Source organism: Salmo salar, chromosome ssa09 (genome assembly GCF_905237065.1).
Source record: "Salmo salar chromosome ssa09, Ssal_v3.1, whole genome shotgun sequence".
Taxonomy (NCBI): domain Eukaryota; kingdom Metazoa; phylum Chordata; class Actinopteri; order Salmoniformes; family Salmonidae; genus Salmo; species Salmo salar.
In genome coordinates this window covers 13,747,652-13,860,295 of record NC_059450.1, presented here as the reverse complement: position 1 = coordinate 13,860,295, position 112,644 = coordinate 13,747,652, and the positions used below count along the sequence as shown (strand labels likewise).

Genomic DNA, 112,644 nt, shown 5'->3' with positions numbered 1-112,644 from the left:
CTCTTATAATTTATTATTTCACAAAAAAAGATTGAAGTTTTGAAACTGCAGTAAAAGTGTAGTAACTGCAGTCAACTGTGGTATTTTGGATGCAGTAATTGCAGAATAACTGCAGCTTACTGCACTCTAACTGCAGTTACACTGCAAAATTACTGTAGTAAAAAAAAACAGTGTTATTTTGGATGCAGTATTTGCAGCATACTGCAGTTAAACTACACTCTGACTGCAATATCTTTTGTGGGGGATCAGCTTTAATGCAGTATGTTTTTGATATTGGACATACATAGGCCTTTGGCACCGTACACAATTTCCTGTACATTGTGTTAAATTAAAAAGGGTGATCCATTCTACTCAGGAGCCCAATCAGAATCGTTTTTTTCATATGAGACCTATAGGTTATATTTACACAAATACATGTGCCACAATGGAGAACTTTTCAATTGAAGTGCAGTTTTCATAAGATAGGAAGGAAAGGAAATAAGGAAGGAAATAAACATGATTAAAAGATAAACATATTACTGTTTTGTTTTATGAATTTGGAGCAATTTCCTCAATTATGTGGTACATTTTCACAAGTCTAAGCACAGAAATCTAAACAGATCATTTTTCAAACATTTTAAGCAAACGTTAAGCACAACAATTCACTTATCGCTGATCATTTTGTGGCCATTAAAGAGTCGCAAATCAGTTGAAATGCAGTACATTTTGCATATTTAACTCTGGATATATTGTTTGTTGCTCTGTTGCATTGTATTGTGTTGTAACATACTGTTAGATACCTGCAATGACTGGGAAGGTATAAGAGAGTTGGGTGTGTGTGATATATGTAGGTCTCTGTATTATAGCCTATTGCTAGTGCCTTCAGAAGTATTCAGACCCCTTGACTTTTTTTGTTATGTTACAGCCTTATTCTAAAATGGATTAAAAAAATACATCCTCAGCCATCTACAGACAATACCATATAATGACAAAGCGAAAACAGCTTTTTATAAATGTTTGCAAATTTATTAAAAATAAAAAACAGAAATAAGTACTCAGACCCTTTGCTATGAGACTCGATTTTTTTAATTATTTTTTTATTTCACCTTTATTTAACCAGGTAGGCCAGTTGAGAACAAGTTCTCATTTTTACAACTGGCCAAGATAAATTGAAGCAATGCGACAAAAACAACAACACAGAGTTACACATAAACAAATGTACAGTCAATAACACAAAAGAAAAGAAAAATAGAAAAATCTATGTACAGTGTGTGCAAATGTAGAAGAGTAGAGAGGTAGGTAAGAAATAGGCCATAGAGGTGAAAATAATTACAATTTAGTATTAATACTGGAATGATAGATGTGCAGATGATTATGTGCAAGTAGAGATACTGGGGTGCAAGAGGGTAAGTAATAATATGGGGATGAGGTAGTTGGGTGTGCTATTGACAGATTGGCTGTGTACAGGTACAGTGATCAGTAACGTGCTTTGACAGCTGATGCTTAAAGTTAGAGAGGGAGATATAAGACTCCAGCTTCAGAGATTTTTGCAATTCGTTCCAGTCATTGGCAGCAGAGAAATGGAAGGAAAGGCGGCCAAAGGAAGTTTAGGCTTTGGGGGTGACCAGTGAAATATATCTGCTGGAGCACGTGCTACGGGTGGGTGTTGCTATGGTGACCAGTGAGCTGAGATAAGGTGGGGCTTTACCTAGCAAAGACTTATAGATGACCTGAAGCCAGTGGGTTTGGCGACGGATATGTAGTGAGGGCCAGCCAACGAGAGCATACAGGTCGCAGTGGTGTGTAGTATATGGGGCTTTGGTGATAAAACGGATGGCACTGTGATAGACTACATCCAGTTTGCTGAGTAGAGTGTTGGGTGCTATTTTGTAAATGACATCGCCGAAGTCAAGGATCGGTAGGATAGTCAGTTTTACGAGAGTATGTTTGGCAGCATGAGTGAAGGAGGCTTTGTTGCGAAATAGGAAGCCGATTCTAGATTTCATTTTGGATTGGAGATGCTGAAATTGAGCTCAGGTGCATCCTGTTTCCATTCATCATCCTTGAGATGTTTCTATAAATTGATTGGAATTCACCTGTGGTAAATTATATTGAATGGACATGATTTGGAAAGGCACACACCTGTCTATATAAGGTCTATATACAGTTGACAGTGCATGTCAGAGCAAAAACCAAGCGATGAGGTCAAAGCAATTGTCTGTAGAGTTCCGAGACAGGATTGTGTCGAGAAACAGATCTAGGGAAGGGTACCAAAACATTTCTGCAGCATTGAAGGTCCCCAAGAACGCAGTGGCCTTCATTCTTACATGGAATAAGTTTGGAACCACCAAGACTCTTCCTAGAGCTGGCCATCCGGCCAAACCGAGCAGTCGGAGAGAAGGGCCTTGGTCAGGGAGATGACCAAGTACCCGATGGTCACTATGACAGAGCTCTAGAGTTCCTCTGTGGAGATGGGAGAACCTTCTAGAAGGACAACCATCTTTGCAGCACTTTACCAATCAGGCCTTAATGGTAGAGTGACCAGACGGAAGCCACTCCTCAGTAGAAGGCACATGACAGCCCGCTTGGAGTTTGCAAAAATGGCACCTAAAGGACTCAAAGACCATGAGAAAAAAGTTTATCTATCTGATCTGATGAAACCAAGTTTGAACTCTTTGGCCTGAATGCCAAGAGTCACGTCTGGAGGAAACCTGGCACCATCCCTAAGGTGAAGCATGGTGTTGGCAGCATCATGCTGTGGGGATGTTTTTCAATGGCAGGGACTGGGAGACTAGTCAGGATTGAGGAAAAGGTGAACGGAGCAAAGTACAGAGAGATCCTTGATGAAAACCTGCTCCAGAGCATTCAGAACCTCAGACTAGGGCGAAGGTTCACCTTCCAACAGGACAACAACCCTAAGCACACAGCCAAGACAACGCATGAGTGGCTTCGGGACAGGTCTCTTCATGTCCTCGAGTGGCCGAGCCAGAGCTCGGACTTGAACCCATCAAACATCTCTGCAGAGACCTGAAAATAACGACGCTCCCCATCCAACCTGACAGAGCTTGAGAGGATCTGCAGAGAAGAATGGGAGAAACTCCCCACTCAAGGCTGTAATCACTGCCAAATATGCTTCAACAAAGTACTGAGTAAAGGTTCTGAATACTTATGTAAATGTGATATTTAAGTAAATAAGGTATTTCTGTGTTTTATTTTTAATACATTTGCAACAATTTCTAAAAACCTGTTTTTGCTTTGTCATTATTGGGTATTGTGTGTAGATTGAATATTCTGGGAAAACTCGAGGGCTGGATGGCATACCAGTTGAGGTATATCAAACCTTTTTTGATGTACTCAGAGGACCGTTATTACTATAGCATGTTTTAACCACTCCTATAAAAGTTGTAGATTATCAGATACGCAAGAAGAAGGTCTGATTTTACAATTACTGAAACAAAACCCAGGTGCTAAATATAAAGATCCAGTCCATTTAAAAAAAAACGGAGGTCCCTTACACTTCAGTGTTGTGACAAAAAAAAATCTAGCAAAATGCATAGCGCATAGAATTAAAAAGGTATTGTTGGATATTTTGAATCGTAATCAGACAGGTTTTTTACATGGACGATACATTGGAGATAATATAAGACAAGTACTGGAAACAATAGAACCCTATGAAAAATCGGGGAAACCAGGCCTGGTATTCAAAGCTGACTTTGATAAAGTGCGACTGGAATTTATATATAAATGCCTGAAATATGTCAATATTGGAGAATCTCTTATACAATGGGTTAAAGTTATGTATAGTAACCCTAGGTGTAAAATATTAAATAATGTCTACTTCTCAGAAAGTATTAAACTGTCAAGAGGAGTAAAACAAGGTTGTCAACTATCGGCACACCTATTTATTATTAAGGCCATTGACATGTTTGCTGTTAAAATCAAGGGGCTAGAAATCCAGGGCTTAAAAACAAAGGTGTCACTGTACGTTGATGATTCCAGTTTCTTCTAAATCCACAATTTGGATCCCTCCATAGCCTCATAGAGGATCTAGATCATTTTGCTAACCTCTTGTTTTGCTTAAGGCCCTGCCTACACCTAACGACTTGTTTTTTTAAAGATATGAGCAAAAAATATTCCATTTTATTTGGAATGGCAAGCCAGACAAAATTAATCAGGCCTATTTATATAATGATTATGAATTCGGAGGACAGATATTATTAAATATTAAAGCATTAGACCTCTCACTAAAGGCTTCAGTCAAGAAAAGCTATACTTAAATCCGAATTGGTTCTATAGCAGATTATTAAGAATGGCTGATCCCATGTTCAAGAATGGCCTTTTCCCCTTTATTCAGATTACAACCTCTAACATTTAGTTTATTTGAAAATGAAATAATCTCCAAAATATTGCAATTTTTTAAACAAGCCATAGAAAGTTGGTTGCAATTTCAGTTTAATCCACCAGAAAAGACAGAACAAATATTATTACAAATATTATGGTTAAACTCAAATATAATAATTCAACAAAAAATGTTTTATAATGGTATAATCTTTGTATATTATAAAAAGGAGTGTTGGAGTTATGTCACACATGTAGCTAATATATGGAAATGTCTGCTCTATCCAAAATTACAACCAATTAATTGCAGCATTACCACAAAAATGGAAGAGGCAAGGGGAAGGGGGAGAAAGTAAGGAACTTGTCTGTCGGCCCTGCATTAAAGACCAAAACTGGTTAAAGAAAATTGTGATAAATAAGAATGTATACTAGTTTCATTTAAGGACCAAAGAATTGACAGCTGTGCTATACAGATTGAAAAATAGCTGTGAAAAGATTTTCGATGTAGCAAAAATCCACAGGTTTTAGTTATTCAACTGTATTTTGTATTTGTTTCGCTTTCAATCTTCAACAGCTCAATCACCAAGTCCATGTTTTTTTTTGGGTGAAATGTCGTAATATTTTTTGTTGTTTTGATCTAGTCTTTAATAGCTCTTACATAAAGCATTCCATGACTATGCAAATTATGTTTTCTGAATCAGGGGAGGATGGACAAAAATCCATGGCTTTAGTTTATTGGAATAATTTTTGTTATTGGGGGCTTTCAATTTTCAATAGCTCTTACACAAAGCGTGCCATGACTATGCAAATTATATATTCTGAATTAGGGGAGGATGGACAAAATTCCACAGCTTTTTGTGTCAAATTCGTCCCCAAGGCCTGCGCGCTGCTGGAGCCGCGCGTCAAGGGGGGTACTGTCACAACTTCCGCCGAAGTCGGTCCCTCTCCTTGTTCGGGCGGCGTTCGGCGGTCGACGTCACCGGTCTTCTAGCCATCGTTGATCCACCTTTCATTTTCCATTTGTTTTGTCTTTGTTTTCTACACACCTGGTTTCATTCCCCAATTACATGTTCATGTATGTAACCCTCTGTTTCCCCCATGTTTTTGTGCGTGATTGTTTCTATGTTCATTCGGTACGTTATGGCTGGTTTTCGACGGGTGCTGTTTTCACCCGTGGGTAATTGATTACCGTTTATTGTTGGTCAAGTGTATTGATACCTTGTGCCTTTATTTGGAGTAAAGTACGTTGCTCACTCATTTTGCTCTCCTGCGCCTGACTTCATGCACCAGCTACACCCACCTTCTGACACTTTCAATCTTCAAGAGCTCTTGCACAAAGCGTACCATGACTATGAGAATTATATATCCTGAATGGGGGAGCATGGAGACAAATCCACTGCTTTTTTTTGTTGTTAAAATATCTTGAATTTTTTTATTTTTTGCTTTCAATCTTCAATAGCTCTTACACAAAGTGTGCCATTACTATGAACATGATACATTCTGAATCAGGAGAGGATGGACAAAAATGCATGGCATTAGTTTTTTTTAAATATTTCGTAGTTTAAAAAAATTATTTTGTGCTTTCAATCTTCAATAGCTCTTACATGCCATGACTATTAAAATTATATAATCTGAATTGGGGCGGATGGACCTTATATAGACAGGTTTGTGCCTTTCCTAATCATGCCCAATCAATTACATTTACCACAGGTGGACTCCAATGAATTTGACACTTTAAGGATGATCAATGGAAACAGGTTGCACCTGAGCTCAATTTCGAGTCTCATTGCAAAGGGTATTTCTGTGTTTTATTTTTAATACAGTTGCAAAATTTCTAAAAACCTGTTTTTGCTTTGTCATTATGGGGTATTGTGTGTAGATTGATGAGAAAAAAAATTAATAAATTTTTAGAATAAGGCAACAAAATTTGGAAAAAGGGAAGGGGTCTGAATATTTTGTCCAATATGAAAAGCGTACATAACATTGTGCAATACAAACGGGTTAATTAACAATGTGATTTAAATTATAAATATAATATAATAACTAATAATATATATATATATATATATATATATATATATATATATATCATTATTTTTATATTAATATTGTTATTGCTATTATTATTAGCATCATACATAATTTTTGTTTATTCCCCCAGGCCATTGCTGTAAAAGAGAATGTGTTCTCAGTCAACTTTCCTGATAAAATAAGAGTGAAATAAAATGTAAATAAATTATTTGTATTACTGTTGTTACCATAATAACTATCTAGTAATCATTCGTTTTAATGCTGTTAAGTATATTGTCAATGTTATAATATTATATGTACTTTAAAATCCATTAACTATTGACCTTTTTTGATCAATTCGAAGTCTGCTAACATTTCCTAATAAAATTGTACGAATTCCGACCATTTGTATAATTTTATATCGTCATTTCCCGGAACTTTTATTTTGAATCGAAATCGCCGAGGTCACGTCGTTATTGATTGCTAGGTCTTGCTTATTCTTGGTCAGTTCTCAGCGGTATGACACATCGCAAACCATAAAAAAACAGGCACGTATACAGAGGCGCTCTCGTGTATGTCGCCCTCTATTGCCCAGGAAGGCAGATGCAACAATAAAAGTGAGCTTTGTTTAAGATCAGCAAAGGTTGACAACCCAACAAATACGCTCACCCCTCGGCTCGACCACTACAATAATAATCTGTGATATCTATCAGACCTTTGTTGGAGGTGCTCCTCTTTCCATTCTAGGGTTGAGCCTGGGATGTATTTTGAAAGTCCCGCACCGACTGTTGCTAATATGTAAGAGTTTACTATTCTTGAATGCACCCCAAGGCTGCGAACATTTCACTGCGCAAACCATGGAACAAACGGCATTTGTTTGGACTCTTCTCTGACATTAAACCTATAAAACTCGTACTAATTTCCTCTTTACTCCATTGGATTTTCCACGTCGGATGTAACAAACTTACTCAGACATAATGCTGATAAACAGCTGCTCATAGTTTATCACTTTTAATAAAATGTAACTCTTCGTCCTGAGTGTTCGAAATAGCGGCTCAGGCTAGGAACGGACAACCAACTCATACTTCCTGTTCTGATGTACGTTTCAACAGCGAATGGAAACGATTACGGAGGGGTTGTGACATGAAATAACAAGGTTTTAACGACAGACAGTACGCTAATACAATATGTTGTTTTTTTCTAGCTTATTCAAAGGAGTCTAAAGCCGTCAAGATGCTTGAGACACCTCCTGGATATCCATTTGAAGAGATAGAATATGAGGATATAGAAGTTGAAGAGGTAAGTGTCGTATGATAGCTATACATACCAAACCATCAGCCTTCAATGAGTGAGAAAATGAAGACAGGCAGGGGTGAGAGAAATCACACTAGCTAGCCTGGTTGAATAGTAGAGAAGTTTAGTTTTGTGTTCATCCATGTAACTTCTGAATGCCCATTTCAACTAGAAAGATACCTATTTCAAAACACCAGCTACAGTATCTAGAATGATTTGTAGATTATACAGAAAAGAACGAGACAGACCACCACTCATGGATGTGTGACATTTGTTTCTCCAGGTTGTTGGCAGAGGAACATTTGGAGTTGTCTTCAAGGCCAAATGGAAAGGCAACGATGTGGCCATCAAGACCATAGAGAGTGAATCTGAGAGGAAAGCTTTTGTAGTAGAGGTACAGGAACATCCTTGCCTGAAATACACTTTTGTTTGTGTTAAGCCTGGTTTTGGGTATAGTGTATTGTTGAAATGAGTTTGTCTTGTTATCACAATAATGTCCATCCTTTAAAAAAAACACTAACATTTATTGATACATTTTATTTTAGGTAGCAGCAGTCAAATGATATCCAATTACAATGGAAATTAAACAATATGTATGTATGTATGTATGTATGTATGTATGTATGTATGTATGTATGTATGTATGTATGTATGTATGTATGTATGTATGTATATATATATATATATATATATATATATATATGTATGTATGTATGTATATGTGTGTGTGTGTGTGTGTGTGTGTTTAGATGGTGAGATCCATTTCACTTATCCATGTCTCTTCTTCATCCAGCTCCGCCAGCTTTCCAGAGTAAATCACCCAAATATTGTCAAGCTCTATGGTTCATGTCATAATCCAGTAAGTACATTCAGGAAAGTTGTCGTCTTAGTATGATTTGCCTGCTGTTCAACGATATACTGTAGTGTCATTATTCCTTTATTAGTTGTTATTATTGGTTATTATTCATTTATTAGGTCTACACTTTTTTGTCTATATTAATTTGACACCAGATTTGCAATCCCATACAGTTTGCCTACTGTAAGTGTTTTCCCTTTTTGATCACAATAATTGTAACATTCACACACAGGTCTGTCTTGTTATGGAATACGCTGAAGGTGGCTCTTTATACAATGGTAAGAAATTACTCTTTAACTCTCTACTGTCGGCATATCTATTTAGTATGGCCATCGAAATGTTAGCTATTCAAATCAGATCCAACAATAATACATAGGGGTGTCATTGTATGCTGACGACTCAAACGTCCTCTTAAATCTGCAATCTGGATCCCTCCACAATCTCAGAGGATCTAGATCATTTTTCTGACCTCTCGGGATTACAGCCGAACTAGGATAAGTGTACCATATTACATATTGGATAGCAAAAAAATGCAACTTTTACATTACCGTGTAGTTTACCAATAAAATGGTCTGACGGGGATGTGGACACACTCAGTATTCATATCCCTAAAGAAATAAAGAAGCTTACTACAACACATTTTAACAGAAAGTTAGCAAAAATAGATAAGATCTTGCTACCATGGGATGGTAAATACCTATTTGTGGAAAAAATCACCCTGATTAATTCTTTAGTCATATCCCAGTTTACCTATTTACAGTGGTGTAAAAAGTACCCAATTGTCATACTTGAGTAAAAGTAAAGATACGTTAATAGAAAATGACTCAAGTAAAAGTGAAAGTCACCCAGTAAAATACTACTTTAGTAAAAGTCTAAAAGTATTTGGTTTTAAATATACTTAAGTATCAAAAGTAAATGTATTTGATAAAATGTACTTAAGTATCAAAAGTAAAAGTATAAATCATTTCAAATTCCTTATATTAAGCAAACCAGATGGCACCATTTTCTTATTTTTTTTTTTACGGATAGCCAGGGACACACTCCAACACTCAGACATAATTTACAAACAAAGCATTTGTGTTTAGTGAGTCCTCCAGATCAGAGGCAGTACATGACCAGAGATGTTCTCTTGACAAGTGCATGAATTTGACCATTTTCCTCTCCTGCTAAGCATTCAAAATGTAACGAGTACTTTTGGGTGTCAGGGAAAATGCATGGAGTAAAAAGTACAGTATTTTCTTTAGGAATGTAGTGAAGTAAAAGTAGTCAAAAATATTAAAGTACAGATACAAAAAAAAACGACTTAAGTAGTACTTGAAAGTATTTTTACTTAAGTACTTTACACCACTGTTCCATTGAGAGAATTTCCACACTGCCACGTAGGGCTGCACGATATGGGCAAATCATATAGGACTTGTTTTTAACCAAATGTTGCAATTGCGATTTGACTTGCCAATTAGAGCAAAACTGTTGGAATCATGGAAATATAATGACTATTCTAATTCTATAGTTAGAATATAATAGTGGGCACTTTGAATAACGTGTTGTTTGAGATGACAACAAATGAAAATGCCAGGGAGGAGTTATTGCCCCAGGGTAGGAACTAAACTGTTGATTAGTGTTTCCTAGGGGACCCTAAAAGTTTTGGCTACATTGCATGTTGCTAACATATAATTTTGCTTTGCATATTCCTCTTTGATTTAGAAGATACTGTTGCACAAACAACATGCTGATTTAGGTATACACCATCGCTGGTATTATCAGTCTGTATTAGCTAGCTACGTTTGCTCTTAGTACATTTATTAGCTAGCTAGAATTAGCGGCTAACAATTAGCATCTTACAAGATTTAGGGCAACTTGCTAAGAAAATACAAACTAGCTGTTTGCTGATGTAAGAAACACAAACTAATAGTGTCATTATAGAATGATAGTGGATTTATATTAAGAAGCAAAGCGAAAACAGCATTGTTGTTGTATGTGCTGCATTTGCCATGCAGACTGAACGCAAGTGTCTCGTGGTTGAGGAACATCAAATGCGCTCCTTGAGTGACAGGGGGCGTGGCTTGGTCTGTGTGGAAAGTGGCATAGGGAGAGAAAGAGCGGAGAGGGATGACTCAAGTAGCGATGTAAACTATAAAAATTAACATTACACATGGCGTATCACATTTAACAAACCAAACATTCAAGTACCATTATAGAAGGTAAAGTAAAAACCCAAACCGGTACCTGCGTCAATTACCTGTACATTATTTCCTTTAGGAATGTAGTGAAGTAAAAGTTGTCAAAAATATAAATAGTAAAGTAAAGTACAGATACCTCAAAAAACAACTTAAGTAGTACTTTCAAGTATTTTTACTTCAGTACTTTACACCACTGCCTATGTTCTATTGGCCCTGCCTATGCCAAACGATTTGTCTTTTAAATTATTTTAACAAAAATGATTTCACTTTATTTGGAATGGCAAGCCAGACAAAATTAAATGTGCATATTTATATAATCAATATGAGTTCGGGGGGGGGCTAAAATTATTAAATATTAAAGCATTAAACCTCTAAAATGATCAGTATTACAAAATATATACTTAAACCCAAACTGGATCTCCAGTAGATTAGTAAGAATGGCTCATCCCTTGTTCGAAAATGGCCTTTTTACATTTATACAGATTACAACCTCTCACTTTCAGTTAAATGAAAAATATTGATGTATTCTGTCTTGACTGTGTTGCGTCTGTCCATTCCCAGTGCTGCATGGAGCTGAGCCCCTGCCCCAGTACAGTGCATCCCATGCTATGAGCTGGTGTTTGCAGTGTGCTCAGGGGGTCTCCTATCTCCATGGCATGAAACCCAAGGCCCTCATTCACAGAGACCTCAAACCACCCAAGTATGACTCTTTTGTGTGTGCTGTTCCTAAACTGTCTGTTTTAGGGTTGCAAAATTCTGGAAACTTTCCCAAATGTTCCCAGTTTTCCTGAACATTCCTGGAAGTACGGGGGAATAAGCAGGAACTTTGGGAATCCTCCAACCAGGATTGCTGGAAAATGTGGGAATTGTGGGAAACTTAACAGAATTTCATTAACACAAGTCTGTTTACAGTACTTACATATTTAATGAAGTTGTTGCACTCTCTGAACCTAAACCATAGAAATTTGTTTCAGTCTGCTACTTGTACAGGGGGGCACAGTGTTGAAGATCTGTGACTTTGGGACAGCCTGTGACATTCAGACACACATGACCAACAACAAAGGAAGTGCAGCCTGGATGGCACCAGAAGTGTTTGAAGGCATGTATCCTATAGCAAGGCGCTTTCCTCCTTTCATTCAAAAGCAAAAGACGAAAATGGTCTGAGCACCGATTCTCTCTGTGTCACCAATAGAACAATCTAGGGTCTCCGTCTAACCTGTATTCCTTCACTCACCTGTATCTCTCTCTGTGACTCTGTTGTCCAGGCAGTAACTACAGTGAAAAGTGTGATGTGTTCAGCTGGGGTATCATCCTGTGGGAGGTGATCACTCGCAGGAAGCCCTTTGACGAGATCGGAGGATCGGCCTTCTGCATCATGTGGGCCGTGCACAGAGGTGAGAGGTCACAGAGCCATAGACTCTTAGTGAAGTTACATACATACATACACACAGAGGAATAAATCCGAAAGAGAAAAATGTACAGTACCAGTCAAAAGTTTGGACACACCTACTCATTCAAGGGTTTTTCTTTATTTAAAAAAAATTCTACAATGTAAAATAATAGTGAAGACATCAAAACTAGGAAATAACACATATGGAATCATGTAGTAACCAAAAAGGTTTAAGTCAAAATATATTTTATATTTGAGATCCATCAAAGTAGCCACCCTTTGCCTTGATGACAGCTTTGCACACTCTTGGCATTCTCTCAACCAGCTTCATGAGGTAGTCACCTGAAATACATTTCAATTAACAGGTGTGGAATTTCTTTCCTTCTTAAGGCATCTGAGCTAGAGGTCGACCGATTCATCGAAATGGCCGATTAATTAGGGCCGATTTCAAGTTTGCATAACAATCGGTGTTTGCCATTTTTGGACACCGATCATGGCCGATTACATTGCACTCTACGAGGAGACTGCGTGGCAGGCTGACTACCTGTTATGCGAGTGCAGCAAGGAGCCAAGGCAAGGTGCTAGCTAGCATTAAACTTATCTTATAAAAAACAATCAATCTTAACATAATCACTAGTTAACTACACATGGTTGATGATATTACTAGTTTATCTAGCTTGTCCTGCGTTGCATATAACCGATGCGGTGCCTGTTCATTTATCATTGAATCATAGCCTACTTCACCAAACGGGTGATTTAACAAGCGCATTCGCGAAAAAAGCACCTTTCTTAAAATCAATACACAAGTATATATTTTTAAACCTGCATATTTAGTTAATATTGCCTGCTAACATGAATGTATTTTAACTAGGGAAATTGTGTCACTTCTCTTGTGTTCTGTGCAACAGAGTCAGGGTACATGCAGCAGTTTGGGCCGCTTGGCTCGTTGCGAACTGTGAAGACTATTTCTTCCTAACAAAGACAGCCTACTTCGCCAAACGGGGGATGATTTAACAAAAGCGTATTTGCGAGAAAAAAAACACAAATCGTTGCACGAATGTACCAACCATAAACATCAATGCCTTTCTTAAAATCAATACACAGAAGTATATTTTTTTAAACCTGCATATTTAGTTAAAAGAAATTCATGTTAGCAGGCAATATTAAACTAGGGAAATTGTGTCACTTCTCTTGCGTTCATTGTACGCAGAGTCAGGGTATATGCAACAGTTTGGACCGCCTGGCTCATTGCGAACTAATTTGCCAGAATTTTACGTAATTATGACATAACATTGAAGGTTGTGCAATGTAACAGGAATATTTAGACTTATGGATGCCACCTGTTAGATAAAATACGGAACAGTTCCGTATTTCACTGAAAGAATAAACATTTTAGTTTCGAAATGATAGTTTCCGGATTTGACCATATTAATGACCTAAGGCTCGTATTTCTGTGTGTTATGTTATAATTAAGTCTATGATTTGATATTTGATAGAGCAGTCTGACTGAGCGGTGGTAGGCAGCAGCAGGCTCATAAGCATTCATTCAAACAGCACTTTCGTGCGTTTGCCAGCAGCTCTTCGCAATGCTTCAAGCACAGCTCTGTTTATGACTTCAAGCCTATCAACTCCCGAGATTAGGCTGGTGTAACCGATGTGAAATGGCTAGCTAGTTAGCGGGGTGCGCGCTAATAGCGTTTCAAACGTCACTCGCTCTGAGACTTGGAGTAGTTGTTCCCCTTGCTCTGCAAGGGCCACGGCTTTTGTGGAGCGATGGGTAACGATGCTTCGAGGGTGGCTATTTTCGATGTGTTCCTGGTTTGAGCCCAGGTAGGGGCGAGGAGAGGGACGGAAGCTATACTGTTACACTGGAAATACTATAGTGCCTATAAGAACATCCAATAGTCAAAGGTATATGAAATACAAATGGTATAGAGAGAAATAGTCCTATAATTCCTATAATAACCTCAACCTAAAACATCTTACCTGGGAATATTGAAGATTCATGTTAAAAGGAACCACCAGCTTTCATATGTTCTGAGCAAGGAACTTAAACGTTAGCTTTTTTACATGGCACATATTGCACTTTTACTTTCTTCTCCAACACTTTGTTTTTGCATTATTTAAACCAAATTGAACATGTTTCATTATTTATTTGAGGCTAAATTGATTTGATTGATGTATTATATTAAGTTAAAATAAAAGTGTACATTCAGTGATGTTGTAATTGTCATGTTTTTTTTTTTTTAAATCAGCTGATTTAATTGGTATCGGCTTTTTTTGGTCCTCCAATAATCGGTATCTGTATCAGCATTGAAAAATCATAATCGGTCGACCTCTAGTTTGAGCCAATCAGTTGTGTTGTGACAAGGTAGGGGTGGTATACAGAAGATAGCCCTATTTGGTAAAAGACCAAGTCCATATTATGGCAAGAACAGCTCAAATAAGCAAATAGAAACGACAGTCCATCATTACTTTAAGACATGAAGGTCAGTCAATCCGGAAAATTTTAATAACTTTAAAAAAAGGGAACTTCTTTGGTTCCTACTGTCACAAAAGGTGACGTGTTGAATAGACCAAAATGCAGCGGGTATGTGGATACTCATTCTTTTAATGGAAAAAACAAAAAGCATCCACAGGAAAAACAAAACAATAAACAGTACTCACAACTAGACAGTGTAGCAGGCTCAATAAACGCAGTGCTCACAAACAATTACCCACAAACACACCCTACTAATATAGGACTCCCAATCAAAGGCAACTCAACACACCTGCCTTCAATTGGGAGTCCAATCCCAATTAACTCTACATAGAAAACAAACCTAGAACCTATACCCACAACTAACTAACTAAACCTAGAAATACATAAACACAGAGCAGTGCCCAAAACCCCCGGAATACATAAATAAAACAACCTACTACCTACACCACCACCCCAAACCATATAAAACAAATACCCTCTGCCACATCCTGACCAAACTCCAACAACAAATAACCCTTAACTGGTCAGGACGTGACACCTACATGATTCTATATGTGTTATTTCATAGTTTTGATGTCTTCACACTACTATTCTACAATGTAGAAAATAGAAAAATAAAGGAAAAACCCTTGAATGAGTAGGTGTGTCCAAACTTTTGTCTGGTACTCTGTGTAGTGAGGTGGAATATACACTACCGTTCAAAAGTTTGGGGTCACAAATTTGTTGTTCATTAAAATAACATCAAATTGATCAGAAATACAGTGTAGACATTGCTAATGTTGTAAATGACTATTGTAGCTAGAAACGGTTGATTAAAAAAAAAAAAACTGAATATCTACATAGGTGTACAGAGGCCCATTATCAGCAACCATCACTCCTGTGTTCCAATGGTACATTGTATTAGCTAATCCAAGTGTATCATTTTAAAAGGCTAATTGATCATTAGAAAACCCTTTTGGAATTATGTTAGCACAGCTTTAAACTTTTCTGATTAAAGAAGCAACAAAATTGTCCTTCTTTGGAATAGTTGAGTATCTGGAGCATCAGCATTTGTGGGTTCGATTACAGGCTAAAAATGGCCAGAAACAAATAACTTTCTTCTGAAACTCGTCAGTCTATTCTTGTTTTGAGAAATGAAGGCTATTCCATGCGAGAAATTGCCAAGAAACTGAAGATCTCGTACAACGCTGTGTGCTACTCCCTTCACAGAACAGCGCAAACTGGCTCTAACCAGAATAGAAAGAGGAGTGGGAGACCCCAGTGCACAACTGAGCAAGAGGACAAGTACATTAGAGTGTCTAGTTTGAGAAGCAGACGCCTCACAAGTCCTCAACTGGCACCTTCATTAAATAGTACCTGCAAAACACCAGTCTCAACGTTAACAGTAAAGCGGCGACTCCGGGATGCTGGCCTTCTAGGCAGAGTTGCAAAGAATAAACCATATCTCAGACTGGTCAATAAAAATAAAATATTAAGATGGGCAAAATAACACAGACATTGGACAGAGGAAGATTGGAAAACAGTGTTATGGACAGACAAATCTAAGTTTAAGGTGTTCGGATCACAAAGAAGAACATTCGTGAGACACGCAGAAAAAAAATCAAATATGCTGGAGGAGTGCTTGACGCCATCTGTCAAGCATGGTGAAGGCAATGTGATGGTCTGGGGGTGCTTTGGTGCTGGTAAAGTGGGAGATTTGTACAGGGTAAAAGGAATCTTGAAGAAGGAAGGCTATCACTCCATTTTGCAACGCCATGCCATTCCCTGTGGACGGCCCTTAATTGGAGCTAATTTCCTCCTACAACAGGACAATGACCCAAAGCACAGCTCCAAACTATGCAAGAACTATTTAGGGAAGAAGCAGTCAGCTGGTATTCTGTCTATAATGGAGTGGCCAGCACAGTCACCGGATCTCAACCCTATTGAGTTTGACCGTATGGTACGTAAGAAGTGCCCATCAAGCCAATCCAACTTGTGAGAGGTGCTTCAGGAAGCATGGGGTGAAATCTCTTCAGATTTCCTCAACAAATTGACAACTAGAATGCCAAAGGTCTGCAAGGCTGTAATTTCTGCAAATGGAGGATTCTTTGACGGAAGCAAAGTTTGAAGGACACAATTATTATTTCAATTAAAAATCATTATTTTTAACCTTGTCAACGTCTTGACTTTATTTACTATTCATTTTGCAAATAATTTCATGTATGTTTTCATGGAAAACAAGGACATTTCTAAGTGACCCCAAACTTTTGAACGGTAGTGTAGGTTTGAAGAAAACCTCACCTATTTGTTAAATGAAGGAAAGAAGGTGAGTAGAGGAAGCCACTCTAGACTGACATTCCCCCACTGACTTGTTAGTCTCCTGTATGTGTTCTCAGGTACTCGCCCACCCCTGATAAAGGACCTCCCGGAGCCCATTGAGGGCCTGATGACACACTGCTGGGACAAAGACCCTGCCCAGAGGCCCTCCATGGAGGAGGTCAGAAACACCATGGCAAACCTCATGAAGGTACAGTACTGGAAAACCCCACAGACCCATGTTCTCAGAACTTCACAATCACAACTCTAATAATAACCCATATATGTTAGTAATACCTGCAATTTCAAGACTTCGCTCTTAGGGGGGAATTCAGACCCAAGTTACACGCAGAAATTGAACTTTATTCCCTTTTCTCTGAGTATTCTGACCTTGAACTTAAGTATGAGGAAACACAGCCAGCAATTTGTTTGGGGTGGAGGTCATAGAAATATAGGTGTGGCAGAGGTGTGTCTACAGGAAATCATGAATAAGTTCGAGCACCTGTCGTTTCCAAGTGGAAAAGCATTGACTATTTCCAATAGAAATAACACCATTCTCCATGCACTGAAATGTATAAATTGATAAGAACTTGATTAGTTATTTATCCGTTTGGAGAAAGGGATTATAATTAGGCCTACAAATGGCAATTGTTTTAAAATATTTTTCCTTAAGATTGCTGGAGACGAATGTGAAACCAGTCATATGGAAGCAAACTGAAAATAATTTCAACAAGACATATATTTCGGACCCTTCCGGACCCTTCAGTGAAGTAGGCTGTAAATAGGTGTGCCTTTATTCACAATTGTTATTGTATGTCCTCATAATTTGAGGGGATGAAATTTAGAGACCCAAACTATAGGCTTATTTAGCGCCTAACCTACCGAGTAGATTTATGCACTCTAGAATGTTTTAATTATATGCCAGGGCTTTTCTCCATTTTTTTATTTTTTTTTACAATTTGTATGATATACAGTGTTTTCAGACAGTATTCACACCCCTTGACTTTCCACATTGTGTTGTGTTACAGCCACTGGCCTACACACAATTATGTTTTTAGAAATGTTTACAAATTAATTACAAATGAAAAGCTGAAACATTTTGAGTCAATAAGTATTCAACCCCTTTGTTATAGCAAGACTGACATTCTGACAAGACTGACAAGTCACATAATAAGTTGCAATGTGTGCAATAATAGTGTTTACCATGATTTTTGAATGACTACGTCATCTCTGTACCCCACATATACAATTATCTGTAAGGTCCCTCAGTCGAGCAGTGATTTCAAACACAGATTCAACCACAAAGACCAGGGAGGTTTTCCAGTGCCTCACAACAAAGAAGGGCACTTATTGGTAGATGGGTAAAAAAGTGTTATGTTTGGGGCAAATCCAATACAACACATTACTGAGTACAACTCTATATTTTCAAGCTGCATCATGTTATGAGTATGCTTGTAATCGTTAAGGACTGGGGAGTTTTCAGGATAAAAAAGGCACAGGCAGAATCCTAAAGGAAAACCTGGTTCAGTCTGCTTTCCACCAGACACTGGGAGATGAATTCATCTTAGAAAACAGGCCAAATCTACATTGGAGTTGCTTAGCAAGAAGACAGTGAATGTGGCTGAGTTAAATCTGCTTGAAAATCTATGGCAAGATGGGAAAATGGTTGTCTAGCAGTGATCTACAACCAATTTGACAAAGCTTGAAGAATTTTGAAAATAATAATGGTCAAATTTTGCACAACACAATCCAGGTTTGGAAAGTGCTTAGAGCCTTACCCAGAAAGACTCACAGTTTTAATCGCTGCCAACGGTGATTCTAACATGTATTGACTCAGGGGGTTGAATATTTATCTAATCAAGATATATTAGTGTTTATTTCTTGTATTATTTTTTTTACAAATGTTAGAATTGTTCTTCCAGTTTGGCATTAGAGTATTTTGTGTAGGTCGTTGACAAAAAATGACAATTGTAACACAACAAAATGTGGAAGAAGTCACGGGGTGTGAATACTTTCTGAAGCCACTGTATATAGATGGCTTTCTTTAATTGATCCCTAACGTTCTGAACCCGTTCTCTCTATATATTATATTGAGTCTGTTGAGAAAATTCTAATGAAAGATGCACCATATTTAAAGGGATGGCTTTAGATAAATGTAATAAAGTCCATTAGGAAATCTGTTGGACAGCAAGTGGGAGGGTTTTTCAGCGATTTAATTACATTTATTCAGAGCACATAGAGCTCGTTGCGCACCTGCATAAGGTAAGTTTGAATACCAAATACTGAGAAGTGCTTCAATCAAAATGCGTTGAAAAGGCGCATACATTTCTGACTGAAGTCTGAATCGGGCCCTTAGTTATTAAGAAATGGTGTCTTTGTTCCACAGTTTAAGTGTTTGATTTTATATCTACATTGAACAAAAATATACAGTTGAAGTCAGAAGTTTACATACACTTAGGTTGGAGTCATTAAAACTAGTTTTTCAACCACTCCACAAATTTCTTGTTAACAAACTATAGTTTTGGCAAGTTGGTTAGGACAATTACTTTGTGCATGACACAAGTAATTTTTCCAACAATTGTTTACAGACAGATTATTTCACTTAATTCACTGTATCACAATTCCAGTGGGTCAGAAGTTTGCATACGCTGAGTTGACTGTGCCTTTAAATAGCTTGGAAAATTCCAGAAAATTATGTCATGGCTTTAGAAGCTTCTGATAGGCTAATTGACATAATTTGAGTCAATTGAAGGTGTATCTGTGGATGTATTTTAAGGCCTACCGTCAAACTCAGTGCCTCTTTGCTGACATCATGGGAAACTCAAAAGAAATCAGCCAAGACCTCAGAAAAAATAATTGTAGACCTCCACAAGTCTGGTTCATCCTTGGGAGCAATTTCCAAACGCCTGAAGGTACCACGTTCATCTGTACAAACAATAGTACGCAAGTATAAACACCATGGGACCACGCGGCCGTCATACCGCTCAGGATGGAGACCCTTTCTGTCTCCTAGAGAGGAACCTACTTTGGTGTGAAAAGTGCAAATAAATCCCAGAACAACAGCAAAGGACCTTGTGAAGATGCTGGAGGAAACGGGTACAAAAGTATCTATATTCACAGTAAAACGAGTCCTATATCGACAACCTGAAAGGCCGCTCAGCAAGGAAGAAGCCATTGGTCCAAAACCGCCATAACAAAGCCAGACTACAGTTTGAAACTGCACATGGAGACAAAGATTGTACTTTTTGGAGAAATGTCCTCTGGTCTGATAAAACAAAAATAGAACTGTTTGGCCATAATGACCATCGTTATGTTTGGAGGAAAAAGGGGGAGGCTTGCAAGCCGAAGAACACCATCCCAACCGTGAAGCGCGGGGATGGCAGCATCATGTTGTGGGGGTGCTTTGCTGCAGGAGGGACTGGTGCACTTCACAAAATAGATGACATCATGAGGAAGGAAAATGATGTGGATATATTGAAGCATCATCTCAAGACATCAGTCAGGAAGTTAAATCTTGGTTGCAAATGGATCTTCCACATGGACAATGACCCCAAGTATACTTCCAAAGTTGTGGCAAAATGGCTTAAGGGCAACAAAGTCAAGGTATTGGATTGGCCATCACAAAGCCCTGACCTCAATCCCATAGACAATTTGTGGGCAGAACTGAAAAAGCGTGTGCGAGCAAGGAGGCCTACAAACCTGACTCATTTACACCAGCTCTGTCAGGAGTAATGGGCCAAAATTCACCCAACTTATTGTGGGAAGCCTGTGGAAGGCTACCCAAAACGTTTGACCCAAGTTAAACAATTTAAAGTCAATGCTACCAAATACTAAGTGAGTGTATGTAAACTTCTGACCCACTGGGAATGTGATGAAAGAAATAAAATATGAAATAAATCATTTTCTCTACTATTATTCTGACATTTCACCTTCTTAAAATAAAGTAGTGATCCTAACTGACCTACGACAGAAAATTCTTACTAGGATTAAATGTCAGGAATTGTGAAAAACTGCGTTTAAATGTATTTGGCTAAGGTGTATGTAAACTTCCGACTTCAACTGTAAATTCAGCATTGAAGGAGTTGGTCCCATATTTTATGAGCTGAAATAAAAGATCCCAGAAATATTCCAAAAGCTTCTTTCTCTCAAATTCTGTGCACACATTTGTTTACATCCCTGTTGGTGAGCAGTTCACCTTTGCCAATCCATCCACCTGACAGGTGTGGCATATAAAGAAGCTGATTAAACAGCATGATCATTACACAGGTGCATCTTGTGATGGGGACAATAAAAGGCCTCTAAAATATGCAGTTTTGTCACACAACACAATCCCACAGATGTCTCAAGTTTTGAGGGAGTGTGCAATTGCTATGCTAACTGCAGGAATGTACACCAGCTTTTGCCAGAGAATTGAATGTTCATTTCTCTACAATAAGCCGCCTCCAACGTTGTTTTGAATAATTTGGCAGTACATCCAACTGGCCTCACAACCGCAGACCATGTGTAACCATGCAAGCCCAGGATCTCCACATCCAGCTTCTTCACCTGCGGGATTGTCTGGGACCGGCATAAGCTATGGATAATGAACACAATTGCATTTTATTGGTGGCAATTTGAATGCACAGAGATACCGTGACGAGATCCTGAGGCCCATTGTCGTGCCATTCATCTGCCGCCATCACCTTATGTTTCAGCATGATAATGCACGGCCCCATGTCGCTAGGATCTGTACACAATTCCTGGAAGATGAAAATGTCCCAGTTCTTCCATGGCCTGCATACTCACCAGACATGTCACCCATTGAGCATGTTTGGGATGCTCTGGATCGACGTCTACGACAGCGTGTTCCAGTTCCCGTCAATATCCAGCATCTTCGCACAGCCATTGAAGAGGAGTGGGACAACATTCCACAGGCCACAATCAACAGCCTGAACAACTCTATGCGAAGGAGACGTGTCGCGCTGCATGAGGAAACTGGTGGTCACACTGGTTTTTTGATCCACGCCCCTACATTTTTAAATTTTTTATAAAGGTATCTGTGACCAACAGATGCATATCTGTATTCCCAGTCAAGTTAAACCCATAGATTAGGGCCAAATTAATTTATTTCAATTGTCTGATTTCCTTATATGAACTGTACCTCAGTAAAATCTTGCGTTATCTTGCATGTTGCGTTTTTATATTTTGTTCAGTATACAATTCCTGTAAGCATTGTGCATTGCACTCTTCCTCCCATGTGTCTGCAGTACTTCCCAGGGTCTGATGAGCCTCTTCAGTACCCCCACCAGTGTCCAAGCAACAGCAGGAGTGGCTCCTCCTCAGCCACAAGCACAGGTGAGTTCCATAGATTTAGATACGCTTTGAAAGTTTATGGATTATATCAACGCTTTGAAAGTTTATGGATTATATCAACATTTGGAGACAAGTAACACTTTATCTTGTATTAACATTGAGTAATTGCTTTGGAAATGCATATTAATGAAGTTCAGAAGTTGCTGTTATTACAGAAGTTTCTGGGAAAAACATTTTAAAAAGCCATCTTCTCTTCTGTAGGTTCCAATGCAGACAACACTATCAACAGCTACAGATCCGAAAGTAACATGGAGCATGGAACAAACTGTCAAGAGAGAGATGACACCCTGAAAAACGAAAGATTTCCACTTCAGTTCAAACCATCAAAGGTGATGCATTTATAAACTCAGCAAAAAAGAAATGTCCTCTTACTGTCAACTGCGTTTATTTTCAGCAAACTTAACATGTGTAAATATTTGAATGAACATAAGATTCAACAACTGAGACATAAACTGAACAACTTCCACAGACATGTGACAAACATAAATGGAATAATGTGTCCCTGAACAAAGGGGGGGTCAAAATCAAAAGTAACAGTCAGTATCTGGTGTGGCCACCAGCTGCATTATGTACTGCAGTGCATCTCCTCCTCATGGACTGCACCAGATTTGCCAGTTCTTGCTGTGAGATGTTACCCCACTCTTCCACCAAGGCACTCGCAAGTTCCCGGACATTTGGCCCTAGCCCTCACCCTCCGATCCAACAGGTCCCAGACGTGCTCAATGGGATTGAGATCTGGGCTCTTCGCTGGCCATGGCAGAACACTGACATTCCTGTCTTGCAGGAAATCACGCACAGAACGAGCAGTATGGCTGGTGGCATTGTCATGCTGGAGGGTCATGTCAGGATGAGCCTGCAGGAAGGGTATCACATGAGGGAGGAGGATGTCTTCCCTGTAACGCACAGTGTTGAGATTGCCTGCAATGACAACAAGCTCAGTCCGATGATGCTGTGACACACTGCCCCCAGACCATGATGGACCCTCCACCTCCAAATCGATCCCGCTCCAGAGTACAGGCCTCGGTGTAACGCTCATTCCTTCGACGATAAACGCGAATCCGACCATCACCTCTGGTGAGACCAAACCTTGACTCGTCAGTGAAGAGCACTTTTTGCCAGTCCTGTCTGGTCCAGCGACGGTGGCTTTGTGCCCATAGGCGACATTGTTGCCGGTGATGTCTGGTGAGGACCTGCCTTACAACAGGCCTACAAGCCCTCAGTCCAGCCTCTCTCAGCCTATTGCGGACAGTCTGAGCACTGATGGAAGGATTGTGCATTCCTGGTGTAACTCGGGCAGTTGTTGTTGCCATCCTGTACCTGTCCCGCAGGTGTGATGTTCGGATGTACCGATCCTGTGCAGGTTTTGTTACACGTGATCTGCCACTGCGAGGACGATCAGCTGTCCGTCCTTTCTCCCTGTAGCGTTGTCTTAGACGTCTCATGGTACGGACATTGCAATTTATTGCCCTGGCCACATCTGCAGTCCTCATGCCTCCTTGCAGCATGCCTAAGGCACGTTCACGCAGATGAGCAGGGACCCTGGGCATCTTTCTTTTGGTGTTTTTCAGAGTCAGTAGAAAGGCCTCTTTAGTGTCCTAAGTTTTCATAACTGTGACCTTAATTGCCTAAGCTGTTAGTGTCTTAACAACCGTTCCACATGTTCATTAATTGTTTATGGTTCATTGAACAAACATGGGAAACAGTGTTTAAACCCTTTACAATGAAGATATTTGGATTTATTTGGATTTTTACGAATTACCTTTAAAAGACAGGCTCCTGAAAAAGGGACGTTTCTTTTTTTGCTGAGTTTAGTTGTCGCAAAAGCTCAAGTAATAACTCACCCCATCCATGTTCATGCTGTTCATGTTCTTTCTCAGGGGGGAACATTACGCCCCAGCCTGCCCCTGTCCAGAGGGCCTAGTATGGAGAGCCTGCCTGAGCGTACCCAGAGCCCTGCCCCCACTGAGGTCAAAGGGCAATGTGCTGGCCAGTCAGGGCCTGAGCTGAGAGCACCTATCAGTCCCACAGGTATGGGCCCTATTTAGTATTGGTTGAAAGAATAGAGCTAGTTTACCAAAGATTGTATATGCATGGAACCTACTGTATTTCTGACACTGTCACTACAGTGTTCACCAGGGGGCAGTACCATACAACATAGAGTATATGCTCACCATTATGTTTTCTGTCCTCAGATATTAATGGTTTGGACAGCTCCATCCCCATGGCTTATCTGACACTAGATCACCAGCTGCAGGTACTGTTCTTTCTCCATTCATCCTCAATCCTGACTGATACTAAATCCTCATACTGATAACCAACTAGCAATGTTTTACATACTTACATCTCAATAGCCCACTCACTGCCCTGTTTGGATTTCATGTGTCCTCCACTTGAAATATTACATTTGTTTAAAAAGTGAAGTACTGTTCATTATAAGAATGTATGTGTAAATTGTAAGTGCAGGATGGTGATGTGTGTATTCCTGGGTTGGGTTTAGCCCCTGGCCCCATTCTCAAACTCCAAAGAGTCCATGGCTGTGTTTGAGCAGCACTGCAGAATGGCCCAGGAGTACCTGAAAGTGGAGACTGAAATTGCCCTACTCACCCAGAGAAAGTAAGTCACATATGAGCCCAGCATTCCCTATGCAGAAGATGTTTGTCCAATATGTATAACCTGTACTGAAGATGGCACTGTAATCTGGTGTTATGTCTAATTAATTACTGTTGAAGATGTTTTACTAACTTCTATTTGTTGTGATACCGGTTACTCTTAACATGAATAAATTCATTAGAATTAAATCTAATAACATTGTTTCCTGTACAGAATATTGTAGTATTTTACTGTATGTAGTAATTAGTTGTAGAGTGTCAGTGAATGTAGGCTACCTAAATGCTAAACATGTTCTCTCTCCCTTTGTCGTGGCGATGTGTAGGAAGGAGTTAATCTCTGAGCTGGACCAGGATGAAAGGGAGCAGCAAAATACGTCCCGTCTGGTTCAGGAGCACAACAAACTGTTGGACGAGAACAAGAGCCTCTCCACCTACTTCCACATTTGTAAGAACAAGCTGGAGCGGATTCAGAGTCAGCAACAACAGAAGAGTTAGAATGCCTCTTGATGTGTGCTTGTTGCCCCAGAACTGTGTTCAGATCAACAGCAGCCAAATAGACTGTCAAGGGGCCATTTTGTGATGTCTCCTTTGTAGACCCTCAACTGTTTTGGGATTTGCAGCCAAATATACCTGCCATATTTGTGAAGGCTGCTTCATATTGCTCATCAACTGTTTTCAGATGAGCAGCCCAAGAGACTGGCCATTTAGTGAACTCTTTCCTGTTGCTCTTAAGCTGTTCCTGGATCAGTGGCCAAAGCGGAAGGCCATGTCATTATGAATGCTTTGTAGATCCTCAACGGATCCACAGTCAGCAGCAGACTGCGCAAAGCATGTCTCCCCTCAGATTCTTGCTCCCCAATGCGCTGTACAGTAACGACATACTCCACCTGTCTCAATCCAGAGCTGCGTTCAGTACAACAATGTTGCGAAATGTTGTGCAAGACCTATTAAGAACAGCTAAGTTAATTTACATGCATGTTTTCATAAAGACGTCATTCTATTCTGCCTGAGGTACACTGGACTAGTTGAACAAGGAAAGTGTGGAGGCCCGGTAAAGTCATCTCCTACTGTAGCTATTGACATCCAGAGGAAAATGCAGTTGCCCATAGAGACTGACCCCCTCCCACCATTGTGCCTAAAGGCAACTTCTGCCCATAGCTCGACATCCAGGAATGATCAGAAAGGCTTTTGTAGAAAGTTATTGATGTTGTGAAGGGGGTGACTTACAGCAACACCTCAGATGACTTGAGGTGTTTCCTGTCTTGTAGCAGATGACTGTCACTATACCCTCCCCAGGACTGTTCTAGAGGTGCTAGTGGTAAAAGAAGTGACTCAGCTTGTTTTCACCGTCTGACTCTGGCCTCTCTGTGACAGATAGCTTGCTATGGAGATGACAAATAGATGACTAAGTTGTGTTTTTAAATGTTTATGCTCATTCTTATATCTGTGTTCCCTTTTTACGGACACAGAGCAAACAAAACATTAGGAACACCTTCCTAATATTGCATTGCACACCCCTTTGCCCTCAGAACAGCCTCAGTTTGTCAGGGCATGGACTCTACAAGGTGTCAAAGGTGTTCCACTGGGATGCTGGCCCATGTTGATTCCAATGTTGGCTGGATGTCCTTTGGATGGTGGACCATTCTTGATATACACAGGAAACTGTTGAGTGTGAAAAACTCAGCAGCGTTGCAGTTCTTGACACACTCAAACCGGTGCCCCTGGCACATACTACCATATCCTGTTCAATGGCACTTAAATATTTTGTCTTGCCCATTCATCCTCTGAATGGCACACATACATAATCCATGTCTCAATTGTCTCTTATGCTTAAAAATCCTTCTTTATCCTGTTTCCGCCCCTTCATCTACATTGATTGAAGTGGATTTAACAGGTGACAACAATAAGGGATCATAGCTTTCACCTGGATTCACCTGGTCAGTCTACGTCAAGGAAAGGGCAGGTGTTCCTAATGTTTTGTACTCTCAATGTATATGCAGTGGCTCCTTGAGAAGCAATGACAATATTTATAAAGGATCTTTTGTTTTTATTAATTTTATGTAGCCTATATTTTGAGATCTTTCTCAAGTCTATCTGCCTTAGATGTTTTCGATGTTTTCTCATTCTAAATTTAGAATACCATCACCACGTAGTCCACTCAGTATTAGTGTTTATATTTTGTCTTTCACTTTTGTATTCACTCCTAAATGTGTATGTGCTGGTTGTGGACTTGGAGTTTGGTCTTGTACTTCCACAAATGTGTTATACACTTGTTTGCTCGATTTGCCCTCTGTGTGCATGTGTGTTCACAAGTTGCCTTAGGTTGTATCTCACTGTGTATTGTATTTTTCTAAATAGCGTTTTGACTTGCAAAATCGGAAAGGTTGTCAATGCACTTTTGAATGTATATCTTAAGAACTTCAAAAGTACTGAAATAAAAAAGTGAATGCACACAAGAAAAGGCTGCTTTTACATTCTTGGTATTAAGGCATTCGTGATTGAATATAATATAATCTGTTGCCCTAACATATCTTTTTGATTTCATCTGCACTTTGTGTGTCACTTGACAGTTCTGAAACGCCTGTATGCTTGAGTGCATAAAACATTTCCTGTTATCTATGTTTTCAATGGTTTGATATATTCTTAGAAAAATATTTATTCAGATAGTATTTTTGGGAAGTAGAATAATATCAGCATAAATGTCCTTTATTTCAATTGACTTGTTCCCCCTTTTTGTAAATTGGTGACACCCTTTGAGCACTGTTTTTTTAATATCATTTATTTAAACATTGTCCTTGGTCATGCATTTAATGCATACCAAATCATTTTGGTAGCCCCTCTTCAAGATCAACTTATGTGCCTATGGCCATTTGCATGCTCATCAAACGTACTGAATAAAGTCATGAACTCCTTTACATCTAAATTAAGTATATGAGTAAGGTATGGAACAAATCTGAAACCATTTTTATGTTTCTGAAGTATGTTTTGTCTCCCAGTTGAAACAGCGTGATGACAAAGGGCTTGCTCAGTCCTGACAGAGGGGGTTTGCTTTGTCTGCAGTGCAGTGGGGATATGACGGCTAAATCACTGGCTAGTGATTAACATGACTGGCTTGTGTTGGCGAAAAAGACTGATGATCTCACTCTCTCTGTCATTCCTGGCATTCCTGTTACAAGCTGCTCAGCTAATGTGAAAATGCTGGTCTTCATACAGTCGTTTTCCCTGCATGTTGAGTATGCTTTGCCTTTGACCCTTACATTGACTTGTTCTGAGTATGAAGTTCTTTCCAAAAATGTAAATGTTATTTTGCGCAGTACATATATGGGATCTTAATTTGAGCCAGTTTGCTACAGCAGGAAAATAATCCTGCAGCAACAGGAAAGGTAAATGATTATGTGGATTGTAATTATTAATTTTTTTTGTAGGGGTTGATACATTTTTCATAAGAGAAAATCAATTCAAATTTCAAAGTACAAATGATTTCAGAAGGCTTTTTAAACCTCAAATACACTACAAGTTCTCCTGCAACAGGGTGGTCAAATTAAGATCCTTCATCTGTATTTATGATAGACATTGTGTTCATAATGTTTGCGAAACAAATTTACTTGAAAGTGTTTCCATAGTTACCAAAGTAGGCTATTTCAGTAGCTTAATTAGGTCAAAAGGAGTATGATAATCTTGGCTGCAATAAGACTGTGATTCCTGGCAATTTGATAAGGCTGTTCGATTTCATGTTTTGTGTATGAATGCTTCCATACAAGCCTCAGTCTTTAACAAAACATTTGGACTGAGTTTGAACCCAGTTACCCACCCACCAACCTGCCCACGCAGGAATGTAGCCTACATGTTTCCATCAAGAAAAATAACAAGCTGATCCGTCACTGCTGTGTCATCTTTAATCTCTCCTTTAAAAGAAAGTGGAGGAATTGAGAGAATTGACAGCAGAGTTTTGTTCAATTTCAGGTCATGTTCAAGTGTAGGCCATGGCCTCCTGGGGGACTTGTCAGTTTGGCTGTGTGTAATTGTGTCTCCTTGCCTCCATTATCTGTTGCAGAAATGCATTTTTGACAGTCGCTTATATGGGATTTGACTAGCAAAGCAACATTGATAATTTTCTAATGTATCTTCATTGTCAATTTTACACTGCATTTGAAGCAAGTGTAAAATGTGTGATTATTCCCATGACTGGCTCATTGCATTACCACTTACTACACCATGTCCAGCTATTGAGCAGATAGATCTGCAGTGAGAATCAGCTTTGGTTATTTATACCGCTTGACATTGAAAATGTGGGCCAATCTGAATACCAGGGGTGGATTGCCCATCTGGCAATTCTGGCAAATTCCAGATGGGCTGGTCTAAATTGACATACACGAAACATATTTTTTTAAATATAAAAATAAATAAGTGACAAGGTGACGTAGCCGGCAGCCCATGGGCCTGTTAAGATGTATTTTGAATTTTCTGGGGCTGGCCCAACTTGGTAGGGGGGCGGCCGTTGCGATCTGATCAACCAAAGGCTCATTATAGATTAGTATAACAGAGAAATTGTGCAAAAAATCTAAAAAAACTATCAGCAAATAGACCTGGTCCGACTCTGTCATCAGCTAGACAGCAAAGATCATGGATCGTAAAAACGGAAAGGGTGCCTATTCATGGGTTGCATATTTCGTCACAATATTGTTTTGAACATTAGTTTTGGACTGATGCCCGACATAGCATTCTTCTCAATGCATCGTCAATGAGCACTGACAAAGATTTCATCAAAAATACTTTACAGTGGCTTGGAAATACAATGGCATTCAAAGGGAGGCAAATAATTAGTAGAAAAACATTTTGATGTCACCAGATTGACTTTAGGTGCAGTATAACATTTGCTAGCTAGCAGGCTAAGATTGATGGGAGGCCACCAGATTTTAGATAGCTAACGTTAACATATTTTTTACGAACTTTGCTAGTTAATGACAACATTGCCATCTGTCTAAAGTAAATTTGACAACATGATAATGCTGGCAAAGTTGTTTCCTACTAAATATTTGACTACTTTAGAAATGGCATCATATTTCCAGACACTATAGTGTAATTTAGACTAAACAGTAGCTAGTTATCCTCTGTCCAGTATGACTGGGCTTATCACCACTTTAGGGCACCACTATGGCGCCACCGATAGTGGGCAGTTTGAGAACGTTCATAACGATGGCATGACGCAACTTAGTGACAGAGGTGCAACCTATAAATAAACAGAAAAAGCACATTCTACATTGTCACCTCACACAAAACGTCCTATTTTTGGATGGCTAAAACCATGATTTGGTCAAACAGTAAAGCATTATTCTCATGATTTCTGTAATGAAAGTGTGTGCCCTGCCCCTGTGCCTGTTTTGTGGGGCTTGCTGCTATAATGAGCGAGCCACTCTCCTCTCCCCCATGCGCTCGAGAGATGTGTGTTCTGATCATATAACATTTCAAACATTTCAAGCTTCGTTCCCTTGTCCCTAGTGAAGAGAGGAGTGCCTCAGCTTTCTGTAGGTATAATAACTGATTTCTTAATATTCAGCTCAATAGCAACTATTTTACAACCAAGATATTTGATAAGGCTTTGAGATATGGAGCGGCGCGCACACGAAATGGATACCGGCCACTGTGAGGGCATAGAGCTATAGGTCTCATGGGTAGTAGCCTACAACTGCAATTTTTTGCAGTTGTAGGCTACATTACATTTACTGTTGGATAAATACATGGCTACTAGCAGTGAGTAGTATATTTAGAGTAAGTGATCTAGTTAATGTGTAACCCCAAATGAATAAGCCTATGATATTAGTGCACTTAAAGATGTATGGAATTAATCTCTGTTGAACAAAAACATCTGGAAATTGACAGTAAAATATAGCAACTATAGTCTAATTGTCAACCCAAAAGTCATGGCAATTTCTGGATTAGGTTGCACAAAATATCTTGAGTCATGCATTCCTGCTTGGACGTGTTATATGAAATAACTTATTTCTTGAATACATCAGTAGTCTATTTATTACACTTCTTAATAAAGAACTGTTGTCACGCTCTGACCAGGAGAGCTGTGTTTTCTCTGTCTAGCTAGACCAGGGTGTGATAGGAGGGTGGGCATTCTATGTATTGTTTTCTATGATTTGGCCGGGTATGGTTTCCAATCAGAGGCAGGTGTCCATCGTTGTCTCTGATTGGAAGCCATACTTAGGCAGCCTGTTTTTCCTTTGTTTTTTGTGGGTAGTTGTTTTCCGTTTTGTCAGTGTACCTTACGGAACTGTTGTCAGTCGTTTTATTGTTTTGGTTCGAGTGAGTTCATTAAAAGTTTAAATATGAGCACTATACACGCTGTGCTTTGGTCTACTCATTTTGACGCCTGTGACAGAACTACCCACCACAAGAAGACCAAGCAGCGTGCACTCTCCAGGAGGAGGAGCGGGACCAAGCAGTATGGCTCAGAGGAGTAGACCTGGGAGGAGATCCTAGATGGGGCAGGACCCTGGACAAGGCCTGGGGAGTATCGCCGTCTGCAATGGGAGATAGAGGCAGCGAAGGCGGAACGGCGATACTGGGAGGAACAGCTAGGCAAGCAACAGGAGGCCGAGAGGCAGCGGCAAAAAAAAAATTGGGGGGGGGGGGGGGGCACATGGGTAGATTGGCGAAGGTGAGGTTAAGACCTGAGCCAACTCCCCGTGCTTACCGTGGGGAGCGAGTGACCGAGCAAGCACCGTGTTATGCGGTGACACGCACTGTGTCGCCAGTGCGTACTCACAGCCCGGTGCGCTCGGTGCAAGCTCCTCACTGTTGCCGTGCTAGAGTTGGCCGGCAGCCAGGGAGAAGTGCACCAGCTCAACGTATCTGGTCTCCAGTGCGTCTCTTCGGCCCAGGTTATCCTGCACCTGCTCTACGCACGGTACCCCTCATTCACCAGCACAGCCCAGTTCGTCCTGTACCAGCGCTCCGCCCTTGCCGGGCTATAGTCAACATCGAGCCAGGACGGGTTGTGCCAGCCCTCAGTAAGCTTCCAAGGCCCAGTATACCCTGTGCCTGCTCCGCACACTCTCCCTCCAGTGCGCCACCATAGCCCAGTAAGTCCTGTGCCTGCTCCGTGCACTCTCCCTCCAGTGCGCCACCATAGCCCAGTACGGCCGGGTTCTGCTTTGAGCACGCTGTCCTCAGTGCGTCTCCCCAGTCTGGTGAGACCGGTTCCAGCTTCCCGTAGGAAGCCTCCAGTGATAATCAATGGTCCGAAGCCTCCAGTGATAATCCATGGCACGAAGCCTCCAGTGATGATCCATGGCCCGGAGCCTGTAGGGATGATCCATGGCATGAAGCCTCCAGTGATAATCCATGGCCCGGAGCCTCCAGTGATGATCCATGGCACAAAGCCTCCAGTGATGATCCACGGCGCGGAACCAGTAGTGATGATCCATGGCACGGAGCCTGCAGCGAAGGTCCCCAGTCCGGAACCTACATCGATGCTCCTCAGCCCGGAGCCTCCAGCGACGCTCCTCAGCCCGGAGCCTCCAGCGACACTCCTCAGCCCGGAGCCTCCTGCGACGCTCCTCAGCCCAGAGCCTCCAGCGACGTTCCCCAGTCCGGAGCCTCCAGCGATGGTCTGCAGCCCAGAGTCTTCAGCGACGGCATGCAGCCCCGAGTCTTCAGCGGCGGCCTGCAGCCCAGAGTCTTCAACCAGAGCCGCCGCCAATTATAGATGCCCACCCGAGACCCTCCCCATTAGGTTCAGGTTTGCGGCCGGGAGTCCGCACCTTTGGGGGGGGGGGTTACTGTCACGCTCTGACCTAGGAGAGCTGTGTTTTCTCTGTTTAGCTAGGCCAGCGTGTGATAGGTGGGTGGGCATTCTATGTTTTGTTTTCTATGATTTGGCCGGGTATGGTTTCCAATCAGAGGCAGGTGTCTATCGTTGTCTCTGATTGGAAGCCATACTTAGGTAGCCTGTTTTTCCTTTGTTTTTTGTGGGTAGTTGTTTTTCGTTTTGTCAGTGTACCTTACGGAAATGTTGTCAGTCGTTTTATTGTTTTGGTTCGAGTGTCTTCATTAAAAGTTTAAATATGAGCACTATACACGCTGTGCTTTTGTCACGTCCTGACCAAACTACAATGACAAATAACCCCTTTTACTGGTCAGGACGTGACAGCTTTGGTCTACTCATTTCGATGCCTGTGACAACTGTGAATGACTTTATAAGATGATAACTCATGATTTGGGTCCAACCAAATCATGGCCTGGTGCCACCAACTGTAAAAGTTAGTGGCACCAGTGATACCAGGGGAAAATGTTAGTCTGTAGCCCTGTAATAGTAATGAACACTGAGGGTTGGTGATGAGTCAGGTGAGGATTCAGGGGATCACATATGACAGGCACTAATCTGCAATATAGCCTAAGCCATTTGCTTGGGTTTTATAATGTATAAGGATTAAGCAGACAGACTTGTTTTTTTCAATTATTTTATTTCACCTTTATTTAACCAGGTAGGCCAGTTGAGAACAAGTTCTCATTTACAACTGCGACCTGGCCAAGATAAAGCAAAGCAGTGCGACAAAAACAACAACACAGAGTTACACATAAACAAACGTACAGTTAAAACACAAAAGAAAAGAAAAATAGAAAAATCTATGTACAGTGTGTGCAAATGTACTGTAGAAGAGTAGGGAGGTAAGGCAATAAATAGGCCATAGAGGCGAAATAATTACAATTTAGCATTAACACTGGAGTGATAGATGTGCAGATGATGATGTGCAAGTAGAGATACTTTACCTAGCAAAGACTTATAGATGACCTGGAGCCAGTGGGTTTGGCAACGAATATATAGTGTGGGCCAGCCAACAAGAGCATACAGGTCACAGTGGTGGGTAGTATATGGGGCTTTGGTGACAAAACGGATGGCACTGTGATAGACTACATCCAGTTTGCTGAGTACAGTGTTGGAGGCTATTTTGTAAATGACATCGCTGAAGTCAAGGATCGGTAGGATAGTCAGTTTTACGAGGGTATGTTTGGCAGCATGAGTGAAGGAGGCTTTGTTGCGAAATAGGTAGCCGACAGACACAGAGAACAAAAGAAGCACAGAGTGACAGCAGAGAAGATGCTGAGACAGATAGACAGCACAACAGGGAGTTAAACAAAATGGCTAGAGCAGAGGCCCAATTATAGTGATGAGTTGTATCTCCAGTGTGTTGTTACATATTTCTATTGGTTTTAAACATGAGCTTGTTAAACAAGGGGAGGACCATGTCTTGCCAGTCACTGGTACAGGAATGGTTGAGAAACGCTCTACTGGCCTGCCAATGTTATGGGTCAGCACGACTGCCTGTGTCTAAGTAGGGTCAGGGTGTAGGGTCCCTCCAGTCTGCTTTCCGTCCCCTCAAAAGTTGTCAATGACCTCCTCACCTCTGCTGATGCTGGTGCCCTAAACATTCTGATTCTCCTCGACCTGAGTGCTGCGTTTGATACAGTGAGCGATCAGATCCTCCTCATCAGGCTTGAGGGTCTAGGTCTTGAAGGATCTGCACTGTCCTGGCTACAATCATACCTCACAAACCGGACCCACTACATCTCCCTCAATGGCCACACCTCAGATTCAGCTGCAGTTACACAGGGTGTCCCCCAGGGCTCTGTGCTAAGTCCCTTACTCTTCGTCATCTACATCAGCCCCCTTGGTCAGATCCTCCGTCACTTCAATCTTGACTTCCACTGCTATGCCGATGACACTCAGTTCTACAACAGCACCAAATCCCTCCCCAACCAATCTCTGATCCACATTGAATCCTGCCTCTCTACAATAAAAACATGGATGCAACAAAACTTACTCAAGTTTAACAGTGATAAAACGGAACTCCTCATAGGCACCAAATCCAACCTCACCAAAACTGGCAACCTCACCATTGACACCACTGTCTCTTCCTCTCCCCACTTCTCTTCTTCTCCCCACACATGCAACCTTGGTGTCATCCTGGACTCCACCCTCGCCTTTGACCACCACATAAGACAGACTGTCAAATGCCAAAGTCTCCCATCCTCTCCCATCCTGCCGCTGAAACCCTCATATATGCATTCCTCTTCCTGTCTTATTGACCACTGCAACTCAGTACTTTCCGGCAAACAACTCAAGCTCTCTCCAAAAGATCCAAATGGTTCAAAACTCTGCAGCCCGAGTCCTCACCCACGCTAAGTCCTGGCAGCACATCACCCCTTTCCTTTGTGAACTCCACTGGCTCTCTGTCTCCCAACGCATTGATTACAAGACCCTCCTGACCTACAAAGCCCTTCACGATCTTGCCCCCCTCTTACCTCTCAGACCTTTTTCTCCCCTACCAACCCACACGTGCACTCTGCTCCACCACAGCAGGCCACCTTGTCATCCCCAGGACGAAGCTCCAGAGCTTCGGCGACATGGCCTTCTCCAGGGTTGGTCCTAGGCTCCGGAACTTCCTCCCTCTGTGACTCTGAGTCCATCACCATCTTTCAGTCCTTTCTAAAGCCAGCCCCACCTCTTTGACAAGGCCTACCCTTAAGCCCCCCCTCACACACACACACACATACAAGAAAAGAAATACACTACAAAGACACTCCTCTCTCCACCATACTGAGCATATGAGTTGGCAGCGTGCGCATTGATCTGGGCTGGTGTGGATAAAGTGCCTGGGCCGAATTCTTGTCCTAGCCAGCCCATGCCACACAGGGAAAATAAATGGGCTCCAGGAGCAGCAAGTCTGTGACAACCTGATAAAACGTTAAAGCGTGCAAGCTCCTTGGGGATCCGCTGTCTCTATATTAGAAAACACACTCTCTCTGCCTGACTATTGCTCCCTTGTTCAACCTATATTAGAGTGGCCTCCATACTGAACCAATATGTCTCTGCATAATGCAGAGGAGTGGACAGTCTCATGTCTGCTGTAACCTCTGAATCATATTTGTCTAATTATGTAACAAATGGCTGTTGATTATTATTGTCTATAATTGATCATTGAAATGAAATGTATGTAGGTTTTTTGTACAGTGGAGAGATTTGCCATGATATTTCACGCACATTCTGTGTTACAGCCTGAAACAATTGTCTTGAAATAGGATTTCTGTGTAGGTGACTAACAAGCATGTATCATGTCAAAGCCCACTGTTTCTTGCCTGTGGCATTCTCACCTTTAGCTGCATGCTCAAACAGACACATATGCCTTCCGTAAATATGCTTTGAAACTTGAAACTCATAGGCCATAAAATGATTTATTTTAGAAAAATATACTATCAGTAGCATTACCATTATATAGCCTATATCATCATCACTTGATGGTGATTGTGTAGGGTTTTAGTAGCATAATGGGGAATGGGGTTGTGAACACTGCTGATGCTGGCTATTGTTCAGTCAGTCAGTCATGGATCTGTAGCAGGATGAGATCATGCTTTCTGTGTCCTGAGGTCTAACAGTGATGTGAATAGAGTCTGACAAGCATCTCTGCAACTCAAGGAGAGACTGGTGATGTGCAATAAGGGGATTGTTTGCTCTGAGTGATGATAATCAGTTAATGGGGGGTTGGTCATAAATGGGTTTAAATGTGTCATCAGTGAGATGTATTATTATTATTATGATTTTTTAAATGTATTATTATTGTAGCTTTTTTATGGCTTCGGGCTGGTATGACGATAGGATGTTATTTTATTCTTTATTATTAATGGTGGATCATCATAAGATCATCGTCATTGTATGCTGTTTTCATTCCTAGCCATCCTCCTGTGCCTCGCTCCGCGCTGAATCAAACACTTCTATAGCCAAACGGGGACTTACGGTGACATGACTGTAAGGCCAATTCACCAACCCCAAGTGCGTCCCGCTATTTTGAGTAAAATGTCAAAACGACGGGGGCTGTAGCGTAATTTCTGCACAGCGCATTGTTGTGAATGAGGGACAGGGTGACGTCAGCGCTCGAATGTCAACAATGTAGCTCCTGGGAGAAGGCGTTTCATAATCGATACAAACAGCAGAGGAGGCTGCACGCTGTCTTTCAAAGGGACAAAAACCGCAACATTCACTATTCAGCAATTGTAATAGTGTAACCACACTTTTACACGTTATAAAACTAAATATTGATGACTATTGAAAAACACGCGGTTTCAGCAGTTTGGAGGGGGTGCTGCTGAAGTCACCATGTGGAACCATTCTAATTTGTAAGAGACCAACGGAGCGCTGACGTGCAAGAAAACGGGAAAGTTACGGTGAGCTTATTACTGCTTATTACCTATAACTAATTACATTATGACTTTGGTTTAAAGTGCGTTCCTTTTCCAGATTGCATGGTTCAATTTGCAGTGATTGTTTTATACTGATGTTGCCGCGCATTGCATTACATTTCCCATAAGTTCTTTGTTGACATCAAATCATATGCATACGTAAATGCATAGAGACGCGTGTATTTTTTTATTTTTTTACTTTGTTAATCAGCATAGCGAACGAATATCCTTCATTTGGCTGTACCTTGAAGTGGTCGTCCCATTGTGCAGAACGGTGACAGTGCGCTTTGTTGTGGGGGGCATGTTTTCGAACGGTCAAAGCGCAGAGGGTGGGTGGTCGCTGCGTGGTCAACATGACTCGAGCTTCCATAACGATGAGGGCACTGTCATTTTGCGGAAAGGGGGGCAGAGAGGGACAAAGGATCACATCTCGTAGCTCTTATTCCCGCCCTTGGCCGCGCTAGAAGGACATTTTATTAACGTTTTTCAACGAATTAGTGACTTGCAATCATGCAATATAGATTTTTACTCACAAAAAACGGGAAATAAATTACACATTGACAATTTTTGTTTCACGGCTAGATGTCACTCTGCTCCCCACGTGTTAGGCTACAAACACCAATTACAGCTGACAATAAATCTTAACATATGTAGATGAATGTCTGAAATTATTATTTTAAATGATCAATGATTGAATGTCCTAATCTTATTTTTTTGTTGATTAATTGCGTTGATTGATATAAGGGATTTCGTTTCAGTGCCATGCATGAATCTCGTCTACCCCTTCTGGCCATCTAATAATATTGTAATCTTTCAATCTGGAATGTGGTGTCACTCGCACTCCCTGACCTGTTATTTGAGCAGTCTTTGAACAGCTGCCTCTTTGTTTTAATCTAATCATACTAAGGTCATTTGCTTTCCCTTATCTTTCCTTGTTTATGGTCTTACATGACCGGGAAAGGCGGATTTGGGTGCAACAGCAACTCAAGGACTTGAGAGTGGAACATGTTTTGCACAGCATCTGATTCCGAGGAAGCAGATTTGCATCATTGTTTTGAAATTAAAGGATAGAGTGAGGGAGAGGGGGCAAGGAGGAGGTGGGACTTGGACGACCCTGAGTTGTTGTCAGTCTGCCAGAGCCAGTCAATGAACACATTCAACCATGCATGGGGAAGCTAGCAACATGCACACAGCCACGCACCAGGATCATGTCCTAAATTGAATAGAACGTGGCATGTGAGAGATGACTTGTGAACAGTGGCGTGTATTCATGGATGCCAAGTGAAGCCAGGTTTGCCCCCAAAATTGACCAATAAAATCATTTATCTTTCGTCTCTCTGTGTTTCATAATGTTTCATCAATTCGCAAGCGGCTGAATGTATCTCACTGGAGAAAGCATTCGAGCGAGCGAAACAGCGCCCCTCGGGTTTGTTTCAGCCCATCATTTCGTATTATTCTGTACATAAATCCGAGACACTACATTTAGTATGATATGTTACGTTTTCTATGGTATGTATTAATTTGTGGATTTCCATAACCCATTTCTTATGATAAATTACAATTAGTATTATATGTTACGAATTTGCTAAATGTACAATATGTTAAACATTTGCAAAACGTATGATATGTAACGATTTTTGCAAAATGTATGATATGCTACGAATTCTAGTAGGTGTCCCGCTAACGTTAGCTATGGGTCAGGGTTAAGTTTAGGATTTAGGTTAAAGGGTTAAGGTTAGCTAAAATACTAAGTAGTTGCAAAGTAGCAAGTAGTTGAAAAGCTGCTAATTAGCTAAAGTTGTCCGTGATGAGATTCGAACTTGCAACTTTGGGGTTGCTAGATGTTCGCGTTATACACCCACCCGTGGTGCTGTAATAGTGGTGCCAGCTCCTGTTTTCTTTGCGACTTTCAGTAACTCCATGGTTCTAAATCAATAGTTGTTTAGTGGTCCGAAAATGTCGAAAACATGAACTTGCTTGACCATGCTGTAGGTCATTTAACTGTTTGTTACATGCAATATGCTTTGTGGACGTCACCGGACAGAGGTTGCTCTATAGTTTTGTGATGAAACAAAGGTGTGGTTGAATTTATTTTGCCATTGTGTCTTCTTATTGTTTCGGCCTCAGGCCTATATATCACGGCAAGGCATATGAACTAACAGGTTATAGAGCAAACAACGCAATTATCACAACACATAGGTTGTAATATGGCTTTTTTGGGGGGCTTTTTTTCTGTGATTTTACCCATGCATGGCTACTGCTTGTGAAAGTGAAATATTCAGCATAGCTGCTACAGCATTTTATGAATGCATCAAAAACAAGTCTGAACCTAACCTAACCTGTTTTTTTTTTACTTCACTTTTTTAAAACAATATTCTCAATAATTTAACCTTATAACCACAAATACTACTGTAAAATGTAATGATGTTAAAATAGCAGTTATGATAGTTGAGGAGGATATAATCGTGTCAAGTGTGCAGTAGTGGTGCGTGGGTATAATAACTGAGGAAGCCAAGCCATGAAAAATTCCATATTACAACCTATGTTGTGATAATTGCGTTGTTTGCTCTATGACCCATTCGTTCATACACCACCGGGATATACAATAAGGCCGAGACAACAAAAAGACAACAGTCACACAGAGGCGGAGTAAATTCAACAGCACATACATTTCTTTCATCACAAAACCGGAGAGCAACATCTGTCCGGTGATGTCCATAAGGCAAATATTGCGTGTAACAAACAGTTACATGACATACATCATGGTCAAGCAAGTTAACGTTTCCGACAGTTTACTAAACCACTACTGATTTAGAACCACAGAGTTACCTCAAGTCAGCAAAAAGTAAACTGTTAAAAGTTAGCTTGGTAATTAAAGGTGAAATATGTAGAAATCGCTCCGCCATTTCCTGGTTGCTAAAATTCGAATACTTCACTTAATTTCAGTTTATGTGACAAAACATGGCTGGACGACGACATTATCAACATACAGCTGGCTGGTTATATGCTGTATCGGCAGGATAGAACAGCGGAGTTTGGTAAGACAAGGGGTGGCAGACTATGCATATATGTAAACAACAGCTGGTACACGATATCTAAGGAAGTCTCAAGGTTTTGCTCGCCATGATAAGCTGTAGACCACACTATCTACCTAGAGAGTTTTCATCTGTATTTTTTGTAGCTGTCTACATACTACCACAGACCGATGCTGGCACTAAGACCACACTCAATGAGCTGTATTCCGCCATAAGCAAATAGGAAAACGCTCATCCAGAGCGCTCCTAGTGGCCGGGGAATTTAATGCAGGGAAACTTAAATCTGTTTTACCAAATTTCTATCAGCATGTTGAAAAACTCTAGACCACCTTTATTCCACACACAGAGACTCGTACAAAGATCTCCCTCGCCCCCCATTTGGCAAATCTGACCATAATTCTATCCTCCTGATTCCTGCTTACAAGAAAAAATGAAAGCAGGAAGCACCAGTGACTTGGTCAATAAAAAGTGGTCAGATGAAGCAGATGCTAAGTTACAGGACTGTTTTGCTAGCACAGACTGGAATATGTTCCGGGATTCTTCCTATGGCATTGAGGAGTACACCACATCAGTCATTGGCTTCATCAATAAGTGCATCGATGACGTCGTCCCCACAGTGACCGCACATACATACCCCAACCAGAAGCCATGGATTACAGGAAACATTTGCCCAGAGCTAAAGGCTAGAGCTGCCACTTTCCAGGAGCGGGACTCTAACCCGGAAGCTTATAAGAAATCCCGCTATGCCCTCCGATGAACCATCAAACAGGCAAAGTGTCAATACAGGACTAAGATTGAATCGTACTACACTGGCTCCGACGTTTGTCGGATGTGGCAGGGCTTGCAAACCATTACAGACTACAAAGGGAAGCACAGCCGAGAGCTGCCCAGTGACACGAGCCTACGACAAGCTAAACTACTTCTGCCGATGTGAGTAAGACCTTTAAACAGGTCAACATTCACAAGGCAGCAGAGCCAGACGGATTACCAGGACATGTACTGCGAGCATGAACTGACCAACTGGCAAGTGCCTTCACTGACATTTTCAACCTCTCCCTGTCCGAGTCTGTAATACCAACATGTTTTAAGCAGATCACCATATTCCCTGTGCCCAAGAACACCAAGGTAACCTGCCTAAATAACTACCAACCCGTAGCACTCACGTCAGTAGCCATGAAGTGCTTTGAAAGGCTGGTCATTGCTCACATCAACACCATTATCCCAGAAATCCTAGACCCACTCCAATTTGCATACCGCCCTAACAGATCCACAGATGATGCAATCTCTATTGCACTCCACACTGCCCTTTCCCACCTGGACAAAAGGAACACCTATGTGAGAATGCTATTCATTGCTTAAAGCTCAAAGCTCATCAACAAGCTAAGGACCCTCGGACTAAACACCTCCCTCTGCAACTGGATCCTGGACTTCCTGACGGGCCGCCCCCAGGTGGTAAGGGTAGGTAGCAACACATCCGCCACGCTGATCCTCAACACAGGGGCCCCTCAGGGGTGTGTGCTCAGTCCCCTCCTGTACTCCCTGTTCACTCATGACTGCATGGCCAGGCACAACTGCAACACCATCATTAAGTTTGCCGATGACACAACAGTGGTAGGCCTGATCACCGACAATGACGAGACAGCCTATAGGGAGGAGGTCAGAGATCTGGCCGTGTGTTTCCAAGACAACAACCTCTCCCTCAATGTGATAAAGACAAATGAGATGATTGTGGACTACAGGAAAAGGAGGACCGAGCACGCCCCATTCTCATCAACGGGGCTGTAGTGGAGCAGGTTGAGAGCTTCAAGTTCCTTGGTGTCCACATCACCAACAAACTAACACGGTCCAAGCACACCAAGACAGTCATGAAGAGGGCACGACAAAACCTTTTCCCCCCCAGGAGACTGAAAAGAGTTGGCATGGGTCCTCAGATCCTCAAAAGGTTCTACAGCTGCACCATCGAGAGCATCCTGACTGGTTGCATCACTGCCTAGTATGGCAACTGCTCGGCCTCCGACCGCAAGGCACTACAGAGGGTAGTGCGTGCAGCCCAGTACATCACTGGGGCCAAGCTTCCTGCCATCCAGGACCTCTATACCAGGCGGTGTCAGAGGAAGGCCCAAGAAATGTCAAAGACTCCAGCTACCCTAGTCATAGACTGTTCTCTCTGCTACCACATGGCAAGCGGTACCGGAGGGCCAAGTCTAGGCCCAAGAGGCTTCTAAACAGCTTCTACCCCCAAGCCATAAGACTCCTGAACATCTAATCAAATGGCTACCCAGAATATTTGCATCCCCTCTCTTTTACACCGCTGCTACTCTTTGTTATATCTATGCATAGTCACTTTAATAACTCTACCTACATGTACGTACATATTACCTCAATTACCTTGACTAACCGGTGCCCCCGCACATTGACTCTACCGGTACCCCCTGTATATAGTCTCACTATTGTTATTTTTCTGCTGCTCTTTAACTACTTGTAACTTGTATTTCTTATTCTTATTTGTATTTTTTAAACTGCTTTGTTGGTTAGGGGCTTGTAAGTTAGCATTTCACTGTAAGGTCTAAACCTGTTGTATTCAGCACATGTGACAAATACGATTTGATTTGATTTTATTGATTTTATTTGAAACAAGCAATGTGTAGAGAATCATTGTAATCTAAACCTCTGTGAAATATATTTTCAATAACCAAAAATATTGTATTTTCAGCTGGTTGAAGCTGGTGTACAAAACCAAAAGTAAAAGACACAAAAACAAAACTTAAGAAAGGGAAGCATAGAAATAGCGCACATAGAACGGATCTACCGCTTCTTAGACTTGCTTTCAATGACAGATCTATAGCTCACATTTCCATGTGAATTTGGTTGGGTTGCCCAAAAATGTACATATATCAGCTTTAAACTGAGCATACTAGGCAACATCTAGGCTAGGGTTACATATTGAACTTTAGTTGAGCTCAGCTCAACGCTGATTGGCTAATTATTTTTTTATTTTTTTTATCAAGGGAAATCAAATGCTTGCAAAACATCAATCAACCTAAGGCTATGGTGGTAACATGTCATACTCTTTTTGTCCAGACAGCATCAGATACATGGGCTACACATACTGAAACAGAGGGGTGCTGTTTCCCTCACTCGGATGATTTCTCTGGTGATATAGATTCAGCGAATTGAAGGAAAATGATTCAAACACAGAGACGAAAGATAATAATATATATTTTTTAAAGTAGATATGGCATCCATCAATACACAACACTGCAAGTGTGGCTTGTCTTCTACTTCAGTAACTTCGAATGAGTAAGTGTGTAGTGGGCAGGTTCAGGTTGGTGATTTGCATCCTGTGACAGACATACATGTGGTTGGGAGGAGAGTGAAACACACTTCCTGTGCTGTGTATGTACGGAGGCGTTTTGTCACTGTCACTCGCTTAAATAACAGGATTCGCTTGTGGTAACTTCTCACTGCCTTGTCATATCAGCAACACATCCAAGATATGTGGACATGCACTGTACAGAAAAGCAAAATCAGTAGCGTTTTGACAGTCACATTTATAGTGGAAATTGTAGATTGTGTCTAAATTAAGATTAAAGGTGCAATATGCAGAAATCGCTCCGCCTTTTCCTGGTTGCTAAAATTGTAATAGTTCCCCTAATTTCAGTTTATGTGACAAAACAAGCAGGTGCAATGTAGTGAATCATTTTATCATCTAAACCGCTGTGAAATATCTTTTCCATCACCAAAAATATTGTATTTTCAGCTGTTTGAAGCTGATGTACCAAACCGAAAGTTAAAGACGCAAAAACAAAACTTAAGAACGGGAAGCATAGAAATAACACACATAGAACAGATATACCGCTTCTTAGACTTGCTTTCGATGAGAATGACAGATCTGTAACTCACATTTCTATGTGAATTTGGTTGGGTCGCCCCAAAAATTGCACATTGCAGATTTAAGATTAAGATCACTTTATTAGTCTAATTGTATCAAGCTCAAACAGAAATGTTACTTCTGCTTTGGGGTGGCAGATAGCTTAGTGGTTAAAGCATTGGTCCTGTAACTGAAAGGTTGCTAGATTGAATCCCTGAGCTGACAAGGTAAAAATCTGTTGTTTTATCCCTGAACAAGGCAGTTAACCATTGTAAATAAGAATTTGTTCTTAACTGACTTACCTAGTTAAATAAAGGTAAAAAAAAACAAATATCCCAGCCTCTCAGAAAGATACACATGGAACAGGGTGACACTATTCTATGGGGCCCATGGAGCAGTTGTTTTGGGGGGTTAAGTGCCTTGCTCAAGTCCACAACAGCAGGCGATGGTATCTAAGATTTGATACCAGCAACCCTCCAGTTGCCAGCTCACTTCCTGCCAGATGTTTCTTGTCAGACCTGGCATTTGAACTGGCAACCTCCCGGTTGCCTCTCAAACCACTATGCTATCTGCCGGCTGCCGTAATAAGAATAAATAGGACTAGCTGAACTGAATGCAGGTCTATTTTCATCTTAGATTCGTCATGTGAGGACATTGCCAGAGGGTGTTTTGTGTGTGTTTGTCCACCTTTGTGTCTGTATATGCCTGTGTGTCTGTGTCCGCTTGTGTGTGTGTTTCTGCTGCGTTTTTATGTGTGCGTGTGTGTGCCTGTCATATTCCACTCATAGTCAGTGTTTCCCTTAGGATTTATTTCAGCAGCGGTTGCAAATTTAGCGTAGGGGAGAAACACTATAACTAATTGAGAGGTCTACCATTACTTGTTACTTTTGTGAATTTTCATTATCCTTTCCTCATGAGGGAGAGAAATTAGAAAATATCTTAAAGATATGTGGGTTTTTGGTAACAGAATTTCAAGGCACAAGGCAATGTTTCTTATACTTATAGAAGGCAGAAACATTTCTCCTAAACTAAATATAACTGTTGATATTAGTTGGCAGGGGTCTTTACTTCAACATTATTCTGTTTTGATGTATTTCTTATACCTTTTAAGACTTTTTCTGGTAGATGTTTTCTTAGACTCTTTTCCTTCTGTTTGACCAGAATCAAAGCCTTTGCTTATTCCTAGTTTATAGGATGGAAAATTGTTGAAAAATGTATACAGTATATGCCTTAATTTTCAAAAATATTGACTCTTAGCTTGCATTTGACAGCCAATTTGACATGCTCCTATGTACTTCACATGTTGGTGCTCATTGGCCCTTTTACATGGAAATAGACAATTACATTATGTATGGTGAAGCCCTGTGAGGTTTTTCTCGGTGCTGTCACACAGAGGGAGAACGTCTGTATGATAGACAGACAGTGGTACCAATGCATTGGATTCAACTCCACTGGAGAAAGACATAGTACAGAATCTACCGTTACCCATGTGGAATCTATCCATACGAGACATCACCTCGTATGTTATTCTTCCACACACTGTCTGGCAGGCAGTATTGAAGCACAGCCCCCTAGTATGTACAGAGTACAGATAGTGCTGTGAGGTACATGTATAATTTAAAGTGTAGAGCGTAGTGAAAGTCAAGTGCGGGTATGACTGAGTATATCAGGATTCCTGTCTCTTTGAGAGGTTTGCTGAGGTGCAGGAAAAGCAGTCGGAGCGACGCCTCACCACCTCCTCTCCTCTCCCCATTATCACTCCCATCAATCCGTCCAAGGTGATAAGGACAGACTGTCTCTGGGGACGCCTGAGTGCCAGAGCGCTCCAGGGCAGACAGACCAGAGAGGCTGTAGATGAATATCCCTCTCTTTCTATCTATCACTTTCATTGTCTTTTTCTTTCTGTATTCTCTATCTTTAGCTTTCCCTCCTTTATGTACCTTTATTATGCTTTATATCTCTGTCTCTCTCTCTCTTTCTCTCTCTTTCTCCTCCATTAACATATTGTCTGTGAATGCAGTAGAGGGTTTAATGGTGCTCAAGCAGCGGTGTCTGTCATGTGATTCTATTTCACACCTGGATCCCGTGATTTTTCATCATGACTGTCAGCAAACCTGCATCGAAACCTATATTCCATCAAATTCCTATATGAAATAAAATGTTTTATTTTTTTAATGCAAGATGTATGGAAGTGCACACATTGATAAAAACGTATTGACCTTTTGTGCTATTTCTTATGAAACGTGAATCGCCCATAAGTTAGAAAAAAAAATCGAGATATGATTTTTAGGCCATATCCCCCAGCCCTACTAGCACAGCAGAAATGTGCATTTTTATCAAAGTGTGAAAGGATGCATACATCCCTCCCACTGGGCACAGACTGGTTGAATCAACGTTGTTTCAATGCAATTTGTCAACGCATTGTGATGTGGAATCTGTGTGGAAAATACATTGGATTTGAAAAAAAGTCATCAATGTATCAATTATTAATTTGTATACAAACTGGAATTAAAGCCAGACGAAGTCAGTGGGACAGATGGAACTATCTAAGCAGAAGATACATCAAGTGTTGATATTTGGTTGCGTTGACAACCAAACAATTCAATATCACTTTTGAAATGAAATTAATAGCCTAATAAGTTGCCGACGAGTTAACAAATTATATGTTGGATTCACGTCTCCAACTCAAACACAAATAAAAGTTAAAGAATGGGATTAAGCCAGTGGCTCAGATGGAACTAACCAAGCAGTAGATATATCTCATTTAAATGTTTATATTTGGTTGCCTTGTCAACCAAACACAATTCAATATTACTTTTGTAATACAGCAAATAACCTAAAGTTAAGGTTATCTTACAAATGAATGTAACATTGGGTCAGTAACAGAAAGGTTGCTGGATGGAGTCCCCGAGCTGACAAGGTGAAAATCAGTCGTTCTGCCCCTGACCAAGGCATTAACCCACTGTTCCCTGGGCGCCAAAGACGTGGATGTTGATTAAGGCAGCCCTCCGCACCTCTCTGATTCAGAGGGGTTGGGTTAAACGCGGAAGACCCATTTCAGTTGTACAACTGACTAGGTATCCCCCTTTCCCTAACACATCCATGGCCACATTTTGAGGTTACTGTAACTATACATTTCTTCGTATGTAATCATTTAAGGCGTGCATGTTCAACATAGCATGCATAGGTCTTCGCAGGTCTGTGGAGATCTTCACAATTTCTGTAATAATCTGTGCAGAATCTCAAATGGCATTGATCATTTGCACCATGTACTTTTAATGTAATCACATCTCCAGTCCAGACCATTTGTTTCTGCTATTAGATGAAGCACGTTGATAACCCATTAATCTGTTGTATAAATAAACCAAATATCTGACATTGTATTCCCATTTCAACTTTGTTGTGCTTTTAAATGGTTGAATGTGCAATGATAGACATTTGGGTGGCGACTAAACCGAAAATGAGACATTGTTTTTCCATTGGAATTTGGTTGTGCTTTTAGACAGTTGAAAGCATTTAGTGATGGGAGGTTCAGCTCTTTTAACCGACTCTGATCTTTTCAACTTCAGTTAAAAGAACAAATCTTTCGACTCATTTTGTTCATTTGAGTCAGTCATGCCCAGAGCACGACTGGTGAACGATGAACTGAAAACTCGAAAGAGTCATGATTCGACAAGCCTCTCGTTCACGTCATTCACAATAGGTGTCTTATTGGAGCTGTCATTTGTGACTGAGACTTGTAAACGTGTGCTTTTAACAATGTACATTTGTTGATTGCTTGGCATACAAATGTGTTGATACATTTGAAACGACGTCTAGTTGGGGCCGCAACCGGACTAGATTATGAAAGACTCTTGACAGAGTGCATTGCTTGACTGCCGTGAGGGTGATAAGCGCAATGTCGTTCGGCAAACTGCAGAACCCCAACGATTCTTTCCTCGAGTTTGTTGAGGTTCTAGAGTTCGAGTGTTCGAGTGTGTTGAGCTTCTAGAAAGCTCTGTCCATCATAATATTCAATCATCAATGAATTGCATTCACTCTTGCACCAAGCACAATCAATTATCAATTCTTAATATGTCTTTTTCCTCTATGCTCATGATCTATTGTCCTGCGCACATATGACAGACTGTTGGTGGTCGGAGCACATCTCTGGAGCCGCTGAGCAGGAGTAGTATCTATTAATCCCGCTGTAAAACTCTGCCAGCACTAGCAGGTCAAACGAATGACTAAAATGAACGAGTCGCTCAGAAAAACAAGTCATGACTTGCGAGTCAGTAAAAGTAGTCAGTCCAAAAGCACGAGTTGTTCGCGAACTGCACATCACTAGAAACCATAGTGATAACACATTGAAAATTCAACAAACTTTTGGCTGTCTTTTTCAGTGGGTGAATATAGATTGTAATCTCATTGATCAACATCTCAATCAAATATTACCCAATTATCCATGTTGATATGATGTGGGGTGCCCAGTGGGCTGTGCTCGTATCTGTGCCACCAGTACATCACGTTTAATAGGCATGGAATTGACAATTCATGTTCACAGCATGACAGTTGTTTTCACATTGTGGTTGAATTTTGGCGTTTCTTGACAGATCATTCCACATTCATGTATTCATCCGGACCTACCGATGGCAAGAATTGTGCTCGCCGGATTGTAGGATTTTGTCACGCCCTGACCATAGAGAGCCCTCTGGGTTCTCTATGGTGTTTTAGGTCAGGGCGTGACTAGGGGGATTTCTAGTGAGTTTATTTCTATGTTGGTGTATGTGTATGTTTTTTTTACAGCATATTAGGGGATGCTTATACAATTTGGCAGCATAGTTTGACACAGACCACCATTGTCATATATTTCATACAGTCCAGAGGCTGTATGTATATGCTCTAATGGGTATGCATTGATTTAACAGAAAAGCCCAATACCAGGCTAGTCTGCTTTATAGAAACTAGAATGTCTCTAGTCTGGGCATTCTGGCCCAGTATTGGCACAGCTGATGGCTGGCTGGGTTGGGGTTGGATAACCTTGCCATATATCTGGCATGGCAGGGCATGATTAGTGGAGCCGGCGCAGATGGTGAGAAGATCATACCCTGGGTCTTTGTTGTTTTGGGGGGTGCATTAATCCATGGATTCCATGGGTGGGCCCACCAGATAAGCCAAAGCCCATGTTATTTATTCCCATTCTCTCTTGCTTGTTTATAGGCCTCCAGATACTTAAACAGTGGGGGGGGAAAGTATTTGATCCCCTGCTGATTTTGTACGTTTGCCCACTGATAAAGAAAGGATCAGTCTATAATTTTATTGGTAGGTTTATTTGAACAGTGAGAGACAGACTAATAACCAAAATATTGAGAAAAACGCATTTCAAAAATGTTATAAATTGATTTGCATTTTAATGAAGGAAATAAGTATTTGACCCCCTCTCAATCAGAAAGATTTCTGGCTCCCAGGTGTCTTTTAAACAGGTAACGAGCTGAGATTAGGAGCACACTCTTAAAGGGAGTGCTCCTAACCGCAGCTTGTTACCTGTAAAAAAGACACCTGTCCACAGAAGCAATCAATCAATCAGATTCCAAACTCTCCACCATGGCCAAGAACAAAGAGCTCTCCAAGGATGTCAGGGACAAGATTGTAGACCTACACAAGGCTGGAATGGGCTACAAGACCATCGCCAAGTAGCTTGGTGAGAAGGTGACAACATTTGGTGCGATTATTCGCAAATGGAAGGAACACAAATGAACTGTCAATATCCCTCGGCCTGGGGCTCCATGCAAGATCTCACCTCGTGGGGTTGCAATGATCATGAGAACGGTGAGGAATCAGCCCAGAACTACACGGGAGGATCTTGTCAATGATCTCAAGGCAGCTGGGACCATAGTCACCAAGAAAACAATTGGTAACACACTATGCCGTGAAGGACTGAAATCCTGCAGTGACCGCAAGGTCCCCCTGCTCAAGAATACATATACATGCCCGTCTGAAGTTTGCCAATGAACATCTGAATGATTCAGAGGACAACTGGTGAGTGTTGTGGTCAGATGAGACCAAAATGGAGCTCTTTGGCATCAACTCAACTCGCCGTGTTTGGAGGAGGAGGAATGCTGCCTATGACCCCAAGAACACCATCTCCACCGTCAAACATGGAGGTGGAAACATTATGCTTTGGGGGTGTTTTTCTGCTAAGGGGACAGGACAACTTCACCGCATCATTTGACGGGGCCATGTACTGTCAAATCTTGGGTGAGAACCTCCTTCCCTCAGCCAGGGCATTGAAAATGGGTCGTGGATGGGTATTCCAGCATGACAATGACCCAAAACACACGGAAAAGGCAACAAAGGAGTGGCTCAAGAAGAAGCACATTAAGGTTCTGGAGTGCCCTAGCCAGTCTCCAGACCTTAATCCCATAGAAAATCTGTGGAGGGAGCTGAAGGTTCGAGTTGCCAAACGTCAGCCTCGAAACCTTAATGACTTGGAGAAGATCTGCAAAGAGGAGTGGGACAAAATCTCTCCTGAGATGTGTGCAAACCTGGTGGCCAACTACAAGTAACGTCTGACCTCTGTGATTGCCAACAAGAGTTTTGCCACCAAGTACTAAGTCATGTTTTGCAGAGGGGTCAAATACTTATTTCCCTCATTAAAATGCAAATCATTTGATAACATTTTTGACATTGGTTTTTCTGGATTTTTTTTGTTGTTACTCTGTCTCTCACTGTTCAAATAAACCTACCATTAAAATTATAGACTGATCATTTCTTTGTAAGTGGGCAAACGTACAGAATCAACAGGGGATCAAATACTTTTTTCCCCCACTGTAGGTCATATTTGGTATGAGTCATGGCACCACTGGGCAAAACAATGGCAAAGGCCTTGCAGTCGAAGAGCCTGTGTGAAGCCAGTGAACAAGTCAGTAGGAAAAAGGCCTGTAGAACTCATCAAGCTCGGTGTGAGTGTGTGAGCGAGAGAGAGAGAGAGAGAGAGAGAGAGAGAGAGAGAGAGAGAGGAAACCCTTGAGAAGCTTCATGCAGAGAGAGGAGTTAGACAGGAAGGCAGGCATGGAATCCTCACGAACCACAGGAAGAAACATAGGCAGGGCGAGAGAGAATGAGCTGGATTCTTGGAATGCACTTTAGTTGGGGCTACATTCTACAGGCTGTCAGTCATTAACCAGTTGAACCCAGTGAACCTGAGTGGGGCTCTAAGGTTCTTCCTGGGAGCTAAGTTACACCGGCCAGCCGGCCAGTCAGACTCTATGACAGAGTCATGTGCTCCACGAGGAACGAGGGGTCATTGAGGGGGAAAACCACTCCAATCAAGGGAACAAAAACAAACACAGGTCATTGCTCTGGTCTGTTTGTTATGTTTGATCACTTAGTCAGCGGTTCCACCTCTTTCATTTTAATGTGGAAAGAACAGGTTTGTGCATTTCTCCTCACGCATTCTTATTCTAAAAATAATATTATTGCAGCAGCTGTGGTAAATGTTGATAAGTTATTGAGTATTATAAACTGGGCGGTTCGAGCCCTGAATGCTAATTGGCTGAAAGCCAAAGTATATCAGACCGTATACCACGTGTATGACAAAACATTTATTTGTACTGCTCTAATTAGGTTGGTAACCAGTTTATAATAGCAATAAGGCACCTCTGGGGTTTGTGATATATGGCCAATATACCACGGCTAAGGGCTGTGTCCGAGCACTCCGCGTTGCGTCGTGCTTAGCCGGTTACACTGGCCATATACCAAACCCCCTCAGGCCTTATTGCTTAAATAACCTCATGTTAATACAGTGCAATACAATACAACATTGGATGTGAGATTGTGCCCTACGTGGTGGATATTACACCTGTCTTTTTACATTATAATGCTTCCACATTCATTTCCATGTTTGTGGCTGAAAGAAGACATAGTTTGGTCTTTGATGTGAGGGGATTAGTGTTTGCGAGCCTCGACGGTTGTGGGACAGATTATATAGTACAGTAGGAGGTAAATAAACAACCGCTTGGTTATACTCGTAGGAAGTGACGCACCACCTTGCTTTTACTCTCCAATACGAAAACAAGCTTAGGTTCAAAATGCTACATCCTTCTACCACATGACTGAAATAGAAATTTCAAGTATTCTTTTTAATCCTTTACTTGGAATGTTCACTGCAACAAAACATTGTCTCTTTTTAGTTTCTTGGTCAAGTTAGAACTCTCACAAGCCCCTGCAGTACTGTCATACACATCCGATGTGACAGATAATCAAATTTGAGAGGCCTCATAAAGATTGCCATTACACATGCCTCTCTATGAATGTCTGACATATCTTAGGCAGCTGTGAATGTATTACAGATAATGATGAAGAAATGGCTGCTGTGTCACAGTTAATTGGCTGCTGTGTCATGTTAATTGCGATGTGAGAGAGGCACAATCTGCTCATTTTGTGATGGCACGAGACAGTGGTCTTTTGGGCTTGTGTTAATATTCCTCATCACGTTCCATTAACACTGATGGAGCTGTGGAGGCCCTGAGATCAGCTTCTTTTGGCGTAGTCTAATGACTTTGGTAGGGACAGCGATCATAGGGACCATATTTTGACGCATAGGTTAGCTGGAGAGAGATGTAGAAGATAGAGTTGTTAGTTGGATTGATGTCGGACATTGTTGGGGAAGTACATTGGTCCACAACCTTTCTTTCTTACTTGTTTATATCGCCCATATCTCATTTTGGCTGGATTCCCAGCCTCTAACATTTGTGTTGGCGCGAGATGCTCTACCATTGCATGACTCTACAGATGTGAGACATCCAATCATTTTTTGGGGTAACTGAGTTTATCAGAAACCCTAGAGTGTGCAAGATATGGAGACTGAAGCAAAAGACCCCAGGCCATAAATGATGTCAGCCACAGAGCAGAAAGAAGAGGAGAGTGGATGACTTCAATCTGGAAATGGACTGACAGCCAATAAAATGTCCCCACAGATGGAAACTCCCCTGCGTGGGTGAGGACAGGTGTAATGTATACACACACCTTGTCACAGAAGCTGCTCCGTTTTTATTAGGGACAGTTGTTATCATCACTGTTCCTGTGAGAAGGGAGGATGAGACGGGGGGGGGGGTTGCTTCCACAGAGATACTTTTAGTTGTATTGTTTGTATGTTGTTGAATTTAAAATTGTGTGACTGTTTTTGTCTATCAGTGTTTTGATACTTGTCATGTTTTCTATTTTAGTTTGTGGACACCAGGAAGAATTTTCGCTGCTTCTGCTAAAGCTAATGGGGATCCCCAATAAACCAATAAACCAAGATGCCACTGAATATCTTGTCTTAATAATATCTCTTCCCAGCTGCATCCTGACATCCAGTAACCAGGTCACAGTGACTCAGTTTCTGGATGAAATACACCAATGGATTACGCTCGGATTTCATCAATACATTTTCTCTTTTTAGGGCTAAAGTGTCTCTTGAGTTCACATGTGGAACCTGAATGTCCTGTTGACCTCAATGCATGATTTGACACAAATATCTGAGTTAGGATCTGCTCCTTACAGAATACATTTCCAGAATCTGACAGAATATCTGCTGCACTGTAAAAACAAACTTTCTGAGTACAGTTCAGATCATGTCATTGTGTACTGTATTATCTTGCTTTTTAAACAGGTAGATTTTCCTTTATGGAAACACTGTAGGTGTGGAACGACCCACACATGTACTTTCGTTTTTCAGCTGCAGAGGATGTTAGTGTTAGCCAGTGAATGAAATATCCCACATGAAAGTGGTTGGCACAATTTTCCTCTCTTTGTGACTCATTTGTCAACAGAGAGGTTTCACACCCTCGTGGTTATCAGTCAATCTCTTTCTACTTGTATGTGGATTTTGTCCCCATACATCAATATCAGTTATCATAAATTGCATATAAGCAAAATTATTAAATACCCAGAGATATTTTGCCACTACTAGTCTTCAAGGATACAATTTTGGGATGTATTGATTATTGATTAAAGCTGATTGTTTGAGTGATGTTATGTTTTCCATGTATGTTTTAGAGGAAGTGGAAACGGTGGCTGTTGGCCATCTCCATCCTTGTCTGACCTCTCAGAGGTGCCGGAGGGTCAAGTTCCCTGTTTTTCATCTTCCTCTATGAAAGTACCTCAAAACCAGAATGTATTTAACAGAAAGTCACCCTGTGGTCTTGTCTCACACCTTCTCTCACATCCATCACAGTTTTGGCCATTCATTTCCTCCTGACTTTCACTGCTGTGATATTTCGCTGGGTCCTCCCTCACATTGACATTAAGGTATCGTTCCGTGTCATAGCTCCAAACCACATTTCCTCCCCCAGACTATTTCCACTTGATCTGAAAACGAATGCTATGCAATGGAGGCGTGATAAACTGTGAAAGCATGTCACTGTTGTTCCTGACCTGTACTGTGTTGAGCTTGTTAACCACAGGACATTGCAGTTATGAGTGGACCCCTGATGGCGTTTTCATTTTTGTGGGGGAAAATGACAAATATTTGGTATTTGACGTTTTCATATTTGTAAATTACATCCCCCCCCCCCCACTTCCCCACCCTCCTCTCTCTTTTGCTCATCTTTCTCTCCCCCACACACACACACACACACACACACACACCGGCTGTTGTGAGGTCGTCACCCAGCTCTGGGGTGAAACATGATCAGCCACAGTTCTCCTGGTTTGCCGCCAGCACCAGCTTTCTCGCTCTTTTTCTGCTAATCAGGCCTCTGTGTCTGAGGATCCATCCAGTCATTAATGGTCAGAGGCGGTATGGCGGGTGCTGAGGCTGCTGCCAAATTACCACCAGGGGGTATCACATGGCAGCGGGTCAGCCTTGATACAGACCGCGAGGAGACATGTAGTTCTTAGGGTTCACACAAAGCCTTTACAATCACTCCTGGATGACTTTGGTCATTTAAGCAACTTTTATGTTTTAGGAACCGTTGAAGCTGAGATGTTTTTCATGTTTTTTCTGTTTGTGGAATTTTTCAACTGAAATCCTTGTGTGGTTACTGATACATTCCGAGAACGGTCTGTTTGGACTGACATGGCTTTTGTCAACCATTAAGCAGCCACGCAGCCCCACCTCCCACACACACACACACACAAACACACACATATATACACACACTCATCCATTCAGCAGCCTGTCCATGTTTGACCATGAATGAATGCTGGTCGGCCGTGTTAGTTCTCTACACACACTGACTGACTGCTGGGGGTTATTCCTGGCCAGAGCAACAGTGTACGTTTCTGTCACGTGGCCGCTCGGCTAGCTCTAAGCTGTTTGTTACCATTCTAAACTGGGCTGTGGTGGTGACTCACCCTGGGCTGGCTGGGCTCCGACCAACAAAGCGCTGAGCTGTGGGAAGTCGTGATTCACTCCTCCTGCTCCCTCCGTTTAGTTCACTTTAGTTTAGTTACCACCACACGCCCAAAATACTCTCCAGGCTACTACGACGTGACCGCGCTCCCCACTGACTGGCTGGCTAGCATGGACAGACTGATTTTCTCCAGCACCAACATGCATTTCTGCTGTTACCTATGGGGAATATCTGCTCTGGCCCACTGAGAGAAAGGGTTTACTAGGCCTAAGGTGCATTTAACTGGAGTCACTGACCCCGACATGGACTAGAGAGAGACATTACGCCATTGCTCTGTAAAGGTTTCTGAGGTATGCACTGCATGACTCATGGTTGAGGTGGATGTTAACTCTTTAGTGAGTGTGTTTTGTCCTTTCATGGAGTGTCCATCTATGCAACATTACAAAGAAGTTGTTTTTAGAGGAGAAAGAATGTGTGCAACTTCAGTAGAATACAGCTGTGGAGTGGAGACCCAGCTATCTTGGGCTGACTAAGTTTGTGACCCACATTGTGGACCCATTGTTTGTGCATGACTTTCCCTCAGAAAATGTGTGCGTGTGCATGTCTGTGCGCTGAAGTAGCGAGCAAGGTGAAAGTGACTATTGAGAGTCAATGGCCAGAGATGGGAGCCAATGTTCAATGTATCATGTCAGCGTCTAGAGGGGAGTAGATTGTAAGTTACACCACTACTACTACTGCACACACACACACACACACCACACACACACACTCACACTACACACACACACACACACACACACACACACACACACACACACACACACACACACACACACACACACACACACACACACACACACACACACACACACACACACACACACACACACACACACACACAGTCTCCCTCTTTTTCCTCATCTCTCGCTGGTTCTTTCTCTCTATTCTGTAGTTAAATCATGAACTACTCATATTGAAGGATCTCTCTATGATGAATGAATTTCAGATGCCGTGTGCTCTAACCTAGTTCATCTGAAATGAATCAGGCCCTTTATTAAACAGGCTGGCCGTGCACAGGTCGACTCGCCCTTCAGTTGCGTCTCGAGTAACCCTTGAATATGCCGTTTTCCTGTCTGGAGGGCCAGTGAGGAGCTCGTTTGCAGTAAATCCAATTTCACTTGACAATGCCTGGGTGACTTATAGCCGTAAAGAAGATTGAGACTTGCACAAACAGTGTTAGGTATGACCTCAGATGACATACTGTATGTCATGGGTTTCACTGACCTTCTGAAAGTGAGATCTCCTAACCCTGATTCTGGAACAAAGAGGTTTTGTTAAACGCAGATGATGATGTGAATGGTGCATTTCCGGCCCAGCAGCTCTCAGGGGAAGGCCCCTGGTAATGGACCCTGTTGCCCAACTCCTTTTGCTTTCTCAATATCACTGGTCTTATGATGTTTCATCCAACCTAATGCCTTTTTTGATGACTAATTATAAAAACAAATGTGTTATATTTTCTTCCCGAATATGTGTTGGAAGAAAGAAGTCTGACATTGTTTTATTGATTTCACACGTTGCCGTCGAGCTGGGCTATGTGTGTTTTGGTCGAGATCAACCTCACACAAAACCCACTTTCATCACCTTCCTTTTCTTATTCTCTCTCACACACACTCCCAACGCACACACACCACACACATACGCGCACACATTGTCGTGAGTTGAAAATAAGACATAATCAGGGCAGGAAGAACACAGGGTGGAGGGAAGTAGGGCATAGCAGTTGTCAGCGGTGTATAGTGTACTGTACATCACCACCAACATCGGCCTTCAAGTGGGAAGCCCTGAATTATTACTGTTTGTTAATTAATATTTCTCTGGCAGCCCAGAGGAAGACTGGGGCCCCACTCTCTGTGCTCTGTGCTAAATAATTCACAGCTAGTTGCTGATAATCCTGCTGGTTTACTTTCGATCACAAGGTTGTTTTCTTCCTCCTTCTCACTCAGGGGGCAGCCTTAGATGTGGGGGTGTTTTCATAGATGCAGATGGATTGAATATAGGCTAGCCTCACTTTAAACTATGAATGCCATGTTATAATATTGCACTAAATTACTCAAAAGTGTATGTGCATTCCCTGTGGAAACTCCAGGTCGAAACAGGGATAATAGATAATACAATTTTTTTTGTTTTGTAAGTTATCCTAGAAAAAATAAATGCACTGTAAAAACTGTATTTTTTTCTTATTTTGATTTGGTACTATGGGTAGTGTTGCAAAGCTACCGGTAATTTACTAAAGTTACTGGAATCTTCACTAATTTTGCTAATTAACAGAAAATCTATGGCAATCTATCGTAACTTTGGTAATTTATACTTGAATAACATTTTAAATATATATTCATATATAGTATTCATTTTTTATATCAGTGTCCATATTGTCCATGAGTTTCGAGTAGATAGACCATGTGGTTCAAGAGAAAATAGCCTAATTAATGAAAAAAACATCAACAATGGCATTATTTTGCAACTCTTTCAACTACTGACTTTTTTCACAACTCCCACCATTTTGATGCCAAAACATTGACAACAAATACATATTGACATAGTAAAATAAATAAAAGTGTGTAAAACGTTTTTTTAAAGGATATTTCATGCTCAAACACGCATATTAAATACCAATGGTATTCACTAAGTTTATGGTTTATATTTAGGATAATGTTTTACAGCTTTGTCATTAAATTTGTTCAAAAAAATATTATTATTTAATAATTTAATGTGATAAGGCCACACAGAGGGCCAGAGATAATTACAGACACGTGATAATCTGAAGGACCCCAAAGGGCCACTGAATGTCTTGTGATAGATTACATCAGCTGGGCTAGAAAATCTGGACCCTCTCTTTCTAAAATGATCCATCGCCATTGTTGCAACCCCTATTACTAGTCTGTTCAACCTCTCTTTCGTATCGTCTGAGATTCCTAAAGATTGGAAAGCTGCCGCGGTCATCCCCCTCTTCAAAGGGGGTGACACTCTAGACCCAAACTGTTACAGACCTATGTCTATCCTACCCTGTCTTTCTAAAGTCTTCGAAACCCAAGTTAACAAACAGATCACTGACCATTTCGAATCCTACTGTACCTTCTTCGCTGTGCAACCCGGTTTCCGAGCTGGTCACGAGTGCACCTCAGCCATGCTCAAGGTACTAAACGATATCATAACCGCCATCGATAAAAAACAGTACTGTGCAGCCGTCTTCATCGACCTGGCCAAGGCTTTCGACTCTGTCAATCACCGTATTCTTGTCGGCAGACTCAACAGCCTTGGTTTCTCAAATGACTGCCTCGCCTGGTTCATCAACTACTTCTCAGATAGAGTTCAGTGTGTCAAATTGGTGGGCTTGTTGTCCGGACCTCTGGCAGTCTCTATGGGGGTACACAGGGTTCAATTCTCAGGCCGACTCTTTTCTCTGTATACATCAATGATGTCGCTCTTGCTGTGGGTGATTCCTTGATCCACCTCTAAGCAGACGACACCATTATGTATACATCTGGCCCTTCTTTGGACACTGTGTTAACTAACCTCCAAACAAGCTTCAGTGCCATACAACACTCCTTCCGTGGCCTCCAACTGCTCTTAAACGTTTGTAAAACTAAATGCATGCTCTTCAACCGATCGCTGCCCGCACCCGCCCGCCCGACTAGCATCACTACTCTGGACGGTTCTGACTTAGAATATGTGGACAACTACAAATACCTAGGTGTCTGGTTAGACTGTAAACTCTCCTTCCAGACTCATATTAAGCATCTCCAATCCAAAATTAAATCTAGAATCAGCTTCCTATTTCGCAAACATACCCTCGTAAAACTGACTATCCTACCAATCCTCGACTTCAGCGATGTCATTTACAAATTAGCCTCCAACACTCTACTCAGCAAACTGGATGCAGTCTATCACAGTGCCATCCGTTTTGTCACCAAAGCCCCTTATACCACCCACCACTGCGACCTGTATGCTCTCGTCAGCTGGCCCTACATATTCGTCGCCAGACCCACTGACTCCAGGTCATCTATAATTATTTTCTAGGTAAAGCTCCGCCTTATCTCAGATCACTGGTCACCATAACAACACCCACCCGTAGCACGCACTCCAGCAGGTATATTTCACTGGTCATCCCCGAAGCCAACACCTCTTTGGCCGCCTTTCCTTCCAGTTCTCTGCTGCCAATGACTGGAACGAATTGCAAAAATCGCTGAAGTTGGAGACTTATATCTCCTTCACTAACTTTAAGCATCAGCTATCTGAGCAGCTTACCAATCGCTGCAGCTGTACTGTACATAGCCCATCTTTAAATAGCCCATCCAACTACCTACCTCATCCCCATATTGTTTTTATTAACTGTTTTGCTCTTTTGCACACCAGTATTTCTACTTGCACATCATCATCTGCACATCTATCACTCCAGTGTTAATTTGCTAAATTGTAAATACTTCGCTACTATGCCCTATTTATTGCCTTACCTCCTTTCTCCATTTGCACACACTGTGTATAGATTTTTCTAATGTGTTATTGACTGTACTTTTGTTTATCCTATGTGTAACTCTGTGTTGTTGTTTGTGTCACACTGCTTTGCTTTATCTTGGCCAGGTCGCAGTTGTAAATGAGAACTTGTTCTCAACTGGCCTACCTGGTTAAATAAAGGTGAAATATATATATTTTTTAAAACATAAAATCCTTGAAAGATACCAAAATTCTTGTAGTTTACTGGTAAACGTAGAAAGTTTCCAGTAATATAACCCTCCCTTTACAACCCTAACTGTGGAAGATGATGTGGATCGATGTGGCATTCCTTTGAGTTGAGCGTCTGAGGCTAACCCATTGAGATCAGGGTCTCATTCACAACGGTGCCCTGATCACAGTAACGTAAAAATCCAAAATACGATATGAAACAAAACAGCGATCAATACAATGTACAATTTTATAAGAAAAACAATTACATTTCTCAGCTACTAGGACCTCAATCAATACTTTCATTTGCCCAAGTGGCACCAGAACATCCAATTGTAATGAGTTTTGTAAATCGTTCCAGCAGTGAGGTGCATTAAAACTAAAAGCGGATTTACCTAATTCGGTGGACACCCGAGGAAGCTCAGGAGTTAACCAACACTGTGAACGGGTTTGGTAACTAATGTTTTTATACTTCAACAATGAAGTTAGGTCGGTGCCTATCACAGCTGTGCTATCTAGTGCTGAGCTTGTTCATTTGAACAGAAGGCAGAGACAGTGAGACCCAGAGGAGCTGATCAATATTTCATTGTTAATTGTTGTCGCTGATACTGTACAACTTCATAAAGTCATCTACAAAGGAGTAGGGAGACCCTCCCACTGTGCCCTTTGTTAATGTGTTTGTTTATTGCCTTTGTAATGCCCACACACACACACACACACACACACACACAGTTCCTCACTGAGTCGTTGCTCATAATAATAGTGATTATTTCATTCTGAAAGACGAATTCTCTTCCTCTTTGTTAGTCTGTTGTACTCTAAAATGACAACTGATATTTATCTCTGAGTTGATGTCTGATTTTGCCTACGCAACCTCCGTGTACACTGTAGCCTATGACAATGTAGTCACCTACAGGCACACCAAGGAAAAACAGTCCTACAGCACTTTCTATATGGTGTATACCCCGCCAACCTCAATTCACGTCCTGTTTATTTCACCCAACTAGCTCTACCCTCAGTCTGAACCAGCCAAAGCTCAATTATCTCCAATATGATCCCAGAACTGTGACATGCTGAGAGTGGAACGAGAAGGGATGAGAAGGAGGGGTGAGCAGGGGGATATGCTCTCCTCCCCTGGCTCTCGTCAAGTATTAACAGTTGGACTCCCAGAAGCCTGGAGTAATGATTATACAGTTTGCTGCCTGTCTGTCTAGAAGCTGTCTGTCTGGCAGACAAATATGATGTAGAAATATGTCATCCACACACAACAGACAACATGATGAAACGGCCTGCAACGGCTTGTTTACAGAAACAGACTGTTTTTTAATATTCATCTGGTGTTTGTGGTGAGTTAATGAATTCGACTTTGAAGATCAAGTGTCAAACATAAGAATGATAGCTAGTCTAATTTACAAAGGTATGTCATGTGGTTGCTAGTCTAATTCGCAAGGTATTGGAGGGTATTGACACTGGTTTGAAGTTACGGCTCATTTCCATTGACATATCGGTGTATTAAAGATAATGAGGGAAGGTTGTGGTTGTCCTGTAGGTGAGCAGAGAGAGATGGAAGGTGTGGAAGATTAGGCCATGGAAAGGGAACAAGCTCTTTGTCTGTGGCTGATTTGTTGCTTTGTCCGAACGTTTCGTCCTCCACGTTGATCAAACCGTTAAAGAGACAATTGTTCTGTTCTACTGCTGGCCTGCTTAGCTCACAGAGACTACTAATGAAATAATCTATGGACTAGGGCAATGAATCTGTTCAATCAACGGCTGATTCTGTTCAATCAAGAACAATTAATGGCATCACGCGTATTACTGTAATAGTACTAGTCAACACTGCTCTAGAAAAAAACAGTATTTTGACAAAGGGGAAAATATCAATGCTGAAATTTATATTCTATAATAACTAAAATATTATGAGGAGAGGGACACCAAGGTGCCTTATTAATAGTATTTGCAAGCATCACCGTTTATTTATTGAGCTACAAAGAAAGGGAATGTTATGATGCTACTCTGAGCCATTTCTCCCCTAGTCATAAAGGTAACCTGAGGGCAAATAGTAGACGATATAGAATTCTGAGAAGATTCCCCCCTGGAGTCTGTTCCTCTGCAGCAGGCCCCTGGTTCCAGGCTCTGCACATTAAAACACCGTGACTCAGCAGAAAGAAACCCCTCCAAGCATGATGAGTCCACACACACACACACACACACACACACACACACACACACACACACACACACACACACACACACACACACCACACACTCCTGGGCTCAAATAGACAGACTGCAGCCTCAGCTGTCTGTAGGGCTGCAGGAGCTTTAAGTGCTCCAGTGTTGAGATGAGCACAATGAAAAATGCCTCCGCATTGAACCACTTTGAATCAATGTGGAACCATATTGAGTGACGCTACCTTAGACTTCCTGCACATAACGTATTTATTTCCGATGCTTTTATTGTCACATCATATGATTTCCAATGTGCTTTACATTCTCTTTTTTTTAATGAATTTTTTTTACAATTAACACTAAATCGTTGTTGACTGTAGCGCGCTAGAGCCCTTAACTAATGTCATCGTTGTCCTTTCCTAGGTATCAGCACAACAAGATAATGCTGTTTGTGCTGTAGGCTAGTAATCTCAAATCGCCATGAACGTCTGAGCTATGAATGTGGGTCAAGAGAGACTAGTCCAGAGACTACATGTGTATCCTATTAGGAAATAATCACGGGATGTATGTCAGGTTTGTCTTGCAGAGGTGTTGAATCCAGGATTCTCTGTTGAAGCTAGTGGCGAAGAGGTGATAAAAACATATTTGTGGTATGTCATTACTGTGGTATGTCCCCTGTCTAACTGAACACCTGAACAGAATACAAGTGTGTGCGCTTGTGCGTACATGCACGTGGGCACGTTTGTACGTGTATGGAGGAGAGAGACAGCGTTTTCTTTTCTCCATATTTGTAAAAGAAAGAAAGAAAAAAAGAAACCTCCGAGAAATGAGGTCCTTTGCATCCTTTGGGTCCATTGACTGTGTATCCAACAAACATCTTGTCTGTGTGTTGTGTTCTCTGCAGGACGTGAGCAGGATGTCTGCGGATGAGGGGGCTCATGCCCACGTCAGGTCCGGGGATGCTCCCATGTACGTGTATGAGTCGACGGTGCACTGTGCCAACGTGCTGCTGAGTCTGGAGGACCAGCGGCGGCAGGACATTCTGTGTGATGTGACGGTGGTGGTGGAGGGGACGGAGATCAGGGCCCACAGGGCCGTCCTGGCAGCCAGCAGCAGATACTTCCTACAGGTGCTGCTGGGACACACACACCCCGAGCAGGAACCAATCATCAGCCTGTCTGACAAGGTGGGTAACAGCCCTTAGAAAGCGCTAATAACTTGACATGAAAGTCTTTATGCACCCCTGGGCGTGGCCGTTTTATACTGTTACAATGTATTATTACACAGCCCTTCCATTACATTCAGATACCTGCAATAGAGTGGTAAAAAGGACGTGTCAGTCAAAGCGAGAGACAGAGAGAGAGAGAGAGAGAGAGAGAGAGAGAGAGAGAGAATCTAGACTTATTGAGTACTCAAAATTCATGATCTTTTGTGTCTGTGTGAGGCAGAGAGAAAGAGAGAGTGAGATAGAGACAGGGAGGCGAACGGGTAGCTTGCTCAGGTGTCACACTGAAGCGTTCCAATAGCTTGTTTACCTAGTGTTGGAAGGATTCCTGAAAACCCTGTGTGAATTTTCAGAATCAGTAATACGTTATCTTTCTGCCGTTTCCGCCGCTATATCTAATCGCGGGCGGAACAGCCCCGGCCCACATCCCAGTGGCTGCTATTAGCATATAATGTCCTAGATCTGTCAATTTGATGATCTCTTTGACTCTACCTCATATAGTAATCACTATCAACGCCTGAATCACTTCACATGTCAAAATCCATCCTCTAAGGACTAGAAAGCATGGCTTATTTCAGTTGTTGTTTGTTTCAAAAATATATATCTTTATTGAAATTTTCCACATTTTACAATCATAAATAATTCACATTAATATAAATCAACTTTCACATCAATACATTTAAGTTCAGAATTACATAGCATGGTTTACAGATGTAATAGTTTCCACAGAGGTTCTTCTTGTTTTTAATTTAATTTTGGTTTGTAAAATAAATAGTGTTTGAACAATAATGTTGTTTTATAGTTTTATAGACATCTTGTCTTCCACATTTTACTGTTCATAATGCATATTATTGTCCACAATATTTGTTTAGTAATGTCAATGCATAATATTGTCCACCATACTTCTTTAGTAAAGTAATCCATGCAAATATTGAAGACACCTTGACTTGGGATTTATACATACATCAAACCCGATAATTCTCATCAGATCCCATATTTCTTTACTTCTGTAGTATTTCACTAAAAGGTTTTCTAAATTCTCTTCATCGTGACAATTAGGCATAGGACATAATTCACTTTTGACAAAACAACTCCACTTTACTGCAGCATGCACGCACTGGTCATTTTATTCAAAAGAAAAAGGTCAAATTAAGCCATACAATTTTATTTAACTAGGCAAGTCAGTTAAGAACACATTTTTATTTTCAATGATGGCCTAGGAACAGTGGGTTAACTGCCTTGTTCAGGGGCAGAACGACAGATTTGTACCTTGTCAGCTCGGGGATTTGAACTTACAACCTTTCGGTTACTAGCCCAACGCTCTAACCACTAGGCTACCCTGCCTAAAATTTGGGCACACAGGTCCATATATGCACACACGCAAATGAACATGTGCACACACGCAACACACAAACACGCAACACACACAATTCCTAACTCTGGCACTCATTGTTCTAAACTGACCTGCCTAATTGGCCTCCCATTCTATTCCAACCACCTCTCGCCGTCTTTGTATTCATGTTACCTGATGAAATTGCTGTACAATATGATCTTGTTGCCATCTGACGCACATTCAGATGTCATAAATCAGCACTGCAGATCTATCCCTGTCCTCTGCCGTGCCTTGATTGTATTACTGTTGATGATATCTGGAAATGTGCATGTACATCTACTGTTGCTAGCCCCAATTCTGACTTGTGCTCTGATATCTGCTTCACTGATTTCTGCTCTCATAAAAGCCTGGGTTTTCTGCACGTTACCTAAAATGGATCAATTGAAAGTGTGTGTTCACAGCTCCAATCCAGATATGTTGGTCATTACTGAGACGTGGTTAAGGAAGAGTGTTTTGAATACTGATGTTAACCTTTCTGGTTATAACCTTTTTCGGCAAGACAGATCTTCCAAAGGTGGGGGAGTGGCAATCTTTACCAAGGATCACCTTCAGTGCTCGATTGTCTCCACCAAGTCTGTCCCCAAACAATTTGATTTGCTGGTTTTATGCATTAAACTTTTAAATAGCTCTTTGTTGACTGTTGTTGGGTGCTATCGTCCTCCATCAGCACCGGCCTGTACCCTACCTGCCCTAAGCTCACTCCTGGCCCCTTACACTAAGTCTGAATTTGTCCTGCTTGGTGACCTAAATTGGGACATGCTTAAACCACCTGACCAAGTCCTGAAGCAATGGGACTCCCTAAATCTTTCTTAGATTATTACCAATCCCACAAGGTTTGACTCCAAACACCCAGAAAAGGCTACTCTCCTCGAAGTTATCCTCACAAATAATCCTGATAGGTATCAGTCTGGTGTTTTCTGTAATGACCTTAGTGATCACGGTTTTAGAGCCTGTGTTTGTAATGGCTGCTCAGTGAAACGACCTGTCCTGATTTGTCATAGACGCTTACTAAAAAACTTTAATGAGCAAGCCTTCCTTCATGATCTGGCCTCTGTAAAATGGTATAGAATCAGCTTGATCCCCTCTGTCGAAGACGCTTGGACCTTCTTTTTTGATTTTTTTCAGTGGTATTGTTCACAGACACGCCCCCATAAAGAAAATTTGAATTAAAAACAGGTTCAGCCCCTGGTTTGACCGGTGATCTTGCAGATGTCAGGTATACTCCCTCTCCAGGCCTCTAGGTCATCAGGCTGCTGATTATCCTGCACACCTGTCACCATCGTCTCGCACACCTGCGCCTCATGACACTTACCTGGACTCCATCACCTCTTTGATTATCTTCCCTATATCTGTCGTGCCCCTTGGCTCTTTCCTCAGGTGTTCTTGACTCTGTTTTCATGTCGGTGCGTTGTTTGTGTTTCGTGTTCATTGTTTCTTGTGTTTATTAAAACACTCATTCCCTGAACTTGCTTCCTGACTCTCAGCGCACTCGTTACAGAATAACAGCTCACCTAAGGGAAGCATCAGGGATGCTTTTAATTGTATTTTTTGTGTCAGAGTAATGACATCCGGGAACTGCTACAGGCTCTCATGCCTCAACCAGATCGCCAGGTTTCCCTGCCTCAGCCGGCTCGTCAGGCTCTCATGCCTCAGCCGGATCGCTAGGCTCCCCTGCCTCAGCCGGCTCGTCAGGCTCTCATGCCTCAGCCGGATCACTAGGCTCCCCTGCCTCAGCCGGCTCGTCGGGCTTTCATGCCTCAGCAGGATCGGCCGGCTCCCATGCCTCAGCCAGCTCGTCGGGCTGACATGCCTTAACCAGATCGCCAGGCTCCCCTGCCTCAGCCGGCTCGTCAGGATTTCATGCCTCCGCCGGATCGCCAGGCTCCCCTGCTTCCACTGGCTCGTCAGATTCTCATGTCTCAGCCGGATTGCCAGGCTCCCCTGCCTCAACCGATCTGTCAGGTTCCCACGCCCCAGTTGACTCAACAGTTTTTCGCGCATCAGCAGAGGTGACCGGTCCGCTCCTGATCCCCGTGTTCGTCCCCTTTGATGGCGTCCTGCGGCTGGAGCCACACGTTGGAGGGGGTACTGTCACGTATACTTCCTCTCCGGCCTCTAGGTCATCAGGCTGTTGATTATCTCACACACCTGTCACCATCGTCTTGCGCACCTGCAGCTCATGACACTCACCTGGACTCCATCACCTCCTTGATTATCTTCCCTATATCTGTCACTCCCCTTGGTTCTTTCCTCAGGTGTTATTGACTCTGTTTTCATGTTGGTGCGTTGTTTGTGTTTCGTGTTTATTTTATTTATTAAAACACTCACTCCCTGAACTTGCTTCCTGACTCTCAGTGCACTCGTTACAGCGGAGTTACTCCACCTCAAGAATTGCATTTGGTCCAAGAATTGCATTTCCTCCTCACAGCTGCCCATGTCCCTTAATGTTGATGATGTGGTTGGTACTGACAATAAGCACATGGCTAAGCTCTTTAATTACCACTTCGTCAGGATTCCTATTTAACTCAGCCATGCCTCCTTGCCCATCCAACATTTCCTCATCTCCCACCCCTTCTAATGCGACTATCCCCGACGGTTCTCCCTCTTTTTCCCCTGCCCCGCTACAAAGTTTTTCCCTGCAGGCAGTCACTGAGTCCAATGTGCTAAAGGAGCTCCTTAAACTTGACCCCAAAAAAACATCTGGGTCAGATGGTTTAGACCCTTTCTTCTTTAAGGTTACTGCCCCTATCATCGCCAATCCTATCTCCAACCTTTTTAACCTGTCTCTCCTTTCTGGGGAGGTTCCCATTGCTTGGAAGGCAGCCACGGTTGGTCCTTTATTTAAAGGGGAGATCAAGCTGATTCTAACTGTTATAGGCCTATTTCTATTTTGCCCTGTTTATCAAAACTGTTGGAAAACTTGTCAATAATCAACTGACTGGCTTTTTTGATGTCTATAGTATTCTCTCGGGTATGCAATTCTCTCGGGTATGCAATCAGGTTATGGATGTGTCACTGCAACCTTAAAGGTCCTCAAAGATGTCACCATTGCCCTTGATTCTAAGCAATATTGTGCTGCTATTTTTATCGACTTGGCCAAAGATTTTGATACAGTAGATCATTCCATTCTTGTGGGCCGGCTAAGGAGTATTGGTGTCTCTGAGGGGTCTTTGGGCTGGTTTGCTAACTAGTGCAGTGTATAAAGTCAGAAATTCTGCTGTCTCAGCCACTGCCTGTCACCAAGGGAGTACCCCAAGGCTCAATCCTAGGCCCCACGCTCTTCTCAATTTACATCAACAACCCTCGTTCAGGCAGTAGGAAGCTCTCTCATCCATTTATATGCAGATGATACAGTCTTATACTCACCTGGCCCCTCCCTGGATTTTGTGTTAAATGCTCTACAACAAAGCTTCCTAGTGTCCAGCAAGCTTTCTATACCCTTAACCTTGTTCTGAACATCTCCAAAACAAAGGTTGTGTGGTTTAGTAAGAAGAATGCCCCTCTTCCCACAGGTGTTATTACTACCTCTGAGGGTTTAGAGCTTGAGGTAGTCACCTCATACAAGTACTTGGGAGTGTGGCTAGATGGTGCACTGTCCTTCTCTCAGCACATATCAAAGCTGCAGGCTAAAGTTAAATCTAGACTTGGTTCCCTCTATAGTAATTGCTTCTCTTTCACCCCAGTGGCCAAACTTACCCAAATTCAGATGACCATCCTACCCATGCTAGATTACGGAGACATCATTTATAGATCGGCAGGTAAGGGTGCTCTCGAGCAGCTAGATGTTCTTTAACATTCAGCCGTCAGATTTGCCACCAATGCTCCTTAAAGGACATAACACTGCACTCTATACTCCTCTGTAAACTGGTCATCTTTATACCTGTCGCAAGACCCACTGGTTGATGCTTATTTATAAAACCCTCTTAGGCCTCACTCCCACCTATCTGAGATATTTACTGCAGCCCTCATCATCCACATACAACACCCGTTCTGCCAGACACATTCTGTAAAAGGTTCCCAAAGCACAGACATCACTGGTTCGCTCCTCTTTTCAGTTCACTGCAGCTAGCGACTGGAATGAGCTGAAGCAAACACTCAAACTGGACAGTTTTATCTCAATCTCTTTATTCAAAGACTCAATCATGGACACTCTTACTGACAGGTGTGGCTGCTTTGCATGATGTATTGTTGTCTCTACCTTCTTGCCCTTTGTGCTGTTGTCTGTGCCCAATAAAGTTTGTACCGTGTTTTGTGCTGCTACCATGTTGTTGTTATGTTGCTACCATGCTGTGTTGTCACGTGTTGCTGCCCTGCTATGTTGTTGTCTTAGGTCTCTCTTATGTAGTGTTGTGTTGTCTCTCTTTTGTGATGTGTGTTTTGTCCTATATTTATATTGTATTTTATTTATATAAATTTTTTTAATCCCAGGCCCCCGTCCCCGCAGGAGGCCTTTTGCCTTTTGGTAGGCCGTCATTGTAAATAAGAATTTGTTCTTAACTGGCTTGCCTAGTTGAATAAAGGTTAAAGAAATAAAATAAAACAAAGGTTAAATAAAACCATTTAGTAGCCTACACAATAAATAACTAATATTGATAACCATCTGTCATACTGAAATCACCCAGGCAGTATCTCTGAAATGTTTTGCAGTTGTGCACAGAGTAGAATTGTTAATTAATTATTTTGTTTTTGCAGGGGTAGGTTGCGGTATGCCACTTCACCACTATATAAATAACCAGAAATCACTTTATAAATAGTTTTGTTTAAAAGACTGTTCCAGTTAATATTTAAATGTCTGAAATTGTCTGAGATACCCGATCATTAGGTTCTGTCAGAGTATTCAAATCCCTACATATAATTACTGAATATCTCGCACATAAATAGCCCCTAGTTTCATAAATAATATATTTTTCTTATTTGCATCAGATGCTGTGTATACATTTATCGCTCTTATTTTCATTCCTCTAAAGTTGCAGTCCAATATTAAATAATCGATGGCTGCAAAGTCTGTTATTCTTTTAGATTATTTGCTTACCTTCTACTGAGAACTTGGTTTCTCATCTTTATTTTAAAATTTTCTTTGGATTGGATAGTGTGAATGGGGTTTCAATCCACCTGCTTGAGTGGTGGGGGGAACTAACTCTGGCGGGGAAGGGAGCAAAGAGAATGTGGGCAGGGGGGGACGGGAGTCATTGTCATCTCTCTCTTTCGGTGGTCGGGAATTAATACTAAAGTCTGACTCGCTCGTCTCCTCAAAGGACTCTTCTTCCTCACTCTCACTGCGGCTGGACTTGGGGATTGGATACTCTCGTTTACACTTTCAGCTCCCTCTACACCTACACCTCTGAGATCTGGTCGCCCTAACTTTTGGATTCAGCTCCCTCTGCTTCTCTCTCATTCACTAGCATCTGCCTCTAAGCTGCGTGTGGACTCGCGCTCTGTTGGGGACAATGGCAAGATGGCGCCGACAGAGAGGGTCGCCTCACTTCTAGTCCTTAGGAAACTACGCAGTATTTTGTTTTTTTATGTATTATTTCTTACATTGTTAGCCCAGAAAATCTTAAGTGTTATTACATACAGCCGGGAAGAACTATTGGATATCAGAGCGACGTCAACTTACCAGCACTACGACCAGAAATATGACTTTCCCGAAGTGGATCCTTTGTTCGAACAACCCAAGGCATTCAAACTGATTGCAGAGGCTGACCCAAAACAATGTTGCCACAGAAGAGGTAGACGGAGCAGCCTTCTGGCGCACCCGCCCACCGCTTCCGAGTATATTACTCGCTAATGTCCAGTCTCTAGATAACAAGGTTAATGAAATTTGGCGCAAGGGTTGCTTTCCAGAGAGACATCCGGGATTGTAACATACTCTGTTTCACAGAAACATGGCTCTCTGGGGGACATGCTGTCAGAGTCAGTACAGCCACCGGGATTCTTTGTGCATTGCGCCGACAGGAATAAACATCTCTCCGGGAAGAACAAGGGCAGGGGTGTATGTGTAACGACTCATTGTGTAATTGTAATAGCATACAGGAACTCAAGTCCTTCTGTTCACCTGACCTAGAATTCCTTACAATCAAATGCCGACTGTATTATCTCCCAAGAGAATTCTCGTCGGTTATTGTCACAACCCTGTATATCCCCCCTCAAGCCGATACCACAACGGACCTCATGGAACTCCACTGGACTCTATGCAAACTGGAAACCATATCTCCTGAGGCTGCATTTATTGTAGCTGGGGATTTTAACAAAGCAAATTTGAGTACAAGGCTACATAAATTCTATCAGCATATTGATTGTAGTACCTGGGCTGGCAAAACACTGGATCACTGCTACTCTAGCTTCCGCAATGCATACAAGGTCCTGCTCCGCCCTCTGTTCGGCAAATCTGACCACGACTCCATTTTGTTTCTCCCCTCCTATAGGCAGAAACTCAAACAGGATGTACCCATGACAAGGATCATTCGATGCTGGTCTGACCAATCGGAATCCACGCTTCAAGGTTTTTTTAATCACGCGGACTGGGATATGTAAATAGATTTATAGATTCGGTGAGTGAGTTTATAAGGAAGTGCATAGCAGTTGTTGTACCCACTGTGACTATTAAAACCTACCCTAACCAGAAACTGTGGATAGATGGCGGAATTCACACAAAACTGAAAGCGCGAACTACCGAATTTAACCATGGAAAGATGACCGGGAATATGGCCGAATACAAACAGTGTAGTTATTCCCTCCGCAAGGCAATCAAATAAGCAAAATGTCAGTATAGGGACAAAGTGGAGTCGCAATTCAATGGCTCAGACACGAGACGTATCTGCCAGGGTCTACAGACAATCATGGACTACAAAAAGAAAACCAGCCACGTCACGGACACCAACGTCTTGCTTCCATACAAACTAAACACCTTCTTTGCCCGCTTAGAGGATAACACAGTGCCACTGACGCGGCCCGCTACCAAGGACTGTGGGTTCTCCTTCTCCATGGCCGACGTGAGTAAGACATTTAAACGTGTTAATCCTCACAAGGCTGCCGGCCTAGACGGCATCCCTAGCCGCGTCCTTAGACCATGTGCAGACCAGCTGGCTGGTGTGTTTACGGACATATTCAATCTCTCCCTATCCCAGTCTGCTGTCCCCACATGCTTCAAGATGGCCACCATTGTTCCAAAGATAACTGAAATGAATGACTATCGCCCCGTAGCACTCACTTCTGTCATCATAAAGCGCTTAGAGACTAGTCAAGGATCATATCACCTCCACCTTACCTGTCACTCTAGAGCCACTGCAATATGCATATTGCCCCAATAGGTCCACAGACGATTCAATCGCCATCACACTGCACACTGCCCTATCCCATCTGGATAGGAATACCTATGTAAGAAAGCTGTTAATTGACTACAGCTCAGCATTCAACACCATAGTACCCTCCAAGCTTATCATTAAGCTTGAGGCCCTGGGTCTCAACCCTGCCCTGTGCGATTGGGTCCTGGACTTCCTGACGGGCCGCCCCCAGGTGGTGAAGGTAAGAAACAACATCTCCACTTCGCTGATCCTCAAAACTGGGGCCCCACAAGGGTGCGTGCTCAGCCCCTTCCTGTACTCCCTGTTCACCCATGACTGCATGGCCATGCACGCCTCCAACTCGATCATCAAGTTTGCAGATGACACAACAGTAGTAGGCTTGATCACCAACAATGACGAGACAGCCTATAGGGAGGAGGTGAGGGCACTCGGAGTGTGGTGTCAGGAAAACAACCTCTCACACAAAGTCAACAAAACAAAGGAGATGATCATGATCGTGGACTTCAGGAAACAGCAGAGGAAGCACCCCGCTATCCACATCGACGGGACAGCAGTGGAGAAGGTGGAAAGTTTTAAATTCCTAGGACAAACTGAAATGATCCACCCACACAGGCAGTGTGGTGAAGAAGGCGCAACAGAAATTTGTCTCGTCACCTAAAACCCTCACAAACTTTTACAGATGCACAATCCAGGGCATCCTGTCGGGCTGTATCACCGCCTGGTACGGCAACTGCACCGCCTACAACCGCAGGGCTCTCCAGAGGGTGGTGCAGTCTGCACAACGCATCACCGCAGGCAAACTACTTGCCCTCCAGGACAACTACAACACCCGATGTTACAGGAAGGCCAAAAACAACCACCTGAGCCACTGCCTGTTCACCCCGCTACCGTCCAGAAGGCCAGGTCAGTACAGGTGCGTCAAAGCTGGGACCGAGAGACTGAAAAATAGCTTCTATCTCAAGGCCATCAGACTGATCAAAGCAGCCATCACTAACACAGAGAGGCTGCTGCCTACATACAGACTTGAAATAATTGGCCACTCTTAACAAATAGATCACTAGTCACTTTATTAATGCCACTTTAATAATGATGTTTACATATCTTGCATTACTAATCCCATATATATATATATACTGTATTTTATACCATCTATTGCATCTTGCCTATGCCGCTCTGTCATTGCTCATCCATATATTTAAATGTACATATTCTTATTCCATCCCTTTACTTAGATTTGTATGTATTAGGTAGTTGTGGAATTGTTAGATTGATGATTTTACTGCACTGTCGGAACTAGAAGCACAAGCATTTCGCTACACTTGCAATAACATCTGCTGTGTGTATGTGACCAATAACATTTGATTTGATTTGAAGCCCTCGCTTTGTAGACATAAGACTGGGGGACACTTGAAGAAGTCGTGTGCCTCTTTTGCACACAGGGTGCACTTGCTTGGAGACTCAGGGTCTCCACGTCTCCAACACTTCTGGGCACTGACCTGGTGGTCCAGCCTCTGGGAGATGTAACATGGAGGTGTCTGTCTAGGGTAGGAGATCTTCCCGTTGTACGGGCCCAGGAAGATTGAGTTAGGGATTGTTATCAACTGCCCACTTGTGGTTTTGCGCATGCACACTTTGTACTTGCATACCCCATACCATATCCCGAACTTCTGCACAGGTTTCACTGCAGGTTGTAAAATAGTGCAATTATTGGACTATTATTATTGGAGATAATTGATATATACTTTGGTTCGTTATGGACAACCGCGAGGTCGGTCAGACAGCGTTTGCTCAAGCGACTGAATGGCTTATTTTCCACATCTCTCTCTTCTCTTTCTTGCCAGACATCCTCTCTCTCCCTCTCCCTCTCTCGCCTCCTTTATCCTTTGTAGTGTGAATTTTCTATTTTTCTCACTCACACTCATTTTCTCTCTATCCATCCTTTCGCTTGCATCCTTTTTGCTTTGTAGTGTCTCTCTCTATCTCTTCCTCTCTCTCTCTCTCTCCATTGTCTCTCATTATGTTTTCCCTCTTTCTTTCCCTGCCTTTATTAGGAAGGATGGTAGTAACATTAATGGAGGCTCGTCTGGCTTCTGTGTGTTCATAAAGACATGTTTCTGTGTGTTCATAAAGACATGCTTCTGTGTGTTCATAAAGACATGTTTCTGTGTGTTCATAAAGACATGCTTCTGTGTGTTCATAAAGACATGCTTCTGTGTGTTCATAAAGACATGTTTCTGTGTGTTCATAAAGACATGTTTCTGTGTGTTCATAAAGACATGCTTCTGTGTGTTCATAAAGACATGTTTCTGTGTGTTCATAAAGACATGCTTCTGTGTGCTCATAAAGACATGCTTCTGTGTGTTCATAAAGACATGCTTCTGTGTGTTCATAAAGACATGCTTCTGTGTGTTCATAAAGACATGCTTCTGTGTGTTCATAAAGACATTCTTATGTAGGCATAGGAGGCAGCTGCTGACGCTAGCTGAAAACAGAGCCTCAGAGCACTCAGCACTCTACTACACCCCCCCCCCCACGCACATACACAGGCACACACATAAACAGGCACACACACACACAGGCACACTCAGACTCACACACATGTTCAGGTACGCACACGCTGCATGCACACACACACACCAGGCCTGCTGGCTATCAGCTACTATGAGAGAGAACAAGAGATGATGAGGGACAGGAGAAGATAGGGGGAGCTAGAAGGGGGAAAAGAGGGGAAGAGGAAGGTGCTAGGAGGTGCTAAAGTGGAGGGGAGAGATGGCGAGCTGAAGGGGGAGAAGACGACAAGGGAGGGAGAGACATATTTTAAGGTTGGGTGACTTTCACCTTCAGACACGGACTAGCCCCCAGGATTTTTTTGTGATGATGGTGTAGTGGGGAGGTGTGGAGGTGATGTGCTCCATTTAGTTTGTTCTCTCTCTCTCCCTAGCTCTTTCCCTCTCTCTCTCTCTCTCTCTCTCTCTCTCCCTCTCTCTCTCTCTCAATTCAATTCAAGGGCTTTATTGGTGTGGGAAACATATGTTAACATTGCCAAAGCAAGTGAAGTAGATAATAAATAAAAGTGAAACATTACACTCACAGAAGATCCAAAATAATAAAGACTTTTCAAATGTCATACTATGTCTATATACAGTGTTGTAATGATGTTCTCTCTCTCTCTCTCTCTCTCGTAAAAATGTCTAAATAAAAACATGAATGGGTAGTCCACACTGCAGGGTTTGTTTGCCTGTGTGCAAGCAGTGTAAGCAGCAGCTTTCTCCCCACACAAAATCCCCAGGACCAATAACAACACAACAGATGTTAACACTGCGTTTCCTCCTCTCCTCCCCTAACCAGGTCACAGCCAGGGGGTTTGCCCCGCTGCTACAGTTTGCCTACACAGCCAAGCTGGTTCTGAGCAAAGAGAACATCCATGAGGTGATCCGCTGTGCTGACTTCCTAGGCGTTCACAACCTAGAGGACTCCTGCTTCCGCTTTCTGCAGGCTCAGCTGCACAGCGACACCGCTGATCACAACAATGGCCTTCTCTGCCGCAAGGAGTTGCCACCGTCGGCGCACACTGATGACCTCATCACAGAGATGGACGGTAGTGGTGGTTCTGCATCGTCGGAGAAGCTCAGGGTGATGTCATCATCAGCGACGAGGCGGCGGCCCAATCACTCAACCCTCTCGTCCCTCACCAGCAGCCTGACCTCTGACCTCCCACGATGCCCCAAATATAGGAAGTACCAGCGGGCCTACGCCAAGCACAGCGAAGAGAATGACGACGATGACAGCGTCACCTCAGCCGCCTCGTCACACTGCCATACCTCAACCTCCCCAGGCCCTCTCTCAGAGACCAGCAGCACCCGTCAAGGGGGACAACCTCACCCCCTCTCCCCCTCCAGAATCAAAGAGGAACCCCACCCCTGGGGCGAGGGAGAGGGGAGTCCCCCAGGACTGTCAGAGGATAGCCAGGATGTCCTGGAGATGGAGATGGGGCCGGAGCCCTCAGAGCGTCCCCCCAGCAGAGGCTCACCATCCTGCCTGAGCTCTTACCTCCAGAGGGGCCTCCTGGATCTCAGTAACCCAGACAGCACTCTACCTACCACTCCTCTCACCCAGCAGCTACTGAACAACGAACTCTCATTAGCCCATAACAGGGATAGGGACAGGAACAGGGGGGCATTTCAAGGTGAGGGTGGAAGGGACCTCAGGGCTGTGTCTGCAGGGACAGTGCATTCGTCTGTGGATGGCGTGACCATGCAACCTATGCCCTCAGACGGACTCAGCAAACAGGAAGTAGAGTTGGATCGCCGTAGCAGCGTCATCTTCTCCTCCGGAGTGTGCGACCGCCTGGGAACACCGTCTCAATCCTACTGCGACCGGAAGTCTCTGGAAAAAGATCTGTTGGAGATCACATCAAAATCCCTGTGGACAGGTGTTAGTCAGTCCTTCCCCTGCCGCCAGCCTTACTCTCCCCTATCCTCCTCCACCTCCTCTACCACCCTCACCACGGCCCTCCAGGACCCCCTGCCGACCGTGGCCTGCCGAGGGCAACCCACCACCAGCTGTCCTCTGCCCATAAAGATTTCCCCCCGCTCCCCTCCATGCGAGCCCCGCACACGCACCTCCAGCTCCTGCTCATCTTTCTCCTACCTGGAGGACGTGGGCAGCGGGGACTCGCCCTCCAACTTGCCCCAGTTTGAGTTCTCCTCCTCCCCATGCTCTGTGTCGGGCTCTGGCCTGGCTCGCTGTCTGGTGGGGGAGCAGAGGGAGCACGGTGGGATGGTGGTGGGGGAAGCCATCTTCTCTCAGGGCCGTGCCAAGATCAAGTGTGAACGTTCGTACGGGGCCAACTCCAGTGATGAATCTGGGTCCTTCTCAGAGGGAGACAGTGAGTCCGGCCCTGCCAGAGAGCCAGGCCCTGAGGTCAGAATACTTCATCTACACTCTATATTACAATTGCAATCTGTGAAATGGGTTTCGAAATTGGTTTGCTCTGTGAAGATATTACTAGTGTTATGGCTAAAATTATGAACTACACCCTTAGAAAAAAGGGTTCCAAAAGGGTTCTTCGGCTGTCCCCATAGGAGAACCCCTTTTGGTTCCAGGTAGAACCATTTTTGGTTCCATGTAGAACCCTCTGCAACAAAAAAGGGTTCTTCAAAGGGTTCTCATATGGGGGCAGCCAAAGAACCCTTTAAGGTTCTAGATAGCACCTTTTTTCTTAGACTGTATGTTGTGGTAAATATGTTCTGATGGTTGGAAATATACTTTTTTAAACCAAAAGGGCAACATTTATGAACAAATTGCTATGATCACTCCACTTTATGAACTGCTATGAAAGCAGTGGTGGAGACAAAAGACACAGAAAGAGACAGAGAGACAGTGGTAAATGAATGTACTGGTTATTGGTATGACAACCATTGTTCTGGGGAAGAAGAGCCTGGAGAGTTTAGAACAGTACTAGTCATATGTGATGCTATTCATCTCTAAAGCTATAGTCATGGCCCATCCATACACACACCGTCCATACTGGTACACACCATCCATACACACAGCCTAGCCTCTTGAGGATAAGACCTTGACTGCCTTGACTTCACACTGCCTTGATTTCAAGAGAACCGCAGGGGTTGCCATGGCAATGTTTAAGCTCACACTCAGTCTCTCATGTTGCTGTGTGGAGAGAAATTTGATGATTCCTCCTGTGCTGCACTGTAGGCTAAAGCCTGTCATTCAGCTTCTCTCTGAGAGAGACACACACACAGCAGCTTCTTCTATTAACTCATCTGTATCAGCGTCCTCGTTTGATTCAAGTCCCTATTTCAGGACCAACGATGAGTCAGTCAGTCAGATGCTGTTGGAACGGGTGTGCGTGGGAAAGAGATTTATGTAATACAATGAATGTCTGCTGAAAATACACAAACAGGGATAGAATTATTCAACTTTTTTTAGGCACTGTTTTTTTTTAGATGAACGGAAGGAAATTGAAGTAACTCTCAGTCACATAGCTCCGTAGAGGTGTCATTTTTTAATTAGTGTAATAAAATGATATTCTGTTCATAAAGAGGGTTGATTCTTTAGTGATTTTTCTCACTCAAGTCTTGAAACAGAGGTGAGGAGTGTGTGTGTGTCCATATGCTCATACCAGTTCTCAGCGCTGACACACTTAGCTCAGACAGAACAGACACACACACACCCCGGGATCCACAGTGGCCAGGTTCAAGGTGTTGTGTCCCTGTACCCTCTACCATCTGGCACCCTCCCCCAGTTTAGACACTCCTAACTAGGACAGTCCACTATGCGAGCCCCCTGCCTGGAGACAGAGCACCAGGCCCAGAACCTGGCCCATATAATACAGACACACACCAGTTGATACAGATGAGGCCTACTTCTTAGCGCTGACCCACTCACAGAGCGGAGTAATGAACTGAATAGAGGGAGGCAGAGTTAAAAATGAAAACCAGAACAAGAGAGAGAGAAGGACAGGATTTACGGCTGTGTCTGAAGCTCACTCTGTCATCCTAACCTTGTTATGGGACTGGTGTGAGTGGAGGGGCTATATATAGATGTCTATCCAGCTCTGAGAGATAGAGAGATAAAGAGAGAGAGAGAGCCCCCCTCCCCCAAGGTCACAGCTGAAACCGAGCACTCCCTAAGTCCCCTGACTCTCCCCAGCTCTCTCTGAGACATGACAAAACGTCACCCAGCATATACTGACCCATTAAACACTGAATACTAGGACTTTCAACTGGGAACATCATGCAGACAACTATTTACGTTGGAGGAGTTCCTTATGACGCTAACTGAGAGAACTTTATTGTATCTCAAACATCAGTTTGAGAACATCAGTTAATCTGTATTTTTCAAAGTACTTTCTGTCCATTGGAAGTAAATGAATATCTTCGTCCCACTGTTTTTGACTAATATAAACTATTGATTTATATTCTGCGCTTCAAATACACTATATATACATAAGTATGCGGACACCCCTTCAAATTAGTGGATTCTGCTATTTCAGCTACACCCGTTGCGGACAGGTGTATAAAATCGAGCACACCACCATGCAATCTCCATAGAGAAACATTGGCAGTAGAATGGCCTTACTGAAGTTCTCAGTGACTTTAAACGTGGCATCGTCATAGGATGCCACCTATCCAACAAGTCAATTCGTCAAATTTCTGCCCTGCTAGAGCTGCCCCGGTCAACTGTAAGTGCTGTTACAGTGGAAAAGTCTTAAGAGCAATGATGGCTCAGCCACGAAGTGGTAGGCCACACAAGCTCACAGAACGGGACCGCCGAGTATTGAAGTGCGTAGTGTGTAAAATCGACTGTCCTCGGTTGCAACACTCACTACCGAGTTCGAAACTGCCTCTGGAAGCAACGTCAGCACAAGAACTGTTAGGAGCTTCATGAAATGGGTTTCCATGGCCGAGCAGCCGCACACAAGCCTAAGATCACCATGCGCAATGCCACAGCTTGCCGCCATTGGACTCTGGAGCAGTGAAACGCGATCTCTGGAGTGATGAATCATGCTTCACCATCTAGCAGTCCGATGGACGAATCTGTGTTTGGCAGATGCCAGGAGAACACTTCCTGCCCGAATGGATAGTGTCAACTGTAAAGTTTGGTGGAGGAGGAATAATGGCCTGGGCTGTTTTTCATGGTTCGGGCTAGGCCCCTTAGTTCCAGTGAAGGGAAATCTTTACGCTACAACATACAATGACATTCTAGACGATTCTGTGCTTCCAACTTTATGGCAACAGTTTGGGGAAGGCCCTTTCCTGTGTCAGCATGAACATGCCCCTGTCCACAAAGCGAAACATGCCCCTGTCCATAGAGAAATGGTTTGTTGCAATCGTTGCGGAAGAACTTGACTGGCCTGCACAGAGCCCTGACCTCAACCCCATCGAACACCTTTGGGATGAATTGGAATGCCGACTGCAAGCCTAATTGCCCAACATCAGTGCCTGACCTCACTAATGCTCTTGTGGCTGAATGGAAGCAAGTCCCGTAGCAATGTTCCAACATCTAGTGGAAAGCCTTCCCAGGCTGTTATAGCAGCAAAGGGGGCACCAACTCCATATTAATGCCCATGATTTGGGAATGAGATGTGTCCACATACTTTTGGTCATGTAGTGTATCATGTAGTGTATCTGCTGTATCTATGAGTGCTGCCTGCCTTGTGTGTTTTCTTTATTGATCCTGTCTATGATCACAGGGTTTAATGAGGGCTGCTATGGCCCTTGGTAATGTTAACCTTTTATAAACCAAGTCCTTGCATCAAGTGGAAAGCCTTCCCAGAAGAATGTAGGCTGTTAAAGCAGCAAAGGTCAGAACCAACTCCATATTAATGCCCATGATTTTGGAACAAGATGTTTGACGAGCAGGTGTCCACATACTTTTGGTCATGTAGTGTAAGTGGAACATCATGTACAGGCTTTGACCATCTACGAGAAGTAGAATGACAGTGTCACCTAGTGGACTGAGTGGGTACACCCTGGGCTTCTTTCAACTGTGTGTGTGTGTGTGTGTGTGTGTGTGTGTGTGTGTGTGTGTGTGTGTGTGTGTGTGTGTGTGTGTGTGTGTGTGCTATCTGGGGGAGTTGAGTAATTAGAGCAGAGGACACATTTCAGTTGTTCACTGTAACATGGACAATAAAGTTGTGTTGTATTGTACACCAGAGAAGATAGGAACTTATTTTGTTATTTGTCTGCCAGGTCAAACTTCCATTCCCGGTGGATCAGATCACCAACCTTCCCCGTAACGACTTCCAGATCATGATAAAGATGCACAAACTGACCTCAGAGCAGCTGGAGTTCATTCACGACATCCGGCGGCGCAGTAAGAACCGCATCGCTGCCCAGCGCTGCCGCAAGAGGAAGCTGGACTGCATCCAGAACCTGGAGGTGGAGATACGCAAATTGGTACGTACATTGTTTTAACATGAAGGTCTATTTATCATAGAAAGGTTCATCTTTACGGTTAGCATTTGTAGGACTGTCAGTTGTTTTAATATTTTGAGAGCAGGTTTTGGTATACTGGTTATGCACTGTATACGTATGGATTTTCTATATGTTTGTATTCCATGAGAGTAAGCTCTGTGTCTATTCTCTATGTACTCATAACATACATGTACTGTACTGTATGTGTGTTTCCTTGCAGGTGCATGAGAAGGAGAAGCTACTAAGTGAGAGGAACCAGCTGAAGGTGTGTATGGGTGAGCTGTGGCAGAACCTCTCCTACCTGTCCCAGGCTGTGTCCCAGGAGGTGTGCAGGGAGGTGCAGGGGAACCCCGAGAAGACCAAAGTCCTGCTCCCTACACACAGGCCCAGCGATCCCACCACTCCCACCACTCACAGCCTCTCCATCATGGCCAGCATCGACCTCACCTCCAACCCAGGCTCCCCAACCTCAGAGGGCAGCCTGGCCAAGTCACCCTGCTCCTATGAAAGCCCTGTGGAGAGAGATGTTGGCTCTGGGCAGAGGCTTAGGAGGGGGCAGGGCGGTGTGGAGACAGAGGTGTCTGTCCTGGGGCAGGAGGACCCTGAGTCTTTCCTAGAGCCTGGAGCATCTCCGGGTGTGTGTAGCCCCACTGTTTCGGTGGATTTCTGTCAAGAGATGACTGAGAAATGCACGACAGAAGAACAGCCCGGACAGGTCTGTACCTAGCTAGCAACGACTGAATAGCTAGCAACCATTTGTCTTTTTATTGTTATTATGACACACATCTCTACCTTGATATGTATAAAGTTTGAAATACATTTGTTATCTGTGTTTTTTAAAGGATGACACTACAGTTGTCTTATCAGCAATACTGTTAAAACAGGTATTTGGAGTTATCAAACTCCTTAAGACATAGCACTGGCAGCTTCCCCTTCTATCTTTATCTCTCCACCCAGCTAGCACATTTAATTCCTTGGAAGATGTGGGAATGTATGTTTTTGGTTTCACATTCGTTGTGGGAACGAAGCCATACGTTTCCTGACTGGTAAAACTGAACGTTTTTTAAACAAGAACAGAAGGGAACATTTAGCCTGTTCTGGGAATGTTTATTTTTAGGTTGCAGGGAGGTTCTGATAACTTTTTACTGTGGTTCCTTGAACGTTTTCCTGGGAGATTTTATTAACACTCTGAGAACAGAAATGATAGGTTATTTGGAGGTTTTTGAATGACCATTAAAACTTTCATTAAGATGTTTAATAACACTGCTAGCTTATTTTGTGTTAACTTTTTTGAACTCCAAGCACAGATAAGACACATGGAAATGTATTTCCTTAGGCATTAATCATGCAAACGCAATTATATTTTATTGTGACACGGCATCAGTGACATTCAAACCTTTAGTCTTCTGTTCTCTATCCATGGAATTAGTCCACTGCACCACCAGGATGGAGCTAGCATGCCATGTTTTTTACGCATACAAAACTGTTCATTTTTGTCTATTCAAACAGACCCTATTTCAAGGAAAACAAGCGATCATTAAGATCAGGTGTGGCCGATAAGTGGGGGCAGTTAACACACCTGAACACGCTTAACAAGATAGAGGATAGAGAGAGTTTTGTTGTTGCTGAGAACGGAATGTGTATGTTTACGTGTATATGTTACTAAAGTTTTCTTGTGGTTTTTATGGAAAGTTTTCTTCACCTTCTGAGAATGGAATGTATGTTTTTAAATAACATTCTTAGAACGTTCTCTGAACGTTACTGAAGTTTTCTTATGTTTTTTTTTAATGGAAAGTTTTCTTAACGTTTTCTGAACAATTTGAGAACATGACTTTAAATAGAACCATGAGGAAACCTGTAGGAAACGTTATACTGAAGTACCGAAATTCCCACAGAAGAACATTGTTTCTTAACGTTCTCTGAACAATTTGAGAACATTCCCAATGTCAAACCAGTTGGAGAATGTTCCTAGAACATTACCAAAATTGAAATTAAATGTAACCACGTTTGAAGTTTTAGGAAACGTTCTCTTAAAGTAATGAAATACCAATAAAATTACTTATTGTCAAGTTCCTTAAATCTGCTGAGAATGTTCCAAAGCCAAGCAACTATTATGCACCATTCCCATAAAGTTGTGGAAAGGTTGTATGCAAAATAACCATAGGACAACCACGCTCTCACCAAGCTCTAAGAAGCATATGGTTCTCAGAACGTTATGTGCTAGCTGGGTATATATTTCTCTCTCTCTCTCCCTCGCTCACTCCCTGGCTCTCATCATGGGAGGATAAACTCAGGAATTCCTCTGAATGTTCAATAATGTCTCTGTAAAAAGCTATTTCATTACAAATTGTACATCTGAAGAGTTCTTCTGTACAGCTGAGAGTAGAATTAACTCTCATATGCAAAGTTTCCTTCAGTTCTTATTTCTCACTTTCTTTTCCCTGCATACATGTTTTTTATGAACATTCCTCTTTTGCCTGTGACACACAGTAGCATCTGTTGTGAAAGAAAGAAAGAAAGAAAGAAAGAAAGAAAGAAAGAAAGAAAGAAAGAAAGAAAGAAAGAAAGAAAGAAAGAAAGAAAGAAAGAAAGAAAGAAAGAAATGCAGGAATCATCATACTGTAGCTAAAGATGGAAATGGGAATAAATAAAAATGTACTGCACCATTCAGCACCTCAAAGAGGTAACATATCCTTACCAAATGCATTGAAATTGGCACTTAGAAATTAAAACTCCCAAGCCAAGTACTTACTAAACTTATATTCAACAAATATTAATGGTGTCAAAGACTATCATACTTATCTGAACCATATTGCGCTTTTAGGGGTAGAAATGTACCTTCCCACATGTAGTGAAAATGTAGTATTTCGTCCTGAGGTATTTCCACGTACATTTAGTGTAAATCAGATGTATTAAAGTATTGGGACGTAAGTGGAAGGCACCACATATTCCTTGTTTGATAATCCATGTAAATTCTTAAACATACGAGTGCAATTTATCCTCGAAACTTGTCCAGTATTCCTAATGGTGTATTATCAAGTGAAATGTTAAAAACGAATTCAAAGAGATGCTTAGATAGTTGTTGATCCATGGCAATGCCAAATGATTCCATTGTGGAAGATAGTTCTGTAGCATGTGTCAGGGTTAGCTTAGTGGTTTCTTTGTTGTTTTCTCTAGGAACTTTCAAATGTCACATTCGGGGAATCTCATTGGCATCCGTTAGTTTTCCTCACAGTAGAAAGTACCAATGACAGAGCTCCACAGAATGTACTGTTACTCTAACTACATTGAATATACTTATCACCCCATTTTGATATTTTTGAATTTAGAAAAGAAATATGAACATGTTGTTAAATTAATTTATTTTAACAATGTTTCTATGAGGATTATTTGTTGGTACAAATGTAAACTTCCTAATATTGATTCTAGTGATTTTTAATGGTTGTTGTTTTTACTGACAATTTGGATGAAAGACAAGTCTTTTGTGTGTTGTATAATTCACAATGTCCTTATTTAGTACAAATTAAGCGATGGTTTAAAAGAGGTGAAAGTGTTTACAAAAGTTTTTGTTACATGTTTTAGTTTTTTAAGGATTTTTCCATGACAAGAGACTTTGCATAATTGGTTCGATAAGTTCGATTTTTTTAACTGTTTTTAAATTGGAACATAAAATTGTAAGTGGATGATGTGTTCACACAAGATTTTAAAAGTACATGTTTGACAAATGCAGCTCCAAGTCTTGCCTTAGAGGTTTCAGAGGCCAAACTCATGTGAAAGGGAACGGAAGGTGTCAATTTAAAACCATACTGTGGGAAAATAACATTCTGTCCGTACCATGAAACATGATTGATTTGAGTACAAACAAATTGTTTACTTGTTGGGGAAAAACATAATTGCATTTTTCTTTTAATGTGCATTAACAATGTTATTTTTTCCACAGTAAAGGTTTGATTGAATCCCAGCCTGAGTGTATGCGGAGGTCATGCCTCGTTGGAACATAATGGACTCTCACACTTATCTACCTGTAAAATTCGGCATACCTCTCATTTTGGGTCTAGGACTGTATTGTAGGAATAAGTTGTATGTGGTGTTGTTTCTATTTTTACACACACAGTGGTTATTATTGTATTTGTAGATTTTTGGTGATCCATTTTTTATGTGTAATTTGAGTAAACTGCAAAACTGCAGATTCAGCTGTTTCACTTTCCCCATTTTATCTTTGAATGTTCAAATTGCCTGAGTTTGCTATATTGTAAATAGGGTGTAACTGTGTTTTTTGTTAATTTGATATCCAAGTGTTTTGGAAGAAGAAACAATGTTTTGTAAAGACAACATTTCTGTTTATGGATTAAAACAAATAGCATGTGTCAATTCTTTGTTTGTTTTTTCTTCTGTGAAATGATGATATATCTAAAATAATACTTTTAACCCATCAAAGAGGATGACAAAAAGTGATTTTCAGTTTTAGTAAATAAGCATTTAATGTCATGAGTTAAGATTGTATATCCAACAACTAAAGACACATTCCTTAGCGTAACAGTCTCTTGTTGAATGTTTGAGGCCTGGATTCAATGTGGGCTGTGAAAGATCCGCTTTATAGCGCCATTAACACTTCATTTCCGATTGAGCCGACATATCAAGCATTTCTCATGAATGCAGTCTTCACTAACGTGGGAAAATTGAAAGTGTTCAGACCTCTTGACTTTTTCCACATGTTGTTACGTTACAGCCTTATTCTAAAATTCATTCAATTGTTTTTGTTTCAGACAATAACTTGTAATGACAGAGCAAAAACAGTTTTTTAGAAATGTTTGCACATTTTTATATAAAAAAGGAAATATCACATTTACATAAGTATTCAGACCCTTTACTCAGTACTTTGTTGAAGAACCTTTGGCAGTGATTACAGCCTCAAGGGTTCTTGAGTATGACGCTACAAGCTTGGCACACCTGTATTTGGGGAGTTTCTCCAATTCTTCTCTGCAGATCATCTCAAGCTCTGTCAGATTGGATGGGGAGCATCGCTGCACAGCTATTTTCATGTCTCCAGAGATGTTAGATCGGGTTCAAGTCCGGGCTCTAGTTGGGCCACTCAAGGACATGAAGATACCTGTCCCGAAGCCACTCCTGCGTTGTCTTGGTTGTGTGCTTAGGGTCATTGTCCTGTTGGAAGGTGAACCTTCGCCCTCAGTCTGAGGTCCTGAGCGCTCTGGAGCAGGTTTTCATCAAGGATCTCTCTGTACTTTGCTCCCTTCATCTATTCCTCAATCCTGACTAGTCTCCTAGTCCCTGCCGCTGAAAAACATCCCCACAGCATGATACTGCCACCCCCATGCTTCACCATAGGGATGGTGCCAGGTTTCCTCCAGACGTGCCGATTGGCATTCAGGCCAAAGAGTTCAATATTGGTTTCATCAGATCAGAGAATCTTGTTTCTCATGGTCTGAGAGTCCTTTAGGTGCCTTTTGGAAATGCTCCAAGCGGGCCTTTTACTGAGGTGTGGCTTCCATCTGGCCACTACCACAAAGGCCTGATTGGTGGAGTGCTGCAGAGATGGTTGTCCTTCTGGAAGGTTGTCCCATCTCCAAAGAGGAACTCTGGAGCTCTATCAGAGTGACCATCGGGTTCTTGGCCACTTCCATGACCAAGGCCCTTCTACCCCGATTGCTCAGTTTGGCCGGGCGGCCAGCTCTAAGAAGAGTCTTGGTGGTTCCAACTTCTTCCATTTGAGAATGATGGAGGCCACTGTGTTCTTGGGGACCTTCAATGCTGCAGAAATGTTTTGGTACCCTTCACCAGATCTGTGCCTCGACACAATCCTGTCTCGGCGCTCTACGGACAATTCCTTCGACCTCATTGCTCTGACATGCACTGTCAACTGTGGGACCTTATATAGACAGGTGTGTGCCTTTCCAAATCATGTCCAATCAATTGAATTTACCACAGGTGGACTTCAATCTAGTTGTAGAAACATATCAAGGATGATCAATGGAAACAGGATGCACCTGAGCTCAATTTCGAGTCTCATAGCAAAAGGTCTGAATACTTATGTTGTTGTTTATTTTATACATTTGCAAACATTTCTAAAAACCTTTTTTCGCTTTGTCATTATGGCGTATTGTGTGTAGATTGATGAGGAAAATAATGTATTTAATCCATTTGAGAATAAAATGGGGGCTCCTGAGTGGCGCAGCGGTCTAAGGCACTGCATCTCAGTGCTAGAGGCATCACTACAGACCCTGGTTCGATTCTAGGCTGTTTCACAAACTGCCGTGATTGGGAGTCCCATAGGGCAGCGCACAATTGGCCCAGCGCCATCTGGGTTAGGGTTTAAACAAGTTCAAGCTAAATAATACTTTTATAAAAGTGAATGCTCTATATAAGCATATCAAAGTTTTTCAAGGGACATCATTACATTTTCCATGCTTTTGCATGCTCACCAACATTCTTTTATCACAATAATTTGAAGTTCTCACACTACACACATTTCTGTTGATGTGCACAATCCTTTTCCCTTTCTGCCACGGTCAACCACATAAAAAGTAACTCATTTGGAGATACTGAGCATTTGTAGGTGCTTTGAATTGAAAAGACATTGGGGAAACAGCACTGCGTATGGCTTATGCCCACACATGGCACTACGTACGCCCACGCACGGCTTGGCATGGGATGGTGGCTGTTTTTGGCTCAATCAATGATGAGTGCAGTGTTATTGATATCTCCTGTGCGTTGTTTCACTCGTAGGCAACTCCTGGGTCCTATTTTTGCTCTCGTCCCTCTTCACTTTTTCATGATAGAGGAGATATCCAAGAATACGCTCTGAAAGAGAGAGAACATTTGGGATTGAGAGAGGCTAGATAACACATTGACACTAGTCATCATGACTTACTTTCTGGAAGATTTCAAAAATGTTAGTTTTTTTTACAACATTACAAATCTATTGCAGCTTTACCAGTCAAATCTATACATCTCTCTCTCGCTTGCTCGCTCTCTCTCTCTCTCTCTCTCTCTCTTTCTGTCCCACTACCTTCCCATCTTATGCTTTGAGTCATGCTCTCATGCTCTGTTGTTATCATGCTCTGTTGTAAAAAGCTCACATTACAGAGTGTTTATGGCTCTCTAAACCACTAGGTCAGAGGCTGCCTGTCTCTTGGCTCTACTTGCCATTGACATTCTCCTTCCAGGGGGTGGCATCATGGGCATGTCCCCCATGTCGCCCAGTTCAGAGTCGGATGTCCGTAGAGAGTTGCTGCTGCAGTCACTGATGGTGGACATGCTCTCAGAGGGCATACGTGTCATGAAGCTTTGCTTCCTTCCTGGGTTAGGCAAGAGGAAGTCGCTGCCCATTGAGTTCCTCCTATCTTCCTCCAGGTCTATGTCTCTCAGAGCCAAGCTTGGTCTGTGTGTTGTCATGATGCTGGGTCTGTGTGTTGCAATAGGCACAGGTACTACTTCCATGTGGCTGGGCTGGTAGTGGTCTTGAGGGTGTAAATTGGGGTCCTTATGGTTCGGCTGACCCTGCAGGTTCCTGGGCCCACTGTCTCCATTCAAGAAAACTCCTCCGTAGGCTGGAGGGTGCTGGTCAACCATGGTGGTGGTGTGGTTCTCTTGGGCTCCCTGGAGGTGCAGGGTCTGGATCATCCCTTGGCTGGGCTGACGTTGCTGGAGCTGCTGCTGCTGCTGGTAGTACTGATGGGGCTGGAGGCCAGTGCAGTTGGCCAGGTACTGGCCTGGAGCCACGCTGTTGTGCCTGGGAACCTCGTGGTTTGGTATGTAGTGGGGAGGTGGGTCCATTGGGTTCAGATCCTCTTCAGGAATGACTTTGAAGATGGTCTGAGTCAGCGGCCCATTGTGAGAAGACAGTTTCCTCATCACACACAGTTGCTGTATCATCGCTTTCTTATTCGGCTTGTAAATCAAACTGTCGTTGTCTGCTGGGTACTTGTCTCCCTTCAGAGTCTGTTTGATTTTCTTGATGCCCAGGTGGGATATCTCCAGGAGGTTCAGGAAGAGAGACACCCCGGCAATGACGATCATGAACACCATGAACACTGTTTTCTCCGTGGGCCTGGACACGTAACAGTCCACGCTGTTGGGGCAAGGCATCGTCTCGCATTTATATAGAGGCTCCAGTCCGATGCCATACAGGATATACTGGCCCATGATGAAGCCCACCTCCACCACGGAGCGCGTTAGGATATGGATGACGTACGTCCGCAGCAGGGACCCTCTCAGTGGAGCCTTCTTCACCTTCCTCTGCTCCTCCAGCCTCTTCAACTCCTTCTCAATGCGCTTGTGTTGCTCCACCAGCGCCTCCGTCTCCCCCAGCTCTGCCTTTAGCTGGATCCTCCGCCGGTGCCTCTCCTTCTCCAGGGCGCGCAGGCGGTAGAGCGCGTGGCCCATGTAGACGAGGGAGGGCGAGGACACGAAGATGACCTGCAGGACCCAGAAGCGGATGAGGGAGATGGGGAAGGCCTGGTCGTAACAGACGGTCTTGCAGCCCGGCTGGTCCGTGTTGCAGATGAACTCGCTCTGCTCGTCGTCCCACACGTCCTCGGCCGCTACGCCCAGCACCAGCATGCGAAAGATAAAGAGGATGGTGAGCCAGATCTTTCCTACGATGGTGGAGTGGACGTGCACCTCCTCTAGGATGCTGCCCAGCAGGTTCCAGTCCCCCATAGTCTCTCCTCAATGCTCACTGGTCTCTACTGCCACATGTCCTCACACTGGAGAGAAAGAGACCAGAGGGATATCCCATCTATTTTCTTTTAACAGTTTGATTGTAACTATAGTTTAAAACATGCAATGTTTATGATTATCATGCAATAAATTGACTTAATAATCGAGACAAGCGCGGTGGAAGGAAGCCACCTCAATGGAAGACAATCCATGAAAGAAAACAAGTAGGTGGCCAGGACGATGCAGAAAAGTTTAGTGAAATATTTAAAAAATATAATACATATAATAGGAACAGATCGATCTATAGTTTACATCAGGACACACAACTGCAACATGTTTTGACTACAAAAGTCTTGTTCGGGCAGCATTGAAGAAGACCTTTGTAGTTGAAACGCAGTGAAGAATTTTACCTAAGAATTTCACTTAGTTGTTGTCATTTCAGACATGCATTCCTTGTTGTCAACTCTTTAACTTTTATGTTGGTAAGACAACTGCATTACAAATCAGCATCATGATGCAGACAGTAAGAGCAGTAGGGGACAGTAGGGTAAGTTGAGACATTTGTATATTTAGCATTCCTCCATCAAGGGAAATATAGTATTCTTTCTAACAAAGATATCTACATATATTTCAGGATGTTGTGTATCCCTGTCAATAATCAGAGGTCATGTAAACGTTACATGTAAACATAGCTTGTCCAAAAAAAGTGGTCTCTTCCCCCAGGTATGGGGTAAGTTGAGCCGCGGGCCAGGGTAATTTAAGCCACCTTCAAATTTCTGTACTGAATGAAATGTTATCACTAACTTTTTAAAACCACGTCTATCTGACATTTTTAACATAGGCCCTGTTGTTAGCTCATATCCCAGCAATAATGCCTTGCATTACGCCTGGGAAGACAACGCTTCAATTTGTTCAACTTGCCATTGGCTCAACTTACCCCAAGGCAAACATTTTGACTATATTAGCCCACAAGGCTACAATGACGCACTTTCATGCTAGGTTTAGGACCTCATATTGAAGCTTATAGAGACCCCAACTGATGTATAGAATCATCTTAAAATGGTCTTCTTTGGTATAGATACAAGCATCATGAAACCTCTAAAACAACACATTCATTTGATTTGGTGAAAATCAGTTTTCTGAACCTAACTTCCTTACCACTCTTTCCATGTGGTTTCTTACATCACAGACTCCATGAAATTGTAACTTCTTCCTAAATATTGAGTCAAATGGTTTCCTAGAGTGTTGATCAACTTACCCCTTTACACCTACTCTCCCCTACAATTTTTTTTTTACAGAAGTCAATACATAATTTCAACGCAAAGAAAAACAAGCACTTACATATCAATGGTATGGGTACTTTCTTTGCCTCTCAATGCAAAACATGTTTCCCACTCGCCAAAATCACATGCTTGGTATGGTTACCCCATGGAGAAGTTGGTTTCCTTTGCAAAAGCACATATCTCCCTGAGTCAGTCAGTCCGCCACACAGAGTGACTGTTCTGTGTTCTACCGTGCTGCTGTTGCACACAGGGTTCACAGGATGTGAGGATTGATCTGCAACCGACGGGAGGGACAATGCCCCATGGCACATCTTGCCAGGCAATTGTTGAATCCTGCTTGCAACGGCCTGCTCTCACACCAACCAACAGTGCCAACCCAGCTAGTGCCCTCTAACCCCCATTAATACCCCTCTCGCTGGAAGAGAGGGTATATTTGTGTATTGTTTTACGTTCCCACAATGCTCCCATTTCGGCCCTTTAGTTAGAATAAGAACCATCCTAAGTAGAAGCTTCAGATATTGACATTTTGAGGCAAAAGTATATAATCCCTCATATCTGATTAATGTAATGCATAATCTATAATGCCAGACACACTGGTTCAATGAGTCATGTCCAGTTTCATAGTTCGCTGCATGGGGAGTTGTTGTTTTTTGGAGTGTGTGTTCTAACCCCCTGTCTGCCGAAAGAGAACACCATAGTGCAAAATATACTCAATCTATCCAATCCAACTACTGAATACCATAGGGATAGGTTATATAATGAGTTAGTACAATTTGGTGTGAGTTGGTCGGTGTGATCTCTATTTTGCTTTGCATTTCAAAGTATTGGTTATGTCCTGTTGAGTATTGTCTATCAAAAACAACACACCATGCAAACTTAATTGTATGCTCACTTTGGTTTACAGTGCAATATTCCTGAACTGGTTTTATCCACTGAAAATGTATGTATTGAACTCCCCTTCTATCTGTTTGGGACTAAAGGCATCCATGAAGATAACCACGATAACCATGAAGATAAGCAGAGAATCACATAACCTTGTCGTGAAGTTCAATTGTGTGGTTCTGAAGTTATTCTACACAACACAAACCCCCCATACCCATGCTAAGTAATAGTACACAGTAGTAGTTGAGCTGCTGCTGCTGCTGCATAAAAAGACCAGCCAAGCCTCAGGGCTTTAATTAGCTTTCCATTGCACACTGACAGAGTCAATGGAGGATTGATTTGATTTTCCCTTGCAGAAGCTTCAACAGCAAATGCCAGATGTCACATCGGGACGTTGCATTACATAACGAGTTCATCTAGTACTTAGCTAGCGATCCATAGGGGCTGAGCCTGGATTTGTTGTTGTCTATCTGTGTTTCTGATGCCCAGACCTGCATCCATATGTTTTCATCTGATTAGCTTCTCCTTTTTCTGTTCTGACTGAACGACATGCATTTAGTCATTTGTTCTATTGCTCACTGTTAATGTTATTGACCCAACAGAGATGTCAATAACATGCGTTCATCAAAAAGTTATTAGACAAAGGTATTTGGCCATTGAGCATATGATATGATTGTTGCAGTTCGCAGGTACAGGTCGACCTTTAAACTTTAACAAGGTCATACATTTGGATGGTGACATACAATATTTTATATCAGTAGTTGCTACATCCATTTTTGGACTTATGCATGAATGATATGTACGACATTGATTATTGAAGAATGTAACTTATAAATGCCTCATGAGTTCAGTTCAAATGTACTACCCCATCAGAACCCAAAATGTAAGCTTGGTTTACTCCGACGTTTGTAAACAACTACTGTACTACTGCGTGGCTGCACACGACTCTAACACCACATCGTTAAGTTTGCTGACGAGACAATGGATTTAGGCCTGATCACCAATGACGATGAGACAGCCTATAGGGAGGAGGTCCGAGACCTGGCAGTGTGGTGCCAGGATAACAACCTCTCCCTCAACGTCAGCAAGACAAAGGATCTGATTGTGGACTACAGGAAACGGAGGGTCGAGATCGCCCCCATTCACATTGACGGGGCTGTAGTGTCCACATCACTAAGGACCTGTCATGGTCCAAACACACCAACAGTCATGAAGAGGGCACGACAATGCCTCTTCCTCCTCAGGAGGCTGAAAAGATTTGGCATGGGCCCTCAGATCCTCAAAAAGTTCTACAGCTGCACCATTGAGAGCATCATGACTCGCTGCATCACAGCTTGGTATGGCTACTGCTTGGCATCTGACTGCGAGGCGCTACAGAGAGTAGTGAGTAGTGACTCCAGCCACCCAAGTCACAGTCTGTTCTCTCTGCTACCGCATGGCAAGTGATACCGGAGCACCAAGTTTGGGACCAAAATGCTCCTTAACAGCTTCTACCCCAAAGCCATAAGACTGCTGAACAGTTGATGAAATTGCTACCCAGACTTTCTGCTATTCACCCTCTACCTACATGCAAGGAGTACTTCAATCAATCACCTAACCAAACCTACATGTACACTACCATTCAAAAGTTTGGGGTCAGTTAGAAATGTCCTTGTTTTTGAAAGAAAAGCACATTTTTTGTCCATTAAAATAACATCAAATTGATCAGAAATACAGTGTAGACATTGTTAATGTTGTAAATGACTATTGTAGCTGGAAACGGCAGATTTTTTACTGGAATAGCTACGTAGGCGTACAGAGGCCCATTATCAACAACCATCACTCCTGTGTTCCAATGGCAAATTGTGTTAGCTAATCCAAGTGTATCATTTTAAAGGCTAATTGATCATTAGAAAACCCTTTTGCAATTATTTAGCACAGCTGAAAACTGTTGTTCTGATTAAAGATGCAATAAAACTGTCCTTCTTTAGACTAGTTGAGTATTTGGAGCATCAGCATTTGTGGGTTTGATTTCAGGCTCAAAATGGCCAGAAACAAAGCACTTTCTTCTGAAACTCATCAGTCTATTCTTGTTCTGAGAAATGAAGCCTTTTCCATGTGAGAAATTGCCAAGAAACTGAAGATCTCGTACAACGCTGTGTACTACTCCCTTCACAGAACAGCGCAAACTGTCTCTATCCAGAATAGAAAGAGGAGTGGGACAACTGAGCAAGAGGACAAGTACATAAGAGTGTCTAGTTTGAGAAACAGATGCCTCACAAATCCTCAACTGGCAGCTTCATTAAATAGTACCCGCAAAACATCAGTCTCAACGTCAACAGCGATGAGGCGACTCCGGGATGCTGGCCTTCTATCTTCTATGTATTTATATGTGTATGTATATGTGTGTATGTATATGTACAGTATATACGCTACCGGTCAAAAGTTTTAGAACACCTACTCATTCAAGGGTTTTTCTTAATTTTTTATTATTTTCTACATTGTAGAATAATAGTGAAGACATCAAAACTATGAAATAACACATATGGAATCATGTATTAACCAAAAAGGAATGGAAGACCCAGAGTTACCTATGCTGCAGAGGATAAGTTCATTAGAGTTACAAGCCTCAACATCAACTGTTCAGAGGAGACTGTGTGAATCAGGCCTTCATGGTCAAATTGCTGCAAAGAAACCACTACTAAAGGACATCAATAAGAAGAAGACACTTGCTTGGGCCAAGAAACACGAGCAATGGACATTAAATCAAAATCAAAATCAAATCAAATTTATTTATATAGCCCTTCGTACATCAGCTGATATCTCAAAGTGCTGTACAGAAACCCAGCCTAAAACCCCAAACAGCAAGTAATGCATGTGAAAGAAGCACGGTGGCTAGGAAAAACTCCCTAGGAAAAACTCCCTAGAAATGCCAAAAACCTAGGAAGAAACCTAGAGAAGAACCAGGCTATGAGGGGTGGCCAGTCCTCTTCTGGCTGTGCCGGGTGGATATATTAGACCTGTGGAAACTTGTCCTTTGGTCTGGAGTCCAAATTGTAGATTTCTGGTTCCAACCACCGTGTCTTTGTGAGATGCTGTGTGGGTGAACGGATGATCTCCGCATGTGTATTTCCCACCGTAAAGCATGGAGGAGGAGGTGTTATGGTGTGGGGGTGCTTTTCTGCTGACACTGTCTGTGATTTATTAAGAATTCAAGGCACACTTAACCAGCATGGCTACCACAGCATTCTGCAGCGATACGCCATCCCATCTGGTTTGGGCTTAGTGGGACTATCATTTGTTTTTCAACAGGACAATGGCCCAGCACACCTCCAGGCTGTGTAAGGGCTATTTTAACAAGAAGGAGAGTGATGGAGTGCTGCATCAGATGACCTGGCCTCCACAATCCCCCGACCTCAACCAACACTCAACAAAGAGCTGCAGTTTAGTTTCAGAGTGGGTGGCAAGGAATAAGTTAGCCCTAAATATCTCTAAAACTTAAAGCATTGTATTTGGAACAAAACACTCACTAAACCCTAAACCTCAACTAAATCTTGTAATAAATAATGTGAAAATTGAGCAAGTTGAAATGACTAAACTGCTTGGAGTAACCCTAAATTGTAAACATATTGATGCAGTAGTAACTAAGATGGGGAGAAGTCTGTCTATAATAAAGCGATGCTCTGCCTTCTTAACAACACTATCAACAAGGCAGGTCCTACAGGCCCTAGTTTTGTCGCACCTTGACTACTGTTCAGTCGTGTGGTCAGGTGCCACAAAAATGACTTAGAAAAATTGCAATTGGCTCAGAACAGGGCAGCACGGCTGGCCCTTGGATGTACACAGAGAGCTAATATTAATGCATCTCAATCTCTCCTGGCTCAAAGTGGAGGAGAGATTGACTTCATCGCTACTTTTGTTTATGAGAGGTTGATTGCACCGAGCTGTCTGTCTAATCTACTGGCACACAGCTCGGACACCCATGTATACCCCACAAAACATGCCACAAGAGGTCTCTTCACAGTCCCAAAGTCCAGAACAGACTATGGGAGGCTAAATAGAGCCATGACTACATGGAACTCTATTCCACATCAAGTAACTCATGCCAGCAGTAAAATAAAAAAATAAAAAAAACAGATAAAAAAAACACCTTATGGAACAGTTGGGACTATGAAGCAACACAAACATTGGCACAGACACACACACACACACACACACACTATGCATACACATGGATTTAGTACTGTAGATAGGGAGTATGGGCCTGAGGGCACACAGTCTGCTGGGAAATCTGTGAATGTATTGTAATGTTTTTTAAATTGTATAACGTGCCTTAATTTTGTTGGACCCCAGGAAGAGTAGCTGCTGCTTTGGCAGCAGCTAATGGGGATCCATAATAAATACAAAAAATACAAATTCAAATATAAATTGAGATGGTTTGGGATGAGTCGGACCACAGAGTGAAGGAAAATCAGCCAACAAGTGCTCAGCATATGTGGGAACTCCTTCAAGACTGTTGGAAAGGCATTCCAGGTGAAGCTGGTTGAGAGAATGCCAAGAGTGTCTAAAGCTGTCATCTAGGCTATTTGAAGAATCTCAAATATAACATATTTGTTAAACACTTGTTTGGTTAGTACATGATTCCATATGAGTTATTTCATCGTTTTGATGTCTTCACCATTATTCTACAATGTAGAAAATATAAAAAAGAAAGAAAAACCCTTGAATGAGTAGGTGTTCTAAAACTTTTGACCGGTAGTGTATATATATTTGCAAAGAAATATGTGGGGGATTGGAAGTGATGCAGACAATTACATTGATGGAAGCTACAATCTATACTAGCAGTATTAAAGCTGATATGCTCCCTAAAAAGAATAAAAATTAACAGTGGCGGGGAAGCCGCTTTGTTATTGTTTCAACATTGTTGTGATAATACTCAGAAACAACATCCACACTAACGCCCGTTAGTGCCACTCAATGTATTAGCTTAACTCTTACACCTCTTTTGTACTTACAATCTCCCTACTGTAGTATGTACCTTGGTACTCACACACAGGATATGGGCCTTTCTAGTAGAATAGTGTATAACAGTTGTCAGCTTTAAATCTGAATTCTTATAGCTTCTGCGTCAAAGTCTTTATTATGCGGCCGTACCACACAAAATGTTACTAAACAGTCCACTTCCATTTTGCTACCTTCAGGATGTTCACATAGAGTAGACCCTGATTGGCCATACTATCGCTGACGGTGGTGCTCCTAAAGGTTGAGGTCATGTAAGGATGTTCTATGTTGTGCCGTAGCAATCCGTCAATACTTGTAGAGAACACATGATGTACTGTGGGATCACAGAGTGGTTTATAAAAAGTGAACAATACCAAGGGCCATAGCAGCCCTCATTAAACCCTGTGATCATAGACAGGATCAATAAAGAAAACACACAAGGCAGGCAGCACTCATAGATACAGCAGATACACTACATGATACACTACATGACCAAAAGTATGTGGACACATCTCATTCCCAAATCATGGGCATTAATATGGAGTTGGTCCCCCCTTTGCTGCTATAACAGCCTGGGAAGGCTTTCCACTAGATGTTGGAACATTGCTACGGGACTTGCTTCCATTTAGCCACAAGAGCATTAGTGAGGTCGGGCACTGATTTTCGGTGATTAGGCCTGGCTCGGAGTCGGTGTTCCAATTAATCTCAAAGGTGTTCGATGGGGTTGAGGTCAGAGCTCTGTGCAGGCCAGTCAAGTTCTTCCACACCGATCTCTACAAACCATTTCTGCATGGACCTCGCTTTGTTGCTCAGGGGCATTGTCATGCTGAAACAGGAGAAGGCTTTCCTCAAACTGTTGCCCTAAAGTTTGAAGCGCAGAATCATCTAGAATGTCATTGTATGCTGTAGCGATAAGATTTCCCTTCACTGGAACTAAGGGTCCTAGCCTGAACCATGAAAAACAGCCCAAGATCATTATTCTTCCTCCATCAAACCTTACAGTTGTCAGTATGCATTGGGGCAGGTAGCGTTTTCCTGACATTTGCCAAACCCAGATTTGTCCGTTGGACTGCCAGATGGTGAAGCGGGATTCTTCACTCCAGAGAACTTGTTTCCAGTGCTCCAGAGTCCAATATTGGCGAGCTTTACACCACTCCAACCGACACTTGGCGCTGCGCGTGGTGATCTTAGGCTTGTGTGCGGCTGTTTGGCCATGGAAACCCATTTCATAAAGCTCCCGACGTTGCTTCCAGAGGCAGTTTGGAGTGTTGCAACCGAGGACAGATGATTTTTACGTGCTACGCGCTTCTGCACTTGGTCCCGTTCTGTGAGCTTGTGTGGCCAACCACTTCGCGGCTGAGCCGTTGTTGCTCCTAGACGTATCCGCTTATCAATAAGAGCACTTACAGTTGTTGGGTTCTGAGAATATGAAATGTACTTATTCATGTCACTGAGGGAGAGAGGGGAATGTATAACGTTTGCATTTTATCAGGATATGTTATTGTTAGCCATCAGGGATCCTATGGGAGGAAGAAAGACACAGTCTGATACGAGTCAACATGTCAGCCGTGAGTTGGGGAGGAGTGAGCACTTTGGGGCGAGAGGTCAGGTCAGATGAAGTGAGGAAGAACAGATATCACTAAGGTTCTGTCTCGCAACAGAGATGCATTGGCTGTTCAGATGTGTAGGAGGAGACTCTGCATAGGAGAAAGGGTTAAATATTAGTGCTTGTGTGAATATGTCTTTGTCTGTTCAGCTGTTCGATGATGAATAAATGAATAAAATTGGTTTAAGCTTGCAGTGTCCTGCGAGTTCTTACTCTGATATTTAGAACCTAACACAGTTGACTGGGGAAGCTCTAGCAGGGCAGAAATTTGACAAACTGACTTGTTGGGAAGTTGGCATCCGGTGATGGTGCCATGTTGAAAGTCACTGAGCTCTTCAGTAAGACCATTCTACTGCCAATGTTTGTCTATGGCGATTGCATGGCTGTGTGCTTGATAGCTGAATCCACTAATTTGAAGGGGTGTCCACATACACATTAATTACCAATTGATTACCAGTACTTTTCACACACATACTTACAGTATATCACACAAGGTGTAGAAAGCAAACACAATTCAGAGTGAGAGAGTAAGAAAGCGAGAGACAGAGATTCAGAGTGTTTAATAGTGACATGGACAGGGTTGCAGGTGTGACTGCAGGGTATAGTGAAAATCTTAGGTTTCGAGCTCCAAAATACAGGACTAAGTGAGAGCACAAGAGAGGGGCCACAGTGCATATTAAATCATTACAGATATAGACAGATCATTCTCGATCCATACCTCACTGTACAGTAAGATCTAAATTGCTGCTTATTGGCACATGTGCCCTGTGCTCTGGCACGAGAAGGCAGGTTTCCGGGGGCTGTTCCCATAGTAACTGAGGGGATTTGATTATAAGGCCCGGGTAATCCTGGTGGGAGGAGTTTGTGTAAAGTATGTCACACTGTTTGCTTAGTGAATACTACTTCCTCCTGATTCAGCTCACACAGAGTTTCAAACCCAGGACCTCTGCTAGAACACATGACCACCATCCTGAAGCATCTTACCAGTCGCGCCTGGCAGAAATCTAGCTGCTCGCTGGCACAAGTGGGGACACTTCAGGCTGAGGATTAAGGTTCACATCTCCAAGTGCCACATTCCCTGCTCAAACTTACTCAACAGCGATCCCAGCACAACTGTTGATTCAAGTCACTAGGCACCACTGTAAAGGACATCACACTACTTGCTTAGCAAGTACCACTTCTTCCTGATTTAGCTCAAACTAGCCTCGAACCCAGGACCTCTGCTTTGCTAGCACACATGACCACCCTCCTGAAGCATCTTACCAGTCACGCCACGTGAAAAGCTAGCTATTGGTTCAGAATGAGGAGTATGTTTCACACATCTGCCCTACGTTTTCACCAGGTGAACAGTGATTGCATTCGTTTTGGAACCGAGCTGCGTCTCAGGTGTGAGCCAGGTGCCCTGTTTAAAGCCCATGGCGAATTTGACTCAAAACAAAAGTGACATAGCCAAAGATAGATTAAGCATGTGGAGTAATGCATAGGACTCTTTGTTTTCACATGCAAAGGTGATTGCCTTTGATAAAAAACGCTTTATCTGGTGCGCCGCGGCTCAGGTTAATAAAACTCCCTCAATGTCAGAATTCATGTTGTCAACCATGGTTGGCATCAATTCTCTGTGCTCCCATTGGTCCTGAGCAGTTCCAACCCCTCCTCCAGGCTAGTGATTCTCTGCAGGAGTCTGGCCCTGTCCTGCTGTGCACTGAGCCCCGCCTGCATGCTGCTTGGCCCCCCTGGGACTTTCATCCAGTACCAGCACTCCTGCTGAGTGGAAATTGTCAGTCACCAAGAAGAGAAGTACAGGTTGAAAAATAGTTGGGAAGAGATGTTCGATGTGCCAATTCCATAGTACATGATTTATGAACTGATACACAAAACAACACAGGATTCAAAACATGTAAATTATTATACAACATTCTTGCAACCAATAGAATGTTATGCATATGGGGGATACAACCATCCCAGCTCTATAGATTTTGCTGCGAAGAGACAGAATCATTAGATCACTTGTTTGGTGCTGCCCATACGTAGCTTGTTTCTGGTCACAGGTTCAGGAATGTCGGAGGAATTTAAACATTTAGCACTGCTGGGTGACTTGAAAATCAAGGACTAATATAATAATGCTCTTAGTAAAAATGTTAATCTTTAATTTATGATCTGTAGAAATTATGAGAATAGAAAGGTTCAGAACTTTTGGGAAACATCAAATAGAAATCAAAACTGGATGGTTTTCAGAGATAGATGGGAAGAGTTGAGGGTAGCTGAAGGATAGGACTAAAAACAAAACAAAAAGATAACTAATGTAAAGTATACCGTGTCTGTAAATTGTATATATTTAGTATGTATAAGCTGAAAGTTGAAGGCTAAGTATTGTTGTCCATTAGTTTACTCCAAGTAGGGGTGGGGTGGTGAAGTAAAGGGGAAGGGTGGTGGGGTAAAGGGAAAATAATAAAGAAGGAAAATATATATATATGGGTGATTGGAAATCATGCAGAGAATTACATTGATAGAACCCACAATCTATCCGCAATATCGAAGCAGTTTTTTCTTGTTAATTTTTCAACTTTTTATCTTGATATTATTTTATATAGACAAAACATAATTACACATTTATTCTGTTGTTTTTTAATCTACTGAGTTCACATGGTACCCACATGGTATTTCAATTCAGTAAGTTCATGTGGTGTGAGAATACATATACATATTATTGTAGCCCCAAAATCAGTCATCTCCACAGCATATAAATTACTCATCTTCATACTGAATTGGGGCTCAGTACTGGTTCCAAAGATTAGCCTCCTGTGGCCCTGGCCGTGGTCCCAGTTCCTTGGGGGACACAGGGTGCTGATGACACTGCTGGAGCAGCCCTCCCCACTCTGCCCCAGAATAGCAGACGCCATGTGATTCTGGATGCCAGCAGAGCTCAGGAGCCCTGAGAATGGAGCTCTCCATTGGTCACCATTAATTTAGCAATTACTATATATGTGCCCACTGCTGGCAGTAATCTCTGAAGAAAATCGATGAACCCAATGGGAGGCTCTGCTGTGCGTTAGCTGTCTTAAAGTTAGGGTGCACTATTTAGGATCTTAACCAGTCAGGATCCCTCAGATATCTAAAGGATCCTATGCATCTGGCATAGGATACAATAAAGAACCCTTGTTCTGTAGTAGCTAAATTCCTAACTGATGTCTTAAAGTAAAATTTCAGCCTGTTTTTATGGCTTTTGGCGTGCCTGGTGATCAGTGGTGACCCTTCATTCAGGGCAAGTGAGGCAGAGCCCCACCTGTTTTGAGCCCCACCTGTTTAGCTGAATAAAATACGTAGTATCACATTTCAAGGAAGACCCAAATGCAGACAGTGTTGAAGTAACAAAAGTTTATTACTATAACAGGCAAAACGACAGATCAAGGGCAGGCAGAGGTCAGTAATCCAGATCAGATTCCAAAAGGTACAGAACGGCAGGCAGTCTCGGGGTCAGGAGACAAAGGGCTGTGAGACATGGGTTTGATCCTAGACACATGAAAAGTGGGATGTATACGGGATGGGATGGGTACGGGGCAACAGAAGACGAACAGCAGAGGGGCTAATGATTTTGGAGATGGGGAAAGGGGCAATAAACCGGGGGGGAAGTTTGTGGGAGTCCACCCGGAGGTGCAGATCTTGGATGGACAGCCATACCCTCTGCCTGAGACGATACCGGGGAGTCGGCGTCCGGTGGTGGTCTGCTTGTTGTCGATACCTGAAGGAAGGGTGTTACGGGCGTATTCGACCCACACTAGTTGCTGGCTCCAGGTGGTGGGGTTCACGGAGACCAGGCAGTGAAGTGTTGTCTCCAGGTCTTGGTTGGCTCGCTCCATTGTCACGGAGAGAGGCTGCCCGGCTTCATCAAAACGCCCGCAGTGTGGCAAACTATGCAGTGGATTTCCGCACGTTGGCAGCTGAGAGTGCCTGGAACCCGGAAGCGCTGTTCGACATGTTCCTGCACGGAGTATCGTAGGAAGTAAAGGATGAGCTTGCAGCTCGGGAACTACCGATGGATTTCGACTCGCTCATCGCCTTGACCATTCGGATCTATGGGTGACTACAGGAGCGAAGGAAGGAGAGGATGTTCGATATCACTCACCCACCTTGCCTCCGAGGCATCCCGGAAGTCTCCGACAGCTCCGTTGCCGAGAGAACCCAAGGCTTCCAGAGTTCCCCCTAGAATCTCCGAAGGCTGCCGATTCACCTCTTCCCGAACCGATGCAACTAGGCAGAGCTAGGTTGTCCCCGGCCGAATGGCTATACAGGCTTCACACGAAGAGTTTCTTGTATTGCGGGACTACCGGTCATTTCGTGTCCACCTGTCCACTAAAAGACCAGGCTCACCATTAGGAGCGAGTACTCTGGTTGGCCATACGGAGAACTTTTCCTCTCCCCTTACTCGCACCCCATTTCATGTCATCTTGCTGTAGGGGAACCAGTCAAAATCTCTCCGGGTACACATCGACTCTGGGGCCGATGAGAGCTTTATGGACCCTACCCTGATGTCCGAGCTGGGCATCCCAACTCAGCCCCTCTCCATTCCCATGGACATTAGAGTGCTGGACGGGCGCTCTATAGGCCGGGTCTATCATGACACAAGGCAAGATCCAGATGCAGACACAGGAGGCAGATGGTTGGAGTTTAAGATGTTTAATAATCCAAAAGGAGTAGGCAAGAGAATGGTCGTGGACAGGCAAAAGGTCAAAACCAGTTCAGAGTCCAGGAGGTACAGAGTGGCAGGCAGGCTCGAGGTCAAGGCAGGCAGAATAGTCAGACAGGCGGGTACAGAGTCCAGAAACAGGCAAGGGTCAAAACTGGGAACACTAGAAAAAGGAGAATGCAAGAAGCAGGAGAACAGGAAAAAAAACGCTGGTTGACTTGGAAACATACAAGACGAACTGGCACAGAGAGACAGGAAACACAGGGATAAATACACTGGGGAAAACAAGTGACACTTGGAGGGGGTGGAGACAATAACAAGGACAGGTGAAACAGATCATGGTGTGACAGGGTCACCCACAATACCACCCCATACCACCCGCTCAAGTCAGCACAGCCTGCCCCGGGACGTCTTCCTGGGAAGACGGAAGTTGCCCCGGACCTCTCTGCCATTCCCACAGAGTACCAGGACCTCCTGGAGGTGTTCAGTAAGACCCGGACCACTTCGCTTCCGCCGCACCGACCCTATGATTGCGGGATCGACTTTCTCCCAGGCATCACTCCGCCCCAGGAACAACTGTACTCTCTGTCGGGTCCAGAGACCAAGGCTATGGAGACCTACATTGAGGACTCCGTAGCTGCAGGGTTCATCCATCCTTCTGCCTCCCCCACCGGCGCAGGGTTCTTCTTGTGGAGAAGGAGTACCCTTGCAAAGCACTCACTATTTTGCTTCCCCTGCCTGCTATTCAGGGAGTGTGTGGTCCAAGTCTGGGTTTGAAGATTTAAAACATCTGTCTGAAAGGGTCTCTTTTCCAAGCTTAAAAGGATAAACATTCACACACAACACCATGGTCCAGAAAAGGTTAAATAGATTGCCCATGCTGTCAATCCAGCATGACTTCTGTCGCGTTCAAAATAACTAGAAACTCAGAACTGGGAAATCTCAGACAAGTCAACTGCTCCGACTGGGAAAATACTGTCATCCAACTCAGAATTCCAAATAGGGAACTCTGGCCTCTTTCAACCTTGTTTTTTTCAGAGTTCCCAGTTTTGTTGAAAGCACCATAAATCCAGAGAATGCCAGACTCTGATGACAAAATTTGATGACAACATTTGCCCACAAGATGGACCGGCGTGCCATCTTCCTGTTCAAGTGAGCACAGCACAACAATGGTGAGTCCAAAAATGTATTGTATGCTACTGCATAAATGATGTAATATGCCAGGGAGATATGTATACTGTAGCTAAGAAAGTAATACTTAGTGTATGTTGTATAGTAAGTTGTTAGTAGCCCATGTGCCTCACCCTAATAATTTGGACCCTTTCCCCCTCAGAACTTAGCCTACTGTTCTGACTTGGGGGTGCACATGTAGCCTATAGTCTGTTTTAGAGAAATATCATCATCGAATATTGTAAGAGCTTTCTTTGTCTGCTTATATGCCCCCTTTATTTATCCTAGGGTTCTGACTTTGTGTACAGGGAGAATACTGTAAGAACGTCCCATGTTCTGAATTATGTCGCAGTACATTTCAAAAGTGCTGAACAAATAGTTATATTGACTACATCCATCTTAGCTCGCTCATTAATGTCTTAATTGAAATTCTTATCCGCTCATCATTCATTTATGCTATAGTTTGTACATCTCAATTGTTATAGGGCTGTTGCTTATATAAGTCTATCTCATTAGTATCTTATTCATCATTTTGGCAATGTTGGAATGATTTCATTGCTTTGCTTACTTTGTGTATTATAATTAGCTCATATGCTTTTCTTGATGAGGAAGAGATACTATATAATGTTGTTGGGTCTGTAACCAGGTTTGCCAGTGACAGTCTCTTCCCATTCACATATTTGTTTTCAACAAAAAGTTCAGTAATAGACCCAAGTAATTCCAGTTGATATTACAATGGTTGTTCTGTTTGCGCAATGTGCTGTCTGTGCGTCATTACATTGTATATAAAAGTGGATCCTCATGATTGTATTTTCTTTCCTTTTTAGAACACATAGGCCTAATAAAATACTTAAAATGGTAGGCTAACCGAGTCTCTCTCACTCTCTCTCTCTCCCTCTCTCTCTCTCTGCAGACTTAAAGAAGAGTAAAATTAAGGCCTCAACATCTTGTTGAATTTATTTGAACTCATTATATTATTTGAATTTCTGTCGGTGTCCATTTTGAAAGTCCTGAGCGAGTAGGCCTATCTCGTCGCAGCTCGTTTGCTTGCACTTGCTTATAATTAGAGCTAAGTGTTAATGACATAAGAATAAACATTATGACTTTACCGAACATAAATGTAATAATATTTGAGTATGGTTCAAACCTCATTGCGGTTCTTATCGACTTACACAAATCCACAAGGAGTCAGTAGTAACCACATTTTTTAAAGCAAGTCAGACACATCAGCTATGGTTTTTAAAAAGGTAGGAAATTAGGTTGGATGAACTGTTTTGCTGGTAGAGAAGGCTCCGCTGATAGCCAGGCGTAGCGGTGGTAAGGATTCACTCCATGGTGCTGAAAGGAAAGCTCTGCTGTTGGGACAGCTTTATGTAGGCCCTAACAGTTTGTGGGCACCTTTTTGTCACTGTTATAGTGCAATTAATATATTGTTCAGTGTTGTGTAGTGACTATGCTGGCATGCATCTAAAAAAATATATTTTTGAATTTGCCTCACCTACATGCTAAAATCGCCACTGCTGGTGACATCACCAGGCAGTAAATGAGTTAATAGACCAATAAGAAAGAGAGTCCCAAACCTCTCTGCCTATAACAGCTAGATTTCCGTTTTCCCCTTCGTACTCAGACCACTCCGAGACAGTCCTAGCAAAATTCTTGCTTGAGAAATTTCTCTTCACTGAGAAGCTTTATTTTAATCAGTTTAATTGAAAACAATCACAATTAGGTACTTAATTTTCACCCAGAAATGATTTGATATTGAGATCAAAACAGCTGAATTGGGCCATTAATTGAGAGGTTTGATCCACTCCTGATTTTGTTCATCATAACAGAAATGATGAGCTTGTTCAGTTCACAACTACAACAGCTGCAACTGGTTCTGGCTCTCTACTGCTCATGCACAGTCAGGTCTGGGTAGTAATAGATTACATGTAACAGGGATGACGAATCGGATAAAAAATGAAGTAGCCTGGAATCAGCCCTGATTACTTAAAAAAAATGTGCAATCGGATTACAGTTACATCCTTAAAAACAGCTGATTACATTTTGGATTACTTTATCTAATATCAGAAGGAACATATTATACAACTTTGTCAGCAATGCTGTCACCCTCAAGACTTCACACATTAAGGGTGGATGGCTTCTATTGTATTCAAACTGGTTGAATGAATAGGTAGGGCGGAACATTTACACCTGGCCCACTGAACAATCAGATCATTAAATGTACTGTTAGGTTAATCAATTACACAACTATCAGAAATATAATATTTAGAGTTACAATCTAACTAGCCACTTCCTCTGGTGGTCAATTGTGCTGCGTTCATAACCAAGTGGGAAGTGGGAATATACCATCACTCTCCAAGGGTGTCTGAGGGGGAGTTGGGATATGCAAAAAATACATGACCATTTCACACTTGTACAGGTTAGTCAGGTTAGTCACTTGTACATGCAGTGAAACAGGATAAATATAAGCACCCCCTATTTGACCTTGTGCATGGACATTGCCATTAAGGTCTTCACCATATTAAAGTAGTCAACTGGGTTGGACTTCCTATGGGTGAAGGAAAGATCACATGAGGGATTAGCTAATGAATTATACTCGCGAGCAAACATTTCATAACTGTAGGTGGCAGTAAATTGCCATCCTTGGCTTTATAACTACTCAAACAACACACTCTAGATGGCAGTATGCACCATTTCCGTGTGCTTGCTAACTCATAGTAGTAGTAGAAGAAGAAAATTGACTACTTCAAAATGGAGATGACATCAATGGCGCTGCCTATGCACTTACAGACGTCATAATGGGAAATATACACTGAGTGTACGAAACATTAGGAACTGTTCTTTCTATGACATAGACTGACCAGGTGAATCTATGTGAAAGCTCTGATCCCTTATTGATCAGAGCTTTCACCTGTTAAATCCACTTCAATCCACGTCACCTGTTAAATCCACTTCAATCAGTTAAAGAAGGATTTTAAGCCTTGAGACAAGTGAGACATGAATTGTGTATGTGTGCCATTCAGAGGGTGAATAGGCAAGACAAAATATTTTAAGTGCCTTTGAATGGGGTATGGTAGTATGTGCCAGGCACACCGGTTTGAGTGTGTCAAGAACTGCAACATTGCTGGGTTTTTCATGCTCAACAGTTTGCTGTGGTCTAGCACCCAAAGAATGGTTCACCAACCAAAGAACATGCAGCCAAATTGACACAACTGTGGGAAGCATTGAAGTCAACATCGGCCAGCATCCATGTGGAACGCATTCGACAACTTGTAGAGTCCATGCCCACTATGAATTGATGCTGTTCTGAGGACAAAATATTAGGAAGGTGTTCCTAATGTTTTGTGTTCTCAGTCTGTAAAGATGATATCTTGATCATTCTCTATGTTTACCATATACGACTGGGAAAAATCTATTTGAACAGCCCTCCAACTGGTAATTACAAGTGGGAAACTCGTCTATCATCCTTGAGTGAGAATTTATCAGTTGTGAAGTCGTAAATACCAGTTGGATGCATTCACGTGCTTTGAAGATGCTGAGAAACGCACAATTGGCTAATGACCAATAAGCTGTGTCAATCATAAACTAAAAGTATAGCTATCAAGCAAGTAAAGAAATGATGGTGTTCAAAAACTATATTAATAGATCGTTTTTAAAAAATAGTTCATTTAACATCTGAAAATGTCACACCCTGATCTGTTTCACCTGTCCTTGTGCTTGTCTCCACCCCCTCCAGGCATCGCCCACCTTCCCCTTTATTCCCTGTGTAGTTTTTCCTTCGGTTGTCTGTCTGTTGCCAGTTCGTCTTGTTTGTTCAAGCCTACCAGTGGTTTGTCTCAGCTCCTGGTTTTCCCTAGTCTCTCTTATTCCTCGGCCTCCTGGTCTTTGACCTTTACCTGTCCTGACCCTGTACCCGCCTGCCTGACCACTGCCTCTCTCTGAGCCTGCCTGCCGTCCTGTACCTTGGCCTCTGCTCTGGATTATCGACCTCTGCCTGCCTTGGCCTGTCGTTTGCCTGCTCCTGTGGTTACAATAAACATTGTTACTTCACACAGTCTGCACTTGGGTCTTACCTTGTTTCCTGATACGAAAATGCTGTTATCGAGGCCATTTTCCTTAGTAGGTGACATCAGAGGTCACCATGTGGGAGAAGTCAAATAGATTTTTCCCAGTCTAGATTAAATTAAAACAATTATTTCTTGAATCATACCATTCAAGTAGCCTACACTTCTTATACATGAGAAGAGAACTTTATAACATGAGAACAAAATGTGTATATTGTGTGAAAACATGAGTAGGCTATGAATCCATGTATATGCTATGCTTTCAGACAGAATATAAAACGAGATTTATAGGTTCTTTATGCTCTCACACTCAAATTGGAAATAGTAATGTTACTAAATGAAATAATGCTATATTTGGAGTATTTGCAACATGTCTGCGGGACTGAAGTATTTCAAATTGGATTGTTTTCCTGGGGCCCAGAATTATTTATTTCCTTGTTCTCAAAACTCTCCTCGGGGACCCCCAGCTGGTTCATGTATTTGACCTATTCCAGAACTAGCACACCTAAGCCAACTAACCTGTCGCGCCCTGACCATAGAGAGCCTTTTATTCTCCATGTTGGTTAGCTCAGGGTGTGACTAGGGTGGGTTATCTAGGTTATTTTTTCTATGTTGGCCTGGCCTGGTTCCCAAACAGAGGCAGCTGTTTATCGGTGTCTATGATTGGGGATCATATTTAGGCAGCCATTTCCCCACTGTGTTTTGTGGGATCTTATTTTGAGTAGCACCTCTGTTGTCACTGGTTTGTTGTTTGTTTCTTTTGGTTGTTTGTAAAGTTTCACTAAATAAATATGTGGAACACAGAGCACGCTGCGCCTTGGTCCGTCTCTACACACAAGCATGACATAACCCTTGATTAGGTGAATCAGATGAACTAGTTCAGGACAAAAACAAAATTGTAAAACGTCTGGGAGAGGTTTAAATACCACTGGACTAAGCTAACCAGGTAAAACTCCGGACCCTAGTTGGAGGGTATGGCATAGTAATAAATCAGCTGTAAAATAGTTTTCATATGGGCTATGATGGGACCAGATTTTTCTAATCAGGTCATATGGTTTAAAAATAACTACTGCGATTGGGCAATGTAACTAACAGGGCTGAGTTGCATCATGTAGGCCTTTGCATCTGTAATTAAAAAGTTACTTACACAGTTTGTCTTCACTATTGTGTCGATTGATTAACTACAGTCAAAACTTTCGGCCGGATAAGGTCTTGGTAGCCTAGTCACTCGAATTTTGAATAAACCAAATTTGATCACATTCACATTTTATCTTAATACAAATGAATAGGCCTAATTTAAGCTATAAATACATAGATTAGGGTATAAATGCATGACGATACCACTTAGTTTCCGCTGGCAAGAGGGGATCAGAGCGCATAGGCTTCTCTAGGATACTTGCAGCTGTGCTTATCAGTAGGCTACAGCTGATCAGACTGAAGCGCAGATTAATTGTGCACTAGTTGACAAATAAATCATGAGGCAAATCAGTGCAAACAACAGTACTTTGTCCCTCATTTCAATGCTTTTGTGTCAATATTTTTTCTATGAAACCGAATCAGAAATGTTGGGGCAAATGCCAGCCCGCCACACGTTTGCCGGTGGCCCTGCTGTGCCGATCTCTGCCACATGAATAGATGGAAATCGCCACATAATGCTACAAATGAAGAAACATATCCTATATGTATATTCTACTATCTGGAAATGTCGAGTTAGAATCCATTTTAATTTACATAGCATGTGAAATGTTTATATATATAGTATCTTAACATTTTGAAATAGTATCTCAACATTTTTAGAAATGATTTTGAAAATTTTAGATAGTATCTTGACTTTTTTAGATATTATCTCAAAATGTTGACTTACGTATCTAAAAATGTTGAGATAGTATTTCAACATTTTTAGATACGAAAGTCAACATTTTGAGATAATATCTAAAAAAGTCAAGATACTGTCTAAAATTTTCAAAATCATTTCTAAAAATATTGAGATACAATAGTGTTGTTTACCTGTAATAAAGCTATTGCGGGTAGCAGTGCTGATCCTAATCACAAGAAGAATTCATTCATTACATTTTGAATGGGTCAAATTACATACTATACTTATACAGTTGAAGTTGGAAGTTTACATACACCTTAGCCAAATACATTTAAACTCAGTTTTTCACAATTCCTGACATTTAATCTGAGTAAAAATTCCCTGTTTTAAGACAGTTAGGATCACCACTTTATCTTAAGAAGGTGAAAAGTCAGAATAATAGTTGAGAGAATGATTTATTTCAGCTTTTATTTCTTTCATCAGAGTGGGTCAGAAGTTTACATACACTCAATTAGTATTTGAGAGCATTGCCTTTAAATTGTTTAACTTGGGTCAAACGTTTCGGGTAGCCTTCCACAAGCTTCCCACAATAAGTTGGGTGAATTTTAGCCCATTCCTCCTGACAGAGCTGGTGTAACTGAGTCAGGTGTGTAGGCCTCCTTGCTCGCACAAGCTTTTACAGTTCTGCCCACATATTTTCTATAGGATTGAGGTCAGGGCTTTGTGATGGCCACTCCAATACCTTGACTTTGCTGTCCTTAAGCCATTTTGCCACAACTTTGGAAGTATGCTTGGGGTCATTGTCCATTTGGAAGACCCATTTACGACCAAACTTCCTGACTGATGTCTTGAGATGTTGCTTCAATATATCCACATAATTTTCCTCCCTCATGATGCCATCTATTTTGTGACATGCACCAGTCCCTCATGCAGCAAAGCACCCACACAACATGATGCTGCCACCCCAGTGCTTCACTGTTGGGATGGTGTTCTTCGGCTTGCAAGCCTCCCCCTTTTTCCAAGCCTCCCCCTTTTTCCTCCAAACATAACGATGGTCATTATGGCCAAACAGTTCTATTTTTGTTTCATCAGACCAGAGGACATTTCTCCAAAAAGTACGATTTTTGTCCCCATGTGCAGTTGCAAACCTTAGTCTGGCTTTTTATGGCAGTTTTGGAGCAGTGGCTTCTTCCTTGCTGAGTGGCCTTTCAGGTTATGCCGATATAGGACTTGTTTTACTGTGGATATAGATACTTTAGTACCGGTTTCCTCCAGCATCTTCACAAGGTCCTTTGCTGTTGTTCTGGGATTGATTTGCACTTTTCGCACCGAAGTACGTTCATCTCTAGGAGACAGAACGCGTCTCCTTCCTTAGCAGTATGATGGCTGCGTGGTCCCATGGTGTTTATACTTGTGTACTATTGTTTGTACAGATGAACGTAGTACCTTCAGGCATTTGGAAATTGCTCCCAAGGATGAACCAGACTTGTGGAGATCTACACATTGGCTTATTTCTTTTGATTTTCCCATGATGTCAAACAAAGAGGCACTAAGTTTGAAGGTAGGCCTTGAAACACATCCACAGGTAAACCTCAAATTGACTCAAATGATGTCAATTAGCCTATCAGAAGTTTCTAAAGCCTGTACATCATTTTCTGGAATTTTCCAAGCTGTTTAAAGGCACAGTCAACTTAGAGTATGTAAACTTCTGACCCACTGGAATTGTGATACAGTGAATTATAAGTGAAATAATCTGTCTGTAAACAATTGTTGGAAAAAATACTTATGTCATGCACAAAGTAGATGTCCTAACCGACTTGCCAAAACTATAGTTTGTTAACAAGAAGTTTGATGAGTGGTTGAAAAACAAGTTTTAATGACTCCAACCTAAGTGTATGTAAACTTCCGACTTTATACTAACTGTATATAATATTATTTAGACTGATGAAAGTGTGCTTCCACTCATGAGTGATGAGCAGTTACGCACCTAACTACCAACCTATGGGGTTCGCCTTGCCATTCTCACATCCTGCAGGGAGAAGACAAAACAGTTTGACACATTAAAATTCAAACTATTCAAACTAAAGGCCAAGCAGAGCCATCAGTCAACAGATCAATCGCCACAGGAAGAAAGCTCATGTAGAGAGACAAAATCAAGAAAGCTCTGAAGAGCAACAGAAACATTGAGTTGGGGTGGCTAATGTATCAGAGGAAGAGAGCTTTTGTGCAAGTCCAAGCCAGGCGAGGTTGGGGGACCTGCAAAGTTGATCTCCCCAAGGACTGGGGAAAGAAAGAACTAAAATAAATGTCTCAGAATTCATATTTTCCAAATGGAAAAAATTAACACTGAATAATTGAAGACTTTGATGTGGATCTGATTGATTACAAAGAACATTCAATTGATGACTTCATGACAGTTTGACAATTATATGAAGCCACAAAGTCAAATATTATGAGGTTCTACCTGACAACAA

At 42.4% G+C, this 112,644-nt stretch overlaps 3 protein-coding genes across 4 annotated transcripts; 2 read left to right on the top strand and 1 right to left on the bottom strand.

Moving 5' to 3' along the window:
- The first annotated feature begins 7,146 nt into the window (after positions 1–7,146).
- LOC106610755 (mitogen-activated protein kinase kinase kinase 7) lies at positions 7,147–27,399 on the top strand. The gene is made up of 15 exons (XM_014210293.2): positions 7,147–7,425; positions 7,532–7,626; positions 7,904–8,014; positions 8,414–8,479; positions 8,709–8,754; positions 11,218–11,356; positions 11,631–11,755; positions 11,922–12,050; positions 16,904–17,034; positions 22,070–22,157; positions 22,377–22,504; positions 24,053–24,203; positions 24,368–24,429; positions 24,673–24,788; positions 25,108–27,399. Exons 2-15 carry the CDS (start codon positions 7,561–7,563, stop codon positions 25,277–25,279), a joined length of 1,530 nt encoding a protein of 509 aa, XP_014065768.1. The 5' UTR covers positions 7,147–7,425; positions 7,532–7,560; the 3' UTR covers positions 25,280–27,399.
- Positions 27,400–36,085: 8,686 nt separating this feature from the next.
- On the top strand, positions 36,086–85,374 carry LOC106610754 (transcription regulator protein BACH2). Of its 2 annotated transcripts, none has more exons than XM_014210291.2 (5): positions 36,086–37,015; positions 63,047–63,328; positions 75,413–76,987; positions 80,779–80,985; positions 81,224–85,374. In XM_014210291.2, the coding sequence occupies exons 2-5, from the start codon at positions 63,059–63,061 to the stop codon at positions 81,728–81,730; spliced, it is 2,559 nt and encodes an 852-aa protein (XP_014065766.2). In that variant the 5' UTR covers positions 36,086–37,015; positions 63,047–63,058; the 3' UTR covers positions 81,731–85,374. The 2 variants fall into 2 exon arrangements, with proteins under 2 accessions (XP_014065766.2, XP_014065767.2); XM_014210292.2 differs by lacking the exon at positions 36,086–37,015 and adding an exon at positions 55,098–55,604.
- A 2,748-nt stretch (positions 85,375–88,122) lies between these two features.
- Positions 88,123–89,723, bottom strand: LOC106610739 (gap junction alpha-4 protein). Its single transcript, XM_014210267.2, has one exon. The coding sequence runs from the start codon at positions 89,680–89,682 to the stop codon at positions 88,123–88,125; it is 1,560 nt and encodes a 519-aa protein (XP_014065742.1). The 5' UTR covers positions 89,683–89,723.
- Positions 89,724–112,644: the final 22,921 nt, after the last annotated feature.

Excerpts from the sequence above, each read along its gene's own strand:
- LOC106610755 (XM_014210293.2), top strand. The coding sequence starts at position 7,561 with ATGCTTGAGACACCTCCTGGATATCCATTTGAAGAGATAGAATATGAG. Across the intron at positions 7,627-7,903 it reads AGGATATAGAAGTTGAAGAG|GTTGTTGGCAGAGGAACATT; the intron begins GTAAGTGTCGTA and ends TTGTTTCTCCAG. Across the intron at positions 24,789-25,107 it reads GCCCTACTCACCCAGAGAAA|GAAGGAGTTAATCTCTGAGC; the intron begins GTAAGTCACATA and ends GGCGATGTGTAG.
- LOC106610739 (XM_014210267.2), bottom strand. The coding sequence starts at position 89,682 with ATGGGGGACTGGAACCTGCTGGGCAGCATCCTAGAGGAGGTGCACGTC.
- LOC106610754 (XM_014210291.2), top strand. The coding sequence starts at position 63,059 with ATGTCTGCGGATGAGGGGGCTCATGCCCACGTCAGGTCCGGGGATGCT. Across the intron at positions 76,988-80,778 it reads CCAGAGAGCCAGGCCCTGAG|GTCAAACTTCCATTCCCGGT; the intron begins GTCAGAATACTT and ends TTTGTCTGCCAG. Across the intron at positions 80,986-81,223 it reads AGGTGGAGATACGCAAATTG|GTGCATGAGAAGGAGAAGCT; the intron begins GTACGTACATTG and ends GTTTCCTTGCAG.